The sequence below is a fragment of the Leopardus geoffroyi genome, chromosome D3, assembly GCF_018350155.1.
Source record: "Leopardus geoffroyi isolate Oge1 chromosome D3, O.geoffroyi_Oge1_pat1.0, whole genome shotgun sequence".
Taxonomy (NCBI): Eukaryota; Metazoa; Chordata; class Mammalia; order Carnivora; family Felidae; genus Leopardus; species Leopardus geoffroyi.
Genome location: NC_059339.1, coordinates 695,894 through 833,266, shown reverse-complemented (window position 1 = coordinate 833,266; position 137,373 = coordinate 695,894). Strand labels below are relative to the sequence as shown.

At 64.3% G+C, this 137,373-nt stretch overlaps 1 protein-coding gene and 2 long non-coding RNA genes across 13 annotated transcripts; 2 read left to right on the top strand and 1 right to left on the bottom strand.

The window, feature by feature from the left end:
* Nucleotides 1–17,017: 17,017 nt before the first annotated feature.
* On the top strand, nucleotides 17,018–18,850 carry LOC123587795. The gene is made up of 2 exons (XR_006707524.1): nucleotides 17,018–17,185; nucleotides 18,674–18,850. It is a non-coding gene; the product is annotated as an uncharacterized LOC123587795 (long non-coding RNA).
* Nucleotides 18,851–41,735: 22,885 nt separating this feature from the next.
* Nucleotides 41,736–44,072, bottom strand: LOC123587798. Its single transcript, XR_006707528.1, has 3 exons — nucleotides 43,914–44,072; nucleotides 42,508–42,548; nucleotides 41,736–42,123 (listed from the first exon to the last, which is right to left on the bottom strand). It is a non-coding gene; the product is annotated as an uncharacterized LOC123587798 (long non-coding RNA).
* A 9,772-nt stretch (nucleotides 44,073–53,844) lies between these two features.
* Nucleotides 53,845–133,163, top strand: FBRSL1 (fibrosin like 1). 11 transcript variants are annotated; one of them, XR_006707520.1, is made up of 21 exons: nucleotides 53,855–54,258; nucleotides 70,312–70,512; nucleotides 84,649–84,753; nucleotides 86,670–86,705; nucleotides 101,279–101,308; nucleotides 119,636–119,681; nucleotides 122,168–122,483; nucleotides 122,575–122,795; nucleotides 123,494–123,562; nucleotides 123,733–123,947; nucleotides 124,712–124,762; nucleotides 124,956–125,051; nucleotides 125,565–125,633; nucleotides 125,802–125,831; nucleotides 126,040–126,111; nucleotides 127,014–127,146; nucleotides 129,160–129,237; nucleotides 129,441–129,524; nucleotides 129,781–129,985; nucleotides 130,861–132,075; nucleotides 132,166–133,163. XR_006707520.1 is itself a non-coding variant. In XM_045457789.1 (20 exons), exons 1-20 carry the CDS (start codon nucleotides 53,980–53,982, stop codon nucleotides 131,825–131,827), a joined length of 3,300 nt encoding a protein of 1,099 aa, XP_045313745.1. In that variant the 5' UTR covers nucleotides 53,854–53,979; the 3' UTR covers nucleotides 131,828–133,163. The 11 variants fall into 11 exon arrangements, 10 of the variants coding, with proteins under 10 accessions (XP_045313753.1, XP_045313750.1, XP_045313752.1 ...); XM_045457789.1 differs by having other exon boundaries at nucleotides 53,854–54,258; nucleotides 127,017–127,146; nucleotides 130,861–133,163; XM_045457788.1 differs by having other exon boundaries at nucleotides 122,578–122,795; nucleotides 130,861–133,163.
* The last annotated feature ends 4,210 nt before the right edge of the window (nucleotides 133,164–137,373 follow it).

Sequence of the window (137,373 nt, the reverse complement as noted above, 5' to 3'; positions counted from 1 at the left end):
AATGTGCCAGGATTTTACCAGCTGCTACTGCTGGGCCATAACAGTCCAAATGCGTTCCTAGCGCTCCGCACCCCCCCACCCCTCCCACTGTGTTCCCCCGTGGGCCTCTGCGTGGATGCACCCCAACCCAGGAGTCTACACAGCAGCAGGGATCACCCTCCACCGAGGGGGCCAACGGATGCCCTTCTGGGTGCAGGCGAAGTGATCTGGGGGCCCCGAGACATGACTCCCATTAGCTGCAGATGCCTCCCTGCAGGGGTGACGGGCCTAGGAGAGGCGGTCGAGGGGAAGGTGACCTCAAGGTCTCAGCCACCCCAGGCACGGGCCCCAATCTGGGGAGGGAAGTCGGGTGACAGTGACACTCCCACCACCCCAGACTCGGAGCTCAGCACCCCCGGCAAGCGGGGTCTCCTCGCGCTCAGCCGGCTGTGAGCTGCTCAGCAATTTGGACCTTTCACTCCTGACCAGGCCCAGTGTGCTTTCTCCGGTCTCCCTCCTTCCTCTCCTCCCTGCAGCTGCAGGGTCACCCCCCCTCCCCCATGGGGAAGAACTCCCGCCCTCCCAGTGAGGAGGGTTCGTGCCCCCCCTAGCAAGGAGGAGTCATGCCCCCCCCCCCCCCGAGTGGGGAAGGACGCCCGCCCCCTCCGCGGGACAGCAGGGCGGTTGGAAACGAACCCTCTGCTGGGCCTCCTAAAACCGTGGGCAGGAAGAGGCGGGGGCGCGGACTGCCCCTAACCGCCCTTCCAGAAGTCCGATGACTTGGCCAGAAGGCAGCCGGGAGCCCCCCAGCCCCCGGGCAGCAGCCCTGCACAGGTTTGGGTGAGGAGCCGGTTTCGGGTTTGCACCTGTCGGTGCGGCCCCGCGGTTGGAGCGGTTCCAGGGCCCCTGCCCAGCGCTCCCGGGCCCGGCCGCCACCGAGCTAATTGCTTCATAACGGATGTGCGGGAACAGTCGGCAATCCGACACCGGTTCTCTGTCCACAAGTTGAGATTTGATGACTTTTTTATCACTAAATTAAATTCCTTCTCTTGCTTGTCTCCTTACATTAAATCTCTTTAAATCTTAATAGAGTGCAGCCTCTCCCTGCAGCTCAGGCCACTGATAAGGCACGTGGGCTCTAGAACCCAGGGCTGGAGGGGTGGGGGGCAGGCGAGGAGGAGAAGGAGACGGCCGGCTCCGGAGGCTGGAAGGCCCAGGGGCGGAGAGGCTCCTCGAGCCGGGATGATTCTTGCAACTCAGAACACAAGCTGGGACACCACAGACGTGGCCAGAGGCCCCTAACGGTGCTCCTGCCGCCTGCACCTGGTTTCCCTCGCACCTGGCCCCACCCGGCCCCGCCTGGCGCTCCCGGGCCCAAGCAGTTGGCGGAGCCCAGCTCCCCTTGTCTGCACTCAGGCGCCACCTTGCGGTGGGGCGGTCTGGCGCTCGTCAGGTATCCGCGGGGCGTGCAGGGTGTGGCCATCAGGAGCTCGCCGTCCGGAAGCCCGTCTGCAGATGCGAAGTGTTTACTCCCACAAGCGACGAGGGTCGGGGCTCGTTCTCAGTGCGCATCCGCTTGATCTTCTTGAAAACCAGGCTCGGGGCTGGGGCGCAGTGTCTCGGCAATCACGCACTCCCTGGCTCGACGTGATCGGTCCGGTTCTCGCACGAGGACTTCACGCACCGTGAGCGCGTCCCTCCTTCAAGCCTGCAGCAGCTTCGGGAAGTTGCTCGAGTGCGCTCCCTGGGAGGATCCGGCTCTGCCACACCTGGACCCGGACCCCCTCCACACCTGCGTGTCCGCAAACGTGAACCACAACGGCGGCCCCGCGTGCGGAAGGGAGAAGACGGTGTGGGCTGGGGTGGCCGCCAGCAGGGATGCAGAGGCAGGCACACGTATCATGGTGCAGAGGAGGGGAGGGACCCCATGGACTCCGTGGCGTGGGGGAGTGGGGGGTCAGATGCGCTGGCGGCAGGAGTCTAGGCGTGGCGCGGGCCACGCTGCCCAGAGGAGTCAGTGTTTGGGACCGGGGAGCAGAGCCAGGCGGGGGGGCGCGGGGGATGGAGGGGAGGAGGCGGGGTGTGCACAGTGACCTGTCAGAGAAGCCACCGTCACCGCCCGGGGAGGTGGACAGCCGGAGCACAACCGTGTCCTGGCAGGATACTGACGGAGCGGGAGGAAGGAGGGAAACATAGTGGGGGGCGGGGGGAGCCCTGGCGAGGCGATGGAGGGGGGGCGCCCGGACCCGTGAGTGGTGCTCTTGTCAGGACAGGATGTGGAGTGTGCTGGGGCGGTCACTGCCCCCTTCTTGCAAACAGAGCCCCGGTTTTGTCGGGACAGCGAGTGCCCAGCCCCGAGGAATAAATCATGGTTTATTTAAGCCAATCCTTACAACAGGACTCTATTTCCCATTGCCGGACGTGCACTGTTTCAAACTTCTCTTGAGCAAAGCCGGTTACGTTCATGAGGAAGTGTGCTGGCAGATTCTAGAAAATTTACCCCGACAGAGGAAACCACTTTTCCGCTCGGTCCCCTTCTCCTGCCTTAAATCTCACTGCAGGAGAGTGTCAGCTCGGGGGCTGTGGCAGCTATTTTGTGTTCGTGAGGCAAGCGTGCTGAGGAAAAGGAAATGCAAGCCGGCTGGCAGAGCCACCGGGCTGCCTCACGGAAGGTGGGGCTGCTCCCGTTGAGACCTGTGTGCGGTCTCATTAAAGCCTGCGCTCGGTGGTATCCAGGGGCGGGGTGAGAGGGGCAGCCTGCCCTGCGTGAAGGCAGCGAGGGGTGAATTTCCAGGAGGGAATTCAATGCCAGTAACAAAGTCCATTCTTGTCACCATTATGCCCCAGTCTACTCACTGCCAGTGACGACCCCCCCCCCCCCCCAGTCCCGTGCCCTGCCACTTTTACTGGCTCGTCATCATCGGTCGGGTTTCTGTTCTGGGCATTGTCATTGACGTCTTTCCATCTTACAGCCGTCGTGTGTTCAGTAAAAGCAGGAACGGGGCTGTCTAGTGAGGGTTCCGAGGAGAGAAGAGGTTTGAAATTGTCTCTCTGAGCTGAACTGAGGTCCCTGGTCAGTGCCAAGAGCCCGTCAGGTCGGCAATCACGAGTGTGGAGCGGACCTGTCTCTGCTTCTACGTGACTTTCTCCAGCGGCTGCTGGGTCCCTGGGGCAGAGAAGGGGACCGGTAGCAGTGCATTAGTCCCGGTCAGCTTGCGAGGATCGGGACGTGAGATGCTCTTCCCAGACCACCCGGGGGCGTCCCGCAGCACGGAGGGCAGTGGGGCCAGGCCGACAGCACAGAGAGAGCACACGACCTGTACGTGACCGGGGGCCACGAGAGGAGCCTCGGGAAGACACATCCCGGGGGACAGCGTGTGCGAGATGGACCGCGACAGTGAGTAGGTGCAGGCCTAGCCCATGACTCGGGGAAGTGAGGCAAGAGCTGGCCCCTGGCGTGGTGAGGTCAGGGGCACAGCTGGCCCTCTTGCGCAGCAAACCCCCTTTCGGGGGACCCTCGGCCCACAGAGCCGGGGACTCCCTCCCACGTACAAGGGCAGCCTGCACACCAAACTAGGCCAACGGCAGAGTGCTTTTTCTCCAGAGGCAGCCTGGACTCATTGTGCATGTGGTATCGATTGTAAGACATATTTCTCCCTCTTGTGGATTTACTGAGGTCCTTGGGCTGAGGAATTTGTGATTTTTATAACATTCATTAAATTCTTACTTTTCACTCTCACGGTCTCCTGGGACTTGGCCCTATTCCTTTTTCTCCGGCTTTCTCTTCAGGAAAGCCAGTCCCTGTACCCTAACCCGAATCTCATCCCAACCCAGAGCCCGTGCGCCCCGCGCGCCCCTCCCCAGGCAGCACCCACCGTAACCAGTCTGCAAACGGATGCAATGACAAGTTTGGGACCGTGCCACCGCGGTCCTGCGCCTCCTCGCAGACAGAGGGCCCAACCCTACCCAGCCCCACCCCACCCCACCGCGGGAGGGATGACCTTGGGTCAGGGCGGCAAGGAGAGAGCCTTTTCCTCTGAAGGTGCCAGCCGCCCGCTACCAGCAGGGGTGCATTGGCAACGTAATGAACTCACCCGGGGCTGTGCCCACAGCATGCCGGCTGCAGACGGAACTGGAGAGCTCTGCCCGCACCCGGGTTCCAGCATCCCAACGTGCCCCAGGGCTTCAGGGAGGACAGACAGCCGCCAGCCCAACCACCACCTCCGTCCCATACAAACCAGCATGCTCTAACACAGGGCCACCTCATCTGCCCCGCAGCTGCGCCTGCATGCACGAGTGAGGCGGGGGTCCATGGGTCACCTGGGAAATGGGTCTGGCTTGCTCTCTTGGCATTTCCGAGTTGAACCTCCACCCCAACGGTCTCGAATGCGTCTGTAATTATCAGAGGGGGAGCCACCCGCTCAGTACAGAACATTGTCCCTTCTGTTGAGCTGAATGGTCTCCGGGACCCGACCCCAGTGTGCCCTCTACATCCCCAGGATGTAGCCCTGCTCCGCTGTGTCCGTCCCAGTGAGACTCCGCCCCCTGCCCAGCTCTGCCCCTCCCCCTGATACCCCGCCCCCTAGCTCTGCCCCTCCCCGTAAACCCCCTCCCCCCGTCCAGCCCGGCCCCTCCCACTGACACCCCGCCCCCCCAGCTCTGCCCCTCCCAGTGAGACCCCGGCCCAGCCCAGCCCCGTGAGGCCCCGCCCGGCCCCCCCCTTGACACCCCGCCCCCCACCTCTGCCCCTCCCCGTGAGAACCCGCCCCTTGCTCAGCCCGGCCCCTCCCCGTGAGACCCCGCCCCTTGCTCAGCCCCTCCCCGTGAGGCCCCGCCCGGCCCCTCCCCTTGACACCCCGCCCCCACCTCTGCCCCTCCCCTGAGACCCCGCCCCTTGCTCAGCCCGGCCCCTCCCCGTGAGACCCCGCCCCCCGCCCGGCCCTGCCCCTCCTCGTGAGACAGCTCACCACCGGGACCACCTCCCAATTCACAAAAGTCACGTATTGGAGCATCCGCCCCAGGGGTTCTCCAGGCTGCTAATTCATTCCGAATCCTTTGAGGAGAACAAAAGCAGACTTGGGGAAAACATGACAAATTGCTTTCCCAAAACTCGCGAGAGACCAACAGAGCGCCGCCAAAGGAGGCTGTCAGAGGCCCGCAGCACCGGGGTTTCGCTTCTGAGAAATTCCCCTTCTTGCTCAGAAAGCTGCAGTCGTTATTTCTTTATTCCCCGGTTTTTGCCTTTTGGTATTTCAGAGTGAAATGCATTATCCAAATGAGCCCCCTTTTCAATGACAGAAAACACAAAGTGACATCAATTTCCGTGTTTAGAGTGGAGGAAAACGCCAGCCGTGGCGAAAAACGAGGCTCCCAGTGAGCGCAGATAACCACCGGCCCCCTGCACGGGCTCCCCTCTCCACAGTCACAGCGGAGACAAGCGGGACAGGCCAGAGCCACGCGCCCTCATCCTGAGTGCGAGGGACAGAGAATGTCGTCCACACCTGCTCACTCGTCGGCCCCTCGTGGGGGATCAGCTGTCGGATTCGCTCCCACCTGGGTCTGGCTGCAGGGTCAGGGCCCTGGGCTGCTGCCTGGTGCCCACTCCTGTGAGTCCTGCGTCTCGGCACCGGCTCCCCCCACGTGGTATCAGACGCAGCAGAACCCCGAGGGGTTGCTACCACATCTAGTCCCAGAATGCGGAGGGACAGGAGGAACCCGGCCCCACCTGGAACCACCGGGCTTGAGCCGAATCACCTGGCCACGCCCAGCTGTGTGTGTGGGTGGGGGGGGAGGCTGGGAAGCCTGTCCTTCCCACAGGGGCCACGTGCCTGGCTGAAGTCACAACGCTGCAACAGTGGAGGAGGGGAGACAGATACCAGAGACCATGTCAGACGATGGAGGGGTCACTGTTCATAGAGCAGAGAGCGAGCCCAGACCAGGTTTGTCTGTGCCGCTGCCGTAACAGAACACCACAGACTGTGAGTGGGGGCCTCATCAGCAACAGACATCGATTTCTCTTCATTCTGGAGGACAGAAAGTCCAGGATCAGGTGCCAGCATGGTCACCTTCTGGAGACCTTCCTGTGGGTCACAGCCAGGACCCCTCGCTGTGCCCTCACAGGGCAGAAGCGGGGACCACTGTGCAGCCTCCTTGAAAAGGGAGCCGATTCCCTGCACGGGGCTCCACCCTCCAGGCCGCGACACGTCCCGGGGACCCCACCTCCAAAGAGCATCGCCTCCACGCGCTAAGACTCATTGGTACGAATTTGGGCGGGCACATTCAGACCACCACAGACCAGACCCCACAGGAGGGAGTCTCCGTGCTGGAGCAGGGCTGACGTGGTGTGCAGGAAGGTGGTTGGAAACCCAGAGAAGCCACAAAAGTGTAAGTCGTATCCCCTCCAAGCCCAGCCAGCCCCCAGCCCCCCAGCCCCTTCCAGCCTCAGAGTCCTCAGATGCCATTTGGGTGGCAGTCCTTTCCGCATCCTTCCTCTGGTGCAGCCCCACAACCGAGGGAGCCCTCTCCCCCGGGGCAGCCCTCTCCCGAATTAGCTAATGGCTGTCTACGGAGTGGGAAACACATTCTGACCACAGAGGATGTTGTTTCGCGCCTTTGACAAAGCTCTCCCAATGTGGCGGGCCAGGCTGGCCTTAGCCTAACGCTAAGCCCAGGGGCAGCCGGCCACAGTGGGTGGCTTGCACCTGGCTCTGCTCCTTTGCCCACCTAGTGTCCCCCCCCCATTCCTGTGACACCACTTCCCTAGGGGCCAGGTGAGACCAAGCAAAATCACAGCGTTGATTTAGGGGTGGGAAGGACGGTTGTTCGGGCCCTGTAGGATGCCCTGGAGATCTCTTGGACACCATGAAAACAGGGAGCCCCTCCGCTGAGCTGTCACCTGGCGGGGTGTGCAGGTGGGGGGCTGGGGGCCAACTGAACCCCCGCTTCAAAGTTCGCTGGAGAAGGAAACCAACCTAGGAAAACAGCAGCGTCTTCTGATGTCCTCGGAGGGCCTGGAACCAGTCACAGGGAAGCCTGGGGCTTCAGCTACCAAATGAGGTGAGATTTTACTGCCGGATTCTTAAGCTGCTCTGAGTTGCATTTCTGTCCCTTGTGGATCACAAAAGCTCTGTGACCTCAGGACTTCCTGCCTGTGTGCCAAGAGAGAACTCCTAGCTGGCCCGGAGAGCGGGAGAACAGGCCGGTGCGGCCCGGGGCGTGCCCAGACCACAGCCTCTGGCAGAACCTGCCCCCTTCCAAGGGGTCCCCCGCCCAAGGGGACCAGGGGGTGGCCCCACACCAGCGGCACGCGTGCGCGGGAAAGACGCATCCAGATGCTGGCCCAGGAAGCTCAGAGGGCGCAGGACCGGCTGCAGGTGCACAAACCTGCCGACCCACCTAGGCCCCAAACCACAGCATGGAGGAGGCTCCGGAGGCCTGTCAGACAGGACTGTCCTTACTGCCAGGGGCCTAAGTAAAACCAGCAAGGTTACAGGCTTAGGCCACGTGGGGGGACCCAGCGGCGCGGCAGCCGGGCCTCAGACAGGGTGAGCGGGAGGGTGCCGTGGGCCCCGCTCTGCCGTTCCCGGGCGCCAACCTCCAGCCGCACCCCACACCCCGCGAGCTGGTCCCGCCGCAGCCCTGTTATCGGCCCCTGTGTCTGCCTCCCTCGTCCGGGAGATGGGAGGTGCTCACTGTCAGGGAGAGCACGTGGCAGTCATGAGAGGTGCCACCCCCACTCTGGCCTGGGGGTGGACAGCTGGACAGACCCCCACAAATCCCCCTCACGCGGGTCCCCGCCCACCTGCTCCCACTCACACGGATTCCACCGTCCTGGAACGCCAGGTGCACGCGCGATCGGCATCCCCAAAGGTTTGCTTGACACCTGCCATGCCCACTGTCTCTCCCCTTGACTGGCCCACCAGCTCCGGTCCATAGACCCCAAACGGCAGGACCCTGCAGGCTCAGAGAAAGTGCTGAAGAGGAAGGGTCATGTGGTGGGAGGTGGACCTCGCAACCCCCATGTCCTGGGGGGAGCAGAGATGACAGGTGGCTTCCTGGGGGAGGAGAGGTGGGTGTCCTTTGACATGGGCAAGAGCAGCAGAGGAGGTGGTGCAGCCCTTCAAGACGTGTACATGTGTGTATATGGGTTCTCTCCCAACCCCTGGATTCCAAAACTAGGTCATGACTCCCCATATGGTACCCCAAACACACATGCATGCACACAGGTGCAGGTACACACGCACACATATACACATACACACATATGCACATGCTTGTGCACAGGTACAGGTATGCACGCACACATATACATGTACACAGGTGCGCACACACAGACATGTACATGCACGCGCACGTGTGTGCACGTATACGCATATATACCTATACACACATGCATGCACACCTACGCTTGTACATCCATGTGCATGTATCTCTGTGCGCATATGCACGTATGTGTGTGCACATACACATGTACATGTGTGCGTGCATGCACATATATACACGTGCGCGCAAATGCATGCACACACATACACACATATGCACACAATAAACATGCACCACACACACATACACATGCACGCATGCACACACAAGTGTACGCACAAACACACATGTGTGTGCCTGGTACACATGCATATACACATACATACACATGCACACCTACACACATACACAGCAAATCAAGCGACCTCTCAGGGGAAAGAAATCCACTTTAAGATAATCTCTGCCTATGTGGGGGAAGAGGCCAGTAATTTTAAGACAGCAGCTTCAATTACAAACAAAATGAAAGGGCTGCCCAGAGCCCGCTGCTCCTGGATCAGGATGGGGTGCCCAGATCTGCCCGCAGACTGGCGTCCAGCTTTGTGGGAAGCTGGTGTGGACGAGGGTGTCAGCTCTGCTGGGAAGACCACCTGGTCAGGACCTGGGCTTCGCCGGCTGGCTTTGTCAGCCGGAGGTCAGGGGGCATCGGGCAGGAGGTCAGGCGGCATCGAGCTGGAGGTCAGAGGGCATCAGGCTGGAGGTCAGGGAGCATTGGTAGGAGGTCAGGGGACATCAGGAGGGAGATCAGGGGCATCGGGCAGGAGGTCGGGGAACATCAGGCAGGAGGTCGGGGGGCATCGGGAGGGAGGTTAGCCTGCTGTCTCATCTAGTCAAGGAGGAGTCTGATCGGAGTCGGGGCTGAGGGCAGTGCCCGGCACATCCCAACACTGAGCTTGGAGACAAGGACCCAGGGCCCAAAGTGGGGGACCTGGGGCTCGAACCCAGTCTGACCCCGGTCTGGAAAAGGGGGTCAGGAGATCAAGAGACAGAGACAGAGACAGAGAGACAATGAGACAGAGACAGGGAGATACACAGAGACAGAGAGAATGGCCCGTGCTGCTGACCCTGAAAAGCACAGGTTTTCGTATGAAGAGGCCCTCCCGGTGCCTCCCGCTGCACTGCAGATCAAAGCCTGCCCTTCACAGTCGCCCGACCCGCTGTGTGTGGCATGGAGGGCAGGCCAGCCCGCCACCCCACCGGGCCCTGACCTGCGGGCAAGGTCATGGCTGGGAGGTAGTCCAGGCTGTGGGGCGCTGTTGCCATCTAGTGGGCATGTGTGGTTCTGCAGGCCCTGGGAGCCCCACCTGCCTCTTTTGGACGCCTTACCTGTGTGTAGGTTCACACCTCACTTCCCACAGTTCATGGTCAAAACAGTAAGTGACAGCGGTGACTGCTGTTCCCTAGAGTGGAGGCCACATCTCCACGCCCGGTCCTGTGCCCAGGGCCCAGTGCACCCCCTCACACCCAAGCTCAGGTCCCGTGCTCTGCCCTCACCTTGACAGCTTTGAACGATACTGGCCAGGCATTTCCAGACCACCCTCAGTCTATTTGGGCTGCTCCGATGCTCCCTCGTGATTCTCTGCGGTGTGCGTTTGGGGATAACTGAGCAGAACTAAAGCAGCTTCTCACTGGGGCATGCTGACAACGTGACCTTGACCCCAGGGCTAGGCCTCCTCTTCTGTCAGAAGTGACTCACCCAGTCAGCCCACACTCAAGTGGAGGGGCTGAGGGCTGTGACTCCAGGGCCTTCACAGGGCCCATGACCCCTGCCGCGCCTCTAAAGGGGCGTGGCGGCTGTAGGGCCTCCAAAGGGGCTGGTAGCTCACCCGGGTCCCAGAGCTGCAGTGAGAAGGTGGCTCTCCACCCCACAGGTGCATCACCTGGAGAAGGCACAGGGTGGGCTGAACGCAGCTCTGACACATCCATTCAAGACCCGGGTGGAAACAGGAACAGACCAGGCGGGGAGGGGAAGAACAGGCTGCCGGTGTCTGGTGATGACCTGAGCGGGAGCCCGTCTGGAGCTGGAGGCTGGGAAAGTCTCCTCAGACACCTCCTGGCAACACAGAGCCAGCCATGCGTCCCAGCCTGGGGATGCCCCTCCTGCCAGCCCTGACCCACCTGGATGAACCCTTTGAACAGCCCCCACACCCTGGGTGAGGGTCTCAACCCCCCATCTTCAGGCCAGGGCACGCACACCCTGGGTGAAGAGCGCAGCCGAGTGCCCGTGGGTCTGGGGACAGGACTCAGTCTCCCAAGTGGCCAGGCTTCCACGATTTCTCCCCAAGGAGAGGTGAATCCCGAAGCCTGTGGTGGTTGCTTCTAACATATGCAGCCTGTCTTCCCATGTCTCATCCCCCAACAAATAGATGGTTCTGTGAGAGGCATGAACTCTTGGACATGGTCAGGCTGAAGCTCCTCCCAGACTGAGGGTCCACCCAGGATTGAGGCTCCTCCCAGGCTGAATGCTCCTCCCGGGACTGAGGGTCTTCCCAGTCTGGGGGTCCTCCCAGGACTGTGACTCCTCCCAGGCTGAGGGTCCTCCCAGGCTGAGGCTCCTCCCAGGATGAGGGTCCTCCCAGGACTGTGTCTCCTCCCAGGACCGAGGGTCCTCCCAGGCTGAGGCTCCTCCCAGGACTGAGGGTCCTCCCAGGCTGCGAGTCCTCCCAGGACTGTGTCTCCTGCCAGGACTGAGGCTCCTCCCAGGACTGAGAGTCCTCCCAGGCTGAGGCTCCTCCCAGGCTGAGGCTTCTCCCAGACTGAGGGTCCTCCCAGGACTGAGGGTCCTCCCAGGACTAAGGTTCCTCCCAGGCTGAGGGTCCTCCCAGACTGAGGGTCCTCCCAGGACTGAGGCTCCTCCCAGGCTGAGGGTCCTCCCAGGACTAAGGTTCCTCCCAGGCTGAGGCTCCTCCCAGGAGTGAGGTTCTGCCAGGCTGAGGCTCCTCCCAGGACCGAGGGTCCTCCCAGGCTGAGGCTCCTCCCAGGACTGTGACTCCTCCCAGGCTGAGGGTCCTCCCAGGACTGTGTCTCCTCCCAGGACCGAGGGTCCTCCCAGGCTGAGGCTCCTCCCAGGACTGAGGGTCCTCCCAGGCTGAGGCTCCTCCCAGGACTGTGTCTCCTGCCAGGACTGAGGCTCCTCCCAGGACTAAGGTTCCTCCCAGGCTGAGGCTCCTCCCAGGCTGAGGGTCCTCCCAGGACTGTGACTCCTCCCAGGCCGAGGGTCCTCCCAGGCTGAGGCTCCTCCCAGGACTGAGGGTCCTCCCAGGCTGAGGGTCCTCCCAGGACTGTGTCTCCTGCCAGGACTGAGGCTCCTCCCAGGCTGAGGCTCCTCCCAGGCTGAGGCTCCTCCCAGACTGAGGGTCCTCCCAGGACTAAGGTTCCTCCCAGGCTGAGGGTCCTCCCAGACTGAAGATCCTCCCAGGACTGAGGCTCCTCCCAGGCTGAGGGTCCTCCCAGGACTAAGGTTCCTCCCAGGCTGAGGGTCCTCCCAGACTGAAGGTCCTCCCAGGACTGAGGCTCCTCCCAGGCTGAGGGTCCTCCCAGGACTAAGGTTCCTCCCAGGCTGAGGCTCCTCCCAGGCTGAGGCTCCTCCCAGACTTGGGGTCCTCCCAGGACTAAGGTTCCTCCCAGGCTGAGGCTCCTCCCAGGCTGAGGCTCCTCCCAGGCTAAGGGTCCTCCCAGGACTGTGTCTCTTGCCAGTACTAAGGCTCCTCCCAGGACTAAGGTTCCTCCCAGGCTGAGGCTCCTCCCAGGATTGAGGCTCAGCCCCGCCTGCCAGAGCACTAGGAGCCATGTCCCGTCTGTCCGCTAGGTGTCACGCTTGGCCGTGCGGTGTGCTGGCGCCCCGGGGGCAGGAACCGCGTTGGGAGCCCGCAGGGGCGCACCCGCTGGGCCTGGTTACTGCTGGCCTGGAGCTGGAGGTCTGACGGGCCTCGCCTCCACGGGCACACGCCCTACGCTGTCAGCAAGCTCTTCCTGTGGGGCAGGCCGTCTGCTCACCTAAGCCCCGTGGGCTACCTGCCCCGTCCTCGTGAAGTGAGCCGTTCAGACTGGAGCCCAGTCTGGTGCGCCTTGTCAGGTGGACATGGGAGGGGGAGCCCCCGGTTCCCTCTGTTAATCCAGTCGGGACCAGGCGTGAAAACTGGGTGCTGTGGGCCCACTGAGCGCTGGCGTCCACTGGCGCCCGCCAGGTGCCCGTGAACCGGGCCCACGCTCCGAGTTTGCCAACCTGCAGGCCTGTCCTCGCAGCCCGCAGAGGAGAGACAAGGACAGAGGCAGGTGCTCTGGGGCAGCCCTGGGCGGGCAGAGGAGGCTGGGGGGCAGGACCCGTGAGCTGCTGGCCAGCAGGTGCGTCGTCTGTGTCTGGGCACAGCAGGCGAGAGAGCCCCAGCCCGCAGAGCATCCGACGTGCACCCGGGGAGTGTCTGGAGCCAGACACCCGGGGCTGCAGACCCTCACATCCCTGCTCTGCCTCCTGCGGGCTGCGTGACCACGGGGGCTCATCAGCTGCTCCGGCCCCACGCCTCCTCTGTGGGCAGGGGCCAGTGGCATCTACACCACAGGCCCTGCGATGAGTCCACACCCTCTCAGCCCTGGAGCCACGGGAGCCTCTGGGAGGAGCCGGGGGAGGGCAGAAGCCTCTGCAAGCACCTGCCAGGCCCCGTCACCCGCGAGCCTCCCGAAGCCCACGAGGGGGTAGACGTTCCACGTGGACCTGGTGTGGGCTGCAAAAGGTCCACTGTCCTTGTGAATCTGGACATGGTGGTCACCTCCATGCAGGGGGCCAGGCATCGGCAGGGAAAACGGGCTATTTTCATCGTTTCCTCTTTTGTATTGCTTTAAAGAAAATGTTTTCAACCAAGTCTCGGTACTGCATTTTCAAGAGGACGTCATCAAGGCAGCCTAGGGGCCGTGAAGAGGGCGGACAGCTCACACTGTGCCCCCTCTGGGGCCGGGTCCAAGCCACGGCTGCAAAGCCTGTCTGCACGCTGGCTTGGGCGTGCGTTTGGTCTGCCCTCTAAAAGGTCAGACCAGCCCGACAACTTAGGGGCAACCTAGGGCGACTGGGATGACGCTTCCACGTGAAGGTGCCCCCCTGAAGCCAGGCCCCGTGGAGCTCCCAGCCGTCAGCCCAGGGAGTAGCCATCTGGGCGTTGGGCCCAGTGACACTTTCCGATGATGGGTTATCTCGTTTTCACATTTGCTCCCGCCTGGAATCTACGGCAGAGGGCACCAAGAACAGTGCCTGGCACACAGTAGGTGCTTAATAAGCGCTTGCGGCAAGAACTCCCTGCTCCTGTTCTGACCGTGAACCTTGGGTGACCCTTAGCAGCCCGCTCCTGTCCCCTCCCAGCCTGCAGCCCATTCCAGGAATGCCCTCTCGGCCTGCAGGGTGGGCAGGTGACCTCAGGGAGGGGAGGAACACTACGGGCCAGGAGCAGGCAGCCCGCCCACATGTCCCGGAGGCCATGACCCTCGACCGCTGGCTGACACCGGGTCAGATAACATCCAGGGTGATCTAGTCACGTAAGCTGGTGAAGCTGGATGCCTGCCAGCAGGTGGGGGAGGTTCCCGGCTGAGTTGCTTCACCCCTGGGGGTTTGCAGGGCACGTCGCTGTGCTAGGTGTGCAGGGCTGTGGCCGCATCCAGGCCAGCACTGGGGACCGGACATGGGGAGGGGACACGGGAGGCAGGAGAGGAGCACAGACAGACGTCCCACTGGCCTGCCCCTTCCCTTCCCCCTCCCAGCCCGCCTCCCCTCCCTCTCATCACCAAGGGGCCATAGTGGAGGGGTGCCACTTGGTCTGGCTCTGAGTATATTTTGCAAATAGACCCGACAGGATTTTCTGACGATGAGACACAGAAGGTGAGACAAGACAGAATCAAGGATGACCCAACCCACACCTTGGGGAGCCATTTCCTGAGATGGGGAGGGTGGGGAGCAAGGGGTTCTGAGGGATGTGCAGAAGCTCGGTCCGGGGTGTGTTAAGACCGCGAGCGCTGAGCTCGTGTTTGCAAGAGCAGCGGGGACGCTGATGTAAAGTGGAAACACAGAGCTGCCTCACAACCGCCTCAGTGGAAGGGGCCACACCAGGGAGGGCCCGGAACGGGTGACGGAAGCGCCTGGCCTGCCGACCACCGTCCTTCAGGACCCACTCTGTTCAATGGCACAGCAAAATTCGCAGAACAAGGAGTCCTTGCCTTGCATTTCGCAAACAACATGAAAGGAACACATTCCCTCCATATTTTAAAAACCCATTCCCAGGGGCTACTGCGTGGCTCAGTCAACTGAGTCTTTTTTGTTGTTGTTGTTTATTTATTTTGAGAGAAAGAGAGAGAGCACACAAGCAGGGGAGAGGCAGACAGAAAGGGAGAGAGAGAATCCTAAGCAGGCTCCACACTCAGCAGAGCTGAGCTCGAATGGGGCTCGATCTCATGAACCACGAGATCATAACCTGAGAGGAAATCAAGTCTGTTCCTCAGCCGAGTCACCCAGGAGTCCAGAGCCTCTGACTCTTGGTTTCAGCTGAGGTCATGATCCCAGGGTTGTGGGGTTGAGCCCCGCGTCGGCTCCAAGGTGAACGTGGGGCCTCCTTGTGATTTTCTGCCTCTCCCCTGCTTGCACACGCTCTCTCTGAAATTTAAAAAAAAAAAAAAAAAGAGCTTGTAAATTTAAAAAGTAGTAAAAGTTTAAAACTGAGCTCGAGTTCCAAGTAGAATGGATATAGATTTAAAAAGACCTAAGACTTTCTTTTCACCCCCCAACACCCTACCTACCGCAGTGCCAGCGACCCTCGTGCCCGCACTGCATGGTCCGCGCTCGCGCTCGCAGGACCACCAGGGAGGAGAAAGCCGCAGCCGGCACTAGCCGAGCGGGGAGGGGTCATTGTCCCCACGGTCCCCTGGGAGCAAGCACTTCACCAGCGCGGCCCCAACCGGCTAGCCTAATCTGTGCAGTCTCGCTGGGCTGGGACAAGTGCCTTGTGGGGCAGAGACTACAGAGCCCAACATCAAAGCGCCGGCAGGGCTCGCTCCTTCTGGAGCTCTGATGGAAGCTCGGTCCCCTTCCGACCCTCCCAGACCTCCCAGCCCCTTTCGGCCCCTTTCAGGCAACCCCCGCTCGCTTCCAGCCCGTCGCCACCTTCCCACCTGCTTCCAGCCCCTCCCAGCATTCCCCGCCCCGCTTCCAGCCCCTCCTTGTCCTCCCACCCGCTCCCAGCCCCTCCCAATCGCTCCCAGCCCCTCCCAGCATCCCCCCCTCGCTTCCAGCCGGTTCCCACCCTCCCACCCACTCCCATCCCCTCACCCCCTCTCACCTGCTCCCAGCCTCTCTCAGCCCCTGTTGTGGCCCATCCTTGGTGTCCCTCCCCTCTCTGCCTCCATTGCCATGTGGCCCGCTCCCCATATGTCCTGTCTGTGGGTCTTTTCTTGTAAGGGCCCAGTCATTGAATCAGGGCCCATTCCACTCTTAACTAATTGCATCTGCAAAGACCTATTTCCAACTAAAACCATCTTCTGAGGTTCCAGGTGACATGAATTTGGGGGTATGCTATTCAGCCCACTGCAGCACCCCTGAAATGGAGAGCCCAGCCGGGTCCCCACAGGAAGCGTGCGGTCAGCCGGGCCTGAGCAGGTGTCCTAGAAGAGAAGGAAGGAGAGAAGGCAACAATTGGGGCAGTCCTGGAATACTGCCTGTAGGAGGCAAGGCTGCATCTGGCCTTCCCGGAGAAATGGCAGTGCGGGTAGAGACAGGAGAGGACCCCTCACAGCGGGGACACCCCGGGGAGAGTGGAAGCCCTGAGATAGGAAGTGGGCCAGGCTGCGGGCACGGCGAGGAAGGTGGGGGTCCAGGACACCCTCCAGGAGCAGCGGGTCAGTATCCGTACACAAGGAGAGTCCAGCCCAAGAGGTCGGGCCACAGTGACAGGAGGCTGGCCCCCCTCCACGGTCCCCATCCTGCTTGCTGACCCCACAGGCAGGAAGAGACGTGGTCTGTGACCCCCGAGCCAGGAGAGGGACAGTCCTTGGCAGCAGGTGAGGGGCCGTCTAGGCTCCTGACCTTCCCTGCAGCCTCCCTCCTGCTCGCTCTGCCCCTGAGCCCCTCGAGCTGCCCCCACTGCCCCCCACTGCCCCATGGGGCATACATGCCACCAGGTGTCACCGCCTCCTGCTCTCTGCCTGGGTTCTGGCCCCTTCCCAATCCTGCGGTCCCCACGCCCTCCCCACTGCCCTGGGAGGACTCCCCACAGTCCTGCACCAAGGGGCCCAGATGGTCCGAGGGTCTGCCTCTCTCAGCTCTTGTCCACCTCGGATTCCCGTCAGTAACACCTGAGCCTCACTGGTCATGGCCTCGGGCAGTGACTCCCTCCCAGGGCCCTGCCCGACCTCGGGGAGCGGGCGGCGACCTCCGGTTGACCTCGTCCTGGGTCCTAAAGCCCCATCAGTCGTGGAGGAGCACGGGCGGCCGGTACCGAGGCCGGGGCACCCCCATCCTGAAATGGAGGCAGGGGACAAGAGCCAGAGCCGGAGAGCGGGAAGGAGAGAGACGGCGCGAGGGCTAAGCCGGCCTCCTCGGCCCTCGTGCTGCCCTCCCTCGAGGGCCATCAGGGAAAGGAGAGGCCTCCCCGGTGCCACGCGTGTGAGCGCGTGAGCGCTGCGCCGGGACCCCCTCCTTCTCGCCCCCTAACTGGAACAGAAGCTCCGCCAAGCGCGCGCTGGCAGCACAGCCACCGCCCGTCCCAGCTGATGGGGCTGCACGGCGGTCACAATGAGCGTCTGGAGAACCCGCTGGCAGAGCGGCCTTCCCGCGAGACTTCTGCATCTCGTACCCGCAAACTGTGTGCCGCCCACATTTCGCAGCAGCGGACGTGGGAGCAGCGTGCAGACTGAGGTGAGGTGGCCGCAGGAGGGCTGCGCTCCCGTGAGGGGGGTCGTGAGGCTGGTGGCGTGCTCTCCCCGCCCCTCCCTCACCTGCCTGCTCCGTGGGAAACCTCTGTCCCTTCCTTCATTTACTGGAGGCAGGGACTATTATGGGTCATGTCACCGCCGTGGCAACCGCGTGGTCTGAAGCGCTGGGAGAGGACAGACGGGAAGCGACGGGGACAGTACGTCAATGGGTCTTGACGTGGCTGCACAGAGCCGGCCGCTGGGACGACTCGGGCTGGGGGGCTGGGGGGGCGGTTAATGCAACCCCACCGGAAGCTGACCCCAGGCGGAAAGCTGAGGAGGTCGCGCGACACGTGGGCCTCCGCCGGGCCAGGAACAAGCAAGCCTCCTTCCGGGGACTCTGTGCCGCCCCGCCCCTCCCAGGCCCCGCCCTTCCCAGGCCCCGCCCCACACGGGGACGCCGTGCCGCCCCGCCCCTCCCAGGCCCCGCCCCGCCCCGCACGGGGACGCCGTGCCGCCCCCGCCCCCCCAGGCCCCGCCCCACACGGGGACGCCCTGACGCCCCGCCCCTTTCAGGCCCCGCCCCGCACGGGGACACCGCCCCGCCGCCCCATTGGCACACTGCGCGTCTCTGGTGGGGCAGTGTCCGCCGAGGCCCCAGTGTCCCAGCAGCTCCCCGCCGCGTGAAACATCAGGAATAAAACCGACACGTGTTATAAAATCACTAAGGACTCTTCAGTACAAGAAGGTCCGTCCCCTGTCCCGTTCTGGGGACACATCGTTACCCTCCTGCACCGGGACGATGGTCTTTCCCAGTGACGGGAGTAGCAGCTGACACCTCCTGAGTCTGGCCCGTGTGCCGGGGGTTAAGTGTGCAGGCGGAGAGGCCGACGAGGGGGTCCCGTCGTTCTCTCCACTTCGCAGAAGAGGAACAGCCCCCGAAAATTAAATAACTTTGTGAAGTCGCAGTTAGTGGGGGCAGAGGGCCGCCCGGTCTCCGGCTGCCGCGGTCCGCGCGTGGACGCCCCTGGCCGGGGGTCCGGACCCGCCTGTGGCCCCGAGCTCGCTAGCTGTGCCCAACTCCGGGCGGCCTCTGTGAACCACCGAGCTTTTTGGAACAGCGCCCAGGAGAGAGTGGGCCTGCCCGGCTCCCCTCCTGGTCGGCTTGCCCCCAGCCCCTGGCTGGTTCTCTGCCGAGGGTCCCAAACAAAGCAAGAGGCAGCCCCTCTTGGCCTCCCTACCATGGCCTCCCCACGTGGCCCCTCCACGTGGTCCCCACCTGCCTCACCATAGTCTGGGCAGCTGAACATCTTACATGCCAATTCAGGGCTCCCAAGAGAGGGTAGGCATGGAAGCTGCCAGACCTTCTGAGCTGCCACAGTGTCACTCCTGCACCTTCCTTTGTTTAGGGGACTGTGTTCTGAGAGGCTGAACGTGCCAGGACCCAGGGCCCCAGACTGACCTCGAACCCTCCCCACTGTCCCTCCCCTAGACTCACAGGTTTTCCCTACATGCCTGGGATGCGGCGGTAACACGACCGACCAGGCTTCCGGAGGGCTGGGTTCTGTTTGGAGAGCTCTCCAGACACGGGTACTCACCAGGAAGCTCCTTCTGGCTCAGCTTTCCTGTAAACAGACATGAGGGAGGAAATCAACGGGCTCAGGGAGGTGAGTGCAACCACATCTCCTAAGGGGTCCCTCAGCACCCTCGACTCTGGCCAGATCCTAAGTGGGAGACTGGCGAGACATCTCGGGAGCCTGGGTGGGCGGGCGGTGGGGTGCTGCAGACGGCCGCCCTGGGGTCTTCCCGGAGCGGCTCTATGGGGGGCTAACTCAGAGGTGATCACTCAGAGCGCTCCAGCTCCGTGCACAGTCTGGCGGGCGCATGTGAAGGGCCCACCCCGAACGTCCTGCCCGCCCAGCGCCACTCGCACCCAGACACTGGTGCACACATGCGTGCACACACACGCACCCACACTGGCACATGCACAGAGTAGCAGGCTGTGAAGCACTAAGCCATGCAGGTGCTGAAGCAGGAGTTACACGGGGGGCCCCGGGCAGCCCCCCCTGCCACACCAATCCCCCCTGCCTGCTGCCCAAGGGCCCCTCCTGTCAGCCCCAGCCAGAGCCCCAGGCCCGACTTTGGTTGGTGCCGCTTGGATCGTGGGCTCCAGACAGGGGAGGGCGGCCGCCAGCTCTGAGGCAGGGGCCAGGGTGTGTCCCCTCCCGGCATGGCTGGCCCAGAGGGCAGAGGTGGCTCTAAATGAGGACGCTGGAGCTGTTAGCAGAAGACAGGACAGATACGGCCGGGTAAACGCAAGGGCCGTCCACGGGCCACAGCACGAGACAGGACGGCATGGTGCCCCCAGGAGCTAACGAGACTCCAAACTGCCTCTGGGTGAGCACCGCTCGGCTCTGACGCTCGCTGTGTGACCCGGGACAAGTTACTCACCCTCTCTGTGCCCGTTTCCCATAGGTAAATAAAATAAATAAAAGGGGGGTAATGACATACATACATCTCGGGGACGTGTGGCTGTGCCTCTGTGTCATTAGCACTGCAGCAGAAGCTTCCTCTGACCAAGGACAAAAATCCATGTGGCAGATCCCGGGGGCCGAGGCCTCAGACGCTGCTGACCCCCAGAAGACCCCGGAGAGACCCCCTCCTGACTGGGGCGGCTGGAGAGGTGGCAGTGGCCTGGGGTGGGCAGCCCCCAGGAGCATCCTCCAGGCCTCAGGCCTGCTGGTCCCAGCTCGGTGTCCCCTTTACACCTAATTAGATTTCGTTGTAAAGAGATGAAGGCTGTTACTTTGTATCAGCACATCTTCCTCTGCAGGACCGAGTTCCTGAGAGAGGAGAGACAGGCAGGGAGATGAGGGAAAGAGCCGGCATGGGTAGACTCCGGAATAAGACCCTGACAGGCTCAAACTGATTCCGCAGCCCGGTAAAATTGGGCACAGAGGGAATTGGATTTGTGCCCTGTTAAATGGAACTGCCTCTTGCTATCTACGCCAGAAGCTGTTAAAATGGTGATCTTTAGAGGTGTGTGGAAGTTGTGTGCGAACAGACCGGTGAACCATCCTGGGACGCAGGCTTCCTCCGCGCACGCAAAACGGCATCGTTGTTCCTAATAACATCATAAACACCTTGCGTTTGTAATGTAAGCAGAATCAAGGCTCCCGGCAACGTCTCCAAGCGTGGGGTCACTGGGGCTTCTGGGGGCTCCAGAAGCAGGCCCTTGGGCTGCCGGTCCTGGGCAGCTGGTGGGCTGCGGGGTCTCACCTCCCCCAGCCTGGGGCAGGGAGGCGGGGGGGGGGGGGGGGTGCTTCACGTCTCCGCATTCATCAGCCTGGACCCAGGACAGGCTCAAAAGAGGACTTGCTTCTCCCTCGGGACAGAGCCCAGGGGACTCTCGAACCTGGAGCCCTCGCTCCTGCCTCTCCCCGCCCCACCCTGCGCCGTCTTGCCCCGTCCCGTCAAACCCCCTGCCCCGGGTCCCACCCCAATCCCCTGTCCCCATCCCCCAGGCCCCATCTGCCTCTCGTTGTGTCTGAGGGATGTTGGAGTAGGGAGTTCTGAGCCTTCCGGAGAAACAGCCCTGTGCCCACTGTCTCCAAAGCAGTGTCGAGAGGCCGACCCCACTCACGCTTGGGAAGCGCCCCAGTCCCGCTGGGCTGGGCTGTGCCTCAAGCCACCGCCACCATGATCCCACACGTCAAAGGCGCACCCTCACTCCCTGTGTGTCCAGGGTGGGGCAGCAGAGTTCACGGGGCAGGGCGGGGCGGGGGGGGGGGGCACTGGGAGCCCCGGCTGACATACCTCTCAGCCACCAGCACAGGAAACCCCGCGAAATGGCCTTTAAAGGTCACTGGCCAAAGCGGGTCTGGAACAGGAGGCCAGGTTCTCTGTGCATGGCTGGGAAGGCTCACAGGTGTGCCTTCCGGATCACTTAATTCTGCTCACCGTCCCTCCTGTCTCCCCGGCGGGTCGGCCCCCTATTTCAGCCCTACCGAGCCAGGGCCTCTGGGGGACGCCTGCTCGGGAGGCCCCTTTCCGGGCCTACGAGGGACACCTCCCATCTGAGATGGATTCCTCCGCCCGCTCCGTGTCACCCGCAACGTGCTGCTGGCGCCTCCAGCTTCCCAGAATGCACGTGGGCCAGCCGCGGCGTCCAGGGGGCCACCCACGCCCTGTCGGATCTGGCCGGACTCGGGGATCTGGAAATCTGCCAGCGTCCCGGCGTCGGGCGGGACAACGTTTGGAGCCTCGTCCTCTCTCGCTCTCGCTCCACGCTGGCAGCTCCCGTCTGGTCTGGCTCCTCCTCGCATCTTGGCCAACGCAGGCGACGGCCGCGGGCACCTTCCTCCCCGCTTTTCCCAAGGGCTGCTGTCGTGCCGGGCCTGCGGCCTGGCTTCCCCCCTGCACGCGGGCCCCTGCCACGCGGTTCTCGCGGCGGGCAGGGCGGCCTGCGCCCCGCGGCACCGAGTGACCCCCACACATAGGTGACCTGGCACGGCAGGGGCTGCTTCTCACTCCAGCACGGCGGGCCCTGGGGGGCTCGTGCGCTCAGGGGCCAGGCAGGCAGCCGCTCCTGTCAGCACATCGTGATTTTCTGCAGAGAAGATAGGGAGGGAGGGCTGGGATGCTTGTTGCAAAGGGCTCCCTTCTGCACGGGACAGCGCGAGGGACGCAGAAGACCCGCCGGGAGGCGGCCGCCTCGGCCCCGCGGTCACAGGCTGCAAGGGCTCCGACCACCCAGCTGGTGTGGGTGTCCAGGTACCACAGTGTCCAGCCCCCTCCTTCCTTCCGGTTCCTCCCTGGGATGTCATGGGAACAGACACACGCAGGGTAGGCCTGTGGATTAAGTTTCCTCCAATATGCTCAGAATTTCGAACCCCCGTCTGCATCCCGTAGGACACGGAGACTGAACCCAATAAATACGTGTGCGGGCGCCTCGGGTGGCTCAGTTGGTTGAGCGTCCTACTCTTGATTTAGGCTCAGGTCGTGTCTCAGGGTCGTGGGTTCGAGCCCTGCGTCAGGCTCTGTGCTGACAGCAGAGATTTCTCTCTCTCTCTCTCCTTCTCCCTCTCTCTCTTTCTTTCTCTCAAGATAAAAAATAAATGCATGTGGAACACCTGATGTCAGCTGAGCCCCAGAAGTTGGTTTCTGCTGGGCTGACTGGATTCAGCCTCTGTCTCCCTGTTCATTCAACAGACATTTACTGAGCGTCTGCTGACCCTGGTCGGGTGCAGCCGCGGGGGGACTGGGCACGCACGGAGAACCGCCTGCCATTCCGGCACAGGGCAGGGAGGCAGAAGGCAGTGCGGGTGCCGACGGATGCCATGGGGACCAATACGCAGGGGAAGGAAGGCGGTGATGGCCCGGAGGGGGAGAGGGAGCCAGCTACTCGCACATCTCGAGGGAAAAGCATCCCAGGCAGAGGGAACAGCCAGTGCCAAGGCCCTGAGACAGAAACACTTGGAAGGTCGAAAAACCAGAAGGCATGTCGTGGCTGGAGGAGAAGGGGCACCGGGGGGCAAGCAAGCCAGAGACGGCGGCAGGAAGGACTTTGCTGGGGTCTGAACGGGCACTGAGCTGTGTGAGAAGTGAGTAGTTGTGAGAACTCCTTACTCAGCAGAAGAGGGAGGTGAGGAGGGAGGGGGTAAAAACCCAAGACCCAGAGCCCCCAGCACAGACACCTCAGGGCAGACGCCCACCGAACGCCTGTTAACTGCAAGCCGTCCCTGACCTGCCCCTGACCTCCAGGCCACAGTCCCTGCAACTAAACTAGCCAATCGCTGCATGATTGCAGCCGCTTTGCCTCGGAGGCGCCCGGGTCCCTGAACCCGCCAACCCTCCCATTTAATCCTCTTTAAGACTGGAGGCAGTGGCAGGGCCAGTAATCAGGTTAGGGACAATATCCCGCTGCTCAGGGCAATGGTGGGGGTGGGGTGCCAGAGACTAGGTCCCTGCCCTCTGCTCACCCGGACACGGCGGCTATCCTGCTCTGCCCGTGACCGTGACCGAGAGGGGATCTGGGGCCGACAACTGGCTTCCTTCCGTACCTTCCTCGCAAAATAGTCCCGGACTGAGCGCCGAGTAGAGACTCAAACACCTGACTCCGAAGACGAGATTGCAGGGAAACTGAGGCACCACAGCACCCTCTCTGTTCTCCGGAGGCCCAGAAAAGCAGAAGCAGCCCTCGGCCGGAGCAGCAGTCCCTGAGGGCCATCACCCAGGAGGAAAGCCTTTTGTCCTTGGCGCCCGTGTGCCCGCCGGCCCCTCCCCGCCTCCCTGTTCTGCAGGCCTGCTCTCCCTCACTGGTCACCTCCTTCCTGGACCGCCCGCCCAAAGCCTCCCGGTCACGTCTCGGGGCACTTGCCCCGCAGACTGACTTGTAATGGGCCTCCCTCTCCCCAGAGTGAAAGTCCCGGGGGGGAGACTGGCCTGTGTGCCAGTCACGTCCCGACTGCCAGGATGGGAGTGAATGGGGGTGTGGGGGGCATGTGGGGTCATGACAGGAGGAGGTCGAGGAGGTCGAGCGTGGCAGGAAACTCCCGCTGGGCAAGGTTGGAAACGCATCCTGAAGCCATTAGCACCTGTTCATGGACACGTGCCCAGCCGCCCACCCTGCCCCGCCCGGCCTGGCCCCTGGTCTGTCCTGTTGGCAAGCGGCTGCTGACCTCTGCACCCTGCGTGAAGAGTCAGCCCATCCACCGCCCGTCAGGAAGGGAAAGGCGGCCTGGAGAGGTGGGGAGCCCCTGAGCTGTGGCAGCAGGGACGTCAGCCCTTCCTCTGTGGGGCTTCTTCCCTGTTTGGGGGTCCGGGTGCCTACAGGGGCTCCCGAATTCTTCCCTACAGCTCCTGGGTGACAGTGCCCAGCGCAGGAGGAAACGGAAAGTGAAGGAGCCTGGGGGTTCCTGAGACCCCCAGAGCAGGGCTTGTCCAGTCCACACCCTGGGCCCGGAGAAGCCACAGGCGTGCGCTCTGGACCCTGGGACCGGGAATCCCCCTGTGCTGGGGCGGCGACCACCAGGTGGCAGTGTGGGACCGTCCCGCCCACCCCCGCCTCTGAGCCCTGGCTCTGGGCTGGATGCCAAGGATTTGGAGGGTCCTCTGCGCTCCGTGTGGGCGCTTGGTTAGAGACCTCCCACACCAGACTTCGGGCAGCAGGGGCCTGAGGCAAGACAGGCTGACGTCCACGTATTCCTGGGCCTGGCACCCAGCACACCTGCTCACACCTGGGCGCACCTGGAACAACGGCCAGTCTCCACCCGCTTTTCTCTCTGTGCCGCAGACGCTTGTGCTGGGAACCGCCTCTCCACGGGGAGAGGCCAGCGTCCTGCTGAGGCCGCTCTGCCAGCCAGCTGCCCCCGAGAGAGGAGCTTGACCCCAGCGCGCAGCAGCTCCCCGCCCCCCGCCGGCCCGGCCCAAGTTCACGATACAAGTCAGCGTGGTCGTGGTTCTGCCCCATCCCCTCGGTGGTTTGTGGTGCCGCCGGGGGTAACGGGAGAGTGTCTGCCCCCGAGGGGCCTTGGGCAAGTCGCTGCCCCTCTGCGCACATCTTCCACGTCTGCGCCCGTCCCACGGAGCGCCGCGCGGGTAAGTATGGATGTGTGTCCTGAGTCGGGTCGGATGGTGTCTCCGCAACATGCGTGTCCCCTGGGGTCCCAGACCGTGACATTATCTGGGAGATTTTGCAGATGCGACTGGTTAAGATGAGGTCATCCGGATGAGGGTGGGCCCTGAATGCGACGAGCGAGCGAGCGAGCGAGCGAGCGGCGTCTTACCGGAGGAGGAAACAGAAGCACAGAGGAGCCACCGCACGGAGCCAGAGGCAGAGGTGGAGGGAGGCGTCTACACACGGGGGACAGCAAGGCCACCGTAGCACCGGGAGCCGGGAGGGACGGGAACAACTGTCCCGGAGCCTCCAGAGAGAGCGAGCCCTTGAATTGGGGCTCTGGCTCCAGAGCGGCGGCCGGGATGCGCACACCAGTAAGAGGGGCCTCGTGAGCCTGCTCTGCCACTCGTCCCGTGCCCACGGGGACCCTGCCGCTCGACTCCGGCAAGACGAAAATGTGGACTTTGAGGCAGCCCCACCTGCTGCTGTGAAAGCACCTTCGTCCTCGGGTGGGGTGGGGTGGGTAGATGGAGCTGTTCTCGTGCCGGTGGGCACAGCGCCTGGGTCCCGCCACCAGTGGGGGAGCCACGCCCCAGACCAGTGCGTGGGGCGCAGGCTGCCCGGTTTCCCGATGCCCTACACGGAGCCTGTGTCCCAGCGGGGAGGCTCGGCCCCTCGGGCAGGCGGCCCCCGGGGGGCCTCCGCTTCCCGGGCGCACAGAGGGCCCTCGGCCGCCACCTGCGTTTCCAGAGCCAGCAGCTCAGAGGCCGCCCCCCACCCGCCGGGAGACGTTGCCAAGTGGGGCCCGGGGGGCTGGGCTGCAGCTGTTTGGGGGCTTTTCTTCTAGAGCAAGGCCTCAGAGCCTCAGAGCCTCACTTCCTCCCTGCTGTTGGGCGCCTCGCCAAAAGCATTTAAGAGGAGGCCCCGCCTCGCGACCTGCCCCCACCTCCACTGAACAGAGTACGGTTGTTCAGTCTGGGCCCAGACAGAGCCCCGCGGCAGCCGGGGGCCGGGCCCTGCGTGTGTGCAGCCGTGCGCTCGGGCACATTACCCACACATGGGCACGCTCGTGTGCACAAGAGGAAGGCCTGCCTGGGGCGGGTCTTCCGAGGTCCAGGGTCGGGGCAGGTCCCGTCCTGCGGGCTCCTAGAGTCCGGGGCGGAGGCTTCTCCCGGGGTGGGGGAGGGGTGGCCGATCTGTGCTGCCCCCAGGGCCTGCCAGAACCCACAAGTCCCCCTGCACAGGTTCCCCCCCCCCCCCCCAGCTTCCCTGGCCTCCCCGCCTCCAGAGGCATCTGCCTCTACGGGGAAGCTCTGGCTGGAGGAGAGAAGGAGAGGAAATAGAGAACCCTCCAGAGCACGTGCTGGTTACAGCATCTTCCAGAGGGCTCCCTTGTCCTGTCCGCAGCCTCCGGATCCCTGCATCCTGCCCCAGCCCCCGGATGGCGCTGACAGCAGCCCTGTTCACCAGCAGACACTCCCCACTCTGTGCTGCCCTTCGGAGTAACTTGATAACCTGCGCTGTCACTGCAGGGATGGGTTTACCATCGTGAACAATAGTGATTTGCCACATTTTTCGTGTTACACTGCTGAGCTGTGGTCCTGGCTTGAGGAGGGGCTGGCAGAGCCGGGGGAACCCTGAGGGCTGAGTCATTAACGGAGTGATTAACAGTCCTCAGCCTGGTGGCACGAGAGGGGGGGGGCGGCTTCCTGAGGTCTCAGGGTGGGGGCCCGGCTCCAAGCTGGCAAGGCATGGGGGGGGGGGGACTCCCGGAAGCTGACCTGAGGTCGTGGGGCACCTCTGTCTGCCCTCCTCCCAAGCGGTGACCCCAACTCTCCCAAAGGCAGATAGGATCCAGTGCTGTGGTTGGGGTATTCGGAGAGCACTTTCTGAGGGTATCTTCCCCAGACGTGTTCCAGGTTTTGCCCCCAAAGCTGCAGGCTGTGGAGAGATGCCGGGATGGGTCCTTCCCGGATGGGCTGGCATGTGGCTGGTCAACATGGGACCCACCCTACTGCCCAAGCCCTTCTCCACCTTAGGCCACCTTGCTGTTCGGGAAACGCTTTACGGCCGCATCTCCCGGCCCCCCCTGCCCACCGGCTCCTGTGCTGACCGCCCAGTCTTGGTGGGCGTCCCCTCCCGGATCCCCAGGCCACAGGGGGCTGGAGGACGGAGTGCTCCCTGCCTGTCGCTTCAGGAGAGGTGAGGCTCCCGGCTCTTGCCTGTCTCTGGGGGTCCCTCAGCCTTGCCCGCACGTCTGCAAATTTTCGTGTACGAGATTCCTTTATGCGAAGCCTGTTTCCTGCTGGTAGCCTGGGAGATACAGCGACAGGAAGCGAGAGGGACCTCGCCACGGCCCCTGAAGACAGCCGTGAGCCCAGACGCACACGGGCCAGAGGCGAGAGGTCCTCCCGAGTCCTTTCCCTGAAAACCCCTCAGACGCCGGCTCTGCTCAGCACCGCCCACGCCGTGCCACTGGCAACAGCACCCAGTGCCCACACGGAAGCCGCACCGTCGCCACGGCAACGCCCACCGGGCACCGAACGCAGTGCCGTGGACTGGCCGTGTAATCTGTGGGGCCCGGTGCAAAACTCAAAACATGGAAACGGTGCCGCTACAGGCGCCAAATGAGAGGGTTTTTTTCTTCCACAGCCTTCCTCCCTCCGTCCCTTTCTGCTCACAGAGGGTTTTCCACGCAGCATTTGATGCCGTTGTAACTAAATAAAAAATCGAAATTATAAGCACGAACTGTGCTGTTCCGTTACACCCTGTGACGCCAGTTTCAAATGCACGCGACAGAGCCTGTGATTCACAGCCAGCGTCACCGAAACCGCGTGCTTCGCGTCGTGCGGCTGGTCCCCGAGGGTGCCTCGACCTGCCACAGGGAAAGCACACACCCGTCCAGGGAAAGTCACGGGAGGAACCGGTCCCCCAAAGCTTGGGGCCTATTGTCAGGCTGTTCTCTGGGGGCTGTTGCCAAACAGCGAGATTTGATAGGAGATGTGAGGTTGGGCCAGGCCGGCAGGTCAGGGCCCGGCTGCCGTTGAGAAGAGGGTGTTCCTCGGGGGCCCAGAGGTGGGGCAGCCAGGCCACGGGGGGCATTCGGGGCCAGGAGGCCAGGGTGGAGGAGGCTGGGCCGGAGGCTGTCCTGGGCCGGGTGGTTTGCACGCCACGGGAGCCCCTCAGGCAGGCTGTCTGCTGTCCCTGGGAATCGGCTAGTCCAGGAGGACGGTCCCTCCACCCTCAGGACAGCGAGGCCCCCGGTGCCCAGCTGATGAGAGGGAGAGTCCCAGGCCTGGGGGTTTCTGTGGGACCCGCGTGGCCCCTCCCGGGCGCCCAGAGCCCAGCCCTTTCAACGTGGGCCAGCCCTGGGACCGGACAATCGCCAGGTGCCCCGAGAGTCTGATGGCTGGGGCAGGAATAGGGGGAGTCGGATTAGGCATCTCCCCCACGGACCCACACCACCGCCCAGGACGGGTGGGTGACCCTTAAGGAGTTAAATCTCCGCACCGGGACGCGTGTGGTTCCCGAATCCGGCACCAAGCCACAACCTCCTGCTGACACCCTGCCCTGCCGGGGGGAGCCCCCAGTCCTGACCCTGACCCCGGCCCTGACCCCTCTGCCCTCGCCCAGGCCCCCGTTGGGGCGGCCAGCCAGGGTCTGGCAGGGGAGATGGTGGTGGAGAGCCTGTGCCGGGGAGGCTGGGCACACACTCCTCTGTCCCATCGACCTCGTCGCAAAACAAACCCCAGGAGAAAATCAGTGCAGTTGTCACGACTTCGGCCAGGGAGCGTTCAAGAACGGCGAGCTCCCCTTCGGGACAGGCTGGTGCCGGTGCAGGGCTCTCGGGCCGTGGCTTCGGAGAGAGGGTTTGGGTCCAGGATGGATCCAAGGAACGGCAGTGCAAAGACCCGGGGGTTGCAGGGGAGTGAGCGAGGGGAGGCTGTGCCCCGAGAGGCCGCGGCAGGAGACCACAGGCGCACCTCGACCTGGAAATGCGCGGCAGCTGGAGGGGGGGGTGTGTGGGGGCCAGGGCCTCCCGGAGCTGCCGCCAGCCCATCCCCCCAAGGGGCTGGGGTTCACGGGCACAGGTCACAAGGCCGTTGGCTGCAGGGCTGGGAAAGCCCTCTTTCAGCAGCTTCTGCTCTTGTGAAACAGGAAGCGAGGTCTCAAGTCAGCGGGGGCGGGGGGGGGGGGGCGTTCAGGCGAGAGGAGAGCCGGCCTCCAACACAGCCCGCAGCCCAGAGAGCTGCCGGGAGCTCTGTGGCCGTGAGCCTAAAGCGAGACCAGTTGGCACATCCCTCCTGTTTCCCTGCAGTGACTCAGCCGAAAGGGGCCAAGGACAGAAGGAGACCTGTATTTAACCAGAGTCGCCGATTTTCAGCAAAGCAGACGCAGGGTGTCAGGACACAGGAGCGGCAGCAAGCCAGAGTAGGAGCCCCGAGGCCAGGCCAATGGGGTGCAGCCTGGGGACAGGAGGCGAGGGTCATTCGTGGTAGCGGGACCCGTGATCCAGGCGGGTGCTTGAAACAGGTGTCGAGGGACCCAGAGGATGCCGGAGGGTCACCACCGTCGACCCTGAAATAGGGCCAATGGCGGCTGCCCCCTGCACACGGGGGAGTGGGGACCTGGGAGCTGTGCCCCGTGGGACGCGCCCAGGCGAGCGCGAGCCCAGCTCGGGGAGGCTGCTCCAGGCCCCGTCTGGCCACGCCTCATGACACTAATCATTGCTGGGGACACAGGGGCTGCCCTGCTCCTGCCCATTCTACCAGGGAGGTCCCGTCTCCTGGCCCGTAAGGGTCTGCGGAACAGGCTGCTGCTGCCCGCGCTGACGGTGGAGAAACGGTGGGGATAGGGCGTCCCCAGAGCCCAGACACTCCCCAGGCCCTCCTGGGGTCAGAACAGGGCAAGCACAGACCCCATACCCGCGACCTCGGTGCCTCCACTGACCTGATCCTGGTGCGCACGCGGAGGAGACAGCATAATTCCTTCCCTGTCACCTGCAAAGTGGGGGGGGGGGGGGGGGGGGTCACCAGGACCACTCCATTTCTGACTCGTGTGAAATATGCATTCACTTCGCTGTCTGTCTCGGGTGCGGAATCGGCTGCCTCCGTGCGCGGGGATCCCCCAGGCTCTGTGCTGCTGTCCTGTCTGCAGAGGGCCGTTTGTGGGCTTTGTGGGGGGCGTGTGAGGAGCTGGAGAGGTGGAGGGCTCAGCAGGTGACAAGCCCGCACCCCATCACCGGGGGTCTGCAGAAGTCCTGGCTGGCATCCCGGCTCAGTCTTGTCGTCCGGGCACCCCTTGGCCACCGACCCATACCGGGCCGGGCACTGACGGGTGAGCCACGCACGGGACTTCAGGCTGTCCCAGGGGCTGGCCCGTGTCCGGTGGGTCAGGATCCGAGGCCGTAGACAGCTGCTCCTAGGGAGGGAGGCGGGTCGGGAGAAGACAGCAAGATATGGCCCCCCAGCCCATGAGGGCCCCGGTCAAAGCTGCTGCGCTGTTGTCCCCAGCGGACCCTGGAGCCTGCCGGGTGGCTGTCAGGATGGCCCTGCACACTGGGAGGCACAGCAGGGGGTGGTGAGGCCTGTCAGCGAACCGTGCCCCCTGAACGCCCACCGACACCCTCAATGCCCCCCCGTCCCCTGCCAGTCCCCCCCTGCATGCCCACCAACATGCTCAGTGCCCCCCCCCTCCCCTGCCCATCCCCAGACAGGGTGCCCTCTGCCTGTGGTACCAGGTCCCTCTGAACCCCAGAGGCTGCAGACTGACGTGGGATCCCAGCGGTGGCTCCCATACAGGGTCCTCGAACGCTCACCGAGTCCCCAGGCATCACACTCCCGTCTCACAGCCACAGTGCACAGAAGGGTGCAGACTGGGTCTCCCTGCAGGTGCCCATGCAGCCGGCCCACCCACCACCCAGAGCCACAGGCCCTAGAAGCAGCCAATAAACGCTCCTCTTGGCCCAAACCCCCCAGGACAAGTACGGTCCGCCAGAGCCCCAGAGGGACCGATCTCCCCCCGGAGATGCCTGAACCCGCTGGCCCAGCTGCTCAGCCCCGCTGGACGTGGGGGTGCCCCATCTGCCCTGGCGACGTTCCAGCACCCTGGCATCCACCACACGCTGCCGGCCCCAGAGGACAGGGGTGGCCAGGAAGGCAGACCGGCCTGTGTGGGAGCAGTGGAGCCTGGCGTCAGAGGCCACGAGGCTCCCTCGCGGCGTCCGCTGCTGAGCACGCATCGATCAAACACCGGGCAAGACGCCCAAAGCACACACGACCTGCGTCTACCCAGCTTGGAGCAGCACCAGTACCCCCCAGGAGGGACAACTAGCCGCCAGGAAGGCTGGGTTTTCAAAGCAGGCCACGTGAATGGGCTGATGTAAGAGGTTCCGAGCCCCCACCCCACTGCGTGGACACCTCCCGACAGGGAGGGTACCGAAGGCCTGCAGTGCGGGGGTAATCAGACCCCCCCCGGGGGGAAGGCGCCCAGGAGCTGGGCCAGGCCTCATTGCCCCTGGGAGCCCAGCCCCCGAGGCCTGTGTCCCCCCCCCCCACCCCCCAGAGGCCAGTGGGGAGGAGAGTGAGACTGGGAGGGGCGGGGAGGGCATGCTGACCTCGCCCTGGGGCCACAGGGGAGGAGGTTGAACCTGAGGGGTGGGCAGCGGGGGCAGGGAGGCATCCTGACCTCGCCCTGGGGCCAGCCTGCAGGGCCATGGCCGTCCCTCCCTGGGAGGCTCCGGGGCCTGCCCCTACCCCTCCTGGCCCCAGGACCACATCCGCTCCCTGGTCTCCAAGTGTCTGAATAGAGAGCATTTCCCAGTGTGTGGTCTCTGGGGGTTTCTCCAGGATTTCGTTGATTTTCTACGGCACGCAGCCTGAACATGCTCTCAAATGGGAGGGACTGAGAAAGCCACGGGCCAAGTAGTGGGAGGGGAACGAACGTGGCAGGGGGAGCCTAGGGGCCGCTGCACACCCGCCCCTCCCCCACCAGGTGACCCTGTGACATCAGTGAAGGCAGGGAGCAGGGTGGGATCATCCACGGGGCGCTGGGCCACTGAGCACGCTGGCCCCCAGGGACAGGCGGAGGCCAGGCAGGGCCACCTGGGCAGCCCAAGGCACACGGAGGACAGATAGACGGCTTTGGAGGTCAGGCCCGGGGGTCCCCAGACAAGATGTCCACGGCCGCTGGTCCCTCCAGCCCCTCCCCGAGACCCTCGGGTCCCCGGAAAAGGTTTCCAGGGCTGCAGCCCCCCAACTGCTGAGGCCCTCGGGGAGCAGGCACGGAGCATGGAGGGAGGGACCGAGGCCCGGGCTCGGGGTCCCCAGCGCCGCCTCTGAGGGGTCACCCCCAGCCACTCCCTCCACGAGAGCTACACGGCACACTCTTGCACGGGACGGACACCTGCTTGTCTCCATGGAAGGCGCCCTGACTCACTTAAGTTTTCACCTGTGGGCTCGTTAACCGTCTGGGGACCCCGGAGGGCCCTCTTCTCGCAGCCTCGTTGCGTCCCTCCTCCCCTTACAAAGACCCCGGTGCCCGGGATCCAGGGCCCACCCTGATCCCATGCGACCTCATGTCAACTGGCATCTGCGAAGACCCACTTCCGGCCCCTGGCCTCAGGCTGCTCCTCAGCCCCCAGTCCTAACACGGCCCCTCCCCCAGGAATCCTTCCCGGGTCACCTCCCCTGCTCACCCCTGAAGCCTCGCAGGCCAGTCCTCCTGGCTCTCCTCAGGCCCCTAACGAGGCACCAGCCACCACACGACACACAGCTTGGCTCCCCCGGGGCCACGAGGCCCCGTCTTGCTGACGGTGGCCTCCGCCTGGGTGGTAACCCCTGAGGGACGGCCTCATCTCTTGCGTGGGCCCAGATCCTGGCACGGCGGGGCCAACCGTGTGCCCCACCGACATCTTGGGGTCCTGTGTGGAGGGCTAGGGGCTCCAGGGAGGGCTGGCCCCAGCAGCCAGGTTCCCGACCGACCGGCCTCTCACCAGCCAGCAGCAAGAGGACGGGCACTGAACTGAGTCCCGGAATCCCCGCGGCGACTCAGGAAGTGCGTTCATCTGCAATGAGTGGGGCTGAGCTGAGCAGGCCCTGTTACTCCCCCAAAGGGGGGTTTGGTGAAGCCAGGGACACCCGGGGCCGGTTCGCCACGGGCCCTGGACGACCAGGCGTGGGGGCGCCCCACCGGGCCTGGCCCTGCCCCCAGCCTGCAGGCAGCGGCCCCGGGTGAGGGCGAGCGGGCGCCCAGCCCCGGTGGTCAGGGGCCCCCATCCTTGGCCTGCGTGGGAAGGGTTAAGGAGACATCCAGCCCACAGCATGGGAGCCCGGGGCCCGGGGGGCGGGCCTCCAGAGACGTTCCTGAGGACTGTGGCTTTTCTTCTGGGAGACGGTGTGCGGTGTGAAGGGGTCCCCAGAGCTGCCTGCTCCTTGGGCCCCCCGCTCGGCCGGGCCCGCAGATCCGCACAGGACCCATGACCCACCTCCGATCTCTGCTTCCTTCCCACTGCCGGGGAGCCCCCTCCTCACCCCTGCCTGCCCCTGAAGGCATTTACCCTTCTCTGAGGGACAGGGGTGAGGAGCCTGAGGCGGAAGCGGGTCTGGAAAGCCCAGCTTCACAGGGACAGTGGGAGAGGGCTGAGGCCACCCAGGGCTCCTCCCCGCAGATACAGGTGTCTGTGGGGCCAGGAGAGAGCTAGCTGCAGATGAGTGGCCAGTGTCCCGGGAGGGTCCCTGGGGAAGCCGGAGACCCTAGCCCCTTCGTGACAGCAGAGGCCGGTGGTGGGAGACAGGGGTCTGGGCAGCGCTGCCTCGGAGAGCAGGTGGGGCAGGGGTCTCCAGGGGCCTGGGGCTGCTCAGACAGGAGAGCTGCTGACTGGTGTAGGGCCCTGCCTTCTCTCTGCTCCAAGGCCACAGGGAAGAGGCCAGGGATGCCCAGGGGCCCGCTGCAGAGACCAGGGGTGCCCAGGGGCCCCCAGCAGAGACCCGGGATGCCCAGGGCCCCCCGGCGGAGACGAGGAGTGTCCAGGGGCTCCCAGCAGAGACCCGGGATGCCCAGGGTCCCCCGGCGGAGACCAGGGGTGTCCAGGGGGCCCCGGCGGAGACCAGGGATGCCCAGGGCCCCCCGGCGGAGACGAGGGGTGTCCAGGGACCCCCAGCAGAGACCCGGGATGCCCAGGGCCCCCCGGCGGAGACCAGGGGTGTCCAGGGGGCCCCGGCGGAGACCAGGGATGCCCAGGGCCCCCCGGCAGACACCAGGGGTGTCCAGGGGGCCCCGGCAGAGACCAGGGATGCCCAGGGCCCCCCGGCGGAGACGAGGGGTGTCCAGGGACCCCCAGCAGAGACCCGGGATGCCCAGGGCCCCCCTGCGGAGACCAGGGGTGTCCAGGGACCCCCGGCAGAGACCCGGGATGCCCAGGGTCCCCCGGCGGAGACCAGGGGTGTCCAGGGGGCCCCGGCAGAGACCCGGGATGTCCAGGGCCCCCCGGCGGAGACGAGGGTGTCCAGGGGACCCCAGCAGAGATCCGGGATGCCCAGGGGCCCCCGGCGGAGACCCGGGATGCCCAGGGCCCCCCGGCGGAGACCAGGGGTGTCCAGGGACCCCCAGCAGAGACCCGGGATGCCGAGGGCCCCCCGGCGGAGACCAGGGGTGTCCAGGGGGCCCCGGCAGAGACCCGGGATGTCCAGGGCCCTACGGCGGAGACCAGGGGTGTCCAGGGGGCCCCAGCGGAGACCAGGGATGCCCAGGGCCCCCCGGCGGAGACCAGGGGTGTCCAGGGACCCCCAGCAGAGACCCGGGATGCCCAGGGCCCCCCGGCGGAGACCAGGGGTGTCCAGGGGGCCCCAGCGGAGACCAGGGATGCCCAGGGCCCCCCGGCAGAGACCCGGGATGCCCAGGGGCCCCGGCGGAGACGAGGGGTGTCCAGGGGCCCCCTGAGAAGACCAGGGATGCCCAGGGGCCCCATGCAGAGACCAGGGATCCCCAGGGGCCAGGCATGAAGGGGGCACCAGGAGGGTTGCTGAAGACTTGCTGCCCTGAGCATTACACCAGCACGCAGGCAGATGGCCTGGGCAGGAGAGCCCTGTATTTGGAATAAACATGGGTGTTTGAAGTCTTAGGGTTACAGATTTATAAGGAAAGTCCTGGATCTGTGTGTGAGTGCGTGAGCACGCGTGTGCAGGCGCGCACCCAGCAGACTGGGGTGGGCTATGAGGTCAGCCGGGAGCACAGCTTCCTGAAGTTCAGAGCAAGGGCCCACACGCATGCCCTGCTGGGTGTGGGGCGAGGCGAGGCCCGCCAGGCCCCGCTCTCCCCTGGGCTCAGGCCCCTCTCAGTGCAACTTTGCCGTCTCCCCGTCAGGTGGGGTCCACGTGCCCCAGCCCAGATCAGGGCCCGCCTTGTGTCCAGCCTTGACCATTAGGACGTGGGGAGGGATGCCACACGAGCTCCTGGCCCAGATCTCAGGGGCCTCAACAACCCTCCTGTCCTTGGGGAGCCCAGAGGCGGCTGCCACAGAAGCCATCGGGTTAGCGGGCTGGAGAGCAAGAGACGGCGGGGGCGGGAGGGGCCCCTCGACGGCTGTGAGCTGGCAGCCGCGTCAGGCTTACAGCCGTCATGCTGGGAGGCTTCCTTCCAGGTCCGTGCAGAGACACCAGAGACAGGTGATGTGGCTCTCGGAGGGTGAGGAGGCTGGCCCCAGACCCCTGCCCGTGCCCCGCCGGGCCACCCAGTACACACTGAGCTCACGGTGTGTCACACGCTCACCTAAGCTCTCGTCGGAGGGGGGGGACAGCCCCCAAAACAACGTGCCCAAGCCCTCACCCCCAGCACCTGAATGCAACCTTATTTGGAAGAAGTCTCTGCTGATGTGATCAAGTTAAGCCGAGGCCTGGCTGCCACACTGATCCCAGAATTTATGAATATATTAGGTTACACGGCAGGGGGATTAAGGCTACAGATGGAATTAAAGCCGATAATCAGCTGACCTTAAAATAGGATTATCCCGGATGAGCGGGTGGGACCACTGTCTTCGCAAGAGGCCTCTCGGGGAGGCAGAGGAGCCCAGAGGGGGAGAAAGACGCCTGATGTGAAAACCAAAGTGTCCCTGGCGGCACGGTCACCCCCGGAGAGACCCCCGCACCGATCTGACGTGCTGGCAGGTGTCCACGCCGTCCACAGGCCCAGGGCCGTGCGGGGCTCTGCTGCAGAGGCGGGGGCCACAGGAAGCCCTCCTCCCCTCCATCCGAAGGCTCTGGGGGGCGGGGGGCCCGGGAGAGTACACCGTCGCAGAAGGGAGACACGGCGCCCCAAGGAAGTCGGACACGAGGCGCCAGGAAGACAACGTCCCTCGAACCCCCCGGTTCCGCGTGTTGGAGGCGCCTCTGCACGCCTTCTCCCAGTCCAGGACCCCCAGGACGCTGGCGGCAGGCGGAGCTTGCTCCCGCCTCCAGGAAGCGTCGTGTGGTGTCACGGGACCCCTGGGACGGTAGTGACCCCTGGCCTCCCGACCAGAGCGGCCAACGTTTGCGAGCACTGACCTCGTGCTCACACCGTGCTCGGTGCTCCGTGGCGCGTCGCTTTTCTGCCGCCGCTAGACCAGCCACCCCGAAACTCGGCGGCTCAGTCCGCTACACTCATTTCTTTCGCTCGTGAACCCGCACGTCTCTGCCCGGGACTCCGTCACCAGAGGAGCTTGGCCAGGCTGAGGGTGCACGTCCGCGGTGAGGGGCTGGGGGCCGAGGGCTTGGTTCCTCCCCCACCCCCGTGGCCTCTCCCCACGTGGGCTGCTGGGGCTTCCTCTCAGCAGGGTGGCTGGCCCTGAGCCTGGATGTCCTAGGAGAGGAGGCGTCGCGGGGCTGCTGCGGCCAGGGCACGAGCCCGCCAGGTTCCACTGCACGCGGACGGGAGGAGAGCACATGGGTGGGGGAGCTCCGTCGACGTGCGTGCCTGGAGGCGCACCTGCCGTGCCAGTGTCATCCTGCCTCAGCCCTCCCTCCCCTTCCGAGGCAGACTGTTCCTGGTGGGGAATCGGGGACACAGAGCGGTCACTAACTCATCCGAGGCCACGCGCGGCACGGCGCCACCTGTCCTCAAGGTGGGAAACGACGTTGTTGGCACGGCCCTTGGGTCTCTCTCTGGGGGACCCCCCCCCACCGCCTTCATGATTGGCACAGGGCGGGGCCACGCCTCCCTCCCGCCGGCCTCAGCGGCTGCAGCTCACCCCAGAACACGTCGAAAGTCTGCCAAACATACTGCTAAAATGCACGTGGTTTTTTTTCTTTTTTTTTTTTTTTAAATGTTTTTATTTATTTTTGAGACAGAGAAAGACAGAGCATGAGCAGGGGAGGGGCAGAGAGAGAGGGAGACACGGAATCCGAAGCAGGCTCCAGGCTCCGAGCCGTCAGCACAGAGCTCGATGCGGGGCTAGAACTCACAAACCGCGAGATCATGGCCTGAGCCGAAGTTGGACGCTCAACCGACCGAGCCACCCAGGCGCCCCTAAAATGGACGTGTTTCAATGTCCAGTGAGGCTCTGTGTCACTCAGGTGTGGTGGGCAGGAGAGTCCCAGGGACACCAGGTCCTGCTCTGTGTGCTTATAATGTGAATATGTCAGATTGTCAGGCAAAGAGCCTTTGAAGAGATTGTTAAACTAAGGTTCCTCTGTCCTGGGAGGACTGTCCTGGATGACCGGGGAGGGGCCCAGTCACCCAGAGGGCCCTTACCGTCGGAGGTGGGAGGGTGAGGCCCGGAAGGGGTGGAGGCCGCAGCAGAGGCTGGGGTGACGCAGAGCCGAGGATGCGGGCAGCATCCAGAAAGCACACGGGGCAGGGGGTGCGCTCCCCCCAGAGCCTCTGGAGGGACCAGCCCGGCCCACGCGTGGGCCTCGGACGTCTGACCCCAGACGCGCCGCTCTGAGCCACAAGTCCGTGCTGATTAGGTAGGCAGCAGGGACGGTGACTGCTCCCTCTCTCCGTGCCCCGGAGCATCGTTTCGGGTGAGAACGTCGCCTGAGGCCCGTGTCCCAGTGGTCCGTGGGCTCCATGCCCTGTGCCCTCGTGGACACGGGAACCTCCCTTGGTTTTCTCTGTGTCCCCAGCCTCGTCTCCCCAGCCAAGAGCCCTGGTGGCTCTGCTGGGGTGGGGGTGGGGGGGCACGTGGACAGCCCGGGCCCAAGGTTCGCCCTCACCGTTCGGGGACATACAAGGTGTCTGTTCAGAGAGCTGGGGAGCCGCCTGGCACCCCCTGGTCAGAGGTAGTGGCTGGGACGAGAAGGAATCAGGGAGGCAAAGGCAGAGCCAGCCCTCAATCCCGGCCCTTCTGGGGCCCAGCACCCCACACAGCAAACCCGGGGAGCCCTGCCACAGAGAACCTCCTCCTCAGCGCCTCCTGCACCTGCCCCCAGCTGCCCCCCAGGACTGACTTTCGGGGGACACCAGGCCTCTCTTGTCTGTAGGTCAGGTTTCAAATTAAATTTTCATCTTCGTTTAATTACCTTCATCGTCCGCGTATGTGTGTGCTCGGAAATGAGCGGTGCCGAGGAGCCAGGCGAGCACCGGGTCGCCCCGACATCCGCAGCCCTCAACCTACCCCCCGCACGTCCTAAGACCCACGTCTTGATTTGCAGCGGTGACCAGCGTGCGCCTAAAGCCCGGCATGCACCAGCACCTCCCGGCAGGCTCGGTGTTTGGTGAGTCATTACTCGTGGGCTAAAGGCCCCGCCCCCCGGGCCCAGCCCTTGTTGACCGTTTGGTGGCCCCAAAAGAGGTGTCCATGGGGCGCGTGGACTTCATCTGGAAAAAGGGTCTTTGTGATGCAATTATGTTATGAGCCCAGATTAGGGTGGGCCCCAAATCCAGGGGCACAGAGGCGGAGGGCACCTGACGACGAGGCAGAGGTGGGCCACGGCCACGGGACAAGGACGCCAGCGGCCGGGGGCGGGGGGGGGGGGCAGCGGCCTGTGACACCAGGATCTCAGCTTCCGGCCCCGGAACAAGGAGGGGAAACTCCTGGGCTCTTCGCCCCTGGGGCTGTGGACACTTGTCTGGGCCGCCTGTCCCGGCTGCCCAGAGGGAGGGGGCATGGGTGGCGGGCACGCCGATCTGCCCCGGACGTTCCTTCGGCTTCTGTGTTTGAAAGCTTTCATGACGAAGTGTTGGGAAAAAATAAAACTCTCCCGCCCCCCCGCCGTTCAGTGGAACCTGAACGGATGTTGAAAGTCTGCAGCGTGAGGGAAGCTACGTTCTTGCCCGGCCGGCCGGGGCCCCACCAGCGGGCGGAATCCAGGCCACCAGACTGTCCCCTGCAGCCTGTGCTCCCCAGCCCCTCCCCTGTCGGCCCTCAGCCTCGCCTTCCTCTCTCGCTCCCAGCCCCCGGGTGCCCAGGTGAAGGAGCTCCTGGGGGCCTGCACCCCGGCCCCGCCTGGCCCCATCGCGTCTCCCACAGAGGCTGCAGTGTCCCTGGCCTCGCGAAGCCTCAGCAGGGGGCCCTGTGTCTCCCTCCGATGTGTCCGGCTGGACGTTCTTGGAGACAGTCGCTCCAGAGGCCGCCTGTGAAAGCCCCACGCCGGGCAGGGCCCCTCACGTCTTGGCCTCTGCTGGTTACCAGCGCCCAGAACGGGGCCTGACCCACAGCACACGCAGCGTCACCCTCGCTCATGAGCGGATGCAGGGATGAGCAGGTGACCTGGCCTCAGGTGGCTGTGGTGCCCGGGCCTCCCCACGGCCGTGTAGACAAGCCCCGTCGCGGGCAGAGGAAGTGCCGCTGCCCTCTCCTCATGCCACAGCTGGTGTGGCGGGAAGCCACAGTCGACGCGACCCAGGGCGGCTGGCCTCCTGCCCCCGCCCTCAGAGCCCGCGGCCTCTGCCAAGTGCCGCTCTGGCTGCTGTCCCGTCTTCGTGCAGAATGGCCTGGAAGGGGGAGCACGGGCCGCTGAACCTCAGCAGCAGGACTCCCAGCTGAGTGATCCGGGCTCGGACCGTCCGCTTTCACGGGAAGCCGGGCACGGTGACGCCTCCTCGGTGGTCTCGCGCCCCAGGGAGGTAACTGGATAAGGCGCCCAGAGTGCGCGAGCCGCAGAGGCTGTCATTGTTACTCCAGGGACCACGTGGTGTTAGACATTTCCTCCTGAACAAAGTCCACGTGGGGGCGGAGGTGGCCTTAACCCTCCTATTCAAACCCGGGGACGGCCACACCACAGACACACTCCAGAGCCTGTGATCCCTCGGGAGGGGGGGGTGGGGGGGCCACAGGGCTGCATGGAAGAGGAAGCTGAGCTGGGCGCAGGTCAGAGACCCGGGGGATACAACAGAAGTGGGACGGGGCAAGAAGGACCCTCCCCGGGGCTCTCCGGAGGGAGCCCGGCCCTGAGGACACATTGATCTCGGATGTCTGGCCTCCAGAACTGAGACACGACACGTCTCTTGTTTGAAGCCACGCGGCTGGTGGCGCTTTGTTACTGTGGCCCCAGGACACAAACGTAGCACCCCAAACCTGCCTCTCCCCCGGCGCCCCCGGGCTTGAGAACTGGCCAGTCCTTCCGGGTAGCTTCGGCCAATAGGAAACCCTTAAGGCCTTCCTGCGCGTCTGTCCTCTGGTCCACAGCCAGCTCGGCGGCAAAGGCCAGCGCCTCGCCTGGAGGGGGGTGCCGATGTGCACGGCAGGTCAAGGACGGGTCTCCGACCGCGCCTCCCCTCTGGGCGGGCACCGGCTTCCCACCGGGCCTCTTGCCTTTGCTTGTTTATAGGACTTGGTTCCCTCCACGCTGGAGACTCAGCAGCCCCCGGCCGGCCGGCCGTCTGCGTGTGGGAGGCCTGGGCAAGTCTGTGCCGCGATGCAGGCCGAGTTCTAGCACGGCCGGGGTAACCGCGGTCCCGGCGCAGAGCAGCAGACACGAGGCGCCCCGGCTCACGGCCTCACCTGCTCCAGGCGAGGCGCCTCCCAGCGGGCCCTTCCCTGCACGCTCGCCCCCTACCCCTCCCGCCTTATTTCTCTCCGTGGCACCTGACGTGGCACCCAGCAGGCCAGCTGGTGCAGCTGCGTCCCAGGCCCAGAACGCGGGCCTTCGGCAGGGGCTCCAGCCATGTCTGGGCAACCAGTGAGCGTGCGGCACAGCCCTGGGGCATCAGGAGGCCCCACACCGTGTGCTCGCCGTCTGAGTCCCCGGTCCCCACCCTGGCCCGGAGCACGGACCGTTCAGTGAGTGGCCTGGTTGGATGTGAGGGTAGGAGAGAAACTGGGGGGGCCTTCCAGATTCTAGGAAAGCCGTCAGGTCTCAGCAACAGAGAGCAAGGCTGGAGCTGGGCTGAACCCGCTCTGCCCGTGCCCACCCCCCACCCCCCCGGAAAAGCTTTTGTCACGGGTGTGAGCCAGATGTCACATTTCCTCAGGTCTGTGCAGACATCGGGTCCCCCCCAGGCCGCAGGGACACCCTGCTTCTGCTTCGTCTGGATCCCGAGCACGTGGCAAGGGCCTCTGAGGGGCTGAGGGCCCCGTCACACGCGGGTCTGGCCTTGACTCAGATCACACAGGGCGCTGGACTGTCCACCCACACCTTCCACGCGTGCCATACCCTCCCCACATACTATCCACTCATGCTCTCTACACGCCTCACCTCACACAGTCCATTCCCTCAGCTCCCAACACCATGCCCTGCGCTTCAGAGCTCTGCCCCTACGGTCCAGCCTGATCCCACCATGCACCCATCCCCCAGCGGCCACCCTGCATGGAGCCACACAGAACTCGCTCTACAAGCCCCTCCGCGAGCCGACCGATGTCCCTCTCTGGCCACAGCGCCCCCCCCCCAGAGCACCCCAGCACCGCCCACAGCCCCCGGAGGGGCCCGGGGCAGCGGGCCTGCCGTCTGTCGTCCCAAGGCCGTCGTGGATGGAGAGCGATTGGAGTTTTCGGGTGAGTAACATCGGTTCGTAAATTTTATCAAATTTTCGGGGCTGGCTGTTTGCACACCGCCGTTCCCAGGGCGGGGGCGGGGTGGGGGTGGGGGGACGGGACAGAGCACACCATCGTTCCCCCCGGGGGTAGGGGTGGAAGACAGAGCACAACGCTGCTGGGGGTGGGGGGCAGACAATCTGTCCAAGGCGGTTACAAGGGCGGTAACTGAACACCCCAGGGGCTAGACCCAGACCCAGAGAACAGCCTCCAAGGACAGGTCCAGCCTCCCCGAGGGCTCAGGACAGGCGCAGGCCACTCGCCTGTACTTGTCCTGGAACTTCTGTCTGGACGTCCCAGCCTCCAGCCTCACCGTCCTGCTCGGCCCCAGAACCGACGAGCTGAGGCGGGGGGGGCCCCTGCCCTGGTGGCAGTGCTGGCAGGACAGAGGCAGAAGGTGTTTGTTCCCTGGACCGGCCGCAGCCCCCTCCCCGCGTCCTTCCCTCCCTGCTCCCGTGTCTCTGCTCCAGCGTCCACGGCCCTGTCCCTCGTGTGCCGGCCCCAGGGTGGCGCCACCCTGGGGCCCCCGGCACCCCAAACACACCTGTATCCGTTTCAAGCGTATCAACAACATCTCTTGGAAAAAATTTTTGGTGGTCAGCCTAGAGTTTGCCACGTGCCTTTACAACGAATCCGGGCCCACTGCCAGTAACCTGTAGGGGTCCCACCGGCAGTGCCACACCTTCGTCAACCGTCAGGAGTCCCTCCCTGCCCCCGGCCCGTGACCCGGTGTCGCTCACGCACCCACAGCTGCACTCACCCGGGTCGGTGCTCCCGGCTCCGTCCCGAGGAGACCGAGATCTGTTGGATCAATCAGGAAGAAGGGAGGACTCGGTTTGGTTTGCTTCTCCCCAGCACGCCTCCTCTCTTAGACCTGAGTCCCTGACTTCAGTCGTCTCCGGGCGCCCACATCTTCCTGCCTGTCCTCAAGGCGCCCAGTGGAGGAGCCCGACGACGCTTCCATCGCCACACCTGGCCGTGTCCCTCACCCTAGGGCGTGGGCGTGATTCTTCGTGTTCTACAGATGAGGAGCCCAACACCCAGACCGCTAGTGTTTGAGGTCATCCACCCGCAAAACGTCAGGCCTGACCTCAGCCGTGCTCGGCCGCCCGGGAGAACCTAGGTGTCCGCGAGGAACGAGCTTCAGCCTGTCCCAGCCCTGCCCGGCCCTCCGTGGAGTCACCGTGGACGCGCCCCCGGCCTGGCGCCCGCTGTCCTCTCCGGGACGTGGGGTGTGGCCTCCTCCGAGAGGCTCATAAAGTGACTGCTGAACCGAGTGGTCTGCTGGTGCAGCCGTTGCCGTGGAAAAGCTTGGGGCGCGGGGGGGCTGTCTGGCAGCCTGACCCCCCTGCGGCCAGGCCGGGCTGCTGGCCCAGCCCCCAGGGCGTGTGTGCGGCAGGGAACCCGCTCCGGCCAGGAGCCTCCCCTGGGAGGGGCAGACGGGGCTCCGTCCCTGCGTTTGTTGGGGGCACCGTAGCCTCTTTGTGGGGGACAGGGGCTCTTTCTGCCTGCTGCCTCCCTCCCGCATTTGCTAAAGGCCCCTCAGCCTGCTTTGAGGAGCACCCCCACCCCCCCGTAAGTACAGTCTCAGGGGCCCTAACCTCACCATGGCCAAAGCCAGGTCTGGTAAGTCAGTGGGGGCCTGTGTCTCTCCCATTCGTGACCTGGACAAGCCAGCAATGCCCCCGGGTCAGTGCAAACAATCAGGAAGGAACAGCTGAGCACAGAGCCAGGGAGATCTGGACATGTTGGCCCGGGCTGGCCTCTGGATTAAGCCATACCTGAAGCCAGCCTCCCTGACATTCCCATTTGCCTGTGCTAGCTAACATAGTTCCGTTTTCACTCACATCTGATGGGCTTGGGTTTTTTACCGAGTCCTCACTAATGCCCTTTGGCTCCAAAAAGATCCGTGCAGGTGAGCTGTATCCTGGATCCACGCCCCGCGCGCCCCCCCCCCTCCGCCGCCCTATGAGACCCTGAATAAGTCCCCCCCTGGGGGCCTTGGTCTCCTTTGCCAGGGGGACTGATGCCGCAACGCCCCTACTCTGAGTGTTCTCCACTTCCGGGCTGTCAGGACCTCGAAAGTCCTTCCTTGTGACGCCAGCCTCTCTTCACCTTAGAAAAGTGTCAGGACGCACAGATGACCAAGGAGGGCTGAACACCTACCTGTTTAGCAGAAGTCTGAGCCCCCGGCCCCGCCGGGGCGAGAACGGCGCCGTCTCCGTACGTAACCCGCCGGCAAGTTCTTCGTGGTGACCACCCTCACGCTCCGTCTTGGCCCCGCTGTCTGCCCCGGAATTCACTCCTCGCCTCGTCCTGACCCTGCCGTGGCGTTTCCCGGGCTGGCTTCTGCCTGGGCCCAGCCTGTGGGAGTCTCATGTGGGAGACGGTCTGGGAGCCTGGCTAGGGGCTCTCCCACACCCCAGCACTACCTCCTCTGGCGCGGGCGTCCGGAGGGGGGGCTCAAGGGACGGGGAAGGGGCTGCTCCATATCCAGTTTGCCCTGTTGGAGGAAAATTCTACCACCGCCCCCAACTGCCTTATGTGAGCCAAGTCCTCCGGTCCCCACATCACGTGACATCAAGAGAAGGGATACTCTAGAGTAGGTGAGCCTGAAGCCACCTTCACCTTACGGATCCCCCAGCAAGGGCTCGTCCTAGCTCTCATGTTTCCAACGTGCTCCTCTGACTCTCCCCGGGCGGTACAGCACGGTTACTTGACATCTGGGCTGGAGGCCCGTGTGGAGGAGGAATCAAGTTATTCGAACTCATTTGCTCCAGTTTCTTCATTTAGAAAACGAGGATTAAAAAAAATTGATGTAATCGGGCTGTTGTGACAAACGTCTAGATAGAAAGATGGTACCTTCGCACTTGATAAACACTGAAAACTGCTAACTCTTACTGTTATCATCATCATCTCCCTATCAGTGTTTGATCCAGGATGGGCACGTAGCCCAAGTCAGTCCAATCAGAGGGAACCCTGGGATTTTAGTAGGACTGTCTCGCTGGAGTCACTGCCCTCAGAGAGTGTGATCCTGGAGCTTCGGGTGAGGGCCGTGTTGCCGCCCCAGGTGTGAGCCCGGCTAAGAACAGGGCCGACACAGAGGACAGTGGGACGGATGGAGGCGGGCGGGGTCCTGCTGGCACCATTTGAACCCCTGGGTCAGGCTGGGTTTACGCTCTACGGCCACATGAATCAAGTCTCTCCCTGTTACCTAAGCTGGTCGAGTTGGGTTTATGTCCTTCCCAACAGGAAGGGCCCTATGCAATTGCCACGAGCCTCTACAGAGGGCAGGTAAGACTGGGAAAGCTGAGCCAGGCAAGGTCTGAAGAGTGAGGTAAAGGGCGGGGGGGGGGGGGCTGGCACCGGGTGGTCACGCGGTGGCCAGGCTCCTGAGCGGGGCCAGCATTGCGCCCGCGCTGGTGGTGCTCTGCACAGCTCCGGGCATGCCGAGCACTTAGGCTCCAGCCTGTATCCGGAGTGACGATCCTCAGCCTGAATCTCTAAAGGTCATCTCGGAGCAGGCTAAGTCATGGTTTGGGGAACTCTCTGGAAATACCTGAGGCCTGGAGAGTAATCTGAACAGGCAGGTAAGGGATCCAGCACCACAGACGCCTGTGCAGATGGACAGGAGACAGGCAGGCCAGGCACACGGCGGGGGAAGGGAAGAGGGAGGGGTGGGGACTGCGGCTGAGGAAGGTCCCATCTGCCCGCGGGTGTTCAAGCACCTTGGCGAGCGACCCCCTCCTACCAAACAGGCGAGCCTGCGGCGGAAATCAGATCAGGTTCGGAAGCTTTGAAACGGAGACTCTGTGTCGCAGGCGGGGACGGTGTCTGGTGTCTCCCACAGAGGTACCAGCGCAGAGGGGGTGCTCAGGGGGAACGCTGACCTGAACCACCCTGAAACTCAGACCTTGCCTGATCTCCGAGGGCCCAGAAAACAGAGCCTCCGAGTGTGAGTCTGGCAATTTACAAAGACAGGAGCAGCAGCCGGGGTGCATCGGGGCCGTCCACACACCAGCACCGTGACCCGCTGCTGCAGAGGTAGCCGCTGGCCCCCCAGTTCCCGGCTTCCTCTCGTATCTGGGGGGCTCCGGTGGCTGCTCTGTCACGTGTCACCTCGGGGACCAGGCATCGCACATCGGGGGGCTCCCTCTGGGCTCCCTTTCACAGCTGGGGCCGTGGCAGACGCTCCATGTGCCCAGACCCCTGAATCACCGCGTGGAGCAGAGCCCCATCGCCTCCCCACCCCCCGCCCCCGCCAGGCGAGGGGTACACTGTTACCCAGGCAACCAGAGCAGGTGGCCTCGGCGTAGCCCGGCCCCTCGCAGCTGCATTAGGTGAGCCACGAAGCAGGAAACAGCCAGCAAGGAGCACTGACGCCGGCAGCCCGAGGTGCCCTCACACCCACGTCCCTCACCCACGCCGAGGCTGGGCGTCTGGGAAAAAAAGAGCTGGCAAATACAAATGCTGTCCTGCCGGACCTCAGAAGCCCCACCGAGCTCAGGAAGCATTTGCCGGATAAACAAAGAAACAAAAGCCAGCCTGGTGCCTGACAGCTGCAGGTGCCCACTCCCTGGGGCCACTGCCCGCCAGAGCAGCAGCCCTGCCTGAGGGCGGTCAGGGGCCTGGGGAGGAGCATCACGCCTCGAGGCACAGGAACTAGAAAACCCGGGCCCCCCCCCCCCCCCGGGCCCTGTGGCTTGCAGGGGCTTCTGACGGGTGACAGGGCCGTCTCAGACAGCACTCTGCTGTGCTTGTGGCGGAAAACTCAACATCAACTGGCCTGAACGAAAAGGGAATATATTGAATCGTGTGTCTGTAAAGTCCATGGGACGTGCTGGCCTCGGGCACAGCGGGATCCAGAAGTTAAAAGCGTCTTCAGGACGTATTTCCCTCCGTCTCCTTGCTCAGCTGTGCTCCGTGTGGGATCCCTTCCGGAGTAGGCACTCCTCCCCTCGCGATGGCAACGTGGCAGCCAGAAGCCCCCGCTGACACCCACCTGCCTCCAAACCCTGACGGAAAGAGTGATCGTCCCTTCCGAGGATGGCCACCCACGCCTGGACCCATCACTGGGGACAAGGAAATGGGATTTTTCCTTTGGCAAAACACCTGGAGCCACGGATGGAATTAACACCCCCCTGATTTCACCAAATGGGTATAGGAGGGAGTGACGCCAGGGGAAAATGAGGGTGCTGTTACCAAATCAGCATGACGGGGCAGTGCGCCCTGTCCCCAAACGGCCATACACACCCTGCTCCCCTGCTCCCCTAGCCCCATGTGTTCCCTAAGAGGCAGAAACCCCTTGGCCACAGGAAAGATGGCCGTCTTCCTTTGGCCTTATGACGAATCACACTCGGTTTAAGGCAGACCTAGTAAAGTCCTCCCCCACCCCGCCCCTTGCCAGATTTTCATTTTCCCAGCCCCCTTTACAACAATTAATGTCCACGAGACTACGTTCTGATCCATGAGAACTCCTGGGACTGGCACCCAGTTTGCTTTCCTCTCTGCGTAGGCCTTTGGAGTGCGGACATGATGACTGGTGCTGCAGCAGCCATGTTGTATCCGTAAAGCAGCAAGTAAGAAAAGCAAAGCCAGTGCCGGGAGCAGTGTTCTGTTTCTTGCTTGTTGCATGGGTAACATGCAACACTTTTCTGGCAGGAGACTATGAAGAATTGCTATTAAGAATCAGTTAACACCACGACCTACCAACTAAAAGTCTCGTAAAGGTTAAAAGAGTTAACATAAGGAAGTGTTTGGAATCATATCTGATAATAATAAGTTCCCAGCAACTGATAGCCGTCAGTATCATCAGCGTCATTATTGTCACACGGCCACACGGCCCCACAGTCCCGCCCAGCTACCGTCCACGTCATGTTCTCCCTCACGGTCACACTCCCTGGAAGAGGGGTTTGTGCTTCCTCGCTCACTTCCACAAAGTCAAAGGTGGCTTTGTCACCTCTGCCCTGCGGAAACTGAAAGATGAAAGGAATCGGTAACTTGGAGGGCAATGATCTGCCAAGTACTTGCCTCGGCCAATCGCAGGGCCTGGGGGGCCAGGTCTGCCTCTCTTGAGATCGCCACTCCCTCCCCGGCACAACATAGATGTTCTGAAAGCCACCCATGGCTTGCTTGTCCCCATAGCCTAGGCTGGCAGAACAGAAACGTTTGGGTCCCCGAGGGGTGGGCTCAGCACAGTCTATGCCCAAAGGCACCCGGCCACCTTGGAGGAGCGACGCAAGGTCTTTCCCCACATGGCTGCCTGGCCCCTCCATGCCTCACCCCCACCTGCACCTGTCAGCAAGCCCACAAAAGTGCTGAGTAACAAGCACCCCAGGATCCTGGCAGCTTTGGACAACCCGTGTCTATGGTTCATATTTCTGAAGGTGGGCTGTGCCCATTCATGTCAACTGGACTCACTCCAGGGTGAGGCCTGGGCACCGTGACCACAGCATTAGTCCCTGGTGTCTGGGACCGGCGGGCCAGCCTGGTCACACCCTCCTCAAGGCCGTGGCAGAGGCACAGGACAACAGGCAGGAACACAGGGTCTCTCAAGTCTGGGCTCAGAGTGGGCACACAGCTGCTTCTATCCCTGCCACGGACCAAGGCAAGGCGTGGCCAGGCCCAGGTGGGGGCGCCAGGCAGGTACAGGCCTGCGGTCATCTCCCGTGGCCACAGACTGGGTGGCTTAGAACGAGAGACACCTGCTCTGTCACGGTTCTGGAGCTGGAGGTCCTAGATCAAGGTGTCAGCCAGGCCGGGCTCCCTCTGAAGGGTCTGAAAAAACTGTCACCATTGACCTTGAACTTGGCAGGCTGACGCCACGGCAGCCCTCACCTCCCCAGGCAAAGCCAGTCTCCTGAGCCGGTCCTACTTATGGCCCCGGCATACTCTGAAGCACCACTGTGGACTCAGCCAGTCGACTTCCACGGTCAGAGCCCGGTGAGCCCAGGGCGTCTGTCCCTCTCCTGCCTCTCACAGGCCCAGCCTGCTGTCAGCACCACTCAGACCACGCAGGCCGGGACCGCCCTGCCCTGCAAACACCCCCTGCAGACACTGCTTCCTCCCAGGAACCTCTCTCTCCTGGCCCAGGCAGGGCAAGGCCGGCTGGAAAGCACCGTCCAAGGACGGCCAGAGAGCCGCGATGACCGCTCAAAGCACACTTTGCTTACGGCCCCCGCTGTGCGCTGGCACCGAGTCGGGCCCAAGGCTGCTCTTCTGGAACAGACGCGCTCACAGAGGAGAGCAGGAGAGGGCACTCAGGCTGGAGAGGCCTCGGGGGTACCGTCTGTGGGACTGGGTTCCTGGCCTGCTATGACAGAGGGACCAGGCGGTGGGGACAGGAGGCTGGGCGTGGGCCTGTCTCCAGGGTGGCCGGCAGCCGCGGTGAAAATACTCCAGACAAACCCAAGCCGCCTCCACCCACATGACACACTACCCCGCAGAGCCCTCACCTCATGGGGATCGAGAGGTGGCAGGAGGTGGACGGGAGCCCTCTGGCTGCAGGCCTGGAGCTGCCCTGGCCAGCTTGGGGGCAGGGCACCGTGGATCCCGGCTCCGTGTGCGACTGGGGCAAACCTGGGTGCCTTGCAGGCCCTCTGGGGTGAATCGGCCCTGCTTTCACTTCTGCCTGCCAGGACATGCCGGTGGTGTCTCACGCGGGGCTCCCTGCTCAGCAGGAAGCCAGCCACTGGCCTCCGGGAGGGAATGCCAGGGAATGCGGTGTCAGGACCAGTGAAGGAGGGTGTGGATGGGGAGGGGGAGGGGCAGGATGTGGGGAGCCCCCAGGGCAGGAGCAGCCTCAGAAACTGACCACAGAGCAGGTCCTGAGGAGCAGGAATTAGGGGAAGGGGAGCATTTGGGATGGGTGCACCCCAAAGTTCAGTCTCTTGAATACAGGGCTCAAGACAGATTGGGATTCCAGGAACAGGCTGTGACAAATGGGAAAATAGTCCCCAAATGTTTACTTCCTCTGTCACAGAGCCACACCCATTCCCTGCCACGTGACTCTGCATTACCAGCCCCCCACCGCCCCCCCCTCAGTGGCAGGCACGGGCTTCCGACCGACCGACCGTGTGGGACGGTCTCGGCCACCTGACTTGCTTGGCATCGTATATGAACAGACAAGATGCCAGGCTTAGAGAAGAGGCTTTCAGGGTATCTGTGTGGTTTGCTTGGCCCTGCGGGTTTGGCAAAGAGAATGACCCACGTAGCTCATCTCTTGCCACGTGGGTCCCAGAGAGAGAGAGAGAGAGACAGGGAGCGAGAGGAGAGAGACCCTTGGGGGTCTGAACCCGACCCACGGCCTGGAGCAGAGCCCCTCAGGTCAACCTACAGCCCTGGGAGCAAGAAAAACATGTCGATGTTTTCAAGTCCTAGGGCTTTCTGAGCAGTGTGTGTTCTAAGCTTTTCTCACAGGAGCTGTTGTATCTGCCCACCCCTGGCTAGGGGACGGCTAGGGGACAGAGGGGAATGGCTAGGGGACGAGGGGCATCTCAATGAGCTAACCCCCCCCCCCCCCAACCAAGACTGCAGCCACAGAAATGGTCTCAAATACACTGACGTGCCATGACCTGAAGGAGGTGGGACGCATACCGGGAAGGCTCTGCAGGGTGGACCAAACCTCTGGTTCACAGATGCGGCACCAGGGGCCAGCCTGTTAGCCAGAACACGTTTTCCAGCTGTCACCCTGCAAGCAAAAAGCATGTCTGAACCCCAAAGGAGCAGCTGGCTCTGGTGATTTATAGGGCCTGAATCGGATCTGTGAGAGCAAATTGAATTTTGAATACAATTTCATGTCAATTAACTTTGCTCCCAGCCTTACAGAGGAGCAGTGACTCTGAAGCCAAACCCAACCGCGAAGATTGATGGGGCTGACGCGGCCGGGCTGTCCTGGAAGGAGCTACTTGTCGGCAATGCCTCCCAGAGCTCTGCTGGGGAGGGCGCAGTGCCACGTGCAGTGACCAGGTGAGGGCTGGGCTTCGGGGCTGCAGTGCTGGGCCAGCGCTCCTAGGGCAGAGGGGGTGGAGGGGTGGAGGGGGGGTGGCGGTGGAGACAGCGTTCCTGCCTGTGGGGAGGGGAGGACCCCTCTGCCTTTATTGCACTGGGAAGGACGGTCCTTAGGGATGCAACGAAGGGACAGCAGGGACCTGGGCTGGCAGTAGGGCAGAAGCCAAGCCCCAGGGGCCTGGGAGGGAGCCAGTGAGATGCCCAGAACTAGGGCAGAAAGAAGATGCAGGCTATCACGGTCATCGAGAGCCTGGCCCTGGTGGGGATGGCCTGGGGGAGGTGGGGGCACGGGGTGAGTTCCAGGATCCCGTCCTCAGGGACGCTGGTGGCTTCACATGAACAAGGGGCGGCACTCATGTGCAAGCCCTACTATGTGCCAGGTGCTGCGGTGGTGCGGAAACCTGTGTTTCCCCAAGTGTGCTCCCCAGACCTGCCCACTGCAGATTCTCAAGCCCCACGTGGGACCGGATGACCCTGGAACTCCGGGGCCCAGAGATGTATGCCCATGAGTCTCCCAGGCCCATGTGGTTGACAGCTTCAGAGCAGGGGAGCTCTCTGAACCCGCAGACAACCCGCTGCAGGGAGCAGGGTCATCACCGCTCGCCCTGTTCAGAGCAGGGACCCCAGGCCAGAGGAGTGAGATTGTTTACCCAGTCTGCTTCTAGGCCTGCCCTGCCCAGCGCAGCCTCATTCTAGGAGGGTGGGGAAGGGGAGACGGGAGGGGTCCCATAGAAAGCGCCAGGCTGGGTGTAGGTGGGTCTCTGTTTTCTCCAGAGCAGGCATGGAGCCCTTGGAACAGGCCATGGACCCAAAGGCCTGTATCCAAATGAAATCCTAAAGCGCTATCCTGGGACACCCTCCCACACCCACATTTTCTGGTCTTCTGTCTTCGGGGAGAACTAAGGAAGAAGAAACAGGTTCCATTTCTGTCTTCCTGATGAGGTTCTTACAAATCACTAGGGATGATGCTGATGGAATTCAGAGTTTTCATAACAAAACCCGGAATGCGAAGAAGGGAAGGGGAGCCCTGCCCCCACCCTAGGAAGGTTAGGAGGGGGGAGGGGAGGGGCCGGGGTGGATTGGAGGCTGGCAGTTCAGGGGCCTGAGAGTCCTGACCCTGCACCCAGAGTATGTGGGGCTGCCTTCCCAACTGCCCCCAGGGACAGCCTGGCCAACAGGGCCCCCAGACCACACACCTCCCTGCCCCTCCCCCCCCATGTCGGGATCATACAGACCGAAAGCCCAAGCTCCTGTAGGGGAGGACAGTAGAACATCCCTCCAGCCTTGCCCAGGGCAGTGCTACCTCATCAAGCAAAGGGGCACCTTCCAGAGCTCATCCATTGTGTTTCCTTCACTCTCCACGCACACCAGCAACTGCTTCCCCGCCTCAGTGCCTTTGCAGAGGCTGTGCTCTCTGCAGGGAAACGCGGTTCCCCAGTTCTGTGCACGGCCAGTCAGCTCCTTCCCATCTTGCAGGTCTCAGCTCAGATCCTCACTCGGAGGCCTTCTGGGACCACCCAATACTCACTTCCTATGACAGCTCCCTATTCAGTTTTCTTCATGTTATCATTAGATATTATCTTATTTGGCTCGGTGCTCATGTTCCCTCCCACTTCTGAAAGGGCCATCTGTCTCCTCCGTCACAGCATCACAGACGGTGCTGGTGCCTGGACTGGACGTAGTACATTTGGTAAATATGTGCTGAATGAATTAATGAGCTTACGATCGAAGAAAACGGACGGCCTCTCCCCACCTGCGTGTCCCTCCTTACCCCAGGCGGTCTCTTGTTGGGGAAAGAGGAAGCTCACCGTTCTACGTAGCTTTCAACCCTTCAGCCGTCCCTTCCCCTCAGTTCCTGCTCCGCTGTAGCACTCAACCCCTGCGGCCCAAACTGCTATCTCTATGCAAACCAGGCAGCCCTGTGGCATCAGTGAGGCAGTCTCTACAGGTACATTCTGGGTTCCTCTGGCCTTGGGAGAGCCGCCTTACTGTAAAGTCTGAGCAGCCTGACCTAGAACCGCAACAGGAAGTCAGGGCTCCACCTGGGCGGGGAGCACTGGAGGCTACCTGGAGCGGAGAGCCTGCAGGAGACCCCCAGGGAGAGGGGCAGGGGGCACACGGAGAGACGGCTTAGACTGGGGGACGGAGTTGTGGAAGGCTGGGAAACGTGCACTGGGCCTTCACACACTCGCTCTCTGGGCCGCGGCGGTCCGTTCCCCTTCCACGCACATCCCTACACACGTGGGCAGGACTTCTAGGGTCTGCGAGAACTCCTCCAGTAATACCCCACCCCCGCCCCCATATCAGCAGTGGCATTGATGATGCCCTCCCCATCGGGAGCGGGGACTAAGAAGCCCCACGCCTCGCACCCCACCACAGCCCCCAGCCCGGGTGTGACGGTGAGCTTGCCCCATCGGCCCACGTGTCTGGTTTGGCTGGAGAGGCCCCACTTTTCCGGCATGAGACCCAGCCTGGAAAGGCGCAGAGACCCCCTGGACCCGGCACCTCCCACGTGAAGACGCGCCAGTCCAGGTGCAGGCATAGGGGCGGGAAGAGGCGGGGCCTCCCAGCTCCCTCCCTGAGAGGCGGAGCCTGAAAGGGAGGGGCGGGGCCTCGGGCGAAGGGGGCGGGGCGGGGCCGGCCTGGGCGGGGCGGACGGCGCCTGGGGCGGAGCCTTGGCGCCGTAGGGCCCGCGGCGCGCCGAGGGGTGGCGGGGCCGGGGCGCGGTCGGGGCGGGGCCTGGGCGGGGCCGGCTCTGGGCTCCGCCGGAGCGCCCACTTCCTCTGGCGCTGGCTGCCGGGCGGAAGTACGTCAGTTGTTATCTGCTCCAGGCTCCGCCGCCGCTGCCGCTGCCGCCGCCGCCGCCGCCGCCTCAGCCTCACGAGCCACGGCGCCTCAGCTCGGGACCCGCCCCGCCCGCGCTCCGCCCGCCGCCGTCGCCGCCCGCCGCGCATGAGGCGCGCCCCCGGGGCCGCGGCCGAGGGCCGCTGAGCGCCGGCCGCCCCGCCGATGCGCGCGGCCGCCCGCGCCGGGGCTCCCAGGCCGCGCCGGGCCCGGGGCTGAGGAACCCCGCGCGGCATGCCCGGCCCGGCCCGCCGCCCGCCGCCGCCCAGGGCCCGAGCCCGCGCGGCCCGCACCGAGCCCGGCGGCGCCGCGTAGCGCAGCGGCAGCGGCAGCGGGAGCGCGGGAGCCCGACGGCGCGGCCGCAAGGTCACCGCGCACCATGGAGGCCAAGGTCCGCCAGAGCCGGCGCTCGCGCGCGCAGCGGGACCGCGGCCGGCGCCGGGAGGCGGCCCGCGACGCCCGTGACCAGAGCGCGTCGTCGGGCGACGAGACCGAGCCCGGGCCTGGCAAGGAGAACGCGGGCCTGCCCCGCGCGCCCCCGCCCCGCGCCGCCGCCGTGCGCCCCCCGCGCCGCCGCCGCCGCGAGTCCAGCTCGCAGGAGGAGGAGGTCATCGACGGCTTCGCCATCGCCAGCTTCAGCACGCTGGAGGCCTTGGAGGTAGGTGGGGCGGCGGGCGGGGCGCGCCTGGGGCGGCGGCACACCCACCCCGCGGGGCCGCCCGGGGCCCGCGCGCCTCGCAGGTGGCTTCGGGAGGGCCCGGCCGCCTGCGGTGGATGCAGCGGGTGTTCGTGTCTGGAGCTGCGAGCGAGAAGAGTGTCTAAATTACACTGTCCAAACCGAAGGCCGTCTGGTTGCACACTCGCCTGTTTTCAGCTGTTTCTTTTTCCAAAATCTCACTTCATCCGGCTCAGGACGTGCCGGGGAGGGGAGCGCTGCTGGCGGTGGTGAAGGCAGTCGTGGAATGGATACTTTGAGGTTCTTCCTGTTCCTTTCGTCCGCCTGGAGGTTTTTGTTTAGACGGAGGGGGAGGGGTAATATCTAAGACCTCCCTCCCGGTTGTGTCTTCACCGGCTGGTAAATAGGGTGGCAAAAAATATTGCTTGTATGGCCGAGTTATCCTCCGAGTTATTTGTTCAGCAAATACTGCCCTTCTTGCATGGACCCAGGTGAGTGGAGAAGGACATGAATGCTGACTGTCAGAGATCTGGCGAGTGGGGCGAGTGGGGCGAGTGGGGAGCCCCTGTCTCCTAGAGCGATGTAGGCGTGCTGGCCAGCCCCACACCCTGCAGGGGCCCCATGCAGCTCTTATTTGGGAAGGCCGGCATCTGCTGCGTTTGGGGTCCCAGAGATGGCTCAGTTCACAGCCCCCTTCCTTTTCCTGGGCCTTGGGGCCAGTGGCCAGGGATCCCCAGTCAGAGGCTGAGCTTTGGGAGAGGGGACAGGCCTACCTTGCAGGCCCCTTCAGCGCACCCTGTCCCTAAGGTCCTCCAGGTCTGTGGACAGTCTGAGTGTCAGAGGCTGGCCGCCAAGGAGAGGGTGGCCCAGGGACAGGTTTGCTGCTTTCTGTCTGGGCAGGTGGATGCACAAAGGCGGGGCATTTACACCCACCACGCAGCCCACCCACCCCTGCATCCCTAGGGGGCCTGATACCATTCCCGGATCAAGGGGTCCCCAGCTAAGACGCTTTTTGGGGGGGTGGCACATGCCACAGCTCCGAACTGAGAAGGGGTGGCCAAGTTGTGTCCTGTGGTTTCTGAGAGTGCTCACGCCAGCCACCTTCTGCACATGTACGTGCCCCGCCAGGTGGGGAACAAGCAAAACCCTAACTGGTCCCCAAGGCTCCGCAACCATCCAGTTGGCCTCTCCCACCCGACGTCCTCTCGAACCCTGTGAGGTTCTGCTGCCTCGGGGCCCCCGTTCCTGCTGTCCCCTCTGCCGAGGCCTTCAGGAGCCTTCATGTCTCAGCATAGATGTCACCTAGAGAGACACCCCCCCCCCCCCACCGACCTTCTGAAGGGGCATCCCTCCTTCCCCACCTCTGCCCTGTCGATCTCCCACTTTCCTTCCTTCAGTGGCCACTCTCTGTCTGAAGCCATCTGGTGATTTACCCGCTCTCCGTGTCGGCTCTCTCCCCACCAGAACTTGTAGGCTGGAAGAGAGCAGGCAGCACGTGTGTCTTGTGTGTCGTTCGTGAGTTCCCCTGCCCCGTGCGTGTTGCGGAGTGAAGGAGCGAGAGCAGACACCGCTGTTCAGGAAGGCTGCGCCAGAGGCCCCCCTGCACCCCGCTGACATAAGCCCGCCAGTTGCACGCGCTGCCCGCGGCGGCTTTGGCTGTACCTACCCCTCTGGCATCAGGAACGCTGGACGTGCAGCCGTGGGTTTGGGGGCTCAGACCAGTCCCAGTCAGGTCACGGAGGGCCTGAGCCTGCTTTCGGCTTGGCGTTCATACAGCCACGTCAGCAGGCCCCTTTTTCTGCCCTGCTGAGCCAGGGAGGGATCCGCCTGCCTTGGAAAGTACGGGGCTTCTGCACGAGTCACAACTTCTAGATGGGTTCTGTTGTTCGGGCTCTTTTCTTGCTAAAGCGTAGTGGTTTTCCCCAGAGTTCAGATAACTCATAAGCACATTGAGTGACTAGCACACAGCGAACACGTATCCGAGCGGACACCGTTCCGAGTCTGTCCCCGAACTCCATGGTACAGTTGGGGACACTGAGGCCCAGTGCCGTGAATGTCAAGCTGCCAACCCCCGGGGCACGAACGACCAAATGTCAGGTAGACCTGCCCAGGACGTTTGGGGAGTGCCAATGTCCAGGAGCCCTCCTTTCTTTTGTCCTGAGGGTGCGGCCTACCCTGCCCCCGCAAGCCCCAGCCAAGCCCCTGGCCCCACCCTTCCAGCCCCCCCCCCCCACACCCGCGTTTGCCCCTAAGGGAGGACGAGTCCTTGCCCCGTGTGGCTGAGGATCGTAAGCCACTTCTGTGAGACGCCGTGGCCACACGCGTGGGGCAGTAGTGTTGTTGGCTGAGGAGAGGGCTCCCGGGGTCGTCCCCACAGGAGTCCGGGGCTGGATGGCCGGAGCTCGGGGTCCGAGTCCAGGGTGTGTGCTCCTGAGCCCTCGTCCTTCGTCAACTTTCTGATTCTCTGTTTCAGAGGGTGGGAGCAGGAAGCAGGTGGTGGTGGGACAGGGGTCTTGTGGTTTGGTGGCGGGACAGAAGCTGTCTTTGCTCTCACCAGCCGGGAACATTGGGGACAGATAGATGTTTCCTGCCATCCTGGTTCCTGTGACATCTCTGTCTCCAGAGGTGATGGGAAGGCCCTTGGAGGACAGACAGGCCAGGGCAGAGTTGAAACGCTCTGCCTGGGTCTTCCTCCCTAATGCAAAAGGCAACCCTTAGGCCACAGGTCAGGTGGTACCAGCCCCTAGGTCCCCTGGGAGATTCACTTTGCAGACCTGCCGTGCGCCTGCCAGCACCTTCCTCGGGGTGCCTGTGCGCCGGGCCTTCCCTCCACACCCTGTCGGTGCCCAGCTCTTGAGAAAGCCGTGTACCGCTGGCACCCGGCGGAAACCACCCTTCTGGTTTGGCACCTGTGTAATTCTTTGTTAATGTGATTTCAGACAGCAAGACACTTGCCCCTGGTTCAAAGGTCGGTATCAGTGAAAGGGGTTGTCCTGAGAAAATTCTCAGCCCCGGCCTAGATGTCCGCAGTAACTATTCTCACCAACTCCTGGCCTTTCCAGAGCATGTTGTGTAGATGTACCCACACGGATGTGTACTCTTACATCCCTCCCTTCTTGCTAGACAGAAAGGGTTATTCACCACTCCTGCGTGTGTGTCTAAGAGGTACGCACCCGAGAGTAAAGATGAAAAGGAAAACACCCAAAGTTCTAGCCGTGGTTAACAGGTGACTTCCTTTCTCTAATTCTGTTTCCCCCACCGATCACTACGCCTTGTCTAGGTAACCCGACCAGCCGTACACAGCTGTGCTGAGAACCCTGCCCCGGCCTCCCTGTGGCCAGATCAGCAGATGAATGGCTGTGCGGGCAGGTGGTCCTGGCCTGGCTGCCCGGCTCCCAGTGCTGTCCAGGGGTGTGCTGTGCATTTCTGCCAGAAATAACCAAGTTCTCCCAGCCTTAGGATGCTGGGGCCACTGGCTTCGAGGCAGGCAGGGGAGGCTGCCTCGGTCCTGATGGGCGGTGGCCCCGTGGGAGGGGTGTGCGGTGTGTGAGAACTCCCCCAGGCCACGTGCAGGGGGCTCCGTGGTAGTGATCTCTCTGCAAGCTGGGTCCAGTGTCCCCCGGGGCGAGGGGCACACAGTCATGCTAGGTCTGGTTGCCAAGGGCCAGGAGTGCGGGGGGTCAGGACGTGGCCCCGCCGTCCATGTGCAAAAGCCCACGCTGTTGGTCCCGCAGGTGGGGGCCTTGATCTAGGGGGCCATGTGCCGCGCCCGGCCGGCCCTCCAATAAGGGGGACAAAGGAGAGTTGGTGCTGAGAGGAGTGCCCATGCCCACCAGCCAGAGCACCTCCTCCAGGCTGCCTCCTACGCTCCAGATGGGGAAACTGAGGCCCAGAGAGGGGGAGCATTTTGCCCGCAGTCATGGGACACAGGCACAGCCCCAAGCCTGGGACCTGCTTGGGCCAGCATTGGGTTGCTCCCCCGTCCTCCTGAGGGCCACTGCTGTGGGGGAGGGGCTGCTCCCGCCAAGGTGGGGACCCCCCCCCCCAGGCTGGGTGGAAGCAGAGCCGTGGCGTGGCCTGCTCTGCCCGCATGGACACCCGCTGCCTTGCCTGGACAGCAGCAGCGTGCTGGGTGTGGGGTGGGAGCGTGGACCGGGCTCTCCTGTGGGTCAGCGCCCTGTTGTGGGAAGGCGTGTCACGGGAGCGGCGGTGACGCGGACGGCCGAGGGCGCTGTCCTCACACAGCCCTCCGTAGATGCGGAGACTGAAGCCCAGGGTGGCCGAGCTCTCATCTGGGATCTGCCCAGCATAGCACCAGACCACAGACACCTCCTGAGTCTCGACTGAAACTTGTGTTGCGTCTTCTAGACGTTCTTTGGGATGAATCTGAGCTCGAGCAGAGAGGGCAGTGGTCTGCGTGACTTCTAAAGGGATGGCCTTTCCGGGCTGCAGCAGTGGCAGTAGGTGCCCACGCCACCCTGGGTCCGCTGCCTGACCTCTGGGGAAGGGCCGCCCCGTCTGAGCTCCTTGGGCCTCGACGGTCTGCAGAGCCTTTGACTACACACGGGCTGGGAGGGGTCCACTCCTCACCGTACTCCTGTCGTGGGCGGTGAGGCCATAGGGTGAACGCTCACGCACGGTGGCATGGCGCGGCGGAGGTGGCCGTGGTCCTCCTGATACGTGGTGGCCCTGTGTATCTGGTGGCCAGCTCGCTGTCCCTGCCACCCCTGGGCACAGGTGAGGGTCTTGGGCCTCAGTTTCCCTGTCCTGCCCACACTGTGGCCCCGCGGCAGAGGCAGCTGACCTCGAGTGCCCAGAAGAAGCCGCGCTACACCGGGAGGTGGAGCCTCCCCTTCCAGCCAGTGGGCTTGGCCGGGAGGGGCAGCACGGGCCATGGGGGCACCCCTGCGGCAGGCCACCGCCCACTTTCCCTCTGCCCTCGCTCTGAGCTTCTAGGCAGAGTTTCAGGTCCATGGCACGTGCGTGTGTGTGGTGTGTCCGTGTCCGAGGTATGTTTGTGTTTGTGCACGCGCACATGTGGATACACACGTCTGGGGTGTGTCCTTGCCTGGGCGCGTGTGTAAATCCCCGTGCACGTCTGTGTGCCCCAGACCCCGTCTGGGGCAGCAGCTCCGTGGCGTGGACAGAGCAGAGGACAGGCCTACACGTAGGGAAACCCCGTCCTGGAGCTCCAGGACAGGGCCTCACCCCCTCCATCCATTGTCCTGGGCCTGCTGCAAGATGGTCACCCCCACCCCTGCCCCAGCGGGCAGCAGACGCTCATGAGCTCACAGAGCTGGCCCCTGTCCCCACCGCCCCCCTGGCCTCTTGGGCCCATCAGCTTCTCTGCTCTAAACTTCTAATTCAGTAACCTTGCCCCTACTGGGGCCCCTCCACACCCCACCCCAGCCAGCCCCTCACTCCTGACCCCCCTTCCCCCCCCCCCCCCGAGAATCCTCAGACACACACATTGGCACACTTCTGGCCTTTGTTGTCTGCTCTGTCCCCTGCCCAGAAGATTCTTTCCCCAATTGTCAGGGTGACTCACTGTCCGATCACATACCCCCTTCCCTGGCAGGGAGTCTTCAACTCCTGCGTCCAGGCTGCCCCAGCCCCTCCTGGCTTACCATCTGTTTCCCCCCCCCTCCCCGCCCCGCCCTGCAGACTCAGGTGTCCCCCAACCAGAACCTCCTGTGTGCTTGTTTCCCGAGAGACGCTCCTAGACCTGGGGCGGGGGGGTGGGGGGGGTGGGGGAGGGCCCTGTGGCGGTGCTCTGTTCATTTTGATACGTGGGAGGTCGTTGTCCTTGACCGTGGTACGGGCCTCTTCCTGCGGAGGGTCTGTGCATTTGCTGACTTGTCCTGCCTCGGGCCTGGGTTGTTCTGCTTTCTGATTGGCTGCTTCAGTGTTTGTACCTGGGCACTTTGTAGAATTTCCTTCTCGGTTCTGACAGTTTCCCGGCAGAGCGTCTAGGTTTCCCGTTGGCCACTGAGGCAGCCATCCCTGCTATCTCCCTTCCTGCCCTGTGGCGTCTGTCAGCACCTCCACAGCACCGCGTGGGAGCCCCGTCCTTTCCGGCTGGGCTCCTGCTTCCCCTGGACTGCGTGTGGCTGCTGTGTCCCGCTGGGAGGGGTCTGCGCTCACACCAGAAGTGATCCGTGTGTCACCCTTCTGTGTGATGATTGTCTTCCTTCTCTGGCCCCGTGACAGCAGGCTGTCCCTGAGTGCCTTGCCATGTGGTCCCGTGCCCGCTGCATCTTGCCTTGTGCTCTGGAACAGAGTGGCATGAGAATCATCAACTTCTCCCACACCTGGAAAGAACACTTGGGGTCCCAGCTTTCCAGCCTCATTTGCTGGTGGCTGGTTCGAGACCCGTGTCAGCTCCCTTTGGGATGGGGAAGCAGGCGATGGGTAAGGGCTCTGTGGGACCAGCTTGCCGGAAACAGGGTCAGCAGGGCACTCCACCCCCAACCCCCGGAGCAGGCTGGCATGGGACAGGAGCTCCTGAGAAGGGCTGCCTGTGAGCTGGCAGGTGTGAGACCTCAGGCCCTGTCCCCCTGCATTCTGTTCGGGAGGGCAGTGGCTGCTTTCTGGAGGAAGGACACCAGAGTCCGGAAACTGCTCCCACCGTGGGCTTGGGCATTGGCATGTTCTTGGGGCAGCCCAAGAGGCAGCAGCTGCACAGTGACTGGGCAGGGCGTACACGGGAGCCACCATCATCCCGGCCTTGACCGCTGTGGTTCGCATGCCCTTCACGGAGCTCCCAGAGGTGGGGGCCGTGGTCGGCCCTTTAGGGAAACTGAGGGGGAAACTGAGGCACCAGGCTTGTGTTTATAGCCCCTGGTGGAAGAGTAGCTGCGTCGGGCACAGGCCTGACCAGGGTGCCCTGACGTAGTCACAACCAGGTTGGGATGCCTAGAGAAGGTTGATGGGGCGGCCGGGCTGGGGTCCCAAGGGCACCCGAGGCACTTTCTCCCTTGGGATCCGGAATCTGAAACCCACATGGAATTGAGTGCTCCGGGGACTCTGGGCAGGTGTGGCATCTGGTTCCACGTGGAGCCTGTTCTGGTGCCCTGGTTCACCCGAGCAGCTAAAGAAAGGAAACTGACCAGCGAGTTACCGGCCTTGTTCAGCCCCCCAGGACTGTGTACCAGGACCCTGCTCTGCTGCCCAGCCCAGCACGTGAGTGGTGTGTGTGTGGGGAGAAGGATCCCCCTGCAGAAAGGCCAGGAGGGCACTTCCACGTCCCTCCCCACACCCTCCCGGCAGCCCAGCGTAGACTCCAGCCGAGTGAGGCGCTGCGGGGGCCCCGGCTCTGCTGTTTTCTCGGAGCAGCTGTTCGGGGCGGGCCACTCCCTGGACTCCACGCGGCTGGCCGGAGCCGCATACGCTCTGACCGAGCTGCAGGTGCCCGTGGGCCCTGGACGAAGGCGGGCGCTCTGGTGAGAGCAGGGTGTCAGCAGGTGGTCGTAGAGGCAGGGCAGCCATCGTGTGGGCACGTGGGTGGCCCTGCCGGAAGGCTGCCCCCTGTACCCCGTTGCCAGGGAGGAGCAGGAGGCCAGAGCCCAGCCTGAGGTGCAGCCGTGCTGAAAGTCACGAGGGTCAGGAGGACGGTGACCAGGGCCGAGGGCAGGGCAGAGTGCCGTGTCTCCTCTGCACCAGATGAGGCGTTCGCTCATTTCACCTCCCTGCAGCTCCTCCAGCAGGAGCCGTGCTGTCGCCGCTGTATAGACAAGGACGCTGAGGCAAGGGGAGTCCGTCTGCAGCCGGCATGGGATTGAAACCAGGCATGGGGCACGAGTGTGTGCACCTCAGGGGGGCTGGGGTTGGAGGCCACGGGTGCCGTGCTGCCTTGGGTGGCCAGCACCTGCCGCGCCCCCCCCCCCCCCCCCGCAAACACTCTCCAGCCTTGGGGAAGGCTGTTCATGTGGCCCTAGGGCTCCCACCCCACAGGGACCCTCGGGATCTGCCATGACCCATCAGCTCTCTGACCTTACCCATTGCAGCTGTCCCCTCTGGCCCCTTGCCCCAAAGCCACGTACTGGTTGTCAGACCCCGACAGGCCTCTGGCTAGCCCTCAGCCAGTGCTGTTCCACACGCTGCATGCCTCCCCCTCAGCACCTGGTTCCATCTGTAGCCCCAGTGGGGATTTGTCAGGAATTCATGCAGATCGTCTCCTGGATAAAGCCAGGGGCCCCTGGCTCCTGAGGTCATCTCTCTGCCTGTCCCAGATCCTCTAAGGGCAGGCCCCTGTCTGTCATCCATGGAATGAACCCACATTCTCCGTGAGGCTCGGCCGTGCCCACCCCCTCACCTGGGGCCCCACACACTTCTGCCTCAGGGTCTTTGCACATGCTATGCTCGGGCCCATCTCCCAGGAGCAAGTTCAGGGTGCTTCCTCTGACTCCTCCCCTGTCCCCCACCCACTGAGTGAGCCCAGTCCAGATGCCCGGTTTAAATTCAGTTCTCTTTCTCACCATGTGGCCCCTAGGTAGCCCCCTGCCTGCTCTGGGCCTTGTTTTCCTCATCTGGAAAGTGGGGGTGATGAGCTAAAAGTTTTTGCCATATGGTCCTGAGCCCCTCCCTGTCCCCTCTCCAGAGCCCTTCTCTGAGCTGCCCCTGAGGTCTGTTCTCTTTGTCCCCCACCACAGGACAAAACAGAGGCAGGAGACACTTCAGCAACAGTGGCCCTGGCTTTGGCCTCCCTGGGCAGCCCCCACCATGTGTGACAGCTGAGCAGGTCCCAGAGACTGAGGGGGGCTCGCAGGGCAGAGAGCCTGGGGCCGGCTCCGGCAGTCGGGGGCTGGTGCACGGCGGGCTGTCTGTGTGTGGAGGGCTGGGGAGGAACTTGGCCAGAGACTGACCTCCAAACCCGGTTGCCGGGACAGCGGTTGTGAACACAAAAATCAGTCGAATGTGGGTTAGATGGCGGCCTGGGGGGTCGGCACAGGGTCACAGTGTGGGGTTGCAGCAGGGTGTGCGTGCGGGGCCGTGGGAGGGTGCGTCTGTGGTGTTCAGGTGCAGACCTGGGCGGGTGGCCCGGAGCGGGGTCTGCCTGTCCGTTATCCGGGTCCCTCTTTGCTTCGGGCTCCGTGCCCGCCACCCTCCTCCACCTCCATGCCTTGATCAGAGTGCCTGTCGCCGTCAGCATCTGATCCACTTGTCCCTGGCCACGGGGCGGGTCTCCTCTGCCCCAACAGCCACGCAGTGTGTGATGGCTGATGGGCGCTGGACAGACATGGGAAGGACTGAGTGTTTTCACAGAGCCTGAGGTGGGGGGTCCCCACTAGAGTGCAGGGCAGGCCGCAGTGGTTCTGTGGGCAGCCGTCCTGCCCCTGCTGGCCCGACTCCCAGCTCCCGGCTCTCTGCCTCGCCGGGTGTCCCAGCGTGTGGGACACCCTGTGAGCGGCGCCTGGAAGCAGGGGTGCCGAGGACGGGTGCCGTGAGCTAGCAGGAGACTGACCCAGAGGGACCAAGGCTCACGAGGCAGGCTCTGGAAGGTTCTGGAGCAGCCGAGGTGTCTGTGAGGCCTGCAGGGGACGGTCCTCGAGGGCAGGGTTACACCCGAGTAGCCATGGCACCGGTGGGTTGAGGGGCCTCTCAGGCAGGGAGCACTGAGGACGGGACGGGTCAGGGAGGAGTGCCATCCCAGCATCAGAGCCCGAGGTCCCCGCGCCAGGGTGGAGGCCGCCGCCCGCAGGGACGTCCAGGCCATCTCCGCCGGCCTTTGGGTCTGGACGGTGGTCGGCAGCGGGTGTCAGTGGTGCCCCAGGCCTTGCTGCGTCTGGACGCGGGGGGCCCGGGGCGGGAAGGTGGGCCCGGCAGAGGGACCCTGTCACCCCCTCCTTCTTCCAGTTCTTTGTGACTCTGCTGAAGGTGGTCTGTAATAGGAGGGTGCTGCTGTTCCGGTTCACGGGGCCTCCCGTTTCTTTGGGATCTCCCCGGTTTTAGCACTGCGAGTCCCACATCCAGGGAACCCTCTCGGTCCCAGACAACAGGGATGGTTGGTCAACTCGGGGTGGGGGGGGGCACGGGGCGGGGGCAGTAGACAAGCTGCCTCCTTGGTAGCCGAGGTGGGGGAGGAAGGTGGTCCTTCTCGGGTAGAGACCCTGCACTGAGCCATGCGCTCTCCTGACCACATGGAAGGAGACACCTGTGCTGTGGTCTCTGCCCTGGGGCCAGAGAGGGGGACTCGTGGCGCGGAAAGCAGGCAGGGCGCGGGTTTTACTTGCGGGCGGGTGGAGAAGTTTGATTCAGAACTTAACAGGTGAAGGAGAGTGAGCCACATAGATGCCAGGGTGGAGGGAACAGCTGTGCCAAGGCCCTGGGGCGCATGTGTGCCGAAGGGCTTCCAGGTTAGGGATGACGGCCTGCCAGGCGAGCAGTGGGTGGAATTCGGCCTGAGCTTTTGGAACAACGAAGAGCTGCTGACGGAACTGTGAGCCAGCAAGGTCTGCTGGAGGCCCTGAGTCCCAGAGGTTCTGGGAGACCAGCAGCCTCGGCCAGGCAGGGTGGGGAGGTGGGCCGGGGAGGGTGAGTCCCAGGTGGGCCAGGCCTTCCACTCCACCGAGGGGGCGCCCGTGCTTGGCAATGAAGGGTGGGTTCTCTGTGACCCTGGCCCAGGGCTCAGACCCAGGTGCGGGGGGGGGAGGCCCCAGCGCAGCTCCGGGAGCGGAGGGGGCGCCCACCTGGCCCCGGCACCATGCCTTTGCCGCTGGGTCTGGGAGCTGGAGGGGCCTGGCCCACGTCGGAACTGGCAGCCTCAGCCCTCGGTGAGAGAGAATCTGGGTCTGTGTTTGCCGGCTATAATGACTCGTGTCTGTGCGCGGTCGGTTTACCGGAGTGCAGTCAGAGATCTCACTGGTGCTGCATAGTGAGAACGGTTAGGGGAGCTAAAAACAGTCCCATAAAATTGCTACACGAAAATCCAATCACTGGTCTCACGCCACCGAGCACCCCTACCTACCCCCTCGTGGCCCGGGGGGGACCAGAGGCCTTGCTGCTGCTGGGGGCGCTGGGAGCGTCGCCGTGGGGCCGTTGCCTCAGGCCTCGAGGGTGGGGGACCGCTGTGCTTGGCCGCGTCTGCCCTTCTGTCCGTGCGGCTCACAGACGGGTCCGTGGGCGGAAGGCAGCCCGTGAACACATGACCCGGCCCTGACCCTGACTGCTGGAGGTGGTCCCGGCTTGCCCCAAACCATCGCTGCGGCCTCGGCAGGGCGCGCGCTCTGCTCCTCCGGGTGCGTGGCGTGGGTCCCCGAGCGGCGCACCGTGTGTCCCGTGGCTCAGACGCCAGCCCACTGCTCGCCTTGGCCTCCCTCCCTGTGGATCTCTCCAGAGGGTCTCTCTGCTTGCGGACGTGCCCTGGCCCTTGGTGGGGCCGTCGTTGCTGTGACGGCTTGGCCCCGCCCAGGGCGGTCGGCACAGTCTGGGCACAGCTGCCCCAGTCGGCTGATAAGGGGGGCCCCGCGATCGGGACCAGGAGCAGCACTCCCGCCGGAGCAGGCTCAGAGGGCGCAGAACTCTGGCAGCGTGCACCTGGGCTCGGGCGAGCCTCCAGAACTGGCCCAGCCTCGCGCGGGGTCAGGGTCAGCATAGCGAGGGAGGCCAGCCCCGGCCTTGCGGTGCCAGGAAAGGGCCAGCCAGACGTCGCAGCAGTGCCCCGAGGCAGGGTCTATTGAGTCCTGTGGCTGGGAGCCCCCAGGACGCCCAGCTCAGAGATGCCTGGGGCCACTCTCAGGGCAGTGGCTGCGTGGGGAGCGGCCGCCTCTGGATCCCGGGGCGGCACCAGGCCTCTTGCCTGCTGGAGCCAGGAGGGAGCCTGTGGTGTCGCCGGGGCCTGCCGCCTGCCGGCTCGCCCTCTGCGGGGCCCCGGCCAGGCGCCTTCCCGGCTCCCGTGCTCTTCCAGACACGGGAGCTCCTGCCCGAGGGCCTCACCTGCCCCCACTGGCCTGTGGCCTCCAGCCCAGGAAAGCGAGGGTGTCTGGCTGTGGGCGGGATGGAGCTGGACCAAGTCCAGGCGGGGGGGGGGGGGGGGGGGGGAGGCCCCGTGGGTGGGGGAGGCCCCGTCACTGATATTTCAAGGGTTCTGACAGTTTAGTTTCCCGGTTTGTTGTTCAGAAGACACAAGCAGTGTCATAGCGGGTTTACAGAAGGTGTGAGGCGTTGAATGGCTTGTGGCTGACCGATGCGTGAAAGATGTGGTGACTGGGTGTGTCTGGAGAGGTGGCCTGGAGTTGCCCCGAGGCCATTCCGGAACCCACAGAGGGGCGGAGGCAGGGCCTAGACGGAGGCCTTCGCGGAGCCCACGGCCCGCTCTGCGGTTGACGGTTCACCACACGTGCTCTGCAGTGCGTCTGCCCTTCCGTCCATCTATCCTGTTGTGTCTGTTTTGATTACAAGTGCTCCTTGGAAAGACGGATCCCAGCCCAGCCCAGTGTCCCCGAGGGGCAGGCCGTTCCCACGGGTTCCGTGGTCCGTAGTGAGACGTTAACGTGTGCCGGGCTCTGCTCGTGCCGATGGCGTGCCCTGCGGCCGGCCTGTTCTCTGCCCAGGGCAACAACGGGGGGGGGGGGGGAGGGGGGCTTCAGAGGCTGACCCCCGGGCCAGAAACCGTGTCTGTGGGCTTACCTGGTGGGAAGGTCCTAGAAGCCGTTCCTGCTCCTTCTGTCAGAACAAGCGGCTGCGGGGGACTCACCTCTCCGTGACTCAGGAGCGCGCCGTGTGGCCGTGTGGAGTCACGCAGTGGCAGGATGCCCACTTCTCGCAGGAGGGGGCGGCCCCCAGGAATCTGGGGCGGGGGGGGTTGGGGGGGGCTGGCTGCTCTCTGCGGCAGTACGGAGGTGTGGGTGGCGCATGGCGGGCGCGTGGTGTGCGCACACCCAGGCATGGAGAGCCTGGGGTGGGGCCCCGGAGCCCATCCAGTGGGGCTATGGCACAGGGCGGGCCTGGCAGAGACCCCCCCGCCCCGTCCTGCTCGGGGACTCCCCCGGGCTGTGCGAGTGTGTACCTGTGTGAGCATTGCGTGTGTGTGTGCGTGGTGGGATGCCTCCGACTCCCGCCCTCCTCGTCGTGTCCACACACACTTGGGGTTGTGTCCGCATCTGCCCTGACGTGGTCAGCGTCCCCCAGGGGCCTGGACGTTCGGTGAGGGTGTCTCTGGACGAGACTAGCATGTACATCTGTGAACCCTGCCCCGTGTGTGTGCGTCCCATCTGATCGACCGAGGGCCTGAACAGAACAGAAAGGCCCGGCTTTTCCTGCTGCCTCGAGCCGGGACAGGGGTTTTCTCCGGCCCCGGGGAGGGAATCCACACCAGACCTCGGGGCATCCGGGCCCCCACAGTGGTGTGGCCGGCTCCCCCTAGCGGGGCTCCCCACATACACGTGCCCTGCCGCTCTGTTTCTCCGGAAAGCCCTGGCCGATACGCCCCTACAGCATTGCGGGCTCTGACACAGCCTGCTGGGCCCACCCTCTGTCCCGCGATGGGAGGCTGGGGCCGGGCAGGGTGTCCGAGGCAGGGGCGGTGAGGTTCTGAGGCTCTGGCACCCTGCAGTTGACTGGCAGCATCCGGTGGGGGCCTCGCTGTTCTCTAGGGCCTGTGTGGGAGGGAACGGCCTGTTAGCAGCAACGGCGACCCGGGGCAGGAGACTGAAAGCTACGAGTCGGAGCGAGACTCTCTGGAAGGAGGCACAGCACTTGTGTGTTGTGGGGGCACCAGGAGCCCATGACTATTCAGAGCCTTGCACGTGGAGAGCGGGCTGCGGTCTTTACCGAGACCTCCCCGTCCCTGGAGGGACCGCCTCGGTTTTCTTCCCCAGGGACGCCTGTGGCTGTATGAGCCAGGGAGGCAGGCACGAGAGAGGGAGCATGGAGCTCCTTGCCACCTCAGGGCCTTTGCACTGGCTGCTCCTCTCTGGGCGGCTCCCACGGGTCCTCCCTAAGCAGCTCTCAAGTGGGCCCTTCCCTTCAGCTCCCCTGCTTGGGTTGCCCTCCTGTCCCTTTGGGCCAACTCCCTTCTGAGCTGGTCACTGGTGCCTGGACTGGCATAGTCAGTGCTGAGCACCGGCTTTGTGTATGCAGATGTGGGGGGGGGGGCACGCAGTCCAGAGTCCGCCTGATACCCACGGGTAGGGAGGGAGCGCGGAGGTCTCCGTGTGAGCAGGGCCGCCATGTCGGGGTGTGGGGGAGTGGCCCCTGTGTGCTGAGATAAGCAGGGGCGCCACGAGCTTCAGAGGGGCATGAGGACTTGTGACCAGGACTCCAGGACAGGCTATAGACACGCCAGCGACCCGCGGTGTCCCTGGGGTCTTGAGATTCCAGAGGGCGGGCGTGGGAAAGGGTCTGTCCCGTCTGGGAAGTGAGGGTCCACCCGCTGCTATGGCACAAGCCCGCGGAGCTCTGGGCAGAGCCCTATAGCCTGGGCGAAGGTGGGCAACAGGCTTAGGGCAGAGCTTCAGCGAGGGACAGTCCCCGACCGAGAGGTGTCCCAGGACGGGTGCCAGCTTGGTCTCCCTCTCCCTTCCCGTTGCCCCTTGGCCCTAGGGAGCGGGGAGGGGCGCAGGAGGGTGCACGCTCGGCCTTTAGCGTCAGTTCAGAGGTGAGAGGCTTTGAGGGGCTGTCCTCCGTCCGTGTGGCTGTGATTTCGGGCCCCTCAGGAGAGTCCTGGGGGCGTGGGGCGTCCTACCCTATGTAAGGGGGAGTCTGCCGGCCCCACATGTGCGTGGTTGCTCCCGGCCCAGGCTGTGGAGTCACATGGGGCGGGACAGTCACGGGAGCTTCCGTGCCCGGACAGACGGTTCTAGTCCGGCCAGCCTGGTGGGGCCGCTGGCGCTGGGTCAGAGGACCTCGCCGGACGAGGAACAGCGTGTCCCTGTCTCCGTCGCCAGGCCAGGGCACCGCAACAGGCTGGGAATTTGGTTCTTGCTGCCACCTACCCGGGTGGGCTGAGGCCTCTGAGGCCTGGCGGTGCCCGGGTGCCCACCCGAGAGCAGAGGCCTCAGGAAGCATTTCCTGTGGGGACGTGAGGGTGTCACCTGGGACGTGGGGGAGCCTCTCCGCCATGGGCATCACTTTCATCCGGGCCCTCTTCCCCTCCCCCTGGGGTGAATGCTTTCAGAACCCTCCGGGTCCCTTTTTGCGGTTCCCTCCCTCTTCTTCGGCAGCCCAGTGGGGACGGTGCCTCCCACCCCACCCCACGGACCCAAGCAGGAGGGTGGCGGGTGACACTCTACCTGCCCACCACCAAGCAATGCCAGGCCCTCCTGGGCTCTGGGCTCACTGGCCGGACTGCAGGTGTGCTGGGTGCGGGACCACCTCTGCAGAGCAGGAGCAGTGCACGGTGGTGCGGGGACCCCACGGGGCATGAGAGAGAGCTGGCTGCTGTTGTTGGCATCTGCACGGCACACGCTCAGTAAATACCCGCTGCGTGCCGGGCCCTGCCTTGGGCACCAGGTGCAGCTATGAACGAGATGGGCACAAGTCCCCGTTCTAGGGAGGGGCCTGGGGTCCCCGGAGGTCTGCACACCCGGCTGAGTCTGGGACTGATTTCCTAAGACGGGCTTCCGTGATATCAGGGTGCCAGGCTGCGTGCAGCTGGGTGGGCAGGTAGATCCCCGGGTTGCCCCAGGGGCCGGTCGTCACGTGCTACGGGCACGGCCTGCAGTTCCGGAACCCAGGGCACCCTAGGCGGGGGCCGCGCCTCACCAGGGCCGGTGCAGCCATCAGTCCCGGCACCCGCCCAGTTCTGGGCCAAGGATCAGGGCCCCCGTGACCAGGTGGTGCCCCTTGGGAAGCCTGCTCCCTTATGCAGCTTTGTTGCAGCTCCCCCTGCCCCCCACCTGTCCTGACAGGCCCACCCAAGTTTTCCCTGCCCCATCCGCCCCTCCTCCTGAGCTGTGATCCCAGCAGGGGGGCCTGGCGCCTTCAGGCGGTGCGGTCACACACCCGGGGCCCGCCCTCAGCACCGCATGGCCTGACACGGTGTCACTGGAGGGATGACGCTGCCAATTAACCGGCCTTGTCCTTCTTCACTCGCAGAAGGACATGGCCCTGAAGCCACACGAGCGGAAGGAGAAATGGGAGCGTCGCCTTGCCAAGAAGCCCCGTGAGTCAGAAAACTGCCCGTCTGCAGAACCAAGCGAGAACGGGCGGCCCCTGGAGATGGGCAGCCCTGAGCAGGACCTGGAGCCTGCCTGCGACCGGGGGAAGAAGAAGGTCCCCCTGCAGCCCACCAAGCAGGTGAGCCCCGGGCCCCGCCCCCACTCAGAACCGTGGTCTCTGTGCCCTCGGGGCCACACCAGCACCTGGACACCACCGTCGGCATCCGGGCCCGCCTGGCAACGTGGCCCATCGTTGTTGGGCGAGGGGTGCGGGGCACACGGGGGCTGGGGCCCCAGGCAGCTGCTCACCGTGAGCCCGGGGCCCGAGCAGACGGAAGACCTGCCCCCGGTGGGTCCCAGCCGGAGAGGCCGGGCTGGGAGCGCAGGCACTGGGGGCGGGGGAGCGTGCACTCGGGGCAGGAGGGCACACCCGCTGCTAGGCCGGCCCCGTTTCCCCATCGCGTCTGTCAGGCTCCGCCGACCACGGGGTGTCCGGCGTGTCTGTAGTGCGCGGGGGGCCAGGTTCAGTGCTGGGTGCTCTCCGCCTGCCGGACGTCTGTGGAGCGCAGCGTACCTGTGGGGGGAGGGGGGGGGCACGTGACTTCGCGGTCAGGGGTCCAGGTGCGGGGAGCAGCCCCTCCGCAGCCCCTCCCCGCCCAGGGGCCTCCCCCCATGCCGGGAGGGGCCGTCCTCGCTGTCCCCAGGGCCCAGCCGGGATGGGACGGGGAGCCTGGGACCAGGGGCTGTGTCCCGGGTGCCGGCTCGGTCCTGCAGCTGCTCTCCTCCTCGGGGACTTGCTGGTTTGCGCCTTCTTTTCAGAGAGGGGTTCTTCTCGCTGTTCCACGCTCCCCTTCAGCTCCCTTGGGGATTGGGCTGCTGGTGAGGGGCAGCATGTCTCCGGGCCCCGGGCTGGTCGGGGGGTGTGCAGGCACGCCTGCCCGGGTGGACACGTGCTCTTTCTTCCAGCAGGTGTGCTCCCCAGAAGGGGGGCCGCTCCCAGCCAGCCACTGGGACCAGAACGGCCCGGCCCAGCTCCAGCGGCAGCTCCAGCCCAGCCAGCCCCAGGGGTCACCCCCAGCCCCGTGTCAGCGCTGCCAGCCCCGTCGGGCTCTCCCGGACCCCGGGCAGCCCTGCCGGCCCCAGCCGCCACTCCCGGGTCAGCGCAGCTGGCCCCAGCGGTCACTTCTGGGCCCAAGACAGCCCTGCCGGCCCCGGCGGTCACTTCTGGGCCCAGGTCAGCCCTGCCGGCCCCAGCGGCTGCTTCCAGCCCCAGATGAGCACTGCCGGCCCCAGCGGTCACTCCTGGCTCAGCCCTGCCGGCCGCGCTGGGGGCTCCTAAGCCCCAGGCAACGCTGTCGGCCCCTGCGGTCCCTGCTGGCCCCGTGCCACCTCTGCCGGCCCCTGCGGTCCCTGCTGGCCCCGTGCCACCTCTGCCGGCCGCTGCGGTCCCTCCTGGCCCTCTGGCACCGCTGCCGGCCCCTGCGGTCATGGGTGGCTCCCTGTCTCCGCGGCCAGCCCGGCCGGGCGTCCTCAGGACAGCGGGGCCGGCCCCCACAGTCACTCCTCCTGCTGCGTCCACGCCGCCGGCCCGCCGCCTCACTTGCGGGCCAGTGCTGCTGCCCCCGGCGGGTGCTCCTAGCCCCGTGCCAGCCCCGGAGGTCCCTCCTGGGCCAGCCCAGCCACCCCCAGGGGTCACTGCTGGGCCTCAGTCAGCCCCAGCAGTTAGTTGAGGCCCCAGAGCACCCTGGCCCCCCGAAACCTTCGCTGCTGGGCCCCGGACAGCCGTGCCAACAAAAGCGGCCACTCATGGGCCCAGAACAGCCTCGTCCGCCCAAGCGGCCACTCCTGGGCCCAGAACAGCCCTGCCGACGAAAGCGGCCACTCCTGGGCCCAAAGCAGCCGTGCCAGCCCCTGCAGTCACTTCTGGGCCCCGGCCAGCCCTGCAAACCCCAGCCTTTACTCCCCATCCCCGAGCGCCCGTCACTCCTGGGCCGGCCTGCTCCGCCCCGCCGGCCCCTCCTGGGGCCCCTGAGCCAGCCGCGGCGCTCCCTGCTGGACCTGGTGCGGGCCCATCAGCCCCAGCTCTCACTCCTGGCAGCGGGCCAGCCCTGCAGGCTCCTGAGGTCACGACGGACTCGGTCCTCCACCCCTGCGGTGGCCCGCCAGGCCCCATCCGTGAGCCCTGGAGCCTGATGCCCGGTTTCTGTACCACCCTGGGTGTGGCTGTGCTGGGCACCTATGTTGCCAAGACTGGCCAGAGGCCTTCGCCAGACAGGCCGGGCCGTTCGTGGTTGCAAACTGAGGTTTCAGCAGAGGCAGCCCCCTGCAGAGCCGCCACCGGGCTGAGGCCCACCTGCACCAGGAGGAGGGGAGAGGACCCCCAGCATCTTCCCCCCCGCCCCCCCGCCACGCCCGCCCCCATCGTGCCCGCTACCCTGTGATGTACACGCCCCTAAGAGAGCGAACACGGCTGCCCCCGAGGGCTCAGGCTTCTCGCAGGGGGTCTCGGTGCCTCTGTGCCTCCGAAGTGCCCACGTGTCCTTGTGTGTCGGAGTCTTTGTGCACGCCCGCCCCAGGTGTGTGCTGCCCCTCAAGTGTTTGTGTGCAGCGTGTGCGTGCATGTACGTGGTGTGTGTGCATACGTGCCGTGGGGCTTGCCAGCTGCAGGCCTGGCGCTTCTTGGGCCCCAACCCAGCCGGCCAGCGCGCATCCCCCACCCCTAGGCCGGAAGCGGGCTCCGCTGGGGCCCGGCCACAGGTCCCACTCGCCTCCCCTCTAGCCCAGGGTGGGGATGTGTGTCCACCTCCCGGGTTCTGTGAATGCAGGGAGGGGACGGACGCAAGGGCGCTCAGGCTGTCTGTGGCCACTTAGGAACTGGTGGTGACAAGGAGGGCCCCCCCCCCCCGCCCCGCCTCCACTGAAGGAGGCCAAGCACTGAAGCAGAGGCAGAGTGTCCCATCCCCCCAGCTCTGGACCAGGAGGGCCCCGGGCTGTTCTCGGAGCGCCTTCTCCTGGCCTCCCACTCAGCCTGTGCAGCCGTCAGCTGCCAGCCCCCCAGGGTCTTCCCTCTTGGGACAGACCTCACACTACAGGGCTTCGCCTGCCCTCCGCCCACCCCACACCTGTGCTCAGGGGTCGCCCGTTCCTCACCCCAGACCCCTGGCTCGGGGCAGTCCCACACTGGTGCTCCCGGAGTCCTGGGCGTGAGGCGAGGGCTCGGCTCTGACTCTCCGGGATTTGAGGGTCTCTAAGAGAGGGGACCGCAGCCGTCTCTGGAGAGCATCAGCCACCTGAGGGTGGCCCGGCTGTGCTCCCGCCAGCCTTCTGTGTGCCCAGTCTCACGGGGCTGCGACGGCCACTCGCGTGCTGATCCTGTTTGCGAAGGCCTCGGAGGTGCCCCACCCCACCCCTCTTGCCCTTTGGGGTCCTGGCTGGCTGGGTGTGGGGTCCGCCCAGAGCAGGGCCCTCAGGCATCTGGTCCTCACCCGGGTCTCCCTCCCAGAAACGCGGGGCTTATTTTTCTGATTAAAGAAAATAAAAAGTGCCGTGCCATTATTTTTATAACAGCATCAGTGAGTGTGTGTCATACGTGAACTGACTTATTCCCACAAGTGGTTTTCTGCACATCTGGACTTGCCTCCCTTTACTGCACACCTGCTGAGCATCAGGAGAGCAGCCCGGGGAGGAGGTGCCCGGGGAAGGGCTGCCCGGGGAGGGGTGCAGGGCCTGGACACGGCTCACCATGCTGTGTGATGTGTGTTCGGGGGGGGGGGGGGGCACCGCGCTCGCCTTAATTGCTGTCCAGGCCTCCGTGGCTGGCCCGGCCCTCACACCATTTCGTGTCCCTCTAGAAGGGGTCTTTCTCTGGGGGCTGCAGAAGAGGCCTCGGAGGCTTGTTGTGGACTGTACCGCCCCTCCCTCGCCCCGCCCCGGAGCCCTGCTGACCTGAGGGCCGCAGTGCTGGAATCTTCCCTGTTGGTTCTGTGCAGGCTCGTGGGTGGGGTCAGGCAGGTGTGAACTGTGCCGCCGCCACCTTCTAGGCCTTTCCGCTCTGGGAGCGTTGGCCCTGGCACTTGAGTGCCTATGTGGGGGAAACGGTGCTGGTCCACAGGAGAGGGTAGGCGACCACAGCCCCCCTAGGCTGGGCCCACTTCTTCCTCTCTGGAGCGACGCCGCCATGGGTGACCCACGGCGCCCTCGGACCCCTGCTCTTCCTTGCCTGAGGACGTGCTGAGGAAGCAGCTCTTGTCCCATGAGAACCCACAGGGGCCCCCGCAAGGCCCTAGGGGACCCCACCCCACACCATGGCCGCAGCCGGCTTTGGCTTCAAAGTGACGGGTCCCCGAGGGGAGTGCACTCTGGGGAGACGACCACGTGCTGGGGGGGAGGGGGCTGCACCACGCGGGCTGTGTCCTGGGGCGGGGGGCTGTTGGCACCCTCGTCGCCCTGAGGAAATGAGGGTCCTGTGTGGCCACACCTTTGGGTGTGTCTGGCAGCTGGTAATCTGGGTCTTTCTGTGGGTTTGGAGATCGTGAACTGGCAGCTCGTTCTAATGTTACGAATCACTCGTTGGCCAAAGGACACACCTGCAAGGGCCCCTGCGTGGCCTGGGGTAGAGAGAGGCTTGGGCTCCAGCGGAATGTGGCCCCAGGGCCAGAAGTGTGGCCCGCCCTGTTGTGGAGAGAGTAGGGCAGCTCTGCCTGGCGTTTGGGGGGTGGAACGAGTCCTCGGGTGCCGTGGGTCCCAGGGGACCCCTCGGATGGGGACCGGAGCTGGGCGCCGTGCTTCGCGGGGGTCTTTCTCCAAGCCCCGCAGCCCGCCTCTTGCAAGCCCGCACCTCCCCGTCAGCCCCAGAGGACGGGGCCCTGGGGAGGAGACCATGCCCCATGCCTGCTGTGCCCCGGGGGGCAAGGGCAGCGGTGGTGGGGCTGGGGTGGTGGTTCGCAGGGAGGGGAGGGGCCCTCCTGAGCACGGGGACCCCCTGGTGGGCCTCATCCAGCGCTTGCCCGGGTCGCCCCGGTCCAGGGCCCCCTGGAAGAGCTCGTCTGCCCCACGCGCGCATCTGTGCGTGTGTGTGTGTCCGTCCGTGTCCCCGTCTGAGTGTGGCGGTGCTCTCCGAGCGGGCTCCCAGCTCAGGTGGATGCCCGAGCCCTCCCGACACGTCCTGCCCCGTCACGCAGACACCCAGGGAGGAGGAGCCCTGGGCCGGCCCGCCGCTCGAGGAGTGAGGATTGCACCAGCACCTCCATTACCAGGTGCTGCTCCGGGCCCTGAAGAGGCGTCCGTCCGACGCAGACCAGCCCTGCCCCCTGGAGCTCAGATCTATCCGGGTGGCCTGTGGCTCAGTCACTCACTGGGTTAGAAGGGGCCGGCGTGCATCCAGGCTGCCCCTGCCCTGGCCTGAGGCTGTGGGGACCACCACCCATCCGGGCAGCTTGCCAAACCCAGGGAGCTTGAGGAAGGTGGCGTCCGTGTCCCGCCGCCCACTCGGCCTGGGGGGATTCGGCAAGAAGCCTGTCCCAGGCCTGGGTTGGGGCCCCCACACTTGAGGGGGCCCCGGCCTCGTTCAAAGGCAAGTCTGGTCCTGCGGGTGGAGCCTGCCGGCAGCGTCGTGTGATGGGGTCCTGGCCAGACCACGCAGCCGTGAACACTCTGGTGGCCACGTCAAAATTCGAGAAGGGACAAAATCCATCTAAATAACGTATTTTAACTTGGTGTGTTCTCAGTGGTATCTTTTCAACGTGCAGTCAACGAAACTGTCAGTGGGATGTTTCTTTCTCTCTGTAGCAAGTCTCGGGAAGGGGGTGTGGGTCTTGCCGGTGTAGACCTCCGCGGGTCAGACGGGTGCGTTCACACGCTCCGTAACCGTGCGGCTTCCGGCCTGGGGGGAGTGGAGGGCGGCATGGCCTGGGAGGGTCCCCAGGGACCTGTCTCCCTGAGTCTCTCTCCTCACCCTCGTGACTCTTGCTGGATTGCTCACGCTCAGCCAGCCCATGGTTTGAATCCCCGGCACTGGGCCGCAAGGCTGAGCGCGGCAGCCCAGAGCCTCCCCGCGAGCTCTGAACCTCCCCCTGTCCCAGAGGTGAGCTGGCGTCTGCACGAGAGCCGTCTTGTGCCGCTCACCCCCACCCAAGGCCGGTCCTTCTGCCTTCCGAATGTCTGTCGATGAGATTCCATTAGAAAATAATTCAAAGCGAACGGCTGTCAGGACGCATCATCAGCCGGGGAGCGTGCACGAAGCGGTGTCGGAGCGACCCGGTGCTTGTGCTGGAGGACGAGATGGGCCCGAAACCGGTGGCCACGAGGAGCTGGAGAGGGTGGGTGTGAGGAGGGGAGTGACGCAGGGAACAACAGAGAGAATGACCAGGCCGGAAGCGCCACCAAAGTGACCCCGACCTGGATTGATGAGGAATGAAGAACCCCAGACTCCTCCAGGATCGGGCCTGAGACAGGAGACCCCGACACGCCAGGGACGCACAGGGACCGCTCATCCTAGGGAGTCGTCAGCAGGGGGGAGGTGCGCGCTTCCCGAAACGTACGGCTTCCCCAGCGGACCCACGGCAAAGCCGACGAGCTGAATGGTCTCGTGTCCGTAACACGGGTGTCACCACGCCCCCGCCCACCACCACGGTCCCTGGGCACCTGGCAGAAGCTGGCCTCCCCGCCGTCCAGGCCCAACACCCCTGACCCGCTGACGTAGCTGGCCACACCCGGGAGGTAGCGGGCGTTGCTGTCCCCCTGTCTCAGACGAATATGCTGAGGCCAGACCCCAGAAGCAGCAGCTAACGCGCCCAGGACGAACAGGAGCGCAGGCAGCCGGGGTTGGAGCCCAGGCAACTCCGTCCCTGGAGTCTGTGTCCTTGACCTTGACCCCCTCTGCAAGACCGCGGCGGTGGCAACTGCTGGGTTCCCGGGCTCCTGTCGCCCTGCCGTCTGCAGCCCATCTGAGCATGTCCTTCCCCTGCCGAGAGTGTTCTGGAAGGTTCCCTCTACTCCTGGTGACCTGAGTCACCCTCCTCCCCCAACTTGCCTAGTTTCTGACTGACTGCCGTCCACGTTCAGCTCCTGCACTGTCCACCCTCCGAGCCCTCCCTGCCGCTCCAGGCCCCTCCAGGCCCCTCGTGCCCTGTGCACCTGTCCTCAGCTCACAGCCAGGCCCCGTGACCCCGAGCCTGGCAGAGGCAGGCGCTCAGGGAGGCGGGTTCTGGATGCCCCACATTGGCCGTCTGTGCTGTTCCCCATGTCCGTGTCACGTCAGTACTGCATGCCAGGGGACTGGCGTCCTGGCGGGGGCCTCCTTGGCACTCTGGGCAGCTGACTCCGCCCCTCGGTGCCTGGGTCTCCTCACCCGTGCGGTGGGGTAAGGACACTGCTTCCTCAGGGTGGTCGGGAGCGGAGCCTTAATTCAGTGAAGTCTCAGAACAGCACCAGGTCCCGAGCCGATGGGAACGGCTTATTCCTACTCGGGGAAGTAGTCGTTCCCACCCGACTCATTCTCACAGCTGGCTTGCGGCTCAGGGGCGCTCGCGGTCCCCAGGCTGGGCTGTGCCGCCGTCGGTACGTCAGCGCACAGGTGCGGCCCCTCGGCGGGGGCTCAGCACCCCCCCCCCCCCGGTCACCCTTCTCAACCCCCAGCCCCGCCTGCCCCTGCCTCTGGGCCCGTTTCCTCCTCTGTAAGGTGAGGTGCCAGCAACCCTACGCGCCTCACGTGCACGTGAGACGGCAAGCAAGTCTGTACGCCTGCCGCGTGCTGGGTCTGTCTTTGCTGCTGGCCTGGTTTTCTTACAGAAGACTTCTGTGGCCTCCTTGCTGGACCCTCTCGGGTCCCTCCCCAGGAGCAGCAGGCTGGGGCGGGGCTGCCACAAGCCCTGGGCTCCTGTGAGCTCAGAGGAGGGGACACGGGGGGCCCGGGGTGGCAGGCACCCGGCCCGCCCGGCTCCACCTGGCCCTGCGTCAGAGGGAAGGGCTCAGCATTCGGCGTGAGCTCCCTTGTCACTCCCTGTGTGGGGGGTGGATCGGGGGTAGCAGCGAACGTGACAGAAGACGGTCCCTACCTTCACGAAGCTTACATTCCAGTTGGGAAGACAGGTGTGGAACAGGCGGAGGGATTCCGATGTGCCGACGGGCCTGCCCGCAAAGGGAGAAGGGGCCCCTGCAGAGCAGGGATCAGGGAGCCTCTCCCAGCCCGCCCGGGGAGGGCCCAAGTGCCCGGCTGTCCTGCAGAGGGGCTCCGGGGGTTGTGAGCAGCTCAGGGCACGAGCTGATGTACTGCCCCCAGTGGGCAGTGGATGGGTAGGGGGTTTCTGCAGGTGCAGGAAGCTCTGGGTGGCTTGAATCAAGTCCTTAGTCTTTCAGGTGATGGGGACGACATCCGAGTGGCTCAGTGGCCCAGCCAAAAAGAGCCTAGAGAACCCCACTCCAGCTTGGGGGCACCACTCCTGAGCCCACTGTGATACATTCTGGGGGCCAGACATGGCTGCCCATCTTGTCCCTCTGGCAAGGGAGACCACGCCCAGGCACAGACGGGGCTCACAGGCAGCTTGTGTCCCCCAGGGCCTCTGGCCACACGTCACCTGGGAGTTGGCCTCAACAGCATCCCTTATAATCTGTTGTGCATCTTACCCGTCTGTCCATCTGTTGGCCCATCCATCACCCACCCATCTACCCACCCAAGTCTCAGTGGAAGAGCCTGGCACAGCGGAAGGGGTGACCAGCCTCAGACAGCGGCAGCCTGCTCCCTGGCACTGGGCATGGGGACACTTGCACTGCCCGAGCCCCCTTCCCTGCGCCGGACCCCGGGCCTGGTCATCGGGGACAGAGGACAACCTTTCCCACTGAACACTCACAGCATGATGCAGGGAGACAGACAGGGCAGCCGTGGTCCTGCTTCACTTTCAGAGGGACACTTGGGGCCTTTACAGTCCCTCACCCAGCCTGGTTGATGCAGGAGCGGACAGAGTATTGGGAAGGATTTCTGGAAGAAGCAGGGCTCAAGCTTATCACCCGAGTAGGTGATAGCCAGCGGAGGCACCAGGTCGCATCTGATCCCACATGCCACCCCAAGAACTCCCCCTGTGAGTCTCGGCCGGCCCCACGACCACCCTCCAGGGGACACCAGCCTGAACACACCCAAGCTTAGCCACGACTCGTTTCTCACGTTCTGAGAGGGCTGTTTTAGGTGCACAGCAGTGGAGCCGGCGGCTGTGTGTGTGTGTGTGTGTGTGTGTGTGTGTGTGTGTGTGTGTCGGGGGGGGAAAGGGCTTGGTCGCACACCCCAGTGCTCGCCTGCTCCCACCCCGTGCACCAAGTGTGCTCGCACTGTCTGTATGAAGGGCGCCTCCCCGGGCTGGCCTTGCTCTGTGACCTTGCCCCAAGGCGGGGCTCCCTGGCAGTTTCTGGTTCACCGAAGAACTGGGCCGCGAGCACAGGCCTCTGCCAGGCATGGGTTTAGGCCCTGGAGCTTGGAGGGTGGGCACGTTGAATGGAACACAGATTATATGGCAGGGGAGGTGGGGGTGCGGGTTCTGCGGGATCAGGGGGCCCCACTGAGCCGCAGGGAACTGGGTGCCTGTTGCTGGTGAGACGAGCAAGTGGTGGGGGGCCCAGGGGGACAACCAGGCCTGGAGACACTGGAGGGGGCTTCCGGGGCAGAGCTGTGGGTTTGCAGCTGGGACAGTGAGGTCCAGGGACTGAGGGGCACACCAGCCATGGGCAGTCTGCTGTTTCCCCGGTGGCACTGCTGGGTCCTGTTCCTTGGGCCCTTTCTCAGCAGCACCCTCTGGTCTGGCCACTCACCCCTCACCCCTAACACCCCTGTGGCCTGATCGCCAAGTGGAACCACATGTTGCCTGTCTGCGTCCGGCCCAGGAGGCGGACACTCGCTCCTGGCATGTGCAGTGGAGCCCGGGCTGGGGGGCCCTGTCGGGGAGAGGTCAGGGGAGGCACACAGCTGGGAGGGCACAAGATGGGGTGGCAGCCTGGGAGGTGTCTTGGAAGGGTGAGCTGCCATGGCCTTGTTGTTACTGCCAGAAAGCTCAGGACCCCAGGTGCCCCTGGTACGCCCCAGTCTGAGAGTAGTGTCCCTCACCCCACTAGTCTGATGGCAGTGGCCTAAACATGCTAGGTTAAGGGAATTGTCCTCTCCCCACCCTTCTGAGAGCCGTGACCTGGCCCTGCCAGGCTGAGGGCAGTGCCTTATTTCTACGTGTCCCTCAGCCTGAAGGCAGAGTCCCAGCCCCACCGGTCCCAGGGCACGCTCTGGTGGCACACCACCGTGTAGGAGCGCGCTGTTAGATTTGCAAGCCAGTTTCCAGACTGTTGGCAGCTGAGCCAGCCGTGGTGTGTTCACACACAGAAGCTGCGGGTGCCCCATGTCGGGGCTCTCGTCTCCCCCAGGAGGGGCCGTCCCGTAGTTTTCCCATCAGCCTTCTGACTCAGCTCCACGCCTTCACAGGTGTCACCTCCCCGGCTACCCTGTCCTTTTTCAAAATGCTGTGTTTTGGGTACTTGTGGCTGTTTGCCAGCCATGTGCCAGCCTCTACTTTGTGGGCTTCAGGAGGTGGGGGTGTGCCTGATGTGTTCACTGCCCCGAACAGAGCCAGCTCCTAGGCATCCAGTAAGCATCAGGTGGATGGGTGGATGGATGAGTAGGTGGACGGGTGGATGGACGGATGGATGGACGGACGGACGGGTGGATGGACGGGTGGACAGACGGACATACAGGTGGACGGACGGATGGACAGACGGGTGGACGGATGGATGGGTGGGTGGACGGATGGACAGACGATGGATGGATGGGTGGACAGATGGATGGACGGACGGATGGATGGATGGGTGGACGGACGGACGGATGGATGGACGGACAGACGGATGGACGGATGGATGGATGGACAGATGAGTGGATGGATGGATGGATGGATGGATGGATGAGTAAAAATGGAGAATGGATGGGTAGACGGGTGGTGCATTGATGGCTAGGTGGGGGATGGACTGATGGGTGGATGGATGGTTGGGTGGACGGACAGATGGATAGATGGGTGGATGGACAGACGGATGGACGGATGGATAGGTGGATGGATGGATGAGTGAATGGAGAATGGATGGGTAGATGGGTGGTGCATTGATGGCTAGATGGGGGATGGACTGATGGATGGATGGATGGATGGATGGATGGATGGATGGACAGACGGGTGGATGGATGGACGGACGGATGGGTGGATGGATGGTCGGGTGGATGGATGGGTGGACGGATGAGTGGATGGACGGGTGGATGGGTGGGTGGATGGATGAACGGACGGATGGATGGACGGGTGGATGGATGGATGGACAGATGGACGGGTGGATGGGTGGGTGGATGGATGAACGGACGGATGGATGGACGGGTGGATGGATGGATGGACAGATGGACGGGTGGATGGGTGGGTGGATGGATGGATGGATGAGTGAATGGAGAATGGATGGGTAGATGGGTGGTGCATTGATGGTTAGGTGGGGGATGGGCTGATGGGTGGACGGATGGATGAGTGGATGGACCACAAGGCCCAGTGGTGGGCACAGGCACAGGGGCTCTCATCTACTCTCCCAGGGCAATCAGGGCACCCTCTGGCCCTGGACATGGACTTGAAGGCCCAGGGACTCTGATCTCATGTCTCCAGCTCCAGCCGGAAACAGAGGTGTGCCAACTCTGACCCCCTAGCATGATTGGCCAGTGGTGTTTCTGAGCAGCTAGGGAAGCAGACAGGGTTACAGGACAGCCAGACTGCAGCTTGGGCTATTTGGGGTCCTGACCTGGGGACACAAGTAGGTGACCAGCCATCCCACTGTGTCTGGGATTGGGGTGGTTCCCAGGATGCAGGACTCAGTTTTACAGGATTTTCTGGGAAATGGGGCTTTCAGAACTAAAACTGGCCACCTGAGGAAGGGTGACAGACCCAGCCTGCCCCTCCTGCAGGGTACCACTGAGGAGTCTGGTTGAGGCACCCTTTCTAGGGCCCAGCTGAGAGATGAGGCAGTCTGTATGAGTGTATGAAGTAGAATTCAGGATCCTCCTTCCTGAAATTTCAGCCGCGTATGGGTTGTAACGTAGGCCCTCCTTCCCTTTTCCCCTAACCAGTTGTACTTGTGCAGTGAACAGCCTTCACAACTGTATGTGGCAGCCCTGTGTTGGTCCTTTCCTGTCCCTGTAGTGTCTTAGGGTTCAGCTCTTCTCTTCTGGGGCAGGGACCCTGACCCGAGCTACCCTGAACTGCTGTCGGGCTCATGGGGGTGATTACTAATGATCAGGGCCATGAGTCTCAGCTGGATCCACACCGGGCCTGATGACACACGGTTTGCATTTCAGATTCAGTAAGTCTGGGGTGGGACCTGGAAATGTGTATTTGCGTTCCTGACCAGTTCCCAGGTGTTGCTGATGCTGCAGGCCCAGGGACCCCACTTTGAGAAGCACTGGACTGTGGCTCTTGGCTTCTTAGAGAGGCTCCCCCAAACAAGGCAGAAAGGAGGGTCCCCTGTCTGTCCTGGGGTCCAGGGCAGTTAGAGCCCTGCAGGTGACAACAGTGACACCTGGTGGCTTCTCAGGGCTGGCCCTGGGCCCAGGCTGACAGATTCCTCCACCCCCACCCTCCCCCGCGCGTGTGAGGGACTCCATTGGCTTCCCCATTTCACAGGTGAGGAAACAGGCTTGCCGACAGTCAGAAGAAGCCATTCTGGCCCAGGGTCTGTACATTCACTGCCCAGCTGAGCAGCATGGAGCAGGGGAGGTGGGGGCTCGTGCCTGGGGTGGGGCTAGGACCCTGCCCTCGGCCTGGCTCGGGGAAGGAGGGTGGGAGGCTGCTGGCGAGGCTGGGCCTCCCCGGGGCCTGGGCCCCGGGCTGTGGCTTGTGGATACTAGTTCTATCTTGTCATTTACGCTCTGTTGGCCAACAGCATGGGGCCTGTGGCTTTGGGGGGCTGCACCCCCATCGTGGGACCCGGGGTGGCCCTGGGGAGCCAGGGCTCTGAGGAGAAGCCTTGAGAGAGGCTGAGCCTGGCGTGGGGTCTGCAGGAGGCGGGGCCCAGGCCTGAGGGAGCTTCCCTGGGACTCAGGAGTATTTCAGAGCATAGACAGCGCACCTTGCAGTCCCGTCCTGACCTTTGGCCCAGTCGGGGTCTCCAGGCTGGAGGGTGCTTGAGACGAGAGGGCCGGCTGTAGAGGACCGGCTGCAGATCCAGAGATCCTGGCCAGGGCCCCCTGACCCTGGTCGTGAGGCGGGTTCTGAGGGCTCCTGGAGGGCGCCGGTACTGGGCTGGGAGGCCTGGAGGCAAAGAGGAGGGTAGGACATTCACATGCCCTGCGGCATCCCCACACTGTCCCACAGGGTCTTGAACAGCACCAGGGGGAGGGGTGGGCTGGATGGTGAACCACCAGCTGAGTCTCCAGGGAGACACCAGGCACGCAGACGAGGTGCGGTCAGCGTGTGTCCCACACACTGACACAGAGGACAGGGCTGCCGGGATGTTCCAGAACCGGGAGGCTGGAGGGGTAGGGAGGTGGTGGGACGGCAGACCCCAGCTGGCGAGTCAGGGAGGCTGCGAGGGCAGTCAGGAGCCCAGGAAAGCTGGGCCAGGTGGTTCGGGGCTGTAGGAGGTCAGGGTCGGGGCTGTGATGTCTTCATTGCCACGGCTCTGTGAGGTTTGACGTTATTTCCAAGCAAAAAAAAATAGTGAAAATTCCGGGTCTCCTTAACCTCTCGGGGCTTGGTTCGGTCCTCTGTAAAGTGGGCACAAAACGTCTCATCAGGGCTTCTGGGGGAGAAGCAGAGAGCTGAGCACCACAGGCTGGGGGGGACGCTGGACAGCGTATGACAAAGCAGCCGTCCCGCGGCGGGGTGCTGTCTGCCTGAGGCGCAGGGAGGTCTAGGCCCGGCCGGGGTCCCGCGGTGCGGCGTGGCCCGCACACACCCAGCTGGTGGTGCCCTGGGACCGCCGTGGTGGGCGCGGATGCAGAGAGGGTGGGTGAGCTGCCCTGGCCCGTCCTGGAGGCCCGGTGACCAGCTCCCTGGTGTAGTGAGATGGGGCGGGATGGCCCGCGGTTTCCGGGAAAGGGGACGGGGTGGCGCTTGCTTTTCTGGGTGTTTCTCTCCATTCTGAGTAGTAAATGGTTAGCTCTGTCCCCGCTGCCCTCGCCCTGGGTGGTGGCCGGGGACCCTGTGTGGGTGAGCAGGGCAGGACAGGGGTGAGGAGCCCACAGGCAGAGGGTGGGTCTGTGTTTGCTGAGCCTGCCTCTCCCTGTCCCCAGATGAAGGCCACAGCGTCCAGAGGGGGCGACCGCCACAGTGGGGATGACAGCTTCCACGAAGCCACCAGCTCCCGGAGGAGCAGTTCTCGGGACCAGCTCAGTGACGTGAGTGCCCCAGCCACTTGCTCAGCCGCTCGCTCCCGAGTCTCTCGGGTGCCCCCCACCTTCAGCAGACGCTGCAGGCTGCGTGCTTAGGACCCCGAGAGGCTCACGAGAGGGCTTTGCCTTTGCAATTAGCATTTTGCCTTCATTAAAACGTGATTTCTCACTAATTAGGACTTCCCCACTAGGAGGGGTTTAAATGAGGAACGCCGATTAGGCCCCAGCAGGAGCCGCAGGGGAGGCCCCTCTTGCGCGGGGCCGCCCTCTCCCGCGGGTGCTGCTGGGCAGGTGGTGGGCAGGGAGGCGGGTCTGTGGGGGGACAGCAACGGGAGATGCTTCTGGTGCTGAGGCAGCCTCAGGCCCCCTGGGAGCACGGTGCCCCGCGGAGGCACACTCAGTGCCTGATCTGGGGGACAGACGGTGTCCCAGAGGACAGGTCCCCGGGCCTCAGGCATAGTATGGGGGCGACCCTGGCCACACGCAGAGATTGCACTTGGGACTTGGCAGGCAGTAGGGGTCTGGGCACCCTCCTGGGTCTCCCTGGCTCCCTGGCCACAGCCACCTGGAGGAGGGGGTGGGTGGGCACAGCAGGAACTGGGATGGGGACAGGGGGATGGGGGTCCCGGGAGGAAGCCCCTCCCCCTCCCAGAGGCTTTTGTCTTCCTGGACCCTCAGCTGCAGATGCGGGGCGGCCAGGGCCTGGTTTCTGGGTGACTGAATGGAGTTCGCCTCTCTCATTATCATCTCAAAAGGGGCGGGGGTGGGGGGGCGCGGCCAGCAGGGGGAGGCCTGGAGGAGGGCCTAATTGCCCAGCTCTGAGAAGCTTGTCGCCACAAGATGGGAAAATAGGCTGGTAATTGTCTGGGGCCCAGGGCTGCCCTACTTCGGACTCTAATTGCTGGCGGGACCAGTGAAGACGGATTCTGAGCACAGTAGGGGCGGCCCTGAGGGCACGGGCTCCAGGGCAGTCAACAGCACCCCGCCCGCCCCCGCCCCCGTTAGCGGGGCTTGGGGGTGGCCCTCCCCCAGGACCTGGCAAGGGCCTGCCTGGGCTAGAAAGGGTCCCAGAGCCCCAGCCGAGGCTGCTTTGTGCAGAGCGGTGCAGGCTGGGCTGCACTAGGAAGGGTCCTCGCTTCCCCCGTGTTTACCCACCCTCCCCGAGGAATCTGCAGCCAGATCCCCCCCCCCCCCCGCCCCGTCCCCCGCAGCGCGCTCTGGACCCTGGTGTGCGGGTTCCAGCCAGACTGCCTGGCCTGCCGCGCACGCGCCCCTCGCGCACGCGCTACACCTACCCCCACGTCCGCCCGGCCCGCCCTCTCCTGTGCCCTGTCCCCCATCCTGCCAGCCTGTGTACTCGTGAAACGCGCCTCCCCACGCAGCTGCCCCAAGCTCCGTCGAGTGCTGTTGGGGTCACCCTCGGGGATCTCCCTGCGTGGCCGCTGGCCTCCAGGCACAGCTGGTCCTGAACTCTCACTTCCCTGACCCCGAGGCTACCGGTCCAGCTCCCTTGCCAGGACCCTGGGAGGCTGGGGGTGGTAAGGACCAGGCCAGCCTGGACACAGGGTCGTGGGGCTGCAGACTGGGCCCCAGGAGGGGCCTGCCTCCCCGCATTCCCGAGGCTACAAGCTGTGAAAGGGGGTGGGGGGCCTCTTGGACATGTGCCGGAGGGCGGAGCCCATCACTGAGGGCACGCGGGGAATCCCAGTCTCCTGAGAGTTCAGTGCTCAGGCACAGCGCCAGGCTCCTGGGGCTCCGTGATGCTCTGCTCTACCCTCCCCTGCAGCTTGGAGTCACAGCATCTGCACCCAGGGATGGGGGCTCCGAAGGCTCAGGTCCTGGGTGGAGGGAGCGGTCCTGGGGGGGTGGGCAGCGGTTCTGGGGCCCTGAACCTCTCACTGACTGTCCTTCCTTCCGCACAGAGCTCTGCACAGGCGGTCTCCGGCCGGGGCTACTCGGTAAGTCCGTCGCCTCTCCTCTGCCGTCTGTGCCCTGCATGCCACATCTCCCTGGAGCCCCCGACTGTCCCGAATGCTTCCCCCGGGGCTGGAGAGACGTCAGGATGGTCCTGGCCCTGCAGCGGGGCTGGGGGTAACTTGGTACCAGGCTGGGGTGGGGCCAGAGCCGCCAAGATGGGGAGGGAACATCACGCCCACGCCCGCTCAGGGCCGTGCCCTGGAGAGACCTCCTCAGGGAGTAGGGGCGGGGGAGACCCTGCCTCTGGAGGCCTGCCAGGAAGCAGTTGGAGTGAAGGGCCCTGGGGCCTGAGTGACTGCTCCCCCCTCCCCCGGGGACTTGACTCCCCGCACCACAGTGCTGGCAGGCAGCCCTCTGGCCTTAGCTCTGCTCGGGGGCCAAGGGCAGGAGGGGCTGGCCTTGCCAAATGGCTCCAGCTGTGTGGGGACCCCCACTCTGCCCCTGGTCCAGGGGAGCAGCCCCTGCCCGGTCCTCACGACTTCATTTCATTTCCCCTTAAGTGTCAGGAGGAACGTTAATGACACCATAAAACCCAGAGCTCCGTAAAAGCCATTTCTGCAGATTTACGGCCATTTGGGCTCACTGGAGGGCGGGGCCGGGGCTCCGCCCGCCTCATCGCTGCAGCCCCTGATTTACTGCGAGTTCCAGAGTTCCAGGGCCTGCTGGGCTGGTTACATAAATCACAGCGGCTTTTTATAGGGTGTCATCAACCCGCTGACTCGCTGTGTGGCAGGGCCACCCTGCACCCCTGGCCCTCCCTTGACCCCCGGCCATCCAACTCAGGGTCTGCCGCCCGGGCGGCTGTGCCTTCGGGTTCTGATCCGGATCAGGTGTGGTGCTTTCCAGCTTTGCCCATGAGGGCCGTACGCTTCTGGGTGGTGGTCGCATCCAGACTCCAGAGGGGCGTCTCTCTGGGGGAACCCTGCCCTCCTCAGGCAGCCGTGACTCCCTTGCCCCCAGTCACAGCCACGGGTGACAGCCTCCTCCTCCCACGGGCCTGGGCAGTCCCCACGTCCCAGCCACTCTCGGAGGTGACCACGCTGAGCACGCAGCCTCTGACCAGGAGCTGTGCAGGCACTGGGCTCCGGTGAGGGACAGGGCCGGTGGGCCTGTGGTACGGGGGCAGCTGGCAGTAACGTGCTGTGGTCGGGATCAGAGAGAGTGAGGGGCCAGAACCCCCACCAGCAGGTGAGGTGAGGGATGTGGGCTGGTCCCACAGGGCCCCCTAGAGAGGCCAGGCCCAGGGATGCCCCATTTGGAGCCTCCTTCTATGTCCAAGTCCCCCTGGGCTGCCGGGGTCTCCCTGCCCTGAGCTTCCTTGCCAAGCCACTGGACAGCCCTTCTGCTCCCAGATTGCGTGCGTCATTCACGGTCTTCTCCCCAAAGAGCTTTTTTGAATGTTTCCTGGAGAAGAACCCATAATTAAGGTGCCAGCTGCTTGCAACTTAACCCCGCACGGCTGTTGCACGGGAGTGACAGGTGGCGGCAGGGACAGGCTCCGCCTGCTGCTGGGGCCGTGGGGGTTCCTATGTGTGCACGCCAGGCCCTGGCACGTGCAGATGTGTGCACTAGGCCCTGGTGTGAGTGGGTGTGTGTGTTGGTCCCTGGCACGTGCCTGTGGGCCCTGCAGGGTGTGGGTGGTTGGCCCCACCCTCCCCGAAGCAGAGGTGTCTCTGGCCCCGGGGAGCTGGAACTGACCCAGGTGACCCTCGTCCAGTAGGAGCAGGCAGAGTGGGGAGGGTGGGTGGCCAGGCCCAGGCCTGGAAAACACAGTGAGCTCAGCACCCAGATCTCTGCGTGCCTCGGGCCCTCAGGGCTGTCTGTGGTGCTGGCAATGCCCGCCAGGGGTGTGAGGGCTGGGCCAGCTGGACTGGGCAGAGGGGTTGCAGCCCTGCCTCTAGATCTGGGCATCACCATGGGAGCCTGGACACTTAGGCGTGTGCGTATGCGGGTGTGTGCATCATGGGACCCTGGACACTTGAGCGTGTGCGTGTGTGGGCCTGAGCATCATGGGACCCCTGGACACGTGTGCGTGTGCGGGTGTGTGCCATGGGACCCTAGACTCTTGAGCTCGTGTGTGTGCATCATGGGACCCTGGGCACTTGAGCGCATACGTGTGAGGGTGTGTGTGTCATGGGACGACCCTGGACCCTTGAGCGTGTGCGTGTGCGGGCGTGTGCGTGGCGTTTCAGTGGGTAGGTCGTGTGGCTTCTGCGTGCCCTTGCCTTGTGTGCAGCTCCGTGTGGCTCTCGGTGAGAGGAGGGTGTGTGCCACGTCCCCCTGTGTGTTGCCATGTGTCTGGCAGGTGGTCTCTCCGTGTGGCTGTGGTCACCAGCACCTAGAGGTGTCTCGTGTTTCTCCGTGAGCCGTGTGTAAGTGCCAGGTGTGGCGCAGATGCGTCCCATTTGTGTGTGGCTGACTGCAGGCGGGCCACACGTGCCTGTGTGTGACCGTGGCCCCTGCCGCTCAGGTGTGTCTGCAGTTGGGGCCTCAGCAGGGCTCGTGCCCGTCTTTGCCCGTCCCTGACAGCGTCCCTGCACTAGGTGCTTATAGAAAGGGGCTTAATTCTGGGAGGTTCTTACCCCAGCGAATCCCCAATTATTGCCCATCCTCAACAGCTCCTGTCCCGAAAGCTTGGTGCAGCCTCCCCGGCTCACCATCAGATGCTAGTGCCATGAAATTAGTTGGAAAGGAATTCTCTCAATTTGGCTGCTTGCAAACTGAGAGCATGATGACCCATCTCCCTCCCCAGCAGGGACTTGGGGTTTTCTTTATTAGAGAGAAGCGAGGGTCCAGATGGCTACTGAGGCCGGGAGGCCGGCCCTGCCCTCTGCATCCCGAGTGAGTGTGGTGGTCGGTGCTCAGAATGTTCTGGAAGGGGTCTGTGCTCACAGAGGTATGGGGGGCCTGGCAGATCCCCGACAGGTGAGGCCATCAGCCAGGCAGGTCTCAGGTCTCTCCGTGGTGGACATTGTTGCCATGGCGATGACCCCCCCCTCCAACCTCCAGGTGAGGACATTGAGGCGCGGGGGGTCAGAGAGCCCTCCCAGGTACCCACTGAGGGGCCCAGCCGAGACGCGGAGCGCAGCCGGCGGGCCAGTCCTGCTCTGGTCTGTCACCATCAAGAGGGAGCCGCCTTCCCGGCACCTTGTCCCGCCCCTCGCTCGCCGGCCCCGCCCCCCGCCCGCTGGGGCTCGCAAGCCTGTTCCGCCCTCGGTTCCGGCTCGGGCTCGGTCGATTCTCCCGGCCCACAAGGTGCTTGCGCGTTGTCCCCCCTCGACGAGCGCTTATAGTCTGTTCTGCACCCGTCACTGGTGCTGGGAAAGAACCGAATGGCCAGTGTCCCTGCCCCGCGGGCCTCACGGTGCCGCGGAGAAGACCGTGAATAGAGCAGATAAGTACCACTCCCAGGTGGAGGCGGTGAGCGCAGCGGTGCGAAGGCGGTAGGAAGGTGAACGTGGTGCGGCAGGGGAGGCGTCTGCACCACGCCAGTGGCACCGGGAGCCCCCGGGGCCACGGCCCTGCCGTGGGAGGGGCCCACCTCCGTGTGTGAAGAGGCGCGGGGCGGCCGCTGCTGCGGGAGGGGTCCCCACCTGCAGGAGGGTCCAGGCGAGGCTCTAATTGGACTCCGGGCAGGATGGGGAGGAAGGGGTGTCTGCCAGGCCAGGCAGCCGGGAGGGGAGGGGTGTGTGTGGGCGAGCCGGCTCATCTGGGTTGAGTAGCGCCCCACCTGCTAGACCTGCCAGGGCAGTAGCCCCTCGCGAAGGGTGGAACGAGCCGCTTGGCGCCGCTTGGCCTGATCGCCTTGGGGGGGTTTCTGGAAATTGACAGTAAGACTTTGGTTGGGCTACTGACCGCCGGTCTCAGCACCTCCTGCCACTGGCCGGGCCGTGGGGGGAGGCTGCCTCGGACTGTGCTGTGCCCCAGGCTGTCCCCTTCACCTCGGTGCCTGGGCAGCCGGGCAGACCTGAGAGCACCTGGCGGGGCCCCAGCTGGTGCCGGGCCGGTGCCCGTCAGTTGCTGAGGAAGCCCGGAGGGGCTCAGTGTGGAAAGACCACTCCCTTGCCCGGGCCTCCGCTCCCCCGCTGCGGGCTTCCCTGTGTGGCCCCTGCGCGGGCCGGTTCGGCCTCCTCACAGCATTAGGGCGCCTTAGCGAGAGCCGGGAGGAGGCCGTGTCGGCGGTGTGGCTTCCACACCCTCTCTCGTCACCAGAGAGCCACTTGGACTCAAGGGGCAGGACCGCGGCCCTCTTCCTCGGCAGGAGGGTGCCCACACTTTGTGAGCGGACACAGGCTGATGGGCACACACACCCCTCACCCGTTCCGACCCGGCCTCTCCTTCCCCGGGGGGCGGGGGCGCAGCAGGTCTGTGCCGGCGAAGACAGGCGTGTGCGTGCACGAGGCAGCTAGCGCCTGCAGCCGACGTCTGCGAGTGCCTGCAGCGTGCCGGGCCCTGTGTGGCTGTGAATGAGGCTGACCCGAGCTCCGGCCAAAACAGCAGCAGGGCCACACGGAGGGCCACGTGTGTGTGATTCAGCACACGCGTGGGGTCCCCCTGTGGCCTTGGGCCACCGCTTCCTCCCGGGACAGTGGTGGTAGCTCCTGGCTCTGTGCGTGGCGTCCCGCCCTCCGTCGTGCCTTCCGGGTGCTGAGTCCAGGTGGGCCCTGTGCCTGCTGGGGCCAAGCAGGTGGCCCCCCCGGGGACCAGGGACAGAGCTCGAGGTAACTGATGGGTGCATGCAGGCCGCTTGCCAGCTCTGCCTCCTCGAGCCAGGGCCATCTGTGGTTAAAGGTGGGGTGTAGCACGAGATGGGGTGGACCTGGGTCCCAGGGAGGTGTCAGATGGCTGGAGGGTGGGTGGACACGTGCAGCGGAACCCCGGCCGGCTGTCCTCTTTGGGGGAGCTGGCGGAGAGGTGCCCGGGGTGTCCCAAGCCGTCCTGAGACCTGCTTGCTCCCCAGGAGCGGCCGCCCCCGAACAGCGTGGGCTGTGTCTTTACGAGGCAGGTTTACGACATCCATTACCCTGCTCCTTGGGCCACTTCTGAGCGGCCGTAATTTGTACAAAGGCAATAAAAACCAGTCAGCCTGTCCCTGGAGTCAGGGAGCTGCATTCTGCTAACGACCTCTGAGCACAGGGCAGTCCTTGAGCCGCGGCTCGGGGGGCGGCGGGGGCGGTGGGGGTCCTTCCCTGTGACGCAGCCCCAGCCAGTGCCTGGTGTCTCTTTCCGGAGGATCCACTGTCTACCCACCCTTCATTCACTCAGCCCACCGCCTAGGGCCCTGGGGTGCAGCCGCGGCCCACGTGTGTCCAGCTGGTAGAACACGGAGGCCCCTCCCTGTGGGTGGGTGAAGAGCCCCTGTGTCCCGGGCGCCTGTCACCCAGTGCTTCAGCCCGGCTGGGTCAGGGGGTATCAGCCCCAGCTGGGCAGGGCCACTTTCTCAGGCTGCTTGTGAGATTCCGAACGTGGCCCTAGGGTACCTCCAAGATTGTGTTCCCAGGGAAGCCGACCCTGATGTGGAGGCTGATGAGGGTTTGACCCAGAACAGCCAGGCTGGCCCTTTATTGCCGTGCGGTCTGTGGATGGGGCACCGGGAGGGGCGTGGCCTTAGGGGCCTCTGCTCCCGAGCTCCCTTCCTGTGCCCCAGGGCTGCAGGCCCCACTCCCGGAGCCGGGTAGCAGGATGTTCCTGGAAGGGGGCAGGGCAATGAAGTGCTGTGCACTCCCAGGTAGGGCAAGGACAGGACAGAGGATGAAATGATGAACAGGCGACCTACCCAGTACTTTAGTTGCTGGCGAACGGTCTTAGGAAAGATACAGGCGGAGGGGGTGCCGGGGTAGAGGGGGAGGGGTGCCCGGGTGGGGGGGGGGTCCTCAATCTCTGACTTTATCTCGTATGAGCAGGTTCTGAAGGTAACTGTGTGTGTCTGACAGGTTCTACCTGCCTGGACAGTCACGTGGGCACATTTCTGTACCTCGTCTCTCTGTGGCCATTTTCTGCAGGTAGCCTGGGCCTGGTCCCCTTGCTCTGCTGTCCCGGGTGAGGTCAGCCTAGCCAGGGCAGGGCGTGCCCCAGGCACACCAGGGTTGCATGCCCTCCCCTTCCCAGGTTTCTGGGGACTCACCCTGCTGGACAGAGAAACTTCCCACCCCCACTCCTTTGTCCTGCCAGATGCTGGAGGTGGGAAGGAACAGTCCCCCTGGAGGGTGCACCCCCCCACCCCCCACCCCCAGTGTTCTGCCCACCACCCCCACTCACAGAGCAGTGCTGCGTGTGTGCTGAGCTGGTCGGTCACCGTCGGGTCAGGGCAGCACAGCCCAGGACGGCCATGAGCGCCTCCGTCCCCAGCCCTGAGACCTGGCGCCGTGGGCAGCACCTGCCATCAGCACCTGCCGTCCTGCTGGGGCCGCGCCAGAGCTGCCTGCAAGGGTCACGTGTGGCTCCCGCGCGCCGGGATGGGGGACAGGGACGGCCCCTGCTTGCCTTCCTCCCCGCACTCCACAGCACCACAGAGCCCTGTCCTAGAGGGAAGGGCCAGCTGGGTAAGGTCAGGCCAGGGTCTGCACTGCAGGGGAGGAGCGTGACGCTGCCCTGGGGCTGGGGGCCTCAGTGTTCTCTGGAAGAGGGCCACCGGGCCACAGAGACAGAGTGAAAGTGTTTGCTGTTCCTGTGCCATCTGGAGCTCTGCGCGTCCGTGACGGTGGCCCCGGGAGCTCCCCCGCACCGAGGGTGCCAGCAGAGGGGATCTCTGGTGCCTGCCCTTCTGGGCAGACGGCAGGAGAAAGCAGACCAGACAGGTGCTTTCACACAGTGTTGGCCACCGGTAGGAGACCCTCACTCAGAGAGGGGCAAGCACGGGGTGCCAGGCGGGGGGCAAGGTCAAGGTCCGGACAGAGAGCTAGAAGGAAAGGGCCACGTGGAGGCTGAGGGGGCCTAGCCGGCTCATGGGGCCAAAAGGGATGCCAGCTTCAGGCAAGGCTTGTCCCAGCAGCCCAAACACGTGCAGCCCATTGGCACTTCTCTGGGCAGATGGCTCCAGGAGGGGTGGGGCGCTGTCGGCAAGAGGGGACTGGGTTCTGGGAGGCATCAGGGCCCTCCAGCTGGGGGCCTGGAACCCTGAGCACAGTTGTCGGTGCCTCGGGGGTCACACAGTTGTGTCACGGCCCTCGTGCTTCTGTCAGAGCAAGGGCCGGATTTAGTGTCAGGAGAGCGTACGTTTGTGAGAAACTGGCTTGTCTCTGTGACGTTTTCCAGTTGTCTTTAAAACTTCCTCCCCCATTGTCATATTTCAAACTGGCAACAGGCGCATAAAAGAGGCTTCAGCCCCACTACAGGGGGAGCACCTGAGGGCAGGTGCCCGGGCCTCCGGCCTCGGGGAGCAGCTGACAGAACGCCCCTAACTGGGCAGGTGGGGGTCTGGCACACGGGTGGGCCACGGATTGGGGCCTGCCCCGGTCAGTTTGCAGGGACTGCCAGGAGAAGCCATCCCGTGTGTCCCCTGCACCCCGTCCCCAAAAACTCCAGGCCTCGCGGAGTCTTATCTTCCTACCTGCTCTGTGTAGGGAGGGCCCACCACGGGCCACACATGTTCCAGCTGTCCCCTCGCTGCCTTGTGGACTCCAGGGCACCCACTTGGGGACATTTGGCCGGAGGAGTGTGAGCCTCGGACACTATGGTCACTCTGCAGTGTCCTCTTGGCTGGGACTACACATGGTGTGGACTCCAGGAAGGCTTGTGGGGGCCATTGCAGCCCCCGTGCCTGTGCCCTGCCTACGTCGCCCCCACCCCCCCTCCCCCAGCACGCGGGACACCTCAGAGGGGCAGGGAGGCTGGCACACTCCCTGCCCGCCTGGCCTGGGGTGTGGGCAGCCCCTGCCCTCCCTTCAGCTGTAGGTCACCGTGGCTTCCCGCCTCTGCCAGGCCCTGTGCTTCGGTTCCCCGTTCCTGCGTCCGGCCTCCAGGCGGGTGCCCGGGAGGGTCCGCCTTCTGCCCAGGACCCTGCTCGGAGCCACTGAGCGCGTCACTGCCCCGGGGCAGTTTGGTGCCGAGTCCTGGGACTCCCGTCCGCCCCTTGACCAGGCCCCAGCCCTGCCCCCAGAGGCCGGACACAGACTCTCTGCACAGGCCCACAAGGACGCCTCCGGGCGGCGGCCACACGCGCGGGAGCCGTGGCTGGAGGTAGGGCGACAGGCCGGGCCTCTGGGAGATTCAATTATGTGGGACACGCGGGGCTGCGAGGGCACAGGAGGTTAGGAATTAATGTTCACGCTGTTCTGGTTGAGACTTTTTGTGTTGATAAATAATTCATGAGGCAGTTAGCGCTTTGAGTCTGACAACACGAGAATATATTAATACAGTCGACGCCGCGAAAGGTCAGCCGTGTGCGGCGGGGCTGCGGCCCATCTTTTATTCTCCTCTGACACGGGCTCGTTAATGATGCCAGCCCCGCGAGGGCTGGCGGGGGAGCCGCTAACGAGGGACAGGAAGAGGGGGTTTGTGCCGGCCGTGGGCACGGAGGAAGACACGGACCTGAGGGACTGGCAAGGCCCCTGAGGCGGGAGCAGAGGGTCCCCGCCGTCCCCTCGAGGCTCGGGAGAGGCGAGCAGGGACCTGATCGTGAGGTGGGGCTGTTTGCCGTCCCAGGTGTTTGTTGAGCGCTTAGTGCGGGCGGGGGGCGGCTCCAGGCCCTGTGGTCAGGGGATCGGAGGAAGCCCAGGAACCCCCGCTCTCATGGGGGCCATGGGACAGCGGGACGGGGAGAGAACGTGGAGGGGCTGTCGGGCCGGGGTCCAGAGGTGCCACTGAGCACACTGGGGGAGGGCGTTCCACGGGGACGTGTGTGTGTGTGTGTGTGTCAGCGTGAGTGTGCAGGCATGCGCGTACGTGCGTTATTACACTCACAGCGTGGCCTGCAGGTAGGGGAGGCAGGGTTAGCAAGGGGCCCTCGACACCTGTGGGGAGAAGGAGCTGACGGTGGGAACAGAGGGGCCCAGTGCGGGGCGCAGCGGGGTGCACGGGCAGGCAGGTTTGGCCCTGTTGGGGCTCGGACTCCCGAGAGGCACAGGGCCACCCCGGCTATGACGGGAGATGGCGACCAAGAACAGGCAGCAACCGGGGCGCCAGGCCTCGGTCCGTACAGGCAGCAGTGTCCCCCATGCTGCCACCACCCTGGGGCACCACCCCAGCATCCTCTGCGCTGGTAGGCGATCTCAGACAAGCTATCCCACGAAACAACACCCAGCTCTCCTCGAGATCTTAGGGAACTGCCACGAGGGAATATTAAAAGTAATTTGTGTTTTTCACCGTGGTGGTGTAGGTTGGCCCCCACTGGGAAACCCAGAATCCCTCAGGAGTGCCATCCCCTTGAGACCCTGCATCAGGAGCGGGAGGAGGACAGGACAGTTCAGACATCAGCGGTCAGAGCCCAGGTCACGCCTCCGTCCATCCATGCATTTGTTCCAGGCCTGCGCTGTCTGGGTTCTGTCCAGGCGCAGCAGGTGGGTCATGGGCCAAGCAGTGGAAGGATCAGAATGTCGCCCCGGGTCCTCTTGAGATTCAGAGGCTTGGGGTCTGGCTTCCCCTCTGACCGGGTGCTGGATCTGCCCGGCGCCCTGTGGCCGCTGATGTGGGCTCTTGCGGTCGGCTACTCAGAAGCTGCCGCGTTTCCCGCCTCAGCTCAGACTTGGGGCTCAGGGATGGTCCCAGGCTGCCACCAGGCCCCACACTTGTCACCTTGGTGACTGCTCCCAGCCAGGTCTCCAAGGAGGCCTGGGAGCAGGAGACAGAACGCCAGCCCACTTGTCTCCCAGGGCCCCAAAGAGCCCACTGCCCGCCGCTGCCCGTGAGGAGGCCTCCAGATGGGAGGCCGCCCGGAGCTCCCCATTGCACCCGAGACGCAGACTCCCTGGGCGGGAACAGCCTGGGGCTCCCTCCCACCGCTCCTGGCTGTGAGGGGCCGCGGGGCTGCCTAGGGGTGCGGCCTAGGGGAGGCAGCCCCCCCCTCGATGACCCCCCTGCTCGGGGAACGTGGCCCCGCCTCCCCCCTCCCACGCGCGCCTGCGCAGCTCCAGCTGCGCGTCTCCGCTATGTGGGTCTCGCTCACCATCAGCCCGTGGAGGCCGTCCGCGCTCGGGCTATTAGGCTGCGGTAACTTAATTGCTCGTTAATTGGGTAATTAGTGCTTTGTTTTGCTTTAAAGCCTAAATACTCATAAAAGTGAATTAGCTGAGTAAACAAGAATGGGATTTTTCAGGGTCCCCATCCAGCCATCGTGCATAATTAATCAGGCTCACTGTGACTTTCTGGGCCAGAGTGGCCTGGAGCCCTTTGCAGGGTGATACTGTGTGATACCCAGCCCTGTCCCAGCTGCCATGAGGGCGTCCCCGGCTTGGGGTCCTGACCAGAGGGGTCAGATGGAGACCATGGGTTCCAGAGCCCCCTCACCCACTCACCTACTCTGCCTCAGTTTCCCCATCTGTACGCAGGTGGGTCTGTGGTGGCGCCTGAGTTGTACAGAAGTGACCTCAGTGAGCAAATGTGCCGTCGACCTCACCCCCCACACCGTCCCAGGCCTCCCGCTGCTGGGATGCAGGAATGCCTCTGTCCTGCCTGCCCTGCCGGCCCAGCGGACCCCCAGGTCCTAGTGCTTGGCTCCTGCCTCTGGGCCACACGACTGCAAGCAAGTCCCTTTAGCTTCTGAGCCTCCACTTTCTTGTCCGTGTAATGGGCTAATACCACGGCAAGCGCTGGTTGGACAGCTCCCGCCTTGTGTCGTGTGACCCACACTTGCGGTGCCGTTCAGCACTTGAGACGGTCACCCAGCTGGTCCTGTGGCCACCCCGGAGGAGACTGCGGCCCCCACCCCGCTCCTGGCACCCTTGCCTGCCCATGGGGTCCCGAGGCATGGCCCTGCATTGGTGGTGCTCACTCACATGACTGGGGCGCCCCAGCCCCAGTGCCCAGCCTGTCCACGGCCCCTTGTTTAGCTTGCCCTGCTTACTGGGCGTGCGTTCTGAACCCCCGTGGAGTGCGTGCAGCACGATGGAAGGGAGTACCCTCATGTCCTTCTCCCCGGAGGAGGGACACCCACGCAGGCGGAAAGGCAGCCGCTCTCTCCCCCAGGTTCTTCAGAAGCAGTGCCAGCAGGCACAGTGAGACCCATGAGGGGCTACGGGAGGGTGAGAGCCCTAAGCACAGATGAGCTGTCGGCACGGCCACACGCATGGGGACAGGTGGCTCTGTCAGGTCCCCTGGGTGCACACGTGGCGTGCGGTGGGACACCCATTGGACAGGATGCCCAGGCGCTCGCGTGACAGAGGCCCAGAGCACACCCTGACACGCGTCGCAACATGCACACGCACGCGTGAGCCATGATGGCGCGCCCAGGGAGAACGACCACAGCGAGGATTCCTCGGGTGTCCCCAGGGCACATGGAAAGTGCATGGACACACCTCAGGGCGCATGGGTCCGGTCCAGGTGGGGTCAGCACTAACTGTCCAGCAGCTCAGACAGTCTGAGTTTCTGCCTCCACGCTCAGGTGAGCTGCATAGAATGTTCCGTTGCCTTCCACCCCCACGTAGACCATGGACCCTGCTGATTTTTCTGGTTTGCAGCTGCTTGGGCCTTTGCGAGCAACAGTGCCCTTCCGGAGTGAGTCCCAGACTGGTGAGAAGTAAGGTTCTCCTTTGCCCCCGGGCAGCTCTGCAAGCTGGCCCTCCAGAGGCGGTACCCCAGACTGTGGACCACACCACACGCCTCCTGCTTCGCAGGATAGAGTGGGGCACTGAGTGGGAAGCTGGAGCGGGGAGGACTTTCAGCATCCTCATCCAGGACAGGGCCCAGGACAGCCTCTGGGCCCCACGTGAGCAGGAGGGACCCTGCCCCGGCTCCCTGCCTCTCTCCTCTCCACTCCCCGTGGGCACCTCTGGGCCAGGCCCAGGTGCTGGAGCAGCTGAAGGGAGCCGGGGGCTCAGCGTCAAGTTTCCCCGCCCATGAATTTTTCATGCCTTTGTTTGAGAAATGGAAGGCCAGCGGCCTTCCCCTAAGCTCCGCCGTGAAGCGGTAATTACGTTCGCACTGAGACGAGAAAAAGGCACATTTCTGTTGCTGTCGAATGATTTGCTTGCGTCTCCCAATTCTGGAGGGTGACAAGCAGCCCCACCCGAGCAAGCGGCTGCCCGGGTCTCTGGAAGAAAGGCCTGGTGATGGAGGCCAAGTTCTCCAGACCTCCTGAGCAGGTGCTCGTAGGGGAGCAGGGCACTGTCAGGTGAGAGGTGTCTGTGCCCAGACCCTCTGGGGGGCTAGACGCCTCCAAGGGCTGTTCAGGTGATGTGAGGGAAGAGGCCGAGGCGGATGATAGCGATGGCAAAGGTGGTGGTGGTGACGATGCGACGATGGTGGTGATGGTGATAAAGATACCATCGTGCTGTATGTCATGCTGGCTACATACCCGGCACCGGTTAGTGCTTTGCACGGATTCACTCACGGAACCTGCGCAACAGCCCTGTAGGTGCGCTGTTGTCTGTGTTTTGCAGAAGCACAGACTGAGGCACAGAGAGGTCAAGGGACTTGCCCAGGCCTGCACAGCATAGGTGGTGGTACGGCGTCCCCGTGGGCGTCTGCTCCGGAGCCCGTGTTGTGGCCTCCCGGCCACAGCCAGCACGTCTCCTCGGGGCCTGGAGTCTGTCCTGTGCTCCGTGGACTCCCCGCCTGGACCCCCACCCACGCCGGGGCCACCCGGCCCAACGCTGTGAAGGTCACCTCGTTCAAGCGGCCCCTGTAAGACGGATGTGGCTCTTTTTCCCTCCTTGCCCTGATTAATTGCCTCATTCAGTTCCGACTCTGTTGCAGTTAAACATTAATTCAGTAGGACTTAATAACGCGAGTTCATTTACGACGTGGCCTGTGCTGGCTGACAGGGGTGTGCTGTTTGGTTAATTATAGGATCCGTGCACTCGCCGCAACGCACCCTCACCCCGCCTTGATTGTCGGGCCATTAAGCTCTCATCGCGACACCAAAAGCCGTGGGGAGAGTTGTGAGGCGGCCCGGCCGCGCACGAGGCCCAGCCCTCCCGGCAGGGTGAAGGGACCGCGGTGTCCAGCCCAAGGGCTTGCTGCCACTAACGGAGCAGGAGGAGGCTGGGCGGGGGGCCTCCCACAGCTCTGCCAGCAGCCTGGCTGTTCTGCGCCAGCTGTGCACGGGCTCCCTTCCAGGGCCCCCTCCCACAGGCCACGACCCTCTGGCCCCCACCCCTTCTCTGCCAGCACAGAGACCCTGGCCTTCCCTGTCTCTAGGCCAGGGCTCCCACAGCAGAGTTCAGTCCCAGCTCACTGGGACTGCACAGTGACACTCCACATGTTCTGGAATGTTCCAGCCCCTCCTTGCCTTCCCATATGCCTCCTGAGTTTCAGCCCCTCTCCCCTCTCCCCACCCCCGGACCCGGCCACGCAGGATTGCCCTGGCCTCTAGTAGCCATGTGGCCAGCACACTGTGGGCCCACCGGTCCCTTCTGTGAAAGGACCTTCCCCCGATGCCGGGGGTCGGGGGGCCTCTGTCCTGGCCCTGCGGTGGGGGGGGGGGCAGGTCCGTGGGGCTGAGGGTGGGAAGCTCGTGGCCTCAGAAGATCCCCCCCCAACGTGCCCAGCCCCCAGGGTCACTTTAGGCTACAGCGAGTGGCACACGTGCGCAACTCTGTGAGCTTCGTCGTGGAGCGCACCCCTGCCCTCACCCCGGCCCCCTCCCTGCACTAACCAAGTGGAGGGCACCGCGCGAGCAGTGCGTACCCCTGACTCCCTCCCACCCTCCTGCGTGGCCCCCGGAGATTTCTCTTCGGCGGGATAATTCATCTGACGGGACGTGTCGTAATTGCAGTTGCTGGAAAGGGATTATTTTTCTTTATGTTCTTGCAGGGGGGCATTGCTGTGGTTTCTAGAGGAGCAGTCTTTCTTTTTAAAGCTCTGCGTACTGAAAACGGGAAACAAAGATTTGTTCGCATGATTGCCAGCCTTCCTTTAAAGCAGCCAAGCTGACACGTGGAGTGGTTTATGCCGAGTCTGTGGCGGCTCTCCCGCAGGCGGTGCTGTGGCCACAGCCTGTCCTGACCCCCTTGTCTGTCCCAGGGGTCCGGGCTCGCTGGCCCCTCGCCCTCCCTGCCGCCCCTTCAAACTGGGCCAGGCTCCCGTGTCCTTGCCCAGAGGGCACCCCCGATCTCTTCCCCGGGCCCCCACCCCCATCCGTGGGCCTCGTGAAGCGTGTGGGGTGTGGCCTATGCCCACCGCCCAGGAGACCAAGCTCTTCCCGCCTGGAGACCAGCATGTGGGAGGAGGCCTGAGGGGGTCGCAGGGTAGCAGCTCTGTCCCAGGACGGGGGTGATGCTGCTCCAGGTGTGGCCGGGGTGAGGAGGGGGCTTCACGGCTCACTCTGGGCCCCAGGGTCTGCCTGGCCGGCCCCACAGAGCCCTTGACCGAGGCCCCCTCTCCCCACAAGCCCCCCCCCCCCCCGCCCTGCCTAGGGGTGCTGCGGGGCTCTGACTCTCCTCTGTCTCTCTCCCCGCAGTGTGACAGCGAGAGTGAAGGGGACGACAAGGTAAGCCCCCCCCCACCTCCTCCTGAGACCTCCACCCATAGGGGTGCAGAGGACAAGGGGCCTCGCCACAGGTCCAGGCCCCGGCTCCACCAGGGCTCCCTGGGATGGAGACTGCCAGGGGCAGAGCAGGGTGGGAGGGCAGCTTTCCAGGCTGGGGGCTGTAAACGTCACCAGAAAATAGAGACTTCCGTTAATAGCAGTGTGCCAGCACCTCATAATTACCCTCCTTTTCAGGAACAATGAAATTCCCATTAACTCAGGATTTATGCAGCTGGAGAAACCACAGCGCAGGCCTCCTTAGGGCCCTCGGTCCTGGTCATCTACCGGCCCTGGGGTGTTTTGTGGGGAGCAGGGAAAGAGGCCGCCCAGAGCCCTGAGCTCAGCAGCTGGGCGCCTTATGGGCAGAGATGCTCCCCGGCCCCCGCCGGCCCAGGCTCCTGCACTCGCTGTGGGCCTCTCCCCCAGCCCAGGGAGAGGGGGAGGGCACTGAGCCTCCCTGACGAATACCCGGGGACACCGAGGCAGAGGGAGGGTAAGGGTCACACGCCTGGACCCCTGGCAGGCCGGGTGCATAGTCCTCTCGGACACGTGAACGGCCCACCTGGGAAGAGTCGTAGCTGGTGATGGGGCTGCAGGTGATGGCCGTGCACCAGGCTGCAGCAAGGGGCTGAGCGGGTAAGGGGGACGGACGTCCAGGCCGCGGGGACGGTGCAATCAAGCGCTCTTTTCGGGAGGTGGGCCGAAGGGCCCCCTGAACACCGGCTCTGAGGCAAGTTGTACGACACGGGGCAAAGTCCCACGGGACGTCTGTGTGCTGTGTGACCTTGGTTCCCACTTACCTGGTGTGTCCCCGCCTGTCCCGGGGGGACAGCCAGACGGCCCCTCTCGGGAGACAAATACGTGAGCAAGTGTGCAAAGGACTGGAAAGCCGCCTGGCAGGACAGGCCTGCAGAGGACCCCTGGGGGTCCAGGTGACCAGCCTTGGAGCCTGGGAGGGGGACAGCAAGGGGCAGGAGTCACCACGGCGGTGGGGGCGGGGGTGGAGAGAGGAATGGTGCGGACGGGTGAGGGCCGAGTCCCAGGGCATGCCATCCGAGGCAAGTCAGCCTGGAGGTCCCACGTGGGCTTGTCCCTGCCGTCTGGATGGTTGGGGGAAGGTGGCCGGAGGCCGGGCAGCTGGGACCCCTGAGGCACTTCCGTGGCTGTCATGGGCCCTGGGACGGGCGTGCGTCCACGGGAACAGTCGTTCCGAGATCTCCTGAGTGAGTTAGATTATGCACCTGGGCCACCACGTCGCCCTCGGCCTGTCCTTGATCTAAAAACACCTTGCAGGCAGCTCTCTCTGAGGCCAGGGCCTGCTCGAGGGGGTTCCAGAGGCCGCCGGCCGCCGCCATTAGGGCCCCTGGCCTGTTTCCACAGAAGAAACCGAACCGCTACCCCCACGCTGGTCCCTTCCATCTGTCCAAGCCCTGACGCTGCTGCGGTTGGTACCCCGCCTCCTAGAACCGCTGCCTCCTTCCCTCCGGCAGCACAGGGCCGACCCTGGCCCCCTAGGGGCCTCCAGAGCTCGGCCTGGCCCCTTGGTCGTGCCCAGTCCTGCCTGTTCTCTGCTTGTGAGTCCAGCCCTGCTACAAGAGGTGGAGACCGCGCCCCAGGAACGAGAGGTCACTGCTGACGTGGCCGTCGGTGCCCTGGAGCGGGTGGCAGGCCACGGCCGAGGGTGGCGGGCGGCCGGAGCTTTGGCCTCCTCCGCACTCACATCCAGCAGGGAGCCCACAGGCCGGTCCCGGCCGGGGAACGGGGGAGGGCAGGTGCGGGGCGGGCAGTGGGGTGCACCGCGGACGGGTGCAGGGCAGGGCTCAGAGCTGATGGTTCTTGTCCTCCTGCGGATCCCCTCGTAAACTGCTGCCCTTAGAGGGTGTTAGGACGGCCAGAGTCTGGGTTCCAGGGCCCCCTGCCTGGAGGGGCTGGCTGGCGTCTGTGTTGGGGCCCACGTCTCTGCCATGTGAGGTGTGGTCACTTGGCCCAGACCCGCCTCGGGCTGTGACTGGGGCCCGTAGCTGCGGGTCCTGGGAAGGAAGGGGGATGGTGGCCATGGGCAGGGCCAGCCTCCCCCACCGCTGCGTGCTGGGCCCCAGCCATGGCCGTGGTCTGCACGGGTGATGTGACCACACATCCCGCCCCAGCGTGTGACGGCCTCTGGCTCCATCGCAGGTCAGGTGGCAGGCCATGCCTCCCCTTGTCCCCAGCTTCAGGGAGGCTGGGGCCAGAGGAGGAAGCAGGGCCGCCCCCTCCCCCGCCTCCCCCGCCTCGCGCCCCAGCATCCCCGCCCGTGTCAGGGTCATAGAGACACCTGTCTTGGGCCACGGCAAGCTCTGAGTCAGTTAACTCAGGGTGAGTGAGCCACCGTGTTTCAGCAAGCCCTCGGCTGGAGGGCCCGGGAAAGGGCTCAGGTTGGTCCCTGGTCACCCGGGTTCGCCGCTCCCATGAGTGTCTGGATCGTCTGTGACAGTAGGCCGCGTCCCTGCGCAGCTTGGGAGGGAGGCCCAAGCCAGGGCTGAGACTCCACGCAGCTGACCCTGGTTCTGCACAGGCTGGGCGGGTGAGGGGCCCTAAAGCTGCAGGATTGCTTCCCAGAGAGGCTGCCTGGAGTGAGGGCTCCCCGAGGAATGGTTCGCCATCCACCGCCGAAGCGTGTCTGCATCTCTGCCTCTCTGCCCCTGGGGTGGGCCGTGCCCGGTCGGCACCGGCTGGGCCACTGTACCTGTGCTGCAGAGGTCCAGCCCCGCCTCCCCCCGCCCTCACTACCTCGCATCTGGACAGAGCACAGGCCCTTTGGTCCCCTCCCAAGTCTGCCCTCATCCGACGCAGAGACCCATACCGCCCGCACACCGGAGCCTCCCAGCCCTCAGTCCCGGCGCTCAAGGTGCGCATGCCAGCTCAGCCACACGGCCCACGTTGGTTAGGGCCCGCGTGTGGCTGCCGTAGTGGAAACGGGAGTTAACAGCGATTTGATAGAGGACTTGGTCTCTCTCACCTGAAAGTGCAGGCTGGGCCCTCAGGCTGCCGTGGGCTGTCCGTGCTCTGGCCAGACTTCACATACGGCTTTCCCCCTCACAGTGACCCCTTGCCCGTGAAGGCAACGGTGCCACGTCTCCCGCAGCTCACCTCCCACCGCACTGATCGCCTCCTGCGTGGTGAGGCGGGGAATGTTGGTGCAGAATGTCCGGTGGGGCTGGAGCAGAGGGAGAGAGGGAGGGAGAGCGCGTGAGTTCACAGGGGCCGTTGTGTAGATCATAGTGGGAAGCTGAGGGGGAACCACTGTCCCAAGAGGTCCCTGTCCCTCCGGGCCGCACGGGGATACCGTGCCCGGTGGGTGTTGCCTGCGGCGCAGACCCCTTAGTTTCCCCCACGGCAAGGACACCCCCTTACTCAAAACCGCTTCGTTCTGGAGTTTAGGGGGGTGAGTAGTGAGTTCGGATAGCAAGAGAGACCCGACTTCCTTCTGCCTTCCTTTGCTGACCCAGGCAGGGTTTCTGGGTGATGGGTGACTTCCTCCCAGCCCGTCAAGAGGCAGGTGCAGCTCAGAGGGTGTGGTGCACGCTCCTCCCCCCCCCCCACCCCCTGGTCCAGCTCACCTGCACACTCAGCTCCTCCCCCCCCCGCCACCCCCCCCCCCATCCAGCTCACCTGCCAGAGGAGCCAGAGAAGGGCCTCTGCCCTCTGCAGCCCCGACCTGTCTCCAGGCGCACGGCAGGGTGAGGTCATTCGCCCCTTCCAGGAGGAGCTGGTCAGGGGAGGAAGGTCAGGTGTCCACACAGTATATCTGGAAGGGCAGAGCCCTGATCTTATAGGACTGTAAGAGCACGGGAGTGAGAGACAGAGCCATCCACCTGGGGCCTGGCCGCGGGGTGCCTCCCAGACACTCGCTCAGCCCCGGGGCACTCGTGTCCCACACAGCGTCGGAACGGGCTCCACTTGTCATTCTGTTTGCTGTGTGGCGGGCAGAAGACGCCGACGCGGCTCTGGGGCTGTGGGGGGGGGGGGGCGCGGGGGGCGGCTGCACGTGCAGCCTGGGCAGGAGGGCGACAGTGTGCCGGTCAGGCCCTGGATCTGTCCGCGCTGGCAGGATGCGCACGCTGGACCCGGGAAAGCATGGCTGGCGGGCAGCACCCAGGGAGGTCACCCCCCGGACGGGGCAGCGAGCGGGCCAGGCTCCCTCTCTGCCAGCCTGTTTGCTCTTCCTAGACCTGCCGGGGTCTGAGGTCAGATGCACCCACGCCTTCTGTCAGCCCCGCCGCCCCTCCCTCACTGGTCCCCTGGGCTGCTGCCAACCCATCCCCCGCTTCACCCCTGGCCTTGGGCTCTGTGTCCGCCCAACAGCATCCCTGGAGGAAGGCCTCCCCATCGCCTCCCCCTGCGGGTGGCCACCCCCCCCCCATCGCCTCCCCCTGCGGGTGGCCACCCCCACCCCACCCCCGTCGCCTCCCCCTGTGGGTGGCCACCCCCACCCCTCCTGACAGGCCAGGCTCTGCCCCTGAGCACGCCATCCCGGCCCTACTGCGGGCGCTGGCTGCTGGCAGGGAAGGCAGCCTGGACTGCCAGATGGCCCCTCCGCAAGGCTGTGGGTGGTGTCTAACTGCTTTTTTATTGGAAAAGTATGGGGTGAAAAATTGCGTGGGGCTCACTAGGCAGCCTCCTGGGCCTGGACTGGCTGCCGTCTGCCCAAGTGGCCCCCCCAGGTGGCCGCGGCCGCGCGCTCCCTCGTAGGCAGGCTGTCTGTCTGGCCTGCCAGATCCCCTGTGAGGACACACCCCCAGCGCCAGGCTCTGCCTGCCCCTGAGCAGCTGGCCAGCCGGTGGGGGCAGGGGTCGTCTGTGGCCACCGGCACCTGTACGGCCGGCCCGCACCCTCCGGGGTTCACTTCCTCTCTGCTAAGTGGGGGTCACAGGGGTGCCTGTGGTCTGGGGTGGAGGCGAGGGTTCCAGGCATAGGTGCGAGCATCTGGCCCGTACACAGCACGTTGGGGGCTGCCCCAAATGAGCCAAGCGGGCATCTGTGCCCCTGGGTCAGCCTCGCTCCTTCTGTGCTGTTCGCAGGGAGCACGCTCTGGACCAGGCTCCTCTGTGCCTGACTGGGGTCCTCTCTGGACCTCTGCTTTATCTCTGCAATGAGGCTCACAGAGTCCCCCCCCCCCCCCCACCCCGGGCCCCCGTGAACTGCAAGGAGAGGGTGTCGTGGACCAAATAGCGGAGCCCCTGCCCTCCGGCCCGTAACCCGAAGGATCCTGGGAGCAGGAGGGCCCGTGCTCAGAGCAGCACCTGCTTGTGTCCTGGGATCACCCCCCTCTGGTGGGGGCAGGGGCGCTTGTACTTGCCCCCCAGGCCAGCTGCCTCCCGAATTAGCACCTGCAGCCCCTCCTGCAGGAAGCCTCCTGGCCCTCGGAGCTCCCTGCTTCCCCACGTGGCTCTCCTAGACCCGCTCCCGGGAACACCTGCCCAGGAGTCCGTAGGAGGCCCTCCTGTCCCCCTCACCTGCCGTCCTGCCTCCCAGCCAGCTGCCGTGGGGATGACGGTGCAGGGAGCCTGTGCTCCCCTGCACCCCATGTGGGTGCTGGGAATGCTGTGGCGGTGGGGGCGGGGGCAGTGAAGCCAACCCCCACTCTGAGCTGTGCCCACAGTGTCTTTCCTGGGTCTGTCCAAGGCAGGGTCTTGGGCCGTTTGCTTCCTGAGGGTCCAGGCAGGCACTGGGTGTGGCGTGTAGGTCCCAGCAAGGACCATCAGCTCACCTGGCCCCAGATAACCCTCTGTTACCCGTTCTGAGCAGGGCATCTGAGGGACAGAAAGCCTCAGTGATACGCCCCGGGTCCCCCAGAGTGAGGATCCACCAGGACTGGAGGCCCCCCCGGGATGGTCAGGCCATGGTGTCCTGGCAGAGGTGGTGTGGCCTGGGCTCTGGCTGCAGGGGTGGGGGTCACCTTAGCACCTGCTGTGACAACTTGTCACAAACTCAGTGGCTTCAAACAGCTCAAGCTTTATAGTTGTGGAGGTAGCGAGTGTCAAATGGGCTTCACGAGGCCAGAACGGAAGCGTCAGCCTAGGCGGCTCCTTCTGGAGGCTCCAGGGAGCACACGATTCCTTTCCAGCCGTGTGGCCTCCCCGCCGGCTCCTCACATCAAGTCTCCACCTCTGTTGTCACGTCTTCTCCGATCTGATGCTCCTCCTCCTCCTCCTCCTCCTCCTCCCTCTTGTAAGGACCCTTGTGACCAGGTTGGGTTCGCCAGGGTCCTCCAGGCTTGCAGCCTCCTTAACCCAGTGTGTAAAGCCCCGTGGCCTTGTAGGGTGACCGACATGTTCACAGGCTCCGAGGATTAGGACACGGGTGTCATAGAGACCGCCGTTCTCCTACTACTGCTGGGGGACGATGCCCAGGTCTCGGGCCATAGCACAGGGTGGACAGTGCTTTTACGACCAGGGGCCCAGAAGAAGCAGGGCAGGGTGAGGGAGGTGAGGGAGACCAGGATGCCTTGGGTTGCAAGAGATGAACACTCACCTCACAGGAGCCTGAGTGACACAGGGTCTGGGGGAAACAGGCTGGGGAAGAGGACGGGTTTCCCCTGCAGCCAGATGATGCCTCAGGGCCCCGCTGGTCTGGGACAGCCGCCCTGGGCCGCCCCACCGGGGCCAGCCTGGCCCCAGCGCTAGGGAGCGCGCCCCCACAGCCCCGCCGGGCCCCTCCGTGGGTGCACACACGGTCGTGGCTGGAGCTGGCAGGACACAGCAGATGTGGAGCCGCTCTCCGGGGACAGAAAGTGGGGGCGAGCACTGACCCCGGGACCCACGGCCTTCTGCAGAGAGCAGAGGTACTGAGGTCACGCAGCTTGTGTGCAGACCCGGCCTGGAACCTGTCCCCTTCCAACTCAGTGGAGTGACAGGCCCAGATGGTGGGGGCTGTGTGTCCCTCTGTCCCTTCCAGAACTAGCTAAGCAGGACGTGGAGGTGTGGGGCCTGGGGCACCCCCCACGTCCCCCCATCCCGGGGGTCATACCGGGCCTGCCTGGGGTGGGGGGCCGAGAGAGGGGCCATCTGTCTGTCTGGCCGCTGCCCCTGTGGGTCTGCTCCCCTCTGTGTCCAGAGGGATCATAGTCCCTCCACACCCCACCTGCCCCACTGACCTCACGGGCCTGGTGAAGGCTTTAGGGTGGGTGGTGCTCACCTCCAGTTCAGGTGGGGGCACGGTGGGAACCCCAGGGTCTTTCCTAGCCAGGTGTGGGCTGGGCACAAGTCAGCCGGCCGGGCACCGGAAGAGGCAGTGAGAGCTTGCAGACCAAGGGGTAGATGAGGCAGGGGTTAGCGGGGGGTCAAGCCCCGCGCCCGCTGGGGCCTCGGGTGGTCGGAGCTCCCACGCCCACCCTGGCCCCACCACAGTCCTCTGCCCCTTGGGAGTCCCCCAGCCCCACCCCACCCCCGGGGGCCTGTAGCCCCTTAACCCCAGAGGGGAAGGCCTGAAGAGCCAGGCCTCCCTGCCATCTGGTGACAAGGGCAGTGGCCAGTGCAGGAGCGGGGCGGGGGGGGGGGGGGGCGGGGGGGACAGTGAACAGCCCCTCTCCCACGGGTCTGGGGCCAGAAGTCCAGAATCCAGGTGTGGGCAGGGCATGTGCGCCCTCGGGGCTCCAGGGGAGGGTCCCTCCTGCCTCCTCCGGCCTCGGGGGGTCTCCGCTCCACCCTCCCGTCTCTGCCTCCGTCGTCACATGGCTTCTCCTTGTCTCTCCTCTTGGAGGGACAGAGTCCTTGGATTTAGGGCCGCCCTGATCCAGATTTCATCTCGATACCCTTATGTTAATCACCCCTGCAGAGACCCTGATGCCACCGTGGTCACATTCTGAGGCTCTGGGTGGGCGTATCGTATGGGGCCACTGTCCAGCCCGTGCGGCGGGCTGCCCCGTCCCTCGCATCCACCTCCTGAACAGCACAAGCCACAGAGCTGCCACGGCCACGGTGTTCGGACGGCGGACGGCCCAGGCCCCCTGCGCCCAGGCCGGGCGCCTTCACAGCCTTGTGGCTCCGGGCAGCGTCCCGGAGGCCGTTCTCCCGGTGCTGGCAGGCCCTCCATGGCCTTCCGAGGGGGTTGTCTCGGTTCTTTGAAACGCCGTGTCGCTGGCACCGTCTGGACTCCCCCATGGCTGTTGGCACTGGACTGGTGGCTCCCGGTCAGTAAGGAGGCAGAGCTCGCTGTTTGAGCGGGGTCTGATTTCAGCCTCTGTCAGCCCGTCGGTGAGATTTGCGGGCCTTTCTCTCCCAACGCCGGACGCCACCCCCGCCCCCAGCGGGGTCTGCCAGTCCTCCCCCAGGGGTTCTCCCATGCTAGGCCACACTCCCAACATGGCCAGGACGACCAGGGAGGGAGGAGAGGGCACTCAGGCCCGGCCAGCCTGTCCCCCTCCCTGAGACCCCCCCCCCCCCCGCCCTGGCCAGGGCCCTGTCCTTGGTCTCCCTGTCACGGGCCCCACGCCTTTTTACCTGCAGCCTCAGCAGCCACTTACCCCCAGGACGTGGCCTGGGGGGGTGGGGAGGGTGGTGGTGGCTGTCACCTGCACGGGGCTGATGTGGCTCCCAGTGCCCCCTCCAGGAACTGCCTGGAGCTGCCTGTGACGACAGCTGCGGGTGTGATGCTGCTTGTTGAACCGGGGTGAGCCCTGAGGGGGTTACGTCGGATTAGGTCTGGCCGCCGCCTCCCTGCCTCTCCGTCACCTGCCGCTCTGTTTCCTTCTAGGTTTCCCCCTTGTCAGAACTTTCATGTCGCAGCTGCCTTCCTTCCTAAACCCAGACCTGCCCTGGGTTCTCAGGCCACTTGTACCTCCAGACTGGAGGGGGTGGGGGGGGGGCGGCTCTCAAGAATAACTCAGTGCCCAGGCGGCCTGGGGGGCGATGTTTGAAACGACGACCACATTTTATAGGAAGACAGGCTTCTCCTGGGGCCTGGGGCCTGGGGCCTGGGGCTGTGCTGGGCAGGCTGGACAGAGGAGCAGGGGCCTTGTTGAGACCTCAGCAGCGGCCGGATGGCCAGACCCCGGGGCTCCCCCTCGGACAGCGCATCTCCCGGCTCTCCTGCCAGTGCCTGAACTGGCCCCACGGTGCCACGTGGTCCCCACCTGCTCTCTGCACCCCCGTTGACTCCACCAGCGGTAAGGTGTCCGGCCACCTGGGTCCCTCCGCTGTAGGAGGCACAAGGGCAGAACACACCTCTGGGGGCCCCGAGGGTTCGTGCTCAGACTGCGAGGAGTACCCGACTTGGCGTATGTCTGCCCCCAGGAGGGTGGGGCCTGTCCAGGGTCCCGAGGAAATGACGCAGCCGGGACTCCACGCAGGCCTGTGTGCGCTGTCGTCCCCTCCCCCTCCTGCTTCCACGCAGGCCTCTCTGGGCCTCGGCAGCAAGCCCCTCGTGGACAAGAGTGATGGCAGGCCCCCAGCCAACCTCGCCCCACGGAGGTCCACGCTCCCGTCACCACTGCCACCTGTCACCTCTGATGGAACAGTCCCGTCACCACCCACTCCCTTTGGCCGCCATACCACCTGGCTCGTCACAGTAGCTCCCAGCTGGGCTCCTTGCTCCCCCCCCCCCGTCCCCCTCTCCCCCGCTAAAACCTGGAACCACTTCCTCTTGCTCCCTCAAGGCCCCGCCAGGTCGTTCCTGCCTCAGGACCTTAGTACTGGCTGTTAGCTGCCCGAGAAGAGCTCTTCCCCAGGGTTCCCCTCAGCTTGGTCCCCCGCATCTCTGCTCAGAGGCCCCTGATTGCAGGGGCTTCCCTGACAGCCACTCGGAGGAGGACACCCATCTATCTCCCCACCCCGTTTGCCCTTCCTGCCCACCCTGTGTGCATCATCTTGCCTGTTTCCCTGAGCGTTGCCGGCTGCTCCCACTAGGCTGTAAGCAGGACCCAGGCCTGCCGATGGGCATTTGCATGCAGACTTGTGGGGGGCACCAGCTCTCTGTGGCCGAAGGGCCCGTCTTTCTGCATTCCATCCCCTCATCGGGGTCTCGGTCGCAAACCTAAGGGTTTCCTGTGGCTGCAGGGACAAGCTACCTGCACTTGGGGGCTGAACACCCCACAGACTGGTTATCTCACAGTTCTGGAAACCAGAACTCCAACACACGTCACGGGGTTAAGTCAAGGTGTGGCTGGGCTTGTCCCTCAGGCTCCAGAGGAGGATCCCTTCCCTGCCTCTTCTGGCCGCGGATGGCACCCACACTCCCGGCTCCTGGCCCTGCCTCAGTCTTCACAGCCACTGGGGTGGCATCTTCCCATCTCCCTCCACTTGTAAGGACCCTGTGATTACACCACCCCCCCCAAATCATCTGCCCATCTCAAGGTCAGCTGGTTAGCAACCTTAATTCCACCCTGTCACGTGGGTACCTATTCACAGATTCACGGGGTTAGGGCATGACATCTCTCAGGGCTCTTTAGCTGCTGAACACGGAGAGGCCAATTGGGACACTCCACGGCCAGAGGCCTTGGAGCCAGGGCTGTGCGGGAGCCCATAACCCTCTGGGCCACGGTGTTGCCGGTGAGAGGCACACAAGCCCGCAGACACCCACCTGGGAGGCAGAGCCCCGCCCCTGACTCTCCCACCAGGTCTGGCCTCCGCTGCCTTCCCAGAGGAAAAGAATGTCCTGGCTACACCCATGGAAAGCAGACTGCTGGGGTCCAAACCCCAGCTCTGCCCCCGAACAGCAGCATGACTTCGGGTGGGTCACCTCACGTCTCTACCCCAGTTTTCTCATCAGTAAAATGGGGATGACAGGGTGTCCTTAACGGTTATAGGCACGAGGGCCTGGCGATTTCGTAGTTGCGAGGCATTTAGCACGATGTCTGACCCGCAGCAGTGTTTGCTGTTTTTATGGCAGGAAACAGCAGGACTTTGGGGGAATGGCGTTACTTTGCGGGGAGAAGGGAATACATGTATTTGGTAAATAATTCAAACAGAACAGAAGGACTTAAGGCCCCCGCCTGAGTGTCACTGCTAGCCATTTATTCTGTACCCTTGGAGCTCTCCCGCGCCCTATTTAAATGTGTACGCTGTGGATATTTAGCCGCTTTCTGAAAAGAAAGCTCGGGCCCCAGCGCATAGGATCCTGGAGCTGGTGACCGAGGGTGTCTCCCAGCACTCCCCCTCACTGGACTCAGACGCTGATTCTCACAGCCTGGGCCGGGTGTTTGCGAGTTCTGAGCCGCATCTTGGCGTCCTTGGACGTCCCACCAGAGCTGATCTCCTGGTGCCCCCGAGCGTGTGGGTTTGCGTGGATTCCCTCACAGCGCTTTTCGCGCTGGGAAGCTGTACCTCGCCGGTGCGCCCGGGTCAGGGCCCGCACCTACTGGGCGTCGCCAGGAGCGGTGGTTCTGCCTTGATCACAGGTGGGCTTCCTCCCACCGAGCGGCCAGGCGGCTCCGGCGGCGCGTGCTGCGCAGCAGACGTTTGCACGTAAAGTAACTGCTTGGATCCTTCCCCACGGTGCATCCCCGTTTCGCAGGATGGTGAAACCGAGCCCCAGGGACGGCGGGGCTCACGTGGACGGCCGTGCGAGTTGTGTCCTCTTTCCTCGCGGCTCAGTGACTCAGTTTCCCCCTTTGTAAACTGGGCTTAGAAGCCGTGCGAAACTTGCCGCGGGTAGGAGGGGTCGGGCCCATAAAGTGCGCAGCAGAGCGGGCGCGGCGCGCGCCGACCCAGAAGCGGAGAGGGAGCGGCGAGGCCCCGACGGGTCTACGGCCCGGCGCGGGCAGATCCGCGCCTCGGGGCTGGATTAGTCGGGCCTGCCCGAGCCCCGCCCCCGTCCCGCCCCGCCCGCCCGCCCGCCCGCCCGCGCTCTCGCCGCCGCCTGCGCGCCCGCCAGCAGTGCGCCCGCCGCCGCCGCCAACGCCGCCTTCTCCGGCCCGCGCCGCGCCCGACGGCGCCGGGGGCCCAGCGCGCCCCGAGAGCCGCCCGGAGCGCGCCGAGGCGGCGCGGCGGACATGCGCGTCCCCGGCGTGGGCTCCGGCTAGGCAGGGCGCGCCGGGAGAGGGGCCACTTCGACGGGCAGAGGCGGCGGGGGCCCGCGCTCCGCCGCCCGCGTCCATGCCGCCCGGCTCCGGCTCCGGCCTGAGGACTAGCGGCAGCTGCCAGCAGAGCGCTTCTGACCCGGGGCGCCCGCGCGGTGAGTGCGCGCTGGTGGCTCCGGGGAGGGATTCTGGACTTTGGGGGCCAGGGACGGGAGAGCGACCGCCCCCTCTAGAGGCGCGGGGGCCCAGGAGAGGCCCTCGGCGCTCTGCCCACCCCGTCTCTCCCGCGAGCCAGGAGCGCGGAGACCCCGTGTCTCTCCGGCGGCGCCCCCGCGGCCCACGTGGCGGCAGGCGGGCAGGGGGTGCATCCCCGCAGAGGGCCCTGGGCCTTGGCGGGCGGGGGGCTGGTGGGGCCCGCGGCGGAGGCGGGGCCGGGCGTCGTGGGGGACGCGCGCTTTTGTCTGCGCTCCGGCGGGGTCCCGGCCACCCCGGTTCCCGGCGCCCTCCGCGCTCACCTGCCCGGAGTTGGAGTTCTTTGTCTGGGGCGGGGCGCGGCCGGCGGAGGCTGTGCCGCGTGTCTGAGCCGAGGCTGCCCCGCGGGGTCGGGTCCTCGCAGACAAAGCGCGCCGTGACCTCCGCCTGCGGCCGGGATTGTGCACCCAGGGGGAGTTAGTGCCGGGTTTTGACACTCACCCTAACGGGCGTGCCCCCTCCGCCGAGACCCTGAACCTGCAACCCGGAGACTTCCCACCTGTATTGTGGCCCTGAGTGACCCCTTCCTTCCACCCCCACACTGGCTCAGTGCCAGGTTTGGAGAAGATGTGGCTGCCTGGGTCACGTCCCAGTAGATAATCCTTGGGAAGTTATTTGCACGGCTCTGGGGGCTGCCCACCCGCCTCGGGTCAGCTGGCCAGCTCCAGACCCCTCCTCCTGGAAGGGAAGGAACGGAGGGAGTGTGTGCTGGGTGGGATCCGGCAGGAGCGCGCGCCTGTTTGCCTGCCCTGGGAAGGGGGTGGAACCTGGGCCACGGCCCTGCAGAGGTTGTGAGCGCCCAGCGTGCCTGCCATGTCTGTTTAGAGCCTTCCCAGATGGGCATGGCTGTGCCTGGCCAGATGTCCAGGCCCCTTCCCAGGATCCCTGCAGGGACTCAGTTCCCTCAACTTCCCCCAGCAAACTCTGACTTGGGGCCGTTGTGGCAGTTGGGGGTGTGGGGACCGGATGGACCTAGGACAGTGGCCTCCCTTCCTGCCTCTGCCAGGCTGGCATCAGGGTTGGGAGTGGTGGGGAAGGCCCTCCCCCCTCCCCCTCTCCTCTGCTCCCCTTGAATTTCCCAGAGCCTGTGCGCCACCTCCTGGCCCTGGGAGTGGGTACTCGAGCCCCAGGCCTTGAACTGAACCTGTGCGGCCTTAAGTGAACTTGCTCTCCTCCACCCCCCCACCCCCACCCCAGGCTGGGACCCCTGGTCAGCCGGCCTGTGCTGGCTCCGGGCACCACGGAGGGGGCGCCGCTGGAGCCTGAAGAGAGCAGGCGGTGCAGCCAGTTGGGTCCCAGATCAGGGAGGGGGCCCGGGGTGAGGTCTCCCACAGCCCTGCAGGGTGTGGTTGGGGCCAGACGCTCGAGTGTTGAAGTCTGGGAGTGACTTGTGCTGGCTGACTTAATGATAGAAGGTGCTCTTAGCTTTGTGAGGAATCAGCTTGTGAGCACGTTCCCAAGCCCTGGTAAGGGCCACAGCGGGACGGCTGTCGCTCCAGCACTGCTGTGTGGCTCTACAGGACCTCCTCCTTGGGTCGTGGTGAGGTCCGGTTCAGGACGAATGGGGGTCTTTGGGCAGGCCCTGCATCAGGCACCTGGCCTCACGCCTGCACGCGCAGAGGTGGGGCCACACCTGCCATAAAGCGGCCTGGCGTGAGCCACCCTCGCCCTGGTCCCGGGGCGTCGTCACTTTGCAGACGTCCCAGGATCCAGGTGGGCTGGGGGCCGGCGCCGCTGGTCTCCTGGGCTGCACTGCCCCCTCCCCACCAGGGCTGACGGCCTGCAGCATCTTGCCCCTGCAGCTCCCCCCAGCTCTGGTGGACTCCCCACCCCCATGGGGACGCCTCACCAGGTAGAATGTGCTGGAAGAAGCACACTGGCAAGGAAACAAACTTGGAAGGAGGTCACGGCTGTGGTGCCCCCGTGCGTGAGTGCGGCGCGTCCCGCCAGGCTGGCAGTGGGTCAGGAGGTCGCACGCGGCCTCCGTGGTCTGGCGGGCCGGGCAGGAAGGACCCTTCCCAGCACTGCTGGCCGCACCCACCTTCCTCGTCTGGGACTCTGCTGCCTTGGGGGCCCACCTGCCAGGAGGCCTTCTCCCTGGCCACCGCGAGCTCCGCGACAGCGCGTGGTGTGAGGCGTCCTGGTGCAGGGGCCCAGCTCCTGGCACGCCAGCCTGTGTTGTGGGGGGTTCACTCACCGCTCTCTTTTCTTCCTGGTACCGGGACACGATTAGAAAGGGCTAACCTCCTTCCGGTGTGCTCGTGAAGTGTCGCGCCGACACGTTTCATCTCGCATCTGTGGTTCCGTGTTTCCCGTTTACATCCCTGATCAGTCTGGGCGGGCGGGGGGGAGACGGGGGTCTCGGCTTCCCCTTTTCCCAAGCAGCAAGCTCCCATCACACACCGTTCGTTTGAACGACGTGCCCTTTCCCCACAGACTAGCAGCGTCCGGCCTAGGTCCCACATGGGCCTGGGTCTGTTTTGGATTCTTGTCTCTGTTCTGTCCACCAGTGGGCCTGTTCTCGGCTCAGTGCCACATCTTGTGACTGTCCGGCACCATAATTCACCGGCCGTGAGGTGCTCTTATGTTTTTGAAAAGTTTATTTCTCTTTGGGCGCCCGGGTGGCTCAGTCGGTTGAGCGTCCGACTCTTGATTTTGGCTCAGGTCGTGATCTCGCGGCTCGTGAGGTCAGGCCCCGTGTGGGGCTCCAGCAGCACAGAGCCAGCTTGGGATCCTTTCTCTCCCTCTGTCTGCCCCTTCCCCACTTGCACTCTGTCTCTCTCAAAAGAAAAAGAAAAAGAAAGAGGGGCACCTGGGTGGCTCAGTCGGCTGAGCGTCCAACTTTGGCTTGCGGTCCGTGAGTTCAAGCCCCGCATCGGGATCTGTACTGCCAGCTCAGAGTCTGGAACCTGCTTCGGATTCTGTGTCTCCCCCTTTCTCTGCCCCTCCCCTGCTCATGCTCTGTCTCTCTCTCAAAAATAAACGTTATAAAAAAATTTTTAAAGTTTATTTCTCTTTAAGAGAGAGAGCACGAGGGGGCAGAGAGAGAGGGAGACACAAACCGAAGCAGGCTCCAGGCTCTGAGCTGTCGGCACAGGGCCTGTTGCGGGGCTCAAACCCACACACCGTGAGATCGTGATCTGAGCTGAAGTTGGGCGCGTAACTGATGGAGCCCCGCACGCGCCCCAGAGCACTCCTATTTTAAATGTACAGTTTAATGCACTTTGACAGATACACGTGTTTATGTTTCCACCACCACAGTGAGATAGAGAACGTTTTCATCGGTCCAGAAAGCTCCCTTAGTGGGTTTTTAAATTTTGTGTTTATTACACATAACAAAATTTGGCATCTTCACCATTTTTTTTTTTAATTTTTTTTTTCAACGTTTATTTATTTTTGGGACAGAGAGAGACAGAGCATGAACGGGGGAGGGGCAGAGAGAGAGGGAGACACAGAATCGGAAACAGGCTCCAGGCTCTGAGCCATCAGCCCAGAGCCCGACGCGGGGCTCGAACTCACGGACCGCGAGATCGTGACCTGGCTGAAGTCGGACGCTTAACCGACTGCGCCACCCAGGCGCCCCTCTTCACCATTTTTAAGTGCACAGTTCAGAGGCATTAAAAGCACATTCACACTGCTGCACGGCCTCCGCCACCGTCCACCTCAGGACTGTCGTCACCTTTAAAGCGGACACTGTCTCTCCTAAATGTTAACTCCCCCGGCAACCCCGTGACTCCGTGCGGCTCTGACCCCTCGGATAAGCGGGATCTGACGTCCTCTGAGCAGATCCCACGGTGTTCGTGCTGGACTGGCCTGTCTCAGCATCGTGTCGTCAGGGTCCATCCATGTTGCTGCATGTGTCAGAACTGCCTGCCTTTTTAGGGCTGGTTGCACAAATGGACCACATTCTGTGTGTCCATACATCTGCTGACGGACACCGGGCCGTTTGTCGGCTGCTGTGAATACTCATGTGCAAGTATTTGTGAAAGACTCTGCTCTCGGTTTGGGGGAGTACGTATCCAGAAGTGGGATCGCGGTATCCTGTGCTAATTCGGTGTTCCATCTCCCGAGGAGCCTCTGTCCCGTCCTCTACGGTGGCTGCACCTTTTCCTTTTCCCCCCAGCAGTGTGCAGGGGTCCTGGTTTCTCTACAAGCTCCCCGGCACCAGGAGTTCCCTGGTTGTCATAGCGGCTGGCCTCGTGCCCTCCGGTGTCACCCGCCCGGCCACACCCACCAACAGCAGCCGGTGGGAGTGCGGCCCAGGGCCTCTGCGCACGCTGGAGAGGCAGTGGTCCCGCAGCCAGGGGGCACGCGGGTTGGGGCGATGGCTGAAGACCTCAAGGTTTCCTTTTGGGCTGATGAAAATGTCCTAAGCCTCACCGAGGGGACAGTGCTGTGAATACACTAAAACCGCTGAATTGTCACCTTTGACAGGTAAATTGTATGGCACGTGAGTTTTAGCTCAGTGAAGCTGTTTTTATTTTAATTTTTTTTTTTCAACGTTTATTTATTTTTTTTAGGACAGAAAGAGACAGAGCACGAACGGGGGAGGGGCAGAGAGAGAGGGAGACACAGAATCGGAAACAGGCTCCAGGCTCTGAGCCATCAGCCCAGAGCCCGACGCGGGGCTCGAACTCCCGGACCGCGAGATCGTGACCTGGCTGAAGTCGGACGCTTAACCGACTGCGCCACCCAGGCGCCCCTTTATTTTAATTTTTAACTCTGAAATCGAGACTCGAGATCAAGAGGCGGACATTTAACCAACTGAGCCACCCAGACGCGCCACCAGTGAAGCTTTTTTTTTAAAAAAGGCAACTAGTGGGGTGCCTGGCTGGCTTGGTTGAAAGAGCATGCGACTCTTGGTGATCTCGGGGTTGTGAATTCGAGTCCCACGTTGGGTGTAGAGATTACTTAAAAATAAAATCGTTAGGGGCGCCTGGGTGGCTCAGTCAGTTAAGCATCTGACTCTTGATTTCGGCTCGGGTCACGACCTCACGGTTCGGGAGTTTGAGCCTCACGTCAGGCTCTGTGCTGAATCCTGTTTGGGATTCTTTCTCTCTCCCCTCCCCCACTCGCTCTCTCTCAAAATAAATAAATCCATGATTTAAAAAAATAAAATCTGTAAAAAAAAAATCAAGTAGCAAAAAAACGTCTAGTCAGGGCAGTCTTTTTTTTTTTTTTTTTTTTTTAATTTTTTTTTTGGCGTTTATTTATTTTTGAGACAGAGAGAGACAAAGCATGAACGGGGGAAGGTCAGAGAGAGGGAGACACAGAATCCGAAACAGGCTCCAGGCTCTGAGCAGTCATCACAGAGCCCAACGCGGGGCTCGAACTCACGGACCGCGAGATCATGACCTGGGCCGAAGTCGGCCGTTTAACCGACTGAGCCACCCAGGCGCCCCTAGTCAGGGCAGTCTTAATGGAGCTCCTTCCCATGAGCCGTGGCAAAGTTCTCCACACAGGACCACGTCCTCACCCCAATATCCTGCAACCCTGCGTGCATATGGGTGTCTCCCCAGGAGGAGAAGCTCATAGGTGGGATCCATCAGAAACCACTTGGAGTGGAATGCTTCTCCCTGGACAGCCGATACCTCGTCACAGCCATGGTCCCCAGACCTGTGACTTGGGCCAAACTGTGACCGCATTTTGTCCCGCGGCCCGTTCGGTCCCAGGCTCTGCTCCCTCCTCCAGGCCCAGGCCCGGCGGAGTCATCGGGTTCCTGGGTCTAACACTGCCAAGAGACACCCAAGTCCCAGGTCCCAGCCCCCCACTGGCAGGGCCACCCTGAGCCCCCACATCTCTGCTGAGCAGGGCGTCCTTGGTTCACAGGCTGAGTGACCTGTGTGCCCACTTGCTCAAAGCTGGGCCTGGGCATACTCGCCCTCCTATGTGGAGGCTGTGGGCACAGGAGGACACATTCTTCCCAGCCCTCGAAGGCACAAAACCTGCCCATACCTGTTTCCTGGGGGCAGGGGTAAGAGCCTAGTTCACCCCAGGCCCTCAGTCCCCTCTAGTTTCTGATCCTCCTCTCTGTCTTCCAGGCATCTGTGGGCTCCGAGAAGCTCTTTGCCCCAGCAGCCGATAAAGGTAAGCACGTTCCTTAGTTTCACCTCCTGGCCTCTAGGAAGGGACAGGACACACTCCCGAAGTCGTCATTGGAGGGGGCAGTGGGCCTCTCAGGGCAAGAGAGTGGGCTCCAGGTTAGGCGCTATTGTGGGTCGGATTCTGGGGATGCAGAGCCTGAGGCAGGAGTTAGGTGCTACGATTTACAGCCCCCCAGCGAAAGCCACAAGGAAAGCAGAAGTCAGGATCAGGGCCAGCACTGGAAGAGTGGTTCCCAAAGTGGGGTTCCTGCCCTTTCCCCGGGACTGTTAGTAGTGCGTGTTCCCAGACCCTCCCCCAGGCTCATGGGGTCAGGTGTTCTGGGGACAACTGGCAGGTCATGGTTTGGGGCCTGCTGAGGCACCCCTGCCACAGTGTAGGCTGGCCACCAGCGCCACCACTGCGTACGTGACTCACACTGACATGAAGTGACTAGATTCCCTGCACAGCAGCCCTTCCTCTGGCCGGTAGCCCCCATGCGGGTGGCACAGGTGCACGGCATTTCACGGTGCCCCAAAGCTGTCCTGGGCAGCACTGCTCCGGAGAGTGAGCGCCCCAGCGTCCAGCCATTCAAGGCCAGGAGGGGCCTTTGTACTCCAGCCTGCCAGTACCAGCTGTGGCCCAGCACGGAGAGGGGGCCCTTTTGCTTGGAAGACTGCCTCCAGATGTGACTGCACAGGACGGGCTTTGCGGCACATGCGGACGGGCGTCCTCAGCAACAGGTCCCATGCAGCAGGGCACAGCCTCCACGAGCTTTCAAGTGGAGAAGGCTCGTCCTCGAGTCAGAGCATTTCAGCCAAGCATCCAGGGTCGGGGATGCCGGACAGGTCCAGGGAGAGAAAGGCACTCTGCTGGCATTTCACACGGGGGGTGACACAGAACTGTCTCCTTCTCAACAAACAATCACAAACTAGGCGGCTCAAGACGGACAGACACTTACCCTCTCAGCAGGTTTGGGGACCAGAAGTCTGAGGTGAAGGTGTTGGCAAGGCCACACTCTGAAAACTCTGAGGTTCCTTCCTGCCTCTTCGACTTCTGGGAGTCTCTGGGCTTGTGGCCGTATCCCTCCCACCTCCCTGGCTGCCGCCTCCTTTTCTCTTACAAGGGCACTCATCCCTGGATTTAGAGCCCACCCCATTCCAGACTGATGTCATCTCAGAATTCTTAGCTTGGTGACATCTGCAGAGACCCTTTTTCCAAATTCAGTCACATCAACAGGTAGTAGGGATTACAGCTCGGACACGGCTTTTTGGCACAGTTCAGCCCACAACCAGGTCCCTCACTGCTGCAGGCAGAGCTCAGGAAACCGGTCGAGGCCTTGAGGGGCCTCGGCAGGTGCACACCAGGGGTGATCAAGCGTTGCTCATGCTTTCCCAGTGAGGGGAGAGGCTCCAGGAGGGCCAGAGGGTTGGGGCCACCAGTCTGCATGGCCCACACCTGCCTCTTCGGTGGCTGCTCTCACTGTGCAAGGGGCCGGCCCCCGCAGGCTGTTGTGCGTGGGCAGAGGCCGTGCCGTGACCCATGGGGCTGAAGCCAGCAGTGCTCGCTCCCCGTTCTCATGACAGTGCTAGCGGCGGTGGCCTCCCCCTGGTTCTGCCCCTGAGCAAACAGATGAGGTGGTGGCTCCGGAGGGAGATGTCGCCGTAGAGGACGCAGGAGGAGCCATTTCCTGCTGCCGCCTGTTTCGGCCGGGGAAGAGACTTCCCAACAGTTCCAGCAGAGTCCTCGGGTCTTGCTGCTGGCCTGGGTCCCACAGCCATGTGGCTGCAGGGGGGATGGGCCCCTGGAGGACGTGAGGTCCGCCAGCAGCCCAAACAGGGTGACCACGCTCAGTGACCTGATTTCCACTCCTGGGAAACTGGGCTGCCATCCCCTCGAGGCAAAGCCTCCTCTGGCCTGGACACATGCCCTCTGCCTAGCCCGCTTAGGGTATTTCTTAACCTACTGGGCCCCCGGGGCATGTAACCTGAGACACTGCCTGGAAAGGAGGGTTTGGAGTGAGTAGGCGGCAGTTCAAGATCATGATCACACCTGAGCACAAACGCTGGGTTCCCAGGGAGCGGACTCAGGTGGACCTGCTGGGGTAGGTGATGAGGGACAGCGGATGTTGGGGGGGGGGGGTGCAGCAGCTTCCTCCCCCCAGGTCATGGGCCTAGAGAGGGCTCAGGCTATGGGTCACCCGGGTGGTTCCAGAAAAAAGGCCACTAGCATGCGTGTCGCTCGGTCGCAAGGGCAACAGGTGAAGGTGCAGCCGAGGCGGGAAGCACAGGTTCGGGGCCGGAGCTCTGCTGGGGCCGATCCTGTGCTGCCCTTCGTCTCCCTTCTGTGAAGTGGGGTCGTGAGGCCCGCGCAGGGATCATCCGCTGCGGGCCCTCTGCGCGGGCAGCCCTCCTCCTCCCCAGCCCCGCGCGCTGGGGCGAGGGCAGGACCTCGCCGCGTGGGCCCAGCTCACTCCGCCCTCTCTCCCGCAGGCCCCGCGCTGGGCGAGGAGGCCGAGGCCAAGGCGCCGCCCAAGGTCTCAGGTCTGGAGCGCAGCCGTGAGCTGAGCGCGGAGCCGCCGCCCTTCCTGCCTGCCGTGCGCAGCCCCGCACCCCCCGCCGGCCCCGCGCCGGACGCCCCGGCCAGCCCGCCGGTCAAGAAGGAAGCCCCCGCCCTGCCCCGCCTCACCCCGCAGCCGCCGCCAGCGCCCCCGCAGCCCCGCGCCCCGCTCCCGACGCACGTGCCTCTGCCCCTGGGCGCCTTCGCGGGCCCCGGCCAGGCCGCGCACAACGGCCTGCACAGCCTCAGGTGGGCGGGGTCGGGGGCGGGCCGGGGGGCGGGGCCGCGCGGCCCCCCGCGCGCGCGCGCTTGCGCAGCCACTGAGCCCTCGTCCCCGCAGCAGGAGCAGCAGCGCCAGCAGCAGCGCCAGCCTCGGGCTCGCGAAGCACGCGTCCCTGTCGCCTCTCGGGCCGGGCCCCCACCTGTCTACCTCACACTTGGCGCTCCGCTCGCAGGCCCAGCACCAGCACCACGCGGCGGCCATGTTCGCCGCCCCCCCGACACTGCCCCCGCCCCCGGCGCTGCCGGCCAACAGCCTGGTCATCCCAGGACACCCTGCCGGTAGGTGCTGGCTGGGGCCGGGGTCGCTGTCCCCCTCCACTCTGATCCTGGCCTCTGGGCAGGTGGGGAGGCCTCGCCCCGGGAAACGGGTGCCGTCTCCTGAGGCCCCACCCCGCACCTGCTGAAGGACCCCATGGACAGATGGCAGGGCTCTGGGCCCCGCAGGCTGCCTTTCCCAAGGGGGCCCCCACCGCCCAGTACAGACGCGGCGTCCTGCTGCACCTGGGTCGTGCACGCGGCCACACCGGAGCCCCCGGCTCCGCCCCGAGCCCTGGCCAGGCCCGGTCAAGGGGAGGGGCGCCTGGAGCCGCTCCACTGCCAATAGAGACTTCCAGGACCTGCTCGTCCCTCGTGTGGCAGGGTCTGTGGGGGGCGTGTAGAGCGCGTCCTGGAGTAGGAGGGTCTCCAGGTGAACCGCGGCCGTCCGGCCTCTCTCTCCCCGTTTGGTTCTGGCAGGGCGCCCCTTCAAGGCCGAACCTTGGGTCATTGAAGACTTCTTTTCCCATGGGTCTTGTTTCCAAGTTCTTTTTATGATTCTGAGCGGCCCAACTCAGGTCTGGGGCAGCTCCGTGCCCTGGAATGGGACCAGGATGCTGGGCTGGGGGGTGGGGGTGGGGGTGGGGGCGGCGGGGCAGGGCTCCCCTGTGGCCGGCTCTGGGGGCCCCCCGGCGGCTCACGGTGTTCTTTCTTGCCTTTAGATGCCAGCCTGTTGATCTCATTCAGCCAGCCAATCATGTATTGCCAGCCTCATTCGGGGATTCTGATTGGTACTTGGTCACAGGCACCTCTCTTACCTCCACCCTGGGGCCCGCACCTAGCGAGCGGCCACCACGGCTTGGCCTGCCGAAACCGGGAGTGCCAGGTGACTATCCGCCTCGCCCCGCCGGGAGCCCGCGGCCGACGTGCCTCTCCGTCTCTCTCTCTTTTTCTCTTGTAGATCACGAGCTGCTCAGGCAAGAGCTGAACGCGCGTTTTCTGGTCCAGAGCGCTGAGCGGCCCGGCGCCCCCCTGGGCCCGGGGGCTCTGCTGCGGGCGGAGTTCCACCAGCACCAACACACACACCAGCACACACACCAGCACCAACACACATTTGCCCCCTTCCCCGCGGGGCTGCCCCCGACGCCGCTCCTGCAGCCCGCCGCACCCCCGCCGGTGCGTAGGCCCTCCACCCCCCGCGCGCGCGGGCGGTCGGGCGGGCGGGGGCGGCCCAGGCGGCGGGACACACAGCAGGCACACGCAGACGCTCTCCGCACGCACGCAGGCCGACGCCGGCCCTTGCCGTCCGTCTGTCCTTCTGGCCCCTCCCTCTGGCCCCCCTCTGGGTGACGTCTTGTCATGAGGTTCCCTGTCCTGGGCTTGGGCGGGTGCCCCACATCCACACAGGTGACTGGCCTTGGGGCCAGTTGTGCCCACACAGGGTCTGCAAGTCTCCAGAGACTGAGGGCTGAGGGGCCGGGGAACCAGGATGCCCTCCCGTGGCGCCTGGGGCTTCCTCTCTTGAGCCAGCTGCTGTGTGGGGCAGAGTCTACCCCCACCAGGCTTTGCTGGGGGCCTGGGGGCATCTCACTGCTTGACCACTGGCCCTGCCCCCCCCCCCCCCACCGACCCCCATCATGGCTGCAGCACTTCCTGGGCCTCAGGAATAGATTCAGACTGTCCAGACCGGCCAGTTTGCAACTCCCACGGTGGGACCGTGCCCCTTACTTAGATCCACCCAGTTTGAGAACCTGAGCCCAAGAGGCCAGTTCAAGGCCGTTGGAAATGCCCTCAGGGAGACAGCTGGCCGCAGACTACCAGCTGCAGGAGGCAGGACAGCCATCCGGGCCACTGCCTGGCCAACGGGGGCGCGGGTGCTGGGCCCCGTGGAGGGTGTGGGCAGGCTCGGGAGGCCTCACGTCCACCTCTTTCCCTTCCAGTTTGACAAATACGCGCCCAAGCTGGACAGCCCCTACTTCCGACATTCCAACGTGAGTGTCCTTCGTGGTCGCTGCACTGGTCCATGGGCTGGAGGGGGCGGGTGAAGGGTGGAGCCACGCCTACCCAGAGGCCTCGTCAGGGCACCTTCTGCCGGGTGCAGGGGGGGCCGGGCCCCACAGCCCCCACCCGGGATGTGCGTGCTGCTAGCGGGGCCCCCGGAACGCTCCCCTCTTTCTCTTGCAGTTTTTCCCATCCTTGTCTTCTGCCATCCCCGGACTGCCCACCCTGCTCCCACACCCAGGCCCCTTTGGGTCCCTACAGGGTGCTTTTCAGCCCAAGGTACCAGCTGCTCCTGGGGTGGGACAGGGTTCAGGGCACAGCGGGAGGCCCCTAGTGTGGGGGTGAGCCAGCGTTCCGGGTGGGATGCGTCTGTGCAGCCCCGCGGCGGGACCCCCGGTCTAGACGGCAGCAGGGTGGGGCACCAGGGGACGGCGGGAGCCATGCTTCATGCATGCTTACTCCTCAGCTGGGCATGCTCAAGGTCAGGGTGAGGAGGACCGGGGCAGAGGTGAGGTCGTGTGGGGTGGCCGCTACGGGGCTGTCTGTGCCACAGGAAGCCCTGGGCAGGACTGGGCCGGCTTCTCTGACCCTCCCTGAGGCCGGGCTGTTTCAGCCCCCCAACCCAGGCATGGCTGTGTCGGGATCCCCTTCCCACCTTTGCAGAAGCCCTTGGGCTGAGGATGTCGGAACCCAGGCCTCCCCTTGTGGGGTGGGGGGGGGGGGGGCAGTGTGGAAGGTGGACTTGGGCACCTGGGGTCTGCAGCTGTCTCACACCCCGTTCTCTCCCTTCAGACTTCAAACCCAATCGAGGTAACGGGTCGAGCCAGTGCTGTTCACACCCTCCTCCAGAAAGCCCCCGGGGTAGGTGCGACAGTGCCCGACCCTCCCTGCGGTCACCCCAGCCGGCCCAGTGCCCCTCTCTGGGGGAGGGGGTGGCTGCTGTGGGGCATGTCCATCCCCCACCGCCAGCCCTGGGACCCGGCCACCCCCAGAGCCTGGACCTAACTCTTTGTTCTCTCTCAACGGTAGGTGTCTGACCCGTACCGGACGGCAGTCAGGGTGAGTGTGTGGCACACATCTGCGTGGACGTGCACGCCTCCTTGGGAGGAAGGGGTCTCGGGGAGGCTCGCAGCTGGGGAGGATCCTGGGTTCCGCCTGGATGGCCACAGGGGTGCCTGTGCCGGCAGGACTCTGGGGGCGGGGGGGGGGGGCGCAGGGTGAAGAGGTCCCCGCTGTGCGGCTGAGTGTGTGGCCCGCCCCGTCACAGAAACCCGGCAAGTGGTGTGCCATGCACGTGCAGATCGCCTGGCAGATCTATCGCCATCAGCAGAAGATGAAGGTGAGCGCCAGGGCGTCCCTGACGCGCCCTTGTCTGGCTGGGGACCACGCAGGAGGACCCCAGGCTGCGGTTAGGGAGGGGTGGGTGGTGCCAGCTGGGGGACCCGCCCCCACCCAGACCGGGGCTGGGGGGCAGCCAAGGGCCTCGCCCCATCCCCACCCCGCCTCCACACATCTCTGGTCACACACGCCACCTCCATGCACGGCTTTCAAATACCATCACGTCCCGGGGGCTACGAGAAGTCGGCAGGGGCTTGGGCTTGCCACGAGATGCTGGGTGCTGCCCTCCGCAGGTGTCCTGGCGCAACCCTGGGGGCAGGGAAGGGGCGGGGCAGCCTCCACACGCAGCAGCACTGTGGGGGTGCCCCTGCCTGGGCTGGGGTTCCCACCCCCGTCACACCGAGCGTGCCCCTGCTGCCCCGATGGGGAGCCGGAGGCTGGCAGGGCCGCAGGGGCTGCGGGACCACAGCGGGACCAGGAAGCGCTCACCCGGCCCCCGTGCCTGGTGTGGCCTTCAGCGCTGAGGCGCGGGCTTTCTCGTTTTGTTTCACTTAGATAAATTTAAATGTTACTAGTGATGCCAAGTTCAGTCACGGGGGAGCTTTTAAGCATATTTAAAACAACGTAGGTACGTTTCAGCTCAGCTTTGCAAAATCTTAACCCAGGTAAAGTATTTCCAACGAAAAGGCAACATCCAAATCGAGATCTGCTTTAGCGTAAAACACACAGCTTCCAAAGAGCAGTTCACGAAACACGTCCTGCGCCCGGCACGCGTTGTCACGGCCGCACTCCGTGCTGAGTCACGAGGCCTCACTGGGACCGGTGCCCAGGTAGCGTCACACGCTTGGTGGTGGTCAGGGGCTGACCAGGCCACAGGCCCAGCGCACGCTCTGTCCCTTTCAGCAGGTGCAGCTGGAGCCCCACAAGCTGGAGGTGGGCGCCAAGCTGGACTTGTCCAGCAGACCCCCCGCCCCGGGCGTGTTTGCCGGATTGCAGTACCCACAGGAGCTGGCCCGGCCCCTCTTCTCCGGCTCGGGTAAGGCGCCCCGTCCAGAGCACGAGGAAAGGGGGTGTCCGGCGGGCAGGGGCGTTTTTGCCTGTTCCCTCTGGCCAGTCTTGGAGCAGGACCCCTCTAGACGCTTCGGCAGCATTTGTTTTCGTCACGCTGCAAGTCTGCCCCAGCCTGCCGTCCGGCGGTCTCTGCCGCTTGCCCCGGCTCTCCCTCGTCCCTGCTGAGGCCGGGAGGGCCCGGGGTCCTCCCGGCACCCAGACCGCCCCTCCCCCAGCCCCACCTTCCTCTCAGGAAGGGCTCCCGCCTTCCTCAGGACGGCAGGACCCTGCCCCGAGAATTCCCGCATCCGCCCTGCACTGGCCTGCTGTGCTGGGGCCCCAGGAGCACCCCTAGGTTCGAGGGTCACGAGGAGCCCTTCCACCTCAGTAGAAGTCACCCCCACAGCTAGCACGTGTCACAGGGGAGGGACGCAGCACGTGGGCGAAGGGGAGAGGCATGTGGGGCGAGATCAGTGGAAGCCAGGCGCAGGGCTCGCTGTCCTATGGGGTCCCGGGACAACACGTGCTTCACAGGGGAGCTCACGGACCCAGAGCCCAGGGTGTTTGTGGGCACCTTGGCCCGCACACACCCAAACCACACTCCCAGGAGGGCGGTCCTCCGTGTGAACCAGTGTGTGCACGAGTGAGCGAGGTTCAGGAGGGACTCCTGTCCGAGAAAGGAGAGAAACCTCCCTCCTGAGACCTGAGCTCCCGGCCTCACGAGCAGGCCTTTCCCAGGTCGTCTGCCTCGGCCCAGGCTGTGTGCGCTCCCATGCGGTTCTCGTGCCTCCTCAGGGACGGGCAGCCAGTCCAGAGAGCCCGCCCTGAACACCCTCCTCCACCCCCCCCACCCCCCATCTTCACGCAGGCCCACCTCCACCCGCAGCCAGGTCGCACGGACACGCGTGGACAGTGAGGGTGGGCCTGTCAGCAGGCTGGGTGGATGGGCGCGGCAGGGTCCCCCGGGCTGGCCGCACAACCATGGTGGCTCATCTTGGCCCCTGGCTCCAATGCACTGTGTTCTGCAGACCCCGTCTGGGCTTCAGTCCCTGGAGCCCCCGGGACGTGAGCTGGGTGTGCTCAGGAGCCTGGGCTCCCCATTCGGCCCCGCCGCAGCCCTGCTGTGCGGTCCACTCGCCCAGGACACGCCCCCCACAAGGGGCGCTGTCCCAAGGCTATGGCTGGGGGATTCCCTCTCTGCCTCTGCCCTCCCCCCGCCCCCCGCCAAACAGCATGAGCTGGAAGCCTGCCCCTTGACTTGTTGGCCTTTTCTCGCTGCCTGTGCTCTTTCCAGGCGACGGTTCACCCCCACGCTGGTGTTCGTCTTCGTTAGCACCGGGCCGGCCACTTCTCGTTTCCTGATTTCCTGTTTGATTTCTTTGGCCCGGGGGTCATTCAGGACTGGGTTTAGCTTTCTCGTGGGGGAGCTCCGTGCCTGCGGCAGCCCAGCAAAAACATAAACACTCCCTTGTGGGGGTCTCCCAAGATGGGGGACGCCGGAGAGACCCGTGGCCTCATCACTGGTCTTCGCCAGAAACCCACCCTCGAGAAAGAGGCCGTGTGTCCCACACTAGCGGCAAGGCCGGGCCCCTTGACCCAGTGCCCCTTCTCGGGGCCCGCGCCCCACTTGCTGCCCTTGGGGTGGGGTCAGGGGGTCTCAGGAGAGCCAGGGCAGGGCAGACACCTGTGGGCTGTGGCTGGGGACCCCACGGGAGGAGCTGCTGTCTTCAGCCGTGACACCGGCCGCTGTGCACCAGATCACTTGCGTGGCTACGATGACACATTAGCTTCTAGTTGGAGGTTCCCGTCTGCGTTTTCAGGGGCAGCCTGGAAGGCTCTCTGTGCCCCTTTCCCCGGGGGCTCCACTGCCACCTGCCCCCTTCGGCGTGCTTCCGGTGGGAGGTGTGGACATCCCCAGAGGAAGCTGGGGTGGCCCCGCCTTGGGAACGAGCCACAAACGGGCCCCGGTACATCAGGCTTCCACCACCCCGCCCCACAGGTGCAGCCCACCCCACCACCAACCCATTCGGACCCTCGGCCCATCCCGGCAGCTTCCTGAGCTCTGGTCACCTGACGGGTAGGTGCTCTCGGGTCCCTGAAGTCAGCCTGGGTCTTTGCAGACCTCAGGGCTGGGGCAGGGGATGTCGGTGGGTGGGGAGGTGACCCTCAGATTGTACAGGTAGCAGTTGCTGGAGTCACAGCACAGGCCCTGGTGCACATGAGTCACATGGGAGCTCTGGCATGAGCCACACAGAAGCCTGAGCCCCGCTGTCCCCACAGACCCCTTCGGCAGGTCAGGCACCTTCGGGGGCCTGGGGAGCCTGGGCAGCAACGCCTTCGGAGGCCTGGGGAGCCACGCACTGAGTGAGTGACCCCCGTGCTTGCTTCCCGGTCACTTGCGTGCACGCGCCAGAGCTCCCCCTGGGTTTGGGCCACACCCTGACCCCCGGCCGACTGGTCCCCTCTGGCTGCCCCCCGGGGTACACCTTCAGCACGTGGGAATGGAGTGCTTCCCCCCCCCCCAGCAGCCCTGAGGTTCCACGGGGTGTCCTGGGCAGGGATGGGGCCCCTCGGGCAGAGGTGCAGTGCTATCCCGGCCTCATACCCCGCCCCCCTCCAGCTCAGGGCAGCGGCATCTTCGCCCCCAAGGAGAGCTCCGCACTGCACGGCCTGCCCAGCCCCCACGAGGCCTGGAACCGGCTGCACCGGGCGCCTCCCTCCTTCCCCACACCGCCCCCATGGCCTAAGCCTGTGGACCCCGATCGGGTCTCAGCCCTGACCAACCATGACCGGGAGCCAGACAAGGGCAGGGAGGAGCGGGAGCGGTGAGTGGCACCCAGCCGGCTCCTGTGGCCTCCTGCCGGCTTTGCAGGGCCCTGCCCTGATGACCCCCCTCGCTGCACCCTCAGGGCTGGGCAAGGCCAGGGGAGAGCCCCAGATGGGGCAGGATGTGGGCAGGGGCCATCCAGAGGGGGGAGGGTCCACCCCTGGAAGGAGCAGCCGGGACACTTGGCTTGTTGACCACAGTAGGCCCTCTGCAGGGAGCTCGGGTTAGCAGGGCCACGGAACCACCTGCATCTTCCGGGTGGGGGCCGGTCTGGGAGGAGCACCCATGGGGGAATCCTCTGGCGGGGAGGATGCCCCTGGGCAGCAGGACTAGGCTGGGGTCCTAGTCCAGAGTCAGCAGCAGAGTCTGGAATCTGAGGGTTTTTGAGCTGTGGCCGGCTGGCCGAGGGGACAAGAGCAGAGAAGCGTCCGCAGCCAAGGCCACATTTCATACACCAGTCCTGAGAGCCATGACCTCTTCCCTGTCCCTGGACGCGGCCTCGTGAAGGAGAACTAGGGTCAGCCATGGCCAAGACGGGACTCCAGGGTCCTACCCTTCCAGTGATTTTGGTTGGGCCCCACTTCCTCACTGAGGGTCTACCTGCGGGCCTAGCGGCCTGGGTGTGCGGGAAGGGCTCTGCAAAGCTGGCTTCCCAGCAGTTTATGGAGGGGAGGGAGGCGTGGGGTGTTGGGGGTCCTTCGGGAGGGTGTGGGTTTGTTACCATGTGTTGACAGGGTGCTAAAGGGACCTCCCACCCCCACACACTCACCCCGAGGGATCTTGAGGCCCTAGAGGGTGGGAACTTGGGAGCAAACAGCTTGAAAGCGCCTCCTGGGCGGAGCCTGAGTGAGGTGTCTGTCTCCTCACTCCCAGGGACCTCCTGGAGAAGACGCGCCTGCTGAGCCGGGCCTCGCCCGCAGCTCCCGTGGGCTACCCGGTCAGCAGCTTCCTGCTCCGCGGCCAGGGCGAGCCGTGCCGGCCCGGGGTCCCTGCCGAGCGCGAGGCCGAGCCCCGCGTCAAGGAGAGCCGCTCACCGGCCAGGGAGGACGGCGCCAAGCCGGCCGCGCGCCCGCCGTCTCCCTACAGCAAGGCGGCCCTGGGCGACAGCCTGCGCCTGGCCGGCCTCCTGGGCCGAGAGCCGGGGAAGCCGCCCGAGGCGCCGGCCGAGCGGCCCCCGGGCGACGTGAAAGTCAAGGAGGAACGCAGGGAAGACGGCGACGCGCCCGAGCCCCCCGGGGCCGGCCCGCACCCCGCGCCCGAGCGCCTGCGCGCCGCCCCCGCGCCCCTGCAGCTCGGCCCCGGCCCCGCGGGCCGCGAGCGCCTGGGCTTCGCGTGGGAGCCCCTGCGCGACGCCTACCGCGGCCTGGAGCTGCCCCGGCGCGCCCTGCCCGCCGCCGCCGCCGCCGCCCCCGCCCCGGCCCCGACCGCCCTGTTCGAGCCCCCCGAGCGCCCCTACCGCGACCGCGAGCCGCACGACTACAGCCCCGAGCGCCTGCGGGAGGCGCGCCGCGAGGAGCTGGAGCGCGCGCGGGCCGCGCACCTGGGCGCCGCCCCGCACCTGCCCGACGGCGCCGCGCTGCTGCCCGCGCTGGGCGCCCTGCACTACCCGCGCCTCGGGCCCGCCGCCGCCGCCGCGCTGCACAACGGGCTCCTGGCGCGGACCCCGCCCGCCGCTGCCGCCGCCGCGCTCGGCGCGCCGCCCCCGCTGGTGGCCGCGGGCGGGCCCCCCACGCCCCCGGGGCCGCCGCCGCGGAGCAGGACTACGCCGCTGGGCGGCCACGGGCCCGAGGCGCGCGACTACTCCCCGTCCCGCAACCCCCAGGAGGTGGAGGCGCGGTAGTCCCCGCGGGACCCCGCGCCGCCTGTACAGAGACCCTCCCACAAATGCACTGCTGTAAACTTTTCTACGTGGACGTTTCTAGAACCTAAGCACAGCGCCGTCAGTCCTGGGGTGACACTCGCTTTCCGCTCGAAGCCCGCGGAGTCGGGGAGTCTCATCCACAGCCTTGCTGGGGGTGAGCTTTCGTTTTCCGAGCTTGAGGTTAGGCCACTGGAAGAGAATTCGAGTTTGTACATCTTTTCCCACAGGTGAGAAGCGTTTTTAATAGATTTGTATTTTTTTCAATTTTGTGCTCTTTAGACACTTAAAACAAGAAACTTTTGCTTTTTTACCTTCAGTTCGGATTTGCGATGTAAAGGCCTCAGATCCCTCTCTAGAGCCCCAGGATCTTGTCTTATTTATGGAGAAAACACGGTCATTTTGTCCAGCACACTGTGAGGCCCCCCACTCAGGGCCGGCCCTGGCCCTCCCTTGGTACTGGGAACCGAAGTTACAGATATATATTAAGATAATAATAATAATGTACAAAACTTTTTTTGCCTTATTATGCAGAAGCGTAAGAGGATTTTTTTCGGTTTTTAAAAAAAATGAAATATGTAAATAGTCTGTTAATATAAATATATGGCGTTATTAAATTCTTAACCTGGGTAGACTTTATAAAAAGTTTCTAGAAACCTCTCTGGTTATTTGTTTAACACGGTCACAAAAAAAAAACCCTCGCTGTCGGTTGGAAACGCGCGCAAGTTTAACTGCAGCACCGACCCTTCAACTATGCAAGCGCTCTGAGGTGGGGCTGGGCCGCCGTCCGGGGAACGAGGCTCGGAGCGGCCACGCCGGCCTCCCCGGCCCCCAGCCCCGGGGCCCTGCCCTCCCTGGGACTGGCCGGCTCTGGCCGCAGGACACTTCTGTGGGTCCTGGTTTCGCTTGCGCAGCGTTTTCGGAATCTGTACCTGACAAGCAGACTTTTGGGAGTGAAGAGTAAAGGTTCATCACAAAACGAAACGGTAGCTGGTGTTTTCTCTCCTGTGCAAAGGCCGTCAGCAAACGTTTCTCAGCGTGGCCCTGCCCCGACCGAGGCCTTGGCACGATTTCCTTTTGCTTTCGGGTCTGCTTTCATAACCTCTCGAACGCCGCCTCGCCCTGCCCTCAGCGCCCTTTTCTGTTCCCCGGAGGCCACGTGTGTGTCCGCCGCACCTTTGAGCCTTGTCGGTTCGACGTCCGCAGCCGTTTGCTCCGTTCTGCACTGTCAACCCGTTTCCACTGTGGACTGTGGTTGCTTTAAACATTCAGTTCTCGTGTCAATCAATGAAGATAAATACAGTCTTGATTTCGGTCACGAGGTGGTTGGGTGTTTTGTGTGGCACTGGCGAAGGTAGGGGGTCTTTGCCGGGTGCGTTGGGCGGAGTCCCGGGGTTGCCAGTCACCCCTGCCTAGGGGCGGAGCGCCTCGCGGGCTTCTAGACCTTCCCATCTCCGGCTTCACCTGGACTCGCGCCCCCAGGGCCGCTCCTGCTGTGGGATGCCCTCCCGGCCTTTGCCTGGGACCTGTCCCTTGTCCCGTCCCGCCCCTTCTGCCTGCTCAGTCTTCTCTGCGCACCGGGTGGCGGCTCACCTCCGTGGCGGGCCGGCCTTGTTCCCGCTGCCCCAGCACCATTCAGAGCCGGGCGACCCTTCTGTGGAGAAATGAGGGCTCAGGGAGGGAGGGGGCAGAGGCAGAACTGGCCACCTCCACCCCCTGGGGGAGAAGGGCAGGGGGCCATTTCCCCTGCTCTGTCCATGGTCCGGAAGTGGGGGCCCCGACGGAGCCCCCTGAGTGGATTTGCCTGTTAGGTGAGCAGCCAGGACCGGAAGTGCCCTGAGCCTAAGAGCCGCCCCCCCCCCCCCATGGAGAGTCGGGGGTGCCTCGTACGGAGCCCGCTGTGCCCAGCGGCCCGGGCTAAACCACACCGCCGCCAAGGCCGAGCAGCGCAGTGAGAAGATGCACCGGGCGGCCGGCCCCCGGGGCTCTGGGGACGTACTCATGGGTGGGTCTGAGCAGAGATGCATTTCAGGCTCTTCCCTTGACTAGGACCACCTGCGGGTCCAGGGACGGCCCGTAAATGCAGCATTTGCGTGAGAAGCCAAAACACAGTCTGCACTGAACCGTAGGGTGAGGGGAGTAGGCCGGTGCTCACCCCGTCCCAGGTAAGGTCCCCTGGTGGAATGGCACCCGCGGGAGAGAGTTGGTATCTGCACCGGGGCAGGATGTAACAGCCCTGAGGGATGTCATCGTCAGGGGGTCACTTTCTCTAACGGTGTGTTATCCTTGAGGAGGGTGACTCATGATGGAGCAAAATCCATAGTGAGGTTCTGCTCCCTGGGGAGCACTCTGGTGAAGCATCCCCCTGGGAGTGTGGTGGGTACTTCCTGGGAGCACTCTGTTGAAGCACCCCCTGGGAGCACTGTGGTGGGTACCTCCTGGGAGCATTCTGATTGAAGCACCCCCCCGGGGAGCACTGTGGTGGGTACTTCCTGGGAGCACTCTGATGAAGCACCCCCCGGGAGCACTGTGGTGGGTACCTCCTGGGAACACTCTGGTGAAGCATCCCATTGGGAGCACTCTGGTGGGCACCTCTTGGGGAGCACTCTGGTGAGGCATCCCCCTGGAGCACTGGTGGGTGCTTCCTGGGAGCACTCTGGTGAAGCATCCCCCTGGGAGCACTGTGGTGGGTACCTCCTGGGAGCACTCTGATGAAGCACCCCCCGGGAGCACTGTGGTGGGTACCTCCTGGGAACACTCTGGTGAAGCATCCCATTGGGAGCACTCTGGTGGGCACCTCTTGGGGAGCACTCTGGTGAGGCATCCCCCTGGAGCACTGGTGGGTACTTCCTGGGAGCACTCTGATGAAGCACCCCCCGGGAGCACTGGTGGGTACTTCCTGGGAGCACTCTGGTGAAACATCCCCCTGGGAGCACTGTGGTGGGTACCCCCCGGGAGCACTGGTGGGTACTTCCTGGGAGCACTCTGACGAAGCATCTCCCTGGGAGCACTGTGGTGGGTACCTCCTGGGAGCACTCTGGTGAAGCATCCCCCTGGGAGCACTGTGGTGGGTACCTCCTGGGAGCACTCTGATGAAGCACCCCCCGGGAGCACTGGTGGGTACTTCCTGGGAGCACTCTGGTGAAGCATCCCCCTGGGAGCACTGTGGTGGGTACCTCCTGGGAACACTCTGATGAAGCACCCCCCGGGAGCACTGGTGGGTACTTCCTGGGAGCATTCTGACGAAGCACCCCCTGGGAACACTCTGGTGAAGCATCCCCCTGGGAGCACTGTGGTGGGTACTTCCTGGCGAGCACTCTGATGAAGCATCCCATTGGGAGCACTCTGGTGGGTACCTCCTGGGGGAGCACTCCCCACCAAAGGCCGTAATCCTTTGAGTGACCCACAAGGGACTGTCCTCTGTAACGCAGCACCAGACTCCAGGGACCCAGGGTCCACACTGGAGCATCACTCCCTAGGAAGTGTGTTTAAAATAAAAATAAATGTTTTCAGATAAACATTCTCTCTAAGAGTTAAAAGAGTTTATAAAATTTGTGAAATCTCCGAGAAGGTAAAACAAAAAGACAGTGAGTTGAAAAATTGAGGAAAAATAAGACAGAGGCTTTCCCGGGATGCCCATCCCCGACTCTTAGAATGTTCAGGAAAAAAGGCCTAACGACTTGGGGCATTTAAAAGAAGTGGTAGGAAGAACACCCCAGCCAAATGCCAGTCAAGAATAAAGGCATCTTCAGACATGCTGTTTATTCCCGTGCCTTTTCTTTGGAAGCTACTAGAGGAAAACTCAGGTGGGAGAAAGGCCGTAAACCGACAGAAAGGCCGCAGGTCAGGAGGGCAGCAGGGGGGAGACCCAGGATGACATCTGCATGGCAGGTGCGGGAGCACTCTGGCCCGGACGGTCTTGGGGGAACCTGCGTGCCGCGAGCACTTCGTCCTCCTTGCTGGCCCTTCTCCGCGTGAACTCTAGGGTTAGCTTCTCGGGGTTTTGTTCGGTTTTTTCCCTGTGAACTTTATTTTGGAATAGCACTGGATTCGTAGATTAATTTGGGGGGAGAACAGACATCTTTAAATATCGATTCCTCCCAAGCCACCACGCAACTCACTGATTTATCTGGGTTTCCTTTTCTGTTGTTTGGTAAAGGTTTTAAATCCCCAAGTTTTGCAGCTTCTTGCCACGTGTAGTCCTGTGTTCTTTAGGCTTCTAATAAAGTTGTGGGTTTGCACTGGCTTTCACGATTGCACCGAACCGCTCCTGGCCACATATATTTGTGGTACGCCTTGCTGTGGCGGATCAGCACTAGCTCCCCGGTCCTTTGGGTGCACGGTAGACAGTACTCCTGGCCCTTCGCAGCCAGGGGCGGGACTCACCCCGGTCAGTGCATCTGTCGTGGAAGTAGGCATCGAGCCACTGGCGTGGGTCCCCCGCCTCCACAGCCAGGGCCGTAAGGGTGGCCGCTCTGGGCGAGGGGAGCACAGCCCAGCGTTGGCTGAGCCACGCTGGGCGTGCAGCGTGGCCGGGAAGTGACCTTGGCCGTCAGGAGCCCCTGTGGCTGGGGTTTCCATCGGGGCGGCACAGCTGACCTCTCCTGACCTTTCCTGTTTACTAACCCTCCTACCGGTTCCTTACTTCCCGGGAAGAGGTCACCTTCGGACAGGGACAGCCCCGCGCCTGCTTCCCGCTGTGCTCACCGTGCTGCCGTGTGAGCCAGGGCCTCCGGGACAGCACTGGCAGCGGGCAGTGACCTTCCTGTCCCTCGCCGGGACCAGCTCCACGGTCAAGGGTCGTATTCGCTGTTCAGATGTGGCTGGAGCTTGATATCCAGTTACTAGCTTTTCTTTTCTTTTGGCTTCCTTTTAATTAATTTTTTTTTTCAACGTTTATTTTATTTATTTTTGGGACAGAGAGAGACAGAGCATGAACGGGGGAGGGGCAGAGAGAGAGGGAGACACAGAATCCGAAACAGGCTCCAGGCTCTGAGCCATCAGCCCAGAGCCCGACGCGGGGCTCGAACTCCTGGACCACAGATCGTGACCTGGCTGAAGTCGGACGCTTAACCAACTGCGCCACCCAGGCGCCCCTTGGCTTCCTTTTAAAGGCTTAAATCAGTCACGGGCGCGTAGCCTCACGGCATTTTTGACGTCCGGAGCTGGAGCACGTTCCTCCTTCAGTCTGGGAGCACCTGAGACCCCACACGTGGGCCTTCTAACGCGGTCCATCTTGGATTCACTGGTCCACGTTTTTGTGAAATGACCCACACCGGTCACAGTGACCTCGGGTGCACTCGGGCACCACGTCACTGCCTTGATTCAGGCACTCTTACTTTAGAAATGGTTTTAAGGGGCGCCTGGGTGGCTCAGTCGTTGAGCCATCAACGACTGTCTGACCCATCATGACCGACTTCAGCTCAGGTCACGATCTCGCGGTCCGTGAGTTCGAGCCCCGCATCAGGCTCTGGGCTGATGGCTCAGAGCCTGGAGCCTGCTTCGGATTCTGTGTCTCCCTCTCTCTC

Bases quoted from the DNA above. Each gene is read 5' to 3' on its own strand.
- FBRSL1 (XM_045457787.1), top strand. From the start codon at position 53,980: ATGGAGGCCAAGGTCCGCCAGAGCCGGCGCTCGCGCGCGCAGCGGGAC. The intron at 54,259-70,311 runs GTAGGTGGGGCG...CTTCACTCGCAG, and splicing joins GCACGCTGGAGGCCTTGGAG to AAGGACATGGCCCTGAAGCC. The intron at 84,754-86,669 runs GTGAGTGCCCCA...CCTTCCGCACAG, and splicing joins CTCGGGACCAGCTCAGTGAC to AGCTCTGCACAGGCGGTCTC.